This window comes from Colius striatus, chromosome 1, assembly GCF_028858725.1.
Source record: "Colius striatus isolate bColStr4 chromosome 1, bColStr4.1.hap1, whole genome shotgun sequence".
NCBI classification, from domain to species: domain Eukaryota; kingdom Metazoa; phylum Chordata; class Aves; order Coliiformes; family Coliidae; genus Colius; species Colius striatus.
Genome location: NC_084759.1, coordinates 145131953 through 145276131, shown reverse-complemented (window position 1 = coordinate 145276131; position 144179 = coordinate 145131953).

Sequence of the window (144179 nt, the reverse complement as noted above, 5' to 3'; positions counted from 1 at the left end):
TGGATCAAAACAAGGACAGGGAGGGCTCACTGCCAGCTCTTGATATCTCTACCTCCTCCCTCTCAATGGCTCGGAGAGGGAGTAGGGGATGGAGGATGTAGTCAGTCTCTCACAGATGGGCTCTGCCACTTCTCTGTTCTCAGAGGAGGACGACTCCTGGCATTCTTCCCCTGCTCCAACATGGGGTCCATCCCATGGGACACAGTCCTTAACAAACTTCTCAGGCATGTGTTCTTCCCAACAGCTACAGCTGCTGCTCACAAACTCCTCCAGCATGGGACTCCTCTGTGGCCAACAGCACCCTGGGCACCTTCTGCTGTAACATCGGCTTCCCACAAATTCACAGACTCCTCTGAACACAGTCACTACCCCATGAACTTCTCCATGAACTGTCAACAACTTTCTGCTTCACCAGTCCTCTTCACAGGATGCGGGGGAGTCTCTGCTCCAGCTCACCTACTCTTCTTTTCCCTTGCCAACCTTGCAGTCTGTATGGTCGTTTCTCCTCCAACTCTTTCCACTACCAGCAGCTGAAAAATAAGCAAGAACAAGAAAAAACAGGAAGAACCCTCCTCTTCCAAATTCTTCTTCCTAAAAAGTGATTATGGAGGTGCCTAATTGGCTCAGCCCCAGAAGTGGGTCTGACTCAGATGGGGAAAGTTTCAAGCAACTTCTTACAGGAGCCATCTTTACAGCTTCTTCCCCATTACCAGAAGCAGCTTGATACAAGCCCATGACGTTGTCCTTCCTTTGGATCCATTCCAACAGGTTCATCTTGTCTGTGCTGAGGGCCCCAGAGCTGGACACCACACTGAAGATGGGGTCTCACCAGAGTTGAATAGAGGGGGAAAATCACCTCCCTTGACTTACTGATCACACTGCTTTTGATGCAGCCCAGGATACAGTTGTCATTCTGGGATGTGAGAGCACATTACTGGGTCATGTTGAGCTTCTTTTCAGTCAAAACCCCAAAGTTTTTTCCACAGGGCTCCTCTCAATGCCTTGATCCCCCAGTCTGTATTGATACCAGAGGTTGTGCTGACCAAGGTGCAGGATCTTGCACTTGGTCTGGTTGAATCTCATGAGATTCACTTGGGCCCACTTCTCAAGCTTGTCCAGGTTGCTCTGGATGGCATCCCATCCCTCAGGTGTGTCAACTGTACCTCTTAGTTTGGTGTCATCTGCAAACTTGATGAGGCTGCACTTGATCCCACTGTCTATGTCACCAATGAAGATACTAAACAGTACTGGTCCTGATACAGATCTTTGAGGAATAACTCTTGTCACTAAACTCCATTTGGACATTGAGCTGTTGAATGCTACCATCTGATGTTGACAATCCAACCAATTCCTCATCCACCAAACAGTCCACCCATCAAAACCATACCTCCACAATTTAGAGAGAAGGATGTTTTGGGGGACCATGTCAAAGGTCTTACACAAGTCCATCCACAGTTGTCCCCTTGTCCACTGATGTAGCCATTCCATCATAGAAGGTCACTGCATTGGTGAGGCAAGACTTTCCCTTGTTGAAGCCATATTGACTGTCTTGAATCATCTCTCTGTCCTCCATGTAATTTAGAATGGATTCTAGGAGGATCTGTTCCATGAACTTCCCAGGCACAAGTGTGAGGCTGACAAGTGGGTAGTTCCCAGGGTCCTCCCTTTTACACTTTTAAAATGAGTGCAATGTTTCCCTATTTCCAGTCACTAGGGATTTTACTTGACTGCCATGGCTTTTCAGTTATCATGGAGAGTTTCTTAGCAGCTACATCAACCAATTCCCCCACAACTCTGGGATACATTTCATTGGTTCTCATAGACTTATGTATATTCAAGTTCCTCAAATGGTAACAAACCAAATCTTCTCTTACAGTGGGAGGGACTTTGCTCCACAAGTCACTATCTTGTGGTTAATACACTTGAAAGATGTGAGAAGAGAGGTTGCCAGTGAAGACTGAGGCAAAAAAATTGAGTACCTCAGCCTTCTTCTTTTATTACCAGTTTGCCAGTTGTGTTCATCAGTGGGTACATTTTCTTAGCCCTTTCTTTTCTTAGTTATCTTTGCGTCCATTGCTATGTTAAACTCCAGACATAGCTTGGCCTTCTTGATCATATCCCTAAAAAAACAGGCAGAATTCCTGTGATATTCCCAGGATAAAAGTCCAAGCTTCCTAGAATTAGTGTAACTGAATTTAACATTCTTCATGACTGAGCTGAAATAAGAAAGTGCATGAGCATGTAGGTGTATGAATACTTGTCTGTAGTTTGAGAAATGTTTTATCCTAGGTGGATAAGAAGGGAGAGGGGGAAGGAAAGGACAAGCGAAGGGAATGGAAGGAAAGGAGAAGGAAGGGAAGGGAAGAAGAGAAATAACAAGAGAAGAGAAGAGAAGAGAAGAGAAGAGAAGAGAGAAGATGAAATTTATAAAAATAAAGAGAAAGGAAAAGAATAGAGACAGAAAAAAGAAACTAAAAAGAATAAGTAAAAGTGAAAATGAAAAACTCTTACAATCTCAGCTTATCAGTCTATCAATTGTGCAGTTAAACTTTATTTTTCATTGCTCTTTGCATGTGAACTATATCCCAAAAACCTTTAGAAGTTTAAAGAATACAAGACTGTGGATGTTATACTGTGTAATTTATAGACATTGGCAGAAAGATGTTTCCTGTAGAATAGGCAGAGAGACAGAGATCAGAGAGATGATGGCTCTTTCTACACAGGTAGAGTGAAAGAAACCAAGAGGTGTAGGCAGAGGAATGAAGAGGTGTTTAGAAATGAGATTTGAAGAGGTGAAGAGTTGATGAGGCAGAGAAACGGTGGAATGCTGTTCAAGATGGCAAGAGATTATGTGGAGGAACAAAGAGGAAAATGATGTTAAACAAGTGGAGGGAGAATGTGAGGGAGACAGATGCAAGGTTTGGAAGTGTGCTAATAGGGTAGGCATTTTGCAACCAGTGCCTGAGAGAAATGAAAAGCTCAGATATTTGTCTTTAAACAAAAGGGATATGAACTGGTTGTTTTAAGTATGGCAAGCACATGACAGTGGACAGTATTTTACTTGTTGTTGGGGAGAAAACCCTGGAGGAGCATCTGTTTTTAAATGGAAGAAACTTGGAATTCTACAGGGAAAAGAGAAAAAGTAAAATCTTCAGACAGAATTTATTTACTAACTCCAGGTGCAGTTTACATAGACATAACTCCAAATGATAATATTCCCCTCAGATCTTTTAAGGCTACTCACCTGATGTGGCTCTTCAAATTCCCTTGCTATGCCTGCTGTGCTCCTGATCTATGCTTCATAGTGGTTTCCCTACAAAAGCATGCTGTCTAGCAGAGAGTAAATAGATATTTCAGACTTTTCATGTTTTAGAAATTACTTCCTTTTTAACAACTGCACTTTTAAGGGTGACATATGTGGAACATATCAATCTAGCTGTGCCCAGGGGACCTACACTCAAAAATATTTGTTCAATACTTGCTTATACTTGTGTAAAACCCAAGGGGTTTTAGAAGTTGTGCAGGTTTATTTTCCAACCCATGAACCCTGACTTTGCTATTTAACCACTAAAACTAATTTTTTTTAATGTCTTTTAACATGTACAGTTGCACATTTGATTTGACCTTGTTTCTATCCTAATAGGGTTATATCTAAAAGCCGAAAAATATTTTATTTCTATGATCAAAGGATTATTACATGGTGTTCCATTGAGCCTGGAATTTTCTTTTTCCAGAAGCAGTGAAGGGCAAATATTCCTGTGTTACTTCATTAATTCCAGCCTTACTTACAAATTCATCATGAGGTCATTTCCGTGCAAGAAAACATTTGAGAAGAGTTTAAAAGTGAATTTGTCTACCTAAGCAAACACAGAAATGGAATGGCTTCTCCAACAGCTGGTCTAAGAGTAGTCTTGTGCTCCTTAAGCCTCTACATGTCATTACTATGAAGATAACAGGTTTTAAATTAAACCTCTGATTTTGATCAAAAGGTAACATTTTTATGAAAACTTAGGAAATTTTCAATAAACTACTCCCTTGAGCTTCCCAAATTGTGAGACTGCAAGACAAAACAAGGCTAACCACTCAATATATTTGTTTTTCTCCAAAGGTTTCAGAGACCATTCATCTGTTCTTAGACCAATGTAAAACAAGAAATCATGCCAAAATGTGCTGCCAGTGGATGCAAGTGAACAAAAGGAGACAAATCTGCAACTGATCTGCAGAATATCCTCTGACATTAGGTACTCATAATTTGCACCAAAATGCTTCTTTGTTTATCAGAGAGTTTAGTTTTAATGAGACTTCAGTTACAATGGTAGAACAGTAATTGCTGGGCCATTTATTTGTCAAGTGATTTTTCTGAAAGGTATGGTCCTACTCTGGCTAATTTAATTTCCAAAGTGATAGTCAAAGTGAGGCATTCTCTTGAAGATCTATTTTCCTCACACCTTCACTCATGTGGTAATTGTCCATTGTATGGGCAATTGGTTTTGTTTCCCAACAATGTGTAAGAGTTACATACAATGTGTTATTGACTGAGGTGGAAGTCAGTGGTGATACCACAGTTGATTTTTATCTACAAAGAGAAGAAAGAATATCAGTGTAACAGCTTAAGTCATTCTTTCCAATGCTTTTTTAAGTCAACTTGATAGAGTGGGCATCTGATTTGTGCATGTACAGGGAAATATTTTCCATAATATAAAGCTGCAAATGTATCCACCAGGCAAATGTTAGGGAATGCTTGCCTTGCAAAACTACAACTGCATTTGAATTGCTTTTCTTTCAAATGACCTGAATGTGCACCTCAAGCTATACATCTTTTTTAACTACACTGTTTGTATGAAATAAGTAGACACAAAAACAATAACTAGCTCCAATTCCCATATCTATAGGCAGCAATCTGACAAGAAATATGAACTTTGCAGTTTCTTAAATATTGTTTGGCTTGGATTCTGGCAGTCAATGGTAAAACAAGTGGAAGAAAGTAAAGTATTTCCTAGAAGATATTTGACCATCAGCTTTGAGGTCTTAGACCAACAACATCTTTGATGAAGATGTGACTATCTTTTGATAACTAGTTCCAACATAAATAGTAGCAATGTCTTAAGTTACATTTGTCTCTGAATGAAATAAATCATTGTTTTCAGAAAAGAAAGCTTTTATGGTTCTGATAGGTAACGATATGGCAGACAGACTAGCTAACACCTGTGCCTGCTATACAACTAAAAAGTTTTCAAGTATTATTCTGTGTCGAGAACAGACTAACCTGAACCTTTGAACAGCTGTTTTCCACTAATTAGTGGAATCAGGACTGATAATGTGCCAATCAAGACCATACTCAAAGGACATAGAGAATTGCTTTTTTTTTAATAGTCCGATCACAGTACATTTAGAAGGAATATAAACCTTGCTCCTTGTGAATGCTGGTCTGCAATGACAGCCCACTAAATGACAATGAATGGCTTAAAGTTCATGTTAAGACTCTTAAAATAAGATATAAACAAGGCTTAAGTGATGCATATGCTATTTCCTTGGGATTACTAATTTTCTAGAAGTACGAATTAAATATTCTGAGATCAGAATTAGTTCCATAAAAGGAGACAGAACATGATAATGGTCAAAATGGATGGAACTACTGCTAAGCAGAACAGCTTGATACACTGGAAAAGGATTTGGAGAACATAAAGAATGTTGAGCAAATGGCAAGATTGCTCTCAGTGTTCCTATTGAATGTCTATATCCCATATGGGTAGAAACTACTCTGATATCTATAGTTCTTTGGAAAGCACTATCTGAAAACTCAATAAAAAATAGTGAATGATATCACAAATGGTGAAAGATGTATTTGGGGGCAGAAAGCTGCAGACTGAACATAAAAAATGTAAGTTTCTTGTAGATATTTGCAGCATTTTCAGTTAAGATCTTCAAGGACATCTGTACAAGGAATTGGTTTATTTGTGAGTTCATAAAAATTTGAGTGTCACAGATACTCAATAAGATGGTACCCAATATCTCTAGGCCAAAGTAACTGTAACCAAAGAAAGAAGGTTCCACTTCAGTTCCTATTTTGTACTGCCTATCACTCTCATTGCTTGGCACTTGTTGAATCCCTCTATGAGCTACCTCAACTTGTTAGCTAAAAAACCCAAACCCTCGCAAGCCAAGAAACAAGCACAACCCTAGAGCCTAGCGAGTTTTCTGGAGAGTGGGTTGAATCAGATCAAAAAGTGTCTAACAGAGATGCAAAACAAGAGTTATGGCCATGTATTGAAGATTATAGTGGGGGAGGAAGAAATAATTGCTTTCCATTTTTATGGAGGTTGAATTTGGATTCGGGTCTTTATCATGTGATATGACTTATTCACAGAGCACGTTGAAAAAAAATAAACTTGGTAGTAATGTAGCTGAAATTTTGAAAATCCTTCACAGATGCAGGCAGAAGGATTGCTGCTAACAGACTCGGATCCAATCTGTAACGAAGTTCTTATAATCATCTTTCAATTTTGTAACTATTTTTTTTTCTGATAAGTGAATCCTCTCTGGGTCATTCAAAGCAGAACATACAGACCTGAAAATAAAGACCAGACAGTAAAAAAGACTCACAAGAAGATGGAGGTATATCTATGTCATTTATAGTCTCCATGGGAGTAGACTGACTCAGAAGTGACACATTTTGACTCAAGAATAGAATGCTTATATTATTTGTGGTGGGGATATTACAATCATGAAACTACAGTTAAACCAAGCCAATTCATATTACCACTCCTACCTGAGCAGGATCCAGTGATGAAAAATTTGTCTGATTGAATAATTTTCAGCAACAGGAAGTCTCACAACACCTCAGGGCAATGATGAGCCTATGGAGAGAGCAGCTTGAGGGAGACAGAAGGAATTACAGCTCCAATCCTATTTATTTAACTTTAAAAATGCAATGAAAAGTAGAAAAGAAGACCAAAGAAAAGCAGAAGCATCAACAGCTTCCCATAAACATATATAGTTGTCTGGAGTGATTACATCCTATTTACTTCTACTATTTACTTCTATTTCTTGCAGCTCTGTTATTGTATTATGCCACAGTCAGAAAAGGAAAAAAGAAAAAACAAAATTGCCTCTTTAATTATCCTTCCACGTTAGTTGCCAGCCAAGTCCTGTGCCCTGGATTGAAATCAATGTTAATGGCTTTTGAGACTCCAGTATGGATGTGTTTTTTAATTGATGTCTCCTATTCCTCTTGCTGATTCAATTCTTATTTTCATTATATTAAAAAACACATTGATGAACCACTCAGATCTGAGAAATTATTTTAGTTCCTTTCTGCAATAACTAAATTTAATAGTGTTTTGCTGGCACAATTTAATTACTGGCACAAACATTTGAAATTGGTGGACAACAACTGAGGTGCAGCGACAGAAAGCAGGTGGTCTGGCGGCTGTTAGGACCAAGTGGCAAGTGAACTAAGACAATGCAGGCTACTGAGTGAAGTCATTACTACAGTTTTACTGTTTGAACCTCTTCCTATCCATCAGCTGTAATCTTTATTTCATCAGACAGGGTAATGACCATTACAGCCCTCCTCTATGTGACTATTTATAGTTATTGAGAAGGCACATGCTTAAGAAATCATCAGGTTAGGAAAGAAGAATTGGAGCAAAAGCAGAAGAGATGTCAGGAATGACAAGAAAAAAAAAATCAAGAGGCGTGAGGTAAGGTGTACAGAGGAAAGATGCATAAGGATTTCCTTGTAAACAGATTGCAAAGCAAGCATGCCAAGTGCCATTGCAACTTAACTTCTATTACATCATATTTTGTAATTTTATTTTCTGATCAGTGAAGATGGAGCCTATTATGCCATGCTTCCATTCATTGGAGTGCCCTTTCTACAATATCTTAATAAGATGACTTTGTGTCTTCTCTTTTTTCACCAGGTTTAGTTGAAATACCGCTTTCAAGCATTTTATAACCCTATGGTCCTCATTGTTCTGGGAGAGAGACAGGGCATTCTACTGCTCAAAGAGAATAGCAGACAGTTAAAGATGTCAGAGTGAAGGAAGCAAGAGAGCAGGCAAATTCAGGCAGATAAAGAAATATAAGGGAAATCTGCAACATCCCTCTGTCAGTGGGATAAACAGTAGCCTCAATGTACCAGAGCCAATCAGGTTTTGCTGTTGTTCACTTGAGACCTAATGTACAATGGTAGGAGAGCTTTGCAGATTTTTCTTGGTAGGTCTGTTAACACAGAGGATTGTATGAGGAGGATATTTGAAGAATTAATAAGGAGGTCCAGTTGCTTCTAGCTAAGCTTCTGTTCCCTTCACTGTTCTATTTATGATTGTTACCTCAAGTTTATTATTCTAACTGTAAAAATCCACACTTCACAAACCTATTGAAACTAGTGCGTGCATTGCAACTGGAGGTGGCAAAAACCTGATACATATTTCTTTTTTTTCCCTTGTTTTGGAAGCTAGATATCACTAACTCTTTTTGTTGAGGCAAATCCTAAATTAAGGACAATATAGGCACATAATGATGGCTACTAGATGGAATGGATTAGTCATCAGAAAAAAACCTTGATACTCTTAAAATAATATTCAGAGACCCCACTGAAAGTCTGACCACAAATTTTATACATCTGAAAAAGCTGATGGAATATTTCCAGTTGTTTGTGTACCATTCAGCATTGCTGTTAGAGAAGAAATATCCTTGACTGAGGAGATCTTATACATCAAACTCATGTTTCAAACTAGTGAAGATCAAGAGGTAATCAAGGATGCTAATGGTCACAGTGAGGTGTGATAAATATGGACAAAAGTGGTGGATGTGGGTAATAAATCCAACAGCCTGCTGGGTGGGCCTGGCACGGAGCCACTTGGGACAGACTGATTGCTAATAGTTTTGAAGATGAGTGTAAAATGAAGCATCCTCTACACTGATAACACTCACATAATGAATATAATTTTTTTTAGAGTACAAAGTCTATGACCAATGCAAAATTATTCTGTGTGTGAACACATACTTACAGATGGAGATCTTGAAAGAGAAAAACAGGATGATGAATGCACCTTTAGGCTATTATTTTCCTTCTCTTTGGCTTCTCCAGCCCTCGTTCAACACCTATATTCTCAGAAGGCTGTTTAATCTTGAAACTGTGGTGTCTTATAAGTTCTGCTGTGTTGTGCTAAGTGGAATCTAGCCATATTAGGATCAAATACCAGGGCAGATTTAGGAGGATGTATCATAAGAGTAGTTTGGATGTCAGTGGTATAAAATCAATCATTATTGTCTATGTTGAAGACAATAATCCTTACAATCATCAATGCAGGCTTCCAATTCTGAAGTGAAGTTGGAAAATCAGCTTTCTGTTGGAGTGGGATGTGAGGCAGAAAAGGCCTTGGCACTGTGAGCAGTGCTTAGCAGTAACTAAAACATCCCTGTGTTATCAACACTGCAGCACAAATAAAAAACATAGCCTTGCACTAGCTATTGTGAAGAAAATTGACACTATCCTAGACCAAACTAGCAAAACTGTAAAACCTACACAAGGGCAGGAGAAAGTTCTTTCAGTATCCTAGTCTGCTAGCTTTGTAGCATAGCAGAACTGTAATGATGAACAGTAATCTCTATTGTGGTGGGACCAGAGGTTTGACAGAGCTATAGGCTGATCTCAGCTCTGCAAATGGTGGAAATAAGCATCTACACAAGTGTGTGAGATCTCTCAACTTCTCTCCTAAGACAGCTTTGTGTCTGTAATGAGGCTCATGATGCTACACATGCACAGTCCTCTTGATGATCTCCTTAAATGCTTCATATCCCAGGCAGCAATGATTTCCTGTCCCCCATATGGAGCAGTCACTGTGTTGTGGGTCTTCTTTCATTTTTATTTGTTATTACTTTTTATCATGTACCAGTGTTTATGTGGAGACAACTGGGAGAGAGCTTCTTCATTCAGATACTTCTTTCGGAAAGATCCGATCTTTTTATTTCATCCATGTAATGTTAAGGTTTGATCCTCCTCCTGTATTCAGAGACCACAATGTGATCTCCTGCTGGAGAATATGTTAAGTATATTGATAGTATAAATGAGAGAAATTGCACATTCACATGTGTTGAGGAATTTGTGACCATGACACTACACAGGAAGATGCAGAAATGCTGGCACATGGCGAGAAAGTGCTCTAGTGTGGGCCATGCTTTGTAGCCTTGTGGGGCATGCACTGACTACCTGAGACTCTCTTCTCCACCAAAAACTTATGTTGAGTGTGTAGGCAGTGTAGCAGGTCTTGTGTGGGGCAGATACCACATGATTCTGCCCATGATGTTTCATTGTAACTGTATTCAAAATATCCTGGAGGGATCTGTCAAGGGTGTTGGAGTGATCAAACTAGTTGAAATTAATGCCACTTCTGGGAAGACCTGAGTTTTGGCAGTACTGGCAAAATTGTCAGGCCTTACCCTTTCATCCATCTAACATATCTTTGAAACATTCTGCATGTTCCAGATTTTCCCACAATGTTCTAGGAAGAGGAATGCAATTGAAGAAGATTTACTCTGGATAAAAGGCACACGGAGTATGCTGCAGCACACTATCAGAAAGTTATCAACCTGTCTCTGCTGTCACTGAGTATCCATTCATCAAAGCCCCATGTCTCCTGGAAATCTCCCTAAAAGCTACAGCCACCTGTAGAGTCAGAGCTGCTGAAGGATTTAAAAAAATATAGCTCTGACCATCCTCAAATCCTTTCTTTTTCCATTATGACTTAAAGAAGGTAAACAGGATGCCTTCTTACATCCTGATATTCTAAAAAGTCAGCTTTTTTATTCTTGATTTCCCAAGTTTCAGTCACCATATATTTCTGTCTTTCTTGATAACACATTACACCTTTAAACTGATGAAATACCCTCAGAAGGTAAACAGGATTCTCATGGTATTACTAAAGCACTACAGATGCAAAGAGTTTCTCTGTGACAAAGGTCTTTGAGTCATTGGAAGTCATTACTGTAGTGACAGATCTGTCAATTCACAGACTGATTTATAGGTAAACAAAGAATATGTACATACTTCTGTCAGTTTTATTTCCCCTCACTTAGCTGTAGTAGTGTAAACCATCAGGTTAATGGGTTTACAGTAATATAAATGAAGGAGTATGTGATCTGGACTTTCTAAGGTATAAGTGTCAAACATCTAACCAAACATCAAAGGACAAGATTCTTTTAGTTAAAATCTTATTTTTAAGAGTAGATCAAAACCTACTGAATATTTTTAAACAGGGCTTTGTTGGCTTTCTGGTAGAATAGGTCTGAAGTTATACTGAGTGGCTTTAATGACCAGATAAAAATGGTCAAATGACTTGAAATTTTCAGCTGGAGCAAGAGGTGCATTGATCCACAGGCTTCTGAGGATACTACAAGTGAAATCAATGGAGATGAGTAAAAGGTTTTAATGATGGCATTTTTAATGATTCCCAGCAACAAGAGTTACAACATGAAGTGGGAAAAGGCAATTGTTTGTGGACCATTGAACATACTTTTGTGGTTTAATCACTTCAGTATCTATGTCAGTCATGGATTGTGTTCACATCTCCACTGATTATCATTGTGCTCATTATTAATTTTGTTTTTTTCTTAGCATCTCCCCATGAGTGGTATCTCCAGGTCTTCCTATCCTTTTGCTTCTTGGAGGAGCACACTGGCAGCAAGGGAAACCCCAGCAGTTCAGGTTGGAGGGTTAATTGAGCTCCCTGTCCTTCCTTAGTCCTCCCTCACATTGAGTTCTCTGCTGGTAATGATAGATGGGGAATAGCATCAGGGTTGAACAGCCCTTGAGGTGACAGAGTCAAGCAACTCTCCTTGAAACTATTGTTAGGGATCTCTGAAGGTGGACATATGTTTCTGTAAAGTTTAGGAGGGGAGGAACCGTTTTAAAGGAGTTAGCATATTGTGCTTGTGTCTGTGGAATAATGACATGCAACCAGTACATTGGGCTCTAAGTGTGGCTCTGTGACATCTAAATTTCAGTTTGTTTCTGAAGAAAATTGAATACAGTTTTCTACAAGAGGGAAGTTTCCAACATAGTTGGTGAAAATGGATTTGTTTGTTTTCTTCTACCATGCACATACACTGATTCTTCTAATAAAACCAGTACTTAGGAGGCTGAACTAGATGTCAAATGGCTTCAGTCTCTTGGGAAACAGTATTTTGGTAATTTATAGAAGGTTAAATCAGTCCTCTATTTTATTTTTTTTCTTCCTCCTTTTAAAAAAATTATTTACAGGGCAGGTTTCATGTGTTTAATATCCTTAGTTGGAACTAGGAGAGCTACTTCAGGACCGTCATTAACTTTAGCAGCATACAATAGGATCTTGCAGCTGCCCTCTCTCTGCAGTATTTACCAAGGCAGATGCAGGTGTTGTTATCACAATGCCAATAAAGCTGAGAGCTTCCATATCCATCAGTCCGAGAGGCAACCTTCAAAGCCTATGATGTCTCTTTCAAGTCTTTATGTTTCCAAATTAATATAATTGTACCCTACTTTACTTGTGCATTTTGTTTTGTTGGATGTAGCATTTGTATATTTGTGTTCATTTCAAACCAGCCATTCTGTGCCTAGCATTACTTAACTTTCTGTTTTTCAGCTTGGTTAGAGAGATGATCTCTTGCTCAGAAGATGGAGAGAACTGACTCTGTGTGTAAGATATTTTACTGTTTGGAAATCTTAAAAAAAATGAGGTAGTATCAGTTCTGCAATAATAATTGTGGGTAAGACTAATTCAGTATTTGTAATGAATCTGTCTTTCCCTTCCTGGAAAAAAAAGAAAAAAAGTTTATTGAAACAGAACATTTGCTTGGGCAAGGAATTATCTGTTCTGGAACAACTTTCCTAGTAAACATTTTGCAGACCTAGGGCATATTGTAGGTCAGTCCAAATTCAAGTCCTAGCACTGGCTCAGCAAGCTGTGGAAAACAGTATCTCCCAGTCTTCCCTATCTGAAGAGTATGCTCTGGCTGCTAGGGTACAGAGGCAAGAGTGCTGGCTAAGAGTATTGAACTGTGAGAGAGATCCTGAGTCATGGTCCCAGAGGGGAGGATATTCAGTGCGTTCACCAAAAAGTTTCAGAGATGTGACTTTCATTTTTTTCTCTGTTGTGAAATAGGTCTCTTGTGGAGTATCTGTCTCTCAAGCTGTTTCTTGTTTTCCTCCTAAGAATAAACAAACACCCAAGTAAGCTTTAGTTTTGTTTCAGAAAAGAGGACGAAAGAATTTCCTACTCAGTTCTGGATGCTATCAATCAGACTTGGATGATTTGAGATGAAAGAGCAGATTAAAGGACAGTTTCCTCCTCCTTCAGTTTATCAATGTTGTTAAAGTAGAAGCTATTTCAAGGGCTGAAAACCTATAAAGTTTAAATCCATTGAGACAGGAATTCCATATTCTCTCATTTATGTACTCAAAGCATAGTAGAGTGGTACTCTAATCCATGACTGAAGAGTAGAGGCACTACCACAACAGACAGAAAAAATGTTTAAATGGATAAGAGGAAGTGTTCCAATCAAAGAGAAACTATCTTAAAGTAGAATGCAGGAATAAATATTCACTGTACTTATTACACAAATATAAATATGAGGATAAGGAACACTGCTTTTAGTAATTTTCCTTGCAAGATTTCATAACCAAAAACCTCTCTTGAAAACTTTCCAAAGTAAAGCTTCAGAACACCTTCAGTTGAATGAGAAAAAATATACACTTTGAGCTTATTCTCCTGGAACAAGAGTGAGAGGTTTCCCTTCCTATCACCTTCTCCCACTTAACATCCCTGGTGCCCCACCTCTAGCCTGAAGGCTGAGTTTTGAAAGCTGAGAGCTCAGACAAACTTCAGCCACTTTTTCATGTGAGGAGACCATAGCAAGTAATGTCCAAGGTTGTTAGATGCTCTCAGCAACTCTCCTGCTATGAGTGCATCTCTTGGAGGTCATGATGATTCATCTTAATGTCCACTAGTCAACTCTACAGCAACACTTGAAGCAGCATTTAGTTTCAAAGCATTTTACACATCTGGCTTTTTCTTATTTCCAAGGGATTCTTATGCTATCTGTGTTCACTCTCAGGTCAGTTAAGATGTCTGGAATAGATTAGTCAGAGATGGTGTCTTCAAAAGTTATGGAAAAGTTAAAGTTCAACAGTAAGAGTTGTTCTACTTGCAGGTAGTACAGCCAAGATACTTGACCTAATGTGTGTTTGAAGAAGTTTCGCTGAAGATATTAGAGACAGAGTAGAGTTGGGAAAGAGGAAAAGAATTAGTTACCTAGGGAAAATAATAGGGACACTTAGATGTAAACTTTCTTTCCCAATACACTCATTTTTTTTGTTTACTACACAGTCTTCCAGCATTACAGCTGGTACTAAAAGTGAAAATAAAGTGACATTTCACCTGTATTATGTCATATGTGGACTGTAGATTTCAAAAAATGCTTCAGCATTTTTACCGTGCTAAAATAGATTCTGACTTATCATCATAATCGACAATAACTTCAGAAAAAAAAACCTTCAAAAAATTGAAAACTTGTAGGTTCATACTTCAGAGATGAATTTCCTTTGGGAAGAACTGCTTAAAATTTATGTATTCATATCCTTCGGGAAAGGATTACCTATCTCAAAAAAAAAATTGTCATAAGAAACAAAACCACTTATATCAAATAGTCTCTTCTGAATGTGTGTATTTGGGCTGTGACTTCTGCAAACAGAGAAACCCACAAGACCTCAAACAAAGTGATGATGGGAAAAGAAAGATATGACTTCCATTGTAATGACCCAAACACAAGGGACTACAAGACTTCTTTTTGCTGAAGTGTTACACTCTCATCCACAGAAACATATAAATGTGTGTGTATATATATATACACACACGTATATACACAGGCACAAAAAAAACCCAAGGAAAATCTGCATAATATGTAGAGGAGGAACATACATAAATTTCATATTAAATTAAGAGTGGTCTCTACTAGCTAAATGAGTGTCAGAGACTAAACTCTTATAGGTATACAGCTCCTGTACGAGTCTATACCCATTTTCTAACATGTATCTGAAAGATCAATGTCATTAATTTTTTGGCTACACTTGTATAGCTTATCATGCCAATTAAATATTTTTGAATTGAACTGAATTGAGGAATGGATAGTTGGTTGCAAGCCAGCTCCTAGTGTGCAGGTGTCCACTTCAAATAAAGCATTACTGTAATAGTTTGGCATTATATCATGTTTTCCTTATGCAAGCATAACCTGCCAACAGAAGTCAGCTTATTCCTTTTGGATTTCTTTTCAGTCACACAAAATTGATACAAAAATAATCAAAATGAACTTGTCCCAAACCTTCAAAATACTATCTGTTTTGACTTTATCTAACTCAAATCTCACTGAAATCAATAGGGGCTTTCCTTTACCTTCTCTGTGGTTTGCTATGTCTGTCCTTAGACAGAGTCACCTCTCTGACAAAGCATGCTTTTCAGAGAGCTATTCATTTGAACATCCGGATAGGGATAGTGAAGACACCTGAAATAGCTACAGAGGGTGAGTTCTAATGAAGTCATGTATGGAAATAGTACCTTTAGAGAAGGAAAGCGCCCCATGCTCTCCAAGATGTGGTCTGACCTTCCCTTCTGGAAGAGTGTAATGTTAAGCATAGATTGAAAGCTTGCAGACTGGCTGCCAAGAATGTTCCATGAGACATTATAGATAAATAGTACATTTACTATTCAATCACTATTTCTACCAGCAAAAAATTAAGTTTACAGAGGAAATGTTCTTTGGGCACTCTACTCCAGAAGGAAAATCGGCTACTTTAAAAAGAGAACTCAGTTTACCACCTCTATACTGTTTCATACAATCATAGATCACGAATGGTAGGGGTTGGAAGGGATCTTTAGAGATTATCTAGTTCAACCCCCCTGCAAAAGCAGGTTCATCTAGATCAGATCACATATGAACATGTCCAGGCAGGTCTTGAAGACCTCTAAGGAAGGAGACTCCACATCCTCCCTGGGCAGCCTGTGCCAGGGCTCCCTCATCCTCACAGTGAAATAGCTTTTTCCTATATTTAAGTGGAACTTTTTATGTTCCAGCTTCATCCCATTACCCCTTGTCCTGTTGCTAGCAACAATTCTAAAATTAAATTAAAGTAACACGAAAGAATAGACTAAACTTCTACTTCACATTTCAATTGTAAAAAAATAGGAAAAGATGAGAAGGGTTATAATATGCTTTAAAGGGCTCTAATGAGATGAATGAAGGGTTTCGTGCATTTACAGAAAAAACCCAAATTTTAAAAAGTTCCAAGAGTCTTTGGGTGTTATTGGAGTTTCTGAAGTAAGAATGGGAAGCTTTTTATAATGTCATCTGGAAAATGCTATGTGGGGACTTCTGAGGACCAACATTATCTATAGCCATTGTATTTCGAAGTAAATGTCCAGTCATCAATAAGAGTCACAGTGGTTAGACCCAAAGTCACCAGCTACAAAGTAAGCCGCCAACAATCTTGTTCTAACCAAACCCTCTTCCAATGTGAAACATTCCCTTTGTATTCAAAGTGTACTTAGTTATACTAGTGTGAGCACAGAATTCGAATTTGTCTATTTTTGAAGGAAAGTATCAATTCCACAAATTCCACCAATTCCTTTATGACACAGCTGTAGTGATCCAATAAGAAGACCTATGCGTACAGCTTCACTGTGAATACACTGACAACAAATGTGCCCTGCCATCAGTGCCTTTGGTTCTGATGCACACATTTTCTCTTCAAGATAACATCATAAACTGATTTTCTGCACTCAAAAAAAAAAAAAAATCCAGTGAGAGAAACCCAACCATTGAAGTAGAATCAAGGAATAAACCAAACTTTAAAACCAAAACCAAAACCAAACTTTATTGGCAGCAAAAGGAAGTTTAGGGAAAATGTTGGCCGACTGCTGAACACAGACAATGCCCTGGTGATTGAGGGAGCAGAGAAGGCTGAACTACTGAATCCCTTCTTTGCTTTGGTCTTTACAGTCAAGGCCAGGTCTCGGAAAGCTCAGTCCAGCAACGATAGTAGGATGGTCTAGACAGAAGAGGACTTGCCTTGAGTGGATGAAGAAGAGGTTAAAGACTTGTTGGCCAAGCTTAAGGCTCATAAGTCAATGGATCCTGATGGGATGCATCCAAGAATGCTGAGGGAGCTGGTTGATGTGATTGCTAAGCCACTCTCTATCATTTTTGAACAATCATGGAGGACAGGCAAGGTACCTGAGGGTTGAGGAAGGGTCAACATCACTCCAGTCTTCAAAAAGGGCAGGAAACTATAGGCTGGTCTACCTCACCTCTGTCGCTGGAAAGGTGATGGAACAACTCATCCTGAATGTTATTGCTAAACATATGGAGGAAAAGGTGGTTATCAGGGGGAGTCAACATGGATTCACCAAGGGGAAATCCCATTTCACCAACCTGATAGCCTTCTATGAGCACAAAACCAGCTGGCTAGATGAGGGGAAAGCATCAGATGTCATCTACCTTGACTTCAGCAAGGCTTTTGACACTGTCTCCCATAACATCCTCATCAGAAAGTTCAGGTAGGGTGGCTTGGATGAGTGCACTGTGGGGTGGATCAAGAAGTGGCTGAATGGACAGAGCCCAGAGGGTGGTGATCAATGGCACAGAATTGAGTTGGAGGCCTGTGGCCAGTGGAGTTCCACAGGGATTGGTTCTGGGGCCAGTCTTGTTCAACATCTTCATCAACAACCTGGATGAGGGGACAGCGTACCCTCAGCAAACTGGCCAATGACACCAAACTGGGAGGACTGGCTGATTCCAAGAAGGTTGTGCTGCTATTCAGCGGGATCTCAACCAGCTTGAGACTTGGGCAGAGAGGAACTTCCATTTAAACATAAGAAAAAACCTATTTAACTGTGAGGGTGAGGGAGCCCTGGCCCAGGCTGCCCAGGGAGGTTGTGGAGTCTCCAAGACCCACTTGGACGTGTTCCTATGTGACCTCCTTCTGCAGGGTGATTGGACTAAATTATATCTAAAGGTCCCTTCCAAGCCCTACCATTCTATGATTCTATACATGACTCTATTACATGATTCTATAAAAAACACCCTAAAGGATTCAGTTAAGAGAAGGAGAACTATAAACTAATTTTACTGTATAACATTACTCTGTTTTAATTATTATTGATGAGTCCCTGTTTATTAATGGTGTGGTTTTTTTAAGCAAATCTTTTGCCTTTAAAAGTATTAATTCTTTTTCTGCTTTTCAGCTATCTATTATCAATATATAATAAAAAAACTATTGTTTCTTTACTGCTTGAGCAGTCATATGACAGTCCATAAACCAGAACCCAAGTCTTTGAGGGAGTCTAAGAAATATTGTAGCAGCCTTAGGGAATCAGAAAATCAAACCAAAGGAAAGAAGCCTGTAATGATCAAAAAATGAGAATTCTTGATCTAGACTTGAAATAAATAGGCTTAGGACAGCCCATCTAAAGACATAAGACTGCATGTAGTATGAAGCAGCAGTTGCCTGAAGAGGCAACTAATCACAGTAGAGCTTGCTTAAGCTTGAACTTAAGGTTTTCACCAGTGGAAACAAGGTGCCCCTTGGTTGTAGGTTCAGAAGTGATGGAAATGTAGCTTCTCAATGAGATTTGAGGTATGACTACAGAATACAGACACTTGTTTTTGCAAGAAGCATAGAAAGAATTGATCCAGGAAAACAGTGAAAGATCCAAAACTGAGTCAAGAAACAATTTGTTTGTTCCAGACAAAGAAGGTAAGCATCTCTCATTTTACAGAAGGAATAAATGAGACTGAGACAAGCCAGGTAACTTACTTTGCAGAGCAAGTAAATAGAAGCCATTTCTCTTTTGGACCTGCTGCATTTGCAAACCCTCAGGTAGGTATTAAAGCCTGTTCATGAATCTTTTCCATCCAGCCTGAGATCTCCAGGAGAAACTCTAAATCTGAACATGAGGCAAGCTATAGGAAAAGCCAGAACAGAGAATGTAATTACTCATCACCCTAGAGGCAATGCAGTGCAAAGAAAGGAAGTGTGCAACATACAGGATGCAAAATGAAAAGACCAAGCTTTACTTATTAAAACAAGTTTGTAAGAGTATCAGAGTGTCTGGATTTTCCCCATAGAGTAAGCTTTTGCATTCCAATAATTAAAAAAAACCACCTCAAACAATAACATAACATCAGTGTTTCACCAAATTAGGCATGTAGCAAAGACAAATTTTGAAGTCTCTTTCCAGTGCATTGTGAGGCTTTTCTTGAGGATAAGTGAAAAGTTGTGGGTTACTGAGATAAAAAAGCCACAAAAGACACACATGTCACTACCACAGATGCTATTGTATTAATTGGTGTCTTAAATGCCAGTGTTAATTTTCAGGACTTTACATGCAAAATGTCTGCACTGTTTGAATAGTATATTAAGTAATCAGGAAGTCCCAAATGCATTTGTGGTAAAGAGAGGTGACCAAAAAGTTTGCTGTTCCTGTTCACTTGCACACCAGACAAGACAATGCCTCAGATTGCCTTGCTGCAATAAATCTGACTGCTTCAATTCCCCTGGGAAGCCAACTGACAGTGAGGTGCTTCCCAGAGCAAGGCAGGTAAGAAGAGGGGAGGTTACTCTGGGAAGGTTTCCAGAAGGAAATATAGAGAAATATATCCCTATATCCAGAAGGAATATAGGAGGAAAAAGAAAAGACAAAACAAAAGACAAATATGATCTATCCTCTTTCTAATGAGAAAAGTAGGGCACAAGGCCGAATTCTTTAAAAATGATGAGTGTCTGGGTACTCTTAACTATATTATTTTAATGGCTTGGAGCCTAAGCAAACTGCACTAATGTATTGATACTTCATAGAAATAGGGAAATAGCTTTAGATTTCATTTACTTAATGTCTCATAGCTTTATTGAGTTAGAGACAGATCTGGACAGTGGTCAGCAAACATTCAGTATATCACCTTGACAGTAGCATCATTTGCTGAAGTCTTTTGGAGATGGCAGTGTGTGGTTGAAAACAGGTTTTGCTTTCTCCTACAACCCCAAGGATGCATGGAAATTCACATCATAGTAGGAAGAGCAGAAAGAAACAAACAAAAGAGAAAAAATGGCAACTGACATAAAGACGATGTGTCATACTGATGTGTAGATGATTTAAAATAGCTGAATTCTGTTTAAAGGCCACTTACTGTTAGTTAAATCATTTCTCATATTTAATCTTTTTTTTTGTCCTTTTTTATTCCCCTACTACTCATGAAAACAAGCCACTTCAGCCTTAAGTTAAAATATAATGAAGTCAGCAGCACCCAAGCTCTCACAAAACTCTTTTGTCACCGACAAGTTTCTGCTCTGGTATGTCAAACAGATATAAGATTTTTAGATCAAGCCTGCAAAAGAATTTTCTATGTTTCCGCACCTTACCAGATGCTTTCTGTCAACTGTAGTCATATTCCTGACCAGCCTATGAACTTGGAGAAAGCTAATGAAACAATTATTTAGGACATACTTTAACTTTGCTTACTCATGTTAGTTGTAACAATATCAGATTTGTCCTCCTTGTCTATCAATTTTCTTGGAAATTGTAGTTGCAAAGATATAAATTGCTATACATTAGTTTGCACCCTGACTTCATTGTATATTACCCTGAAACAGAAGCTGGCATTAAAATGCTCATAATTACATTGGAATATAAAAATATGAGTAATGTATTTACTGTGTAATTCCATTTACTGGGATTTACAAGATTCCATCTATATAATTAGCATACCTGTGTTAGTTACCCCACACAATAGCAGCGGCTAAGTATTTTGTCAGCATACTAAAATATAGTCAGATTTCTGTGGCTGAAGGGGATTTTTTTTTTAAGTCCAGGAGGAAAGCTGGTCAGATATCTTATCTTCTTCAGAGTTTATTAAAAATGTCATCATGCAGAGATTGAGGTCATAAACGCACACTTATAGACAAATCAGAGGGAATCTCAGCTCTAGATATTCCCAGTAATCCCTCCCTCTGTGTCACAGTTGTACCAATAAAATTGCAGGTAAACCAGACCATGGAATGGATTTGTATTTAATGTAACACTCCTAAAAAATAATTAAAAGAAATACATATCCCATAAAGACTAGTATTTGGTAAAAAGAATGTTGCCAAGTCCAACTTACGTGAACATCTTATGATGCCTGATCAAGTCTTGTCTTTCCTCCCACAGATGACATTAAAAGAGAAAGACAGCTTCCACTCTCTGACAGCATTTCAGGAACTTTGCAGAAATATCACTATGTGTTCTCTCCAATATTGAGGCTAGAAATGTGGCTTAAGCTTAGAACTTGTGAATGGAGTAAAACTTCCATAGGTGGGGTTGTCAGAGGAGGCAGAGAGGTTTTACTTTTTTTAAACACCCTATTGATCACAGGAATAATATTTTATTTATCAATGATATAGAAAATGTGTTTGATCGGGGGGATTGTTTATATTTGTAAAGTCCTCTCTATTTTTCCTGGGATAGATGGTTATACTCAGGTACTTTGGATTGTGTGGGACATAGTGATTCATCACATGGGAAAGTAACCACTGACAGGAGGCTGCATAGAGCCTTTTTGTGTTAACAATCCTTCTTTTAATCAGGTATTTCTCACAAATTAGTCTTAAACTGATAAAAATATGTTAAATTTGACCCAGAGAGCTGAGTTTCTGGGTGTATTTGCCACAGACATCATGACTGTTAACCAACAAACAGCGGTAACAAACTTCTACGCTTAGAAAATCCAGTGAAGGTGTTTATGTTAGAGACAGATGGGAAAAGACAGACAGATTCTAAACCCCAAATGTACTCTCTGCTAATCTGTAATAACTCTCCTCAGGATAGCAAATATACCTTTGTCAAAGACAGGTGGTGTTCTAAACTGAACAACTGTTCTTTTTATTTGCATTTACAACCGCAAACTACTCTGGTGCCAGTTTCCAGTGTACCAATGTGAAATTCAGAGATTTTAATTATGTCCCTGTGTTTGAAAAGCAGACTTTCATAAGGTCACATATTCTGGAAATGAGTCATGACCTGAGACAGGTCTGGGAAGGTACCAAAAAGACATCACCCTGAGAAGATTCACTGGAGAAATGCAAGTGCATTCAGTGGAGATATGTACTGGAAATCTGCTGCTCCTGCATTCTCCTCAGGACTGGCATGGACCAACTCAAAAAGACCCACTCCTGTTCTCCTTGACATTTTTTTATTTAATAAGTAGCAAACAAAAACAAATACATGGATCTTAGGACTTATGTAGGAACAGTTCACATCTGCAGGGACGGTTTATCCCACATCTATAGCATTTTTATTCCACTAATTTTCATGGCCTCAAGGACATCCAGGTCATTGTCTGCCACTGGAACCAGAGGTGCCTCAGACTTTGCTGAAACTCAGGTCCATCATCTTCACGTCTCACTTGAACTTTCTTTCTTCTCACTCTTTATGTTTTGTCTGCTACAATAAAGCTTCAGTAACCCTATATATCTCACACTTGGAGGGAATAGTTGGCAGATGCTGATGGGGAAAAAAAAAAGAGAGAAAAAGAAATTTGAAAGTCCTTTTATTATCTCTGAAGGAAGCTCAGGAGTTGTCTAATTGAAAAAGAAAAATTTTCCTGAAATATCTAAAGAAATAGTGTGAGAAAACTTCTAAGCTTGGAAGAATTATTTTCCTCGTAGAGTCTGTTTGAAAAGGAACATGAAGAAAATTTCATATTGTCAACTCATTCCTCAACTAAAAGGTTTTCAAAATCTTCCTATTTTTGAAAAATCCTTTCTAAGCCTCAGAAAAACTAAAAGAAGCTCATTTAAAGCAATGTCTTGCAACTTTTTAGTTTGAGATTTTACGAAGAGGGTGGAGAGACAGACTGCAATGCTTGAATCTTTCTTCTAAATCCCCAGCTGATCAGAAGGAACTTCTTTGACCTGTCTCATTCCTCTGTAATTCCTTTTTTTTTCTTTTAACTCTCCTGATTCCTAGTTTAATGTACCTGTCAACATTCTCAAAATTTATAACAGCTAGTTAGGTCTGGTAACATTAGTTTTATCAAGCCTCATTTATGTTTTTTATGTAAGAGGATGAAATAAACTCCTAGAAAAACTCAACAATAATATAAATGCAGCAAAATCCTGCAGTCCCTTTGGCTTATTTAGAGATGTGACTAAATAAAAGTGAGAACAACTAAGGACTTCAAGTTTCAGTCTAGCACATTTTGTTTTCTGCTGCATCATTTTCCATTTGGACTCAGCAAGAGCACAATTGCCTATTGATTAGTAGATACCCACTATAGAGCATTCAATAGGTACTTTTGCATATGCTGAGTCTTAAATGCAGAAAACTGAGTGAAAAGAAATTAGTACAGACTTTTTCTGCAGAGCCTTCCACATATTTCTGTGAAGAAATGACTCTTTGCATATTGAACTGCTTTGAATTTCATCAGAAAAAAAAAGAGTATATGAGTAGTATAAAAAGGTATAAAAGTAGTGACTGTGAGTTGTTAGTCTTGCAACACTCTCTGTTGACAGCAACTAGTATCAAGCATCTTTGGTCTAAACAATATTTGCAAAAGAGAAAAATTTGGCTTTGACATATTTAAAACTAAAATAAATATGACAAGAAAAAATAATAAACAAAACCTACTTATTATAATTTAAAGACAGGGAGATTAAGTGAAAGGCTAGAGACTAACTTGCTTTAGGCTACAGGAAAAATAAATGGAAAAGTTGAAAGTTAACCAAAGTTTTAGCCCTGGATCTCAGAGGAGTTTTTTTTTTCAGTTTCATTTCAAAATAAATATAAAGAAATGCAGGAAAGGACAAAGCTGTTTCAGATAGCATCTTGAAGGTCTAGCGTAGTATTAAATGAATACATTTAAATAAATAAAGTTTAGAGTGTTTACATTTAGTGTATATTATTACTCTTCATAAACATTCTGTTTTATTTTTGATTTGCTTAATAATGCAAGTATTATTCAAAAACTTGCCACAAATGACTGCTAGTTGACAGTAAGTCTGTGAAAAAGACTATGAAGCATGAAATTTGAAAAATTAATCCATTAATTTTGTTGAAATTTGTAATTTAGTTGTAGTTTGTACCTCCTTTGACTGTGACATGAGCTATACTTAGTGCTTGCATGCTGCCATTTTTGTGTATAACTAAGTGCCTGTTGTTTAAAATATCAACCACTATCCAAATCCTTTGTAGTTTGTCACAGAAACACAAAGCTATTAATCCTCTAGGCAAGTAGGACAACTTCTGCAGGATGTTTCTATTATAATGGAATTGCTATTTAGTTTTCTTTCTTGGATTTAACATTCTTCAGGTATTTTATCACTCAATAAAGCTTTTCTTTTTGTTTGTATTTTATTCTTGTATAGCAGTGCAACCAGACATGATATCTAAATGAGAAAAGTAAAACTCTATCCATGCTACTTAGCTCTCATAGGACCTCCATAGGATTCATAGATCCTTCACATACAAATTAAGGTATTAATTTTGATGGTGGTGAAAGTTTAGGATGCCATGAAACCCTGGAAACTATGAACAAAAATTTGTCTCAGGTAAACAGGAAGAGGTGTATACTTTATCTAAAAGAAGAAATGAGAGAGGGCATGAGACGAAAGAAATGGGCCACGGTAAAAGAGGAGAATGGCAAACAAGTAAGAAGTGAGAGAAGTGAACCAATAGCTAATCCCTGGCAAGTAAGAGGACAGAGTAAACAGGTAGGAAAGTCTAGTTCAGACCTAAAAGTTTTGTGACATGTTCATGCATACACTTCTATATATCACAAATGACAGTTAAAAGTCTGATGCTTAAAAACATGCTCAGAAATACTCTTAGTTTACAATGTATGGATCCACTCCATGATTATTTTCAAACCTGATGCCACTTTTTGGCATTGTGGATAAACTATACCATCATTGGTTCTGATTTCATCTCTACAGACATAGAGATCTAGAGTCCTGTCTGTCTTCATGGTTCTTAAGGCTGTACATGCAGAGGAAATCCCTGAGAGTTGTCTTGGAAAGCATGTTTGAGTTTTTTAGCTAGATAGGTATTGCAGGCTCAGTATGGACTCAACACATTTTATTTTACATGATTACCATTTATATATCTGATAGACCTTTTAAACAGCCACTATTGCACTTCATTTGATGACAGTGCTTAATAATTCTTGATCAGCAGGATTACAAAGGCAGAGATGAAAACATGCAACAAATTGTTCTTACAGCATTGTAAGAAGTAGAAAATAGCTCTCTGCATCTGACTTATGCAAAGATATTAGCTTTGATAATGACAGCAGGGAAAAAATGCTTGGTATTCTATGAGGAGACTAGTGGTGCAGGTTAACAAGAGAATAACCATAAACCAATCAGTTTCAAATAATGAAAATCTCATTCAATTATACTCATTTATTTCCACAGGATTGGATGCCTGTAGCTTCAGTGTATGGATGTTTGTCTGTCTTAGAGATAGTAAGATGTTTATAAAACAGAGAGCATATTATTGTCAATATTTTCATAGAAAGAAATGCTGTATTCTTATACTTCACAATGTCTACAGGCCTCATTAGTGTCTCTGGAAAAAAATTAAGTGTTAAGCATTTAAGAGCCCTACCCTGTCTACTGTTGGTAGAAACTGAAGGTATTGGAGAGTTATAATTGCAGTCTTTGCACAAAGAAGAGGTAGATATTACAGTTTAAATCTTAAGTCAGTAAGCTATTTTAGATCACTTCAGAACAGATGAAGGGTTTTGATCATTTCATTTTATTTGGTAAATTACAGGTGAATTTTTTGCTTCCATGATTTCATTTTTAGGATTTTAAATATAATGAACTCATCCTTGAAATGGAGTGTGGCCTTTCAAAGACAGAATTTTGCAGTCTTAAAAATAGTTGTAATGTACATAGATTTCATGAAAATAGTCAGTTTTCTCATTTATTTTGTACTTCTTTAAGTAAGCTTGTTCACAGCCCATGACTTTCTGTTTCTTGTATACTTTATCTCCGCAATGTGGACAGGAGACTGTAACCTTAATGGAAAACAAGAGATTGCTCAACGTGGCATAACTTTGATTATTCCTCAAAATCCACAAATGCAATCAGTTTACATCTCTCAGTGTTTACCGGGCAAAACTGATGGAAGCTTCAAGTGTCTGATGGTTTCATCTTGTAAACTCACCTGCTTCAGGCAATTCACAGTGGAAATCCTTATGTGCACTGAGTTAAAAACAAAATAAAGTGGGAGAAAAGCAACAACTACTGAAGGTTACACGCTATAAAGGCACAGGGAATTTGTCAATTTGTACAGCATTCTCTGCAAATTACACTCCCTCTACAGGGCTACTAAATTCCAGCCTTAGTGCTTCCTTGCAAGACATGACAAGAATGCAAGGAGAGCAAATATTTCATTTGGTGATATCAGAGGTAATAGCAAACTTTAGGGAGACTGAAATAATAATGATGATCTGACTCTACTGGGAGGAGACAGGAAGAGAAGAATACAGCGTGCATTATGTAGATGAAATTCTCTCATGAAAAGCCCAGGGACGTGAGAACAGCAGGAGATAAAGTGTATTTCTGAACTCAGAATTGCCTATGTATTGGAGCTTTTAGTCAGGCTTGCTCTCCATACTGGCAGAGTCAATATTCATTCTCAGAAAACCATTTTAGTCAACACACTGGTCACGCATGCACTAGAAAATATGCACATTTAGTACACAGCCCATACTGAAAAAAAAATTGAGAAAGAGGAGACATAGATCAGTAAGCATTACTTCCATCTTTATTACTACTCTGAGGAAACTTTCTGTGCCTGTTAGATAACAAGGAAACATCAAATTAGGGAATGTTTTGTCCTTTTTGAGGGTTTATTAGCTTCAGTTTATGCCTAAAATTACATAGGATACAAAAATAATATCTGGCACTATCTGTCTGCTTCTCCAGATAGCTTTTTTAGAGTAATAGAAACTCCTTTCAATGCATTAGCTTTTGACAAGAGCAGGTAAATGGCAATCACCCAGATTACTTTGCCTCATTGTAACTTAAAAATATCTATATTACAGAGATGCAACTGCTTCTGAATTGTAAACAGGGCATGGATCCTTACAGCAGCCCTACCAACACTGATGTCCAGGTACCTGCCCCCTGTAGTCCATCAAATCTGGTAGCTCACACACTTTAAGCACTTTAAGATCTCCCTCCCCCATCCCTCCTTTCTTCCCGGGCCCAGCTCACTGCTCCCGATATCTCTACCTCCTCCCCTCTCAACAGCTCAGGGGGGCAGGGAATGGGAGATGTGGTCAGTCTCTCATAGATGGGCTCTGCTGCTTCTGTCTTCTCAGATGAGGACGACTCCTGGCATTCTTCCCCTGCTCCAACACGGGGTTCCTCCCCCGGGACACAGTTCTTAATGAACTTCTCTGGTGTGGGTTGTTCCCAACATCTGACGCTTCTGCCGATACAGGTTCCCTCACACGGGACGCAGTCCTTGGTGAATATCTCTGGCATGGATTCTTTGCCACAGTTGCAGCTTCTGCAGTTACAGGGTCCCTCTCTCAGGACAAGGCCTCTTCTGGGCATAAGTTTAATGAGCTGCTTTCTTGTGGGTTCCTTCCCACAGTAAACAGCTGTTGTGAATATTGGGTCCCTTCCTCAGGACATGGCCTCTTCTGGCCTTAGTAATAAAGGGTCCCTCCTTTGGGACATGGCCTCTTCCAGTCATAGTTTTAAAGAAGAAAATCACTGTCTCTGGCTCGGGATCTGCAGTGAAGTGGTTGGGTCCCCCCATGGGACATGGCCTCCTCCGGCCATAGACACTGTCCCTGGCTCGGGGCCTTTAATGAAGTGAATCACTGCCCCTGGTCTGGGTCCAGCTTTAGCAAAATGAGTCTCTGTCCCTGATACGGGATCATTATCAAAATGAGTCTCTACTGCTGATGTGGAGTCTTTAAAGAAATGAAAATAAATCTCAGCTTCACCAGTTCTCTCCATAGAATGCAGGGGAGTCTCTGCTCCAGCACACCTCCTCCTCTCTTTCATCACTGACCTTGGAGTCTGTATGGTTGTTTCTCTCACTGTTCCTACTCCTTGTACCAACACCAGCCAGAAGAAAAAGAAGGGGCAGAAGAAGGAAGAATATGGAGGAAGAGGGAGGAAGAAACCTCCTCTTCTGACTTCTTCTTAAAAAGTGATCGTGGAGGCATCTAATTGGCTCAGCCCCAGAAGTGGGTCTGTCTCAGAGCTGGGGAGATTTGCAAGCAATTTCTTACAAGAGCCATCTTTGCAGCCCCTTCCCCCATACCAGAAAAGGCTATCATGTCAAACCATGACATTCCACCCCTCTCCTTCACAAATCACTTTTTAAGGAGGTGTTAAAAATCCACCCCTCATCCCTTCACCAGAGGTAGAACCATAGAAAACCTCATTAGTCAGCAGCATAGTTCATGTTTTGCCCATTACCACTCCCAATTAGTATCCTTGTCACCAATTTAGCCTGTAATGCTCCAAGCCCCACATTATTGATGCCTAAGTCAGTTTTCTTCTGTGAGAGCACATTAAAGTTAAAATGGAGTGTTAACTTAGTAATCTGGAGAATACATACTATGTTATCATTTGTAGTCATCTTGACTTCTTCACCCTCATACTCAATACTGAACATTTAAAAATAAGCAGAGCTTTTTGATTTGTACATTTTCCCTGAGGTTCTATTTATTAAATAAAATACAGAAAAAAAGAGAATTGGAATCTAAAGTCTCAAATTCTGTCCTCAGTTTTCTATTTGTGCTTTGCCTAGGCACTTCTCTTATTATACAGAAGAATTATTTCTGTGAATGTATTAAGGATGTGAAAAGAGAAAATCAAAGTATTCTCACACACATAAGTTAGTTTTGATGCTCAAATTCTCATCTATTCTTAGATTATTCATATTTGGATGTCTATCTCCTTTCTTTAGTAATCCAACATAGGAAAATATTATTGAATCACAGAATCATGTTGGTTGGAAAGGACATTTAAGTTGATCAAGTCCAACCACTAATCTAACACTGCCAGTTCCACCACTAAACCGTACCTCTCAGCCCTCATCTATACGTCTTTTAAATGTCTCCAGTGATAGCGACTCCACCACCCCGTGGGCAGCCTGGTTCAGTGTTTAACAACTCTCTTAGTGAAAAAGTTCTCTCTAATCTCCGATCTAAACCTCTCCTGGCACAACTTGAGGTCATTTCCTCTTGTCCTAACATTCACTACTTGGGAGAAGACACCGACTCCTACCTTGCTACAATCTCCTTTCAAAGATGCAACTTCAGAGGCAGTTCGCTATTAAGTCATTTGTTTTTAGTGATGATGTATTAATACTGAGATACTCATTTACCAATGTATGACGCACTACAAGATGGTTGCTTGTTTTTCCTAACCAACTGCTGTGAACTCATGCCTCTAAGATGTTGTAAGGATAGAGGTGAGATTCTAGTAACAGAGTGAATACAGCGATCACAATGTAGATGAAAATCTAGGTTAAAGTTAAAAGAAATATAAACTAAGGGAGTAATGAGATAGAAAAAATAATACAGACAGGACGACCAGTTGAGTGAGAAATTAGAACAGGGATTCATGCAGAAGTCATGCTCAGAGAACTGAAAGTGAAGATGGAACAAATTAACTTGATGCTAAAAACAGAAGGAATCAGTAAGGGAATAGAGACAGACTGTAATATAGCTTAGGATGGATCTAAAAAAGATTAGTGATTATCACTTTGATGATAGACTGAAAGATATTTGGAAAAAGAGGAGCCTCCACATACTCCTGCCTATGAAAATATCATCCCATTGAACAGTAAAATACTTCTGACTATCACAGAGTACCAATAATGATTTCCATAACATCCCTGTACCCTCCCTAGGGCTTAAATGAAAAAAAACCCAAACCATCAAACATTAGTAACAGGACACCACTACCATAGACCTAAACCTGTCACTATAGAGCTCCTGAAATGACTTCCTTTCCCTTTTATTCTTGGCTCTTGGACCCTACTAGGTTCTGGAGCTGACCTGAAGGCAGTTCCAGGCTTTGCTCTAATAAGTTTTTAATTGTTTTTGCAGCTGAACTAGTTATAAACTGATGCAAACTGCAAGTTGCTTATGGGATTTGCTGTAGCCCTTGTCTTTTGAGGGGATTAGGAGTACTAGGTAGAATTAACTGTATGAGAGGTCATTTTAGTGGGAATTGAAGAGAGAAGTACTTTCATGCATGTTGCAGTGAAAGCAACAGCTGAATTTAGTGCTGAACTTGATTTATGAGCTGTAACCAATGCAAGAGTCATGGAGAAGAAGAAGACTTTTAGTAAAGTTGACAAGGATATCAGTGTTAGTACTGACAGTTAAGTACTAAAAATTGTAATGAAAATATGGTCAGTGAATGCTCTTTGTACTTTTTCTGAACCTGGACACTTCTCAAAGGCTTTGCTTTAGGTTTTTCTTTCTCTCAGGAAATTAATCTGTGCAGAATGATGAAAACCTCTTCAAGGTTCCTTCAAACAGAAGCATCTTGAAAGTAATGATTGTATTAATCCCTCAAGTACTTGCTTTCCCTCTTACTCTCATCTCATTAAATGGAGAGATCACATGACATATCTGTACTTGACATCTCTGTGTAGCAAGTAAATGTCCTTTTAGAGCCAAATCAGTACTTTTCATCTGCAAACTCAAAGTGCATTCAAAGTTTCTTTGTTAAGATGTCATTCTTCACCTCAAAGTAGTTACTCTTTCAAGATCTGTATTCCTCAGGAAAAAGAGAAGACGTAATTTTAAATATAGGAATAATTTTAGAGGATTTTTTCTGTTTTATTTTTTTTAAGTATTGAGGGTAAACAGTCACAGATAACATTGTTTTCAAGACTCCAGAGCAGAAAATTTCTCCGGTTATCAGACAGATACGAAGGTATGAAGCCCTCAATAGCAAAAGTTGATCCTTGACCTTACTGTACAGTTCACCTAAGCAAAAGAGCAGAGATAATAGGAGAAAAGTCAGGGAGAGACTCGAACTACAGATTTTAAAGAGTCCTGCAGAATGTAGATGCCCCACCACCAGATGATTTCTGATGACTTAGGTGCAGAACCTGTCCTCTCCACGCTTTGATCCATGACTGAAATTTGAGGCTATCATGCCTCTTCTGTTGTTCCAGTGATCAAAGTATGCTGCAAAAGCGTGTGAGCACATTGACGGTCATCTATCTGCATTAAGCTTTGATTTCAACATCATCAGGAATCAATGATAAAGCACTTGGATTATTACTAGAATCTATATAAGAGAATAAAACAAATAATGAGACAGGGTCTCTAGCTTCCTTCTTTTGAAGCGGAGTACTGTGTCAGGATGATGGACATTATGAGATGTGTGCTGTTCTGTTTTAAAACTTTTCCCTGTGAAATCGTAATTCACAGAGTTACATAAGCCTATGTCTTTTGATCTCAATGAGAGGATGCATCCATTTGTCAGCTAATGATTTTATTCATGTTTCTAGTAAGATTTTTTTTAATGTGTCAAGTACTATCATGATTTTGATGTGAATGTTAATCTACAAACATCATACTGAAGTACACCATTAGGTTCACAGACCACTTGTGAAGACAGTTTCAGATAACATCTTTGTTAACTGACCTGGATAACAAAGGTGGAAGACCCTTAATGCATCTGTTTCATTTCTACTACTTGTAATGTTTTGGAGAAAATTTGGATCTCAATCCACTTTGTGTAATAAACCTGGTTACTGGTTTAGAAAATGTTGGTTGTGCTGAGGTTAATATAAATGAAAACAGATATATATTTAGCTAGTTATGAGATTCCCATTCAAGTTAAAAAGTGTTTGGCAGTTTGCTAGAGTCTGTTCATCAATATATGAATCCTTTAAAACTGGATAGTTGATGTTACATATTTATATGTTAATAGTCAGAAATAATTTCTACTTCAACTGAGCAATATGAAATTGTGTTGAAAAAATGCATATAACTTGTGTTACACTTTGAAAACCGTGTTTATAATGGTCAGATTTTGGTTTGTTTGAGGGATAATCATTCAAATCTTCATGTCTTCATGCTAGTGGCCAGAGCTACTTCTTTTCTCCATGGAATATCTCATCTTTTACTTTATTTCTCTGAGTAGTCCATCTAGACATTGACTGGAACCATAGATTCATAATTAAAGAGTAAGAATTTTGGTTAAAATCTTGATGAGGTACAATACCTTGTTCCATAGCATTAGTGTAAAAAAAATTGTGAGGATAGGAGGGACTGGTTCTGTTTCAGAATGTCTTATTTTCCTGTGGAAAAAGGTAAAAAGAAGAAGAGATGTGTTTTAAACTTAGAAAACTACTCTGATGATTGCATTAATTCCATTGTGTTTAGTATTTTTTTACTTACTCCTAGATTTGAAGCTTTATTTTTCCTTCAAAATAGCTACACTGTAATCACAGAATCATAGAGTCATAGAATCACAGAATGGTAGGGATTGGAAAGGACCTGTAAAGATCATCTAGTCCAACTCCTCTGCTAAAGCAGGTGCACCTAAATCAGGTCACAGAGGAACATATCCAGACGGGTTTTGAAAACCTTCAGAGAAGGACACTGCACAATCTCTCTGGGCAGCCTGTGCCAGGGCTCCCTCACGCTTACTAGAGTACTAAAGACTGATATTACTCTATATCTTTTTCGTACTCAAATTCTGGATGAACATCAGCAACCCACCCTTTCTCCTTATTTCATAGGTTTGTTTTTTTTTTTTTTCCTGCAGAATGATCCTGGCTTCCCATGTAAAGGGCTCTGAGATCTACTCAAGAGAAGTACTCTGCAAGAACTGGTTGTCATGATTGCAGAACTCCAAGTAGAATTACTTTCAGAGACTGTGAGCTATAATTAAGTGAAAAGGGCTCAAGGGCACTCCTTTACGGGTACTAATCCAACTTCTAAATAGAAAAGTTGAACAAGCCAAATACTTTGTGTCCAAGCAAAAAAATCAAATCACTGCCCTCTCCAAAACTGGAACATTATTATTAGTTCTGAGATACAATTGTCTTTGACACTATGGTTTGCATGTATTGTATAAGGCAAACAAAAGAAGTACATTGAGGCAAAAGCTAGCAATCTGTACTGTCCTGCAAGAATCATGACACAATGTCAGATCATTGCAGACTGGTAACTTATGTGGGACTGAAGAATGGAGAAAAATGAACTGGGGGAAGAACAGTTAGTAAAGAAAACAGCTCAGCCTTCCAATCATTAATACAAATTAAAGTTCCAGGGAACATTTTGAATTACAGAAGCACTTCTGCCATAATTTTCCTGATATTAAAATAATTCCCTCATACTGTTTACAGGGACTGTAGGATCTCTTATACTGTTTACAACATCTGTGGGTTCAAGTGAGCAGAATAAGTGTCCTCACTGCCTTTTATTTTTTAATCAACATTAAGAAAACACGGTATGTGAAGAGTGAGTTGTTTGGTAGTGAGTTGTTTGGTAGTGGTATATTTTGCACACTCCTTTTCTCTTTTGAGATTAAGATTTTAAGAATGCTGGAATTGCTGCCTTTGACTATGGCAAAAATAATATTTTAAAAGACACAAGATTATTTTTTTTAAAAACGGGGTTATTGAACTAACATCAAACACAGTCATATTCCTAGATGATAAATGAAGGAGAAGATACTGATGGTAGAACTGAAGAAGTAGGTAATCAGACTTTATTTTTAGGGGTGGAGGGGGAAGAGAAATTCCTCTAGTTCCAGTTTGGAAGAATTTTTCTCTGTAGTATTGGTTCTGAAGAAGCAGCCATGCTTTTTATAAGGCTTCCTTAAGTATTATGAGAGAACCCTTTCTGAGAGATGAGAGGAAAATTATTTAAAGAAAATACAAGAAAATTTTCTCAAGAAAGATTATTCTTTATGTTCAACCACAGACACAGTCCAGGGTCCACACAACATTATCCTCCTTGAAGAAAGTTAGTGTCAACTTTTGGGATGGTTGTCTCTTAAAGCAGTGTTGATATTAAACCATGCTAACACAAGTCATTGTTTATTTCACCCAATTCCCTGGGAAGAGAACCTGTCAACCAAAACCACCTTTAAAGGACCTCAGCTGATTTAAGCTGATACAGCACTGTTGACTCTACTAGAGCTGCATTGATTGACTCTTTATGAGGTTCTCCCATAATACCTTTTTCACTGCAAAACATAGTTTTCTGCAACAAAAGGCTAGGATGAAGCTTTAGGGAAAAGAGCATAAAGCCTTTGTAAAACAAGTTTCATGTCAGTTAGAAAACACTATATCAGAGGGGAACAAAATTAGATCAACAAGGAGTTATCTGGACCAGCTTCAAGATTTGCCTATCTTCCCATATTCTACCCTCGTCCCAGCTGTGAGTGCTTCATGGAGGCTAGGGTCTACACTGAAGATTAAGAGCATATGGTAGCACAAGAAGCGAAATAAATGAGAAAGAATTAGGGTCCACTGATAACAACAGAATATGTATTTATTGCATTCATTGGGCTACGATACTTTAGAAAAGCTTGCTCTAGGAAGTATATACATAATGAGAAGATAAGAAGAACTTACAGGAGAGAATTGTCCCAAGGAGGTAAGCGCCTCATTTCTGGACTGTTAGCTCCCTCGTCAGTATTTCCTTTTGTTATCACGGAATCAAAGAATCATAGAATGGTAGGAGTTAGAAGGCACCTTTAGAGATTATCTAGATCAGGTCACACAGGAGCACGTCCAAGGAGCACGCGAAGACCTCCAGAGAAGGAGATTTCACAACCTCATTGGGCAGCTTTTTCCAGGGCTCTGTCACATTTACAGTAAAGTCTTATGTAACTGGATAGCATGCATCTGAATTCCTGGTCTTGCTTGGGACCTTCTGATATCACTGTAAGAAAACATCAAAATATCATCATGCTGTATCAAACTGTATTGTGTAAATTAAGTTCAGGCACATCTGGCACTTCCAGCAGAAACTGGTATTATTCAGAGGAAACAATAACATCAGATTCAAGTTCAAGTGAGGGTACAGTGAAGATGGGCAGTGTAAAAAAGGTCACTTGATGAGAAAAGGGGACTTTGCCAAACTTACTCAACGAGACCCATCAGCATCCCAATTTAAAAGAGGAAAAGTGGTCTTTAAGGAAAAGTAAAATGAAGAAAAGCAGGTGACAGGAAACAACTAGAATCATAGAATTATAGAATGGTATGATTGGAAGAGACCTTTAGAGATCACCTAGTCCAACCCCCTGCAGAAGTAAGTCCACAACAGGAAACATAATACTGTCAGCTTTGTTTTCTTTGGCAAATACCAAATGTCAAACTGCAGAGAAAATTCATCTATCACCACAGTTGCAAAGGGGAGGTAAAATTCTAGCAGGTTAAAAATGTGATAAATCTGAAGATCTTTTTAAATGTAATGAACATTTTTCCCATTGATAGCCCTGATTCCTGCCTTGGTATACAATTGAATAATGTTGTTTGTCATCCACCATTCACATTTATCATATCATATGATTATATCCAGCAGGAAATGGTAAACTCTAAATTTCACTCTGGGACTATTTAAAAACCCCAGAGGTCCACATGGCAGCAAACTAGTCTCCATTTGCAAATGAAGATTCCTTAGATGACAGTACACTACTAACTTGAATTTGGCTAATACATTCAGTTCAGTGACTTGTTCATAATGACCTGGGAGCTACTGCATTAGTGAGGCTGAAAACCAGTAGGACAATCAACAAATGGGGCAGATTTGCTGTGTTTTGTTGTCCCTTTTCCTTGTAGCATGTCATCATTGGAAGCAGTGAGTGTGTACAAACAAGTGAAGCTAGGCAAAAAACATTATGTTTTCCACACAATCAGTTCACAAATGAGGAGTCTGATTCTGCGCATATTGTTAGCTCTCTCCGTCTTTCAATTGTCAGTGAAATACAATGGAAGGGAGATAAAGAAAAAAAGACAAATGTATAACAGTTCTGTTTATGCAAAAGTGGGAGAAACTTTACTCTACAATAACGAAGACTTTAAAACTATTGGGTTATTACTATAAATGCAGTAAAATTTTCACCACTCTAGGCAGGATGTGTCAAAGGAATGTAACAGCATATAAAATATTCTACTCAAACCTGCCAAGCACTGATCATAACTATTCAGGATGAATAGTTTCTTTGTTTATGTGAAGAACTGTTAGTAAGCAGAAGATAGACCAAATGTTTAGCAAACCTGTGCATCTAAATCATTCCCATTTTTCTTCTCAGGTGGTTTCAGAACAGATTTTTACTAATCTGTCCAGATGGAGGCACATCAGAAGTTCTACAAGCTGAAGGTGACATAAAAGTATGGAAAGCCTGTTGCAAGTCATGACAATTTCTCTCATTTACTTAAATGACAATGTTAATTCCAAAGGAGGACCTTTTTTTCCCCCTCTTCCTTCGTTTTTTTTTGGTTTTTTTAAAAGCAATTTAGGTTTTGTGACATATTGCTTAATTAACCTCAAGATATGCAAAGATAAATGTAATTTGTAAATCTAAACCATCCTATCTGAAATACAATGGGACGCAAAATGCCCAAAATGACCCTTCACTGCTGTAATTCCCAGCTGAAGTCTGATATGTTTCACTAGTGCAATCCATCATAGTACAGTGAACTATGGATACATAATGCATCTTTAGGCTGAATGCAAGAAAAAACACTATTCAATACAGTTTTTCTTCTATTCTCATAGTAAAGTGGTAGAAAAACTCCTGCCACCAGTGACTCATTTGCATTTACCTTCATCTGGTCATCAGGAAGATAATAATAGCAATGCCTGCACTCATAGAATCATAGCATTGTTTCAGCTGAAAGAGAGGTTTAAGACCATCAAGTCCAGCCTTTGTCCCAGCCCTATCAACCACTAGACCATTTCCCTAAGTGCAACATCCAACCATCTCTTAAACATCTCCGGGGATGGTGACTCTACCTCCCTGGGACAGGCCGTGAATAACATACTCTTAGAAAGAAGGGAGAATTATTTCTGTGCAGGACAGAACTTGGATAGGTATAATGGTTGAGATCTTAGTAGACCTTTGGTGATTTGATCACTACTGGTGAATTGGCAGATCATTCACCAGAAATTGGGGAAAATATACTGAGGTAGTGTCCTGGCAAATTTCCTATGTAATCAGTTCACAGGCATCTATTCATACCAGCTTGAATATCTAGGGTTCAAAACATGCCCCTATACCTCCAAGCTTACAGTGATTCTACTGATATAAAATGATGATCACACTAAACATACTCTGTAAGATTATTTCCAAAGTATGGTACGTGTTTTTTCTCTCTTTCCCTAAATTAAAGTGAATTTTACCACTGGGATCTGAAATTTCCTTTTAACAATGGGCAGTGTTTGTCACTTTGTTTCACTTTGGAGATGATAATTTTGCTGAAGTCTGATACACTTCTACTTTCTCACTTCCACATTTTTTTATTCAATCCATACTTTGCCACAAATTATCATAAGAATTTCAAGTACGTGTGAAATCTTTTAGAAGGACAGCACTTTTTCCAAGATAGAAGTCAGTGAGGATTGAAAGCATATCTGATGTTGGCTGAATTTAGTGGTTCACTTCTTGAGAGCATGGTACATCACCATAAATTGCTGAAGAGCTTCTTTGCTCAAGAGCTGCCACTCAGCTGTCGTTAAGTAGCAACATCATTGAGTCACCAAGGTTTTAAGATTATTACTCAAAACTGATAATCAAGATGCTTGCTGCCCTCTATTCCCAAAATGTGAAAAAGAAAAAATGAAATTCTGATCCATTTTGCTGGAGAATTCTGTCTTTGTGTTATATTGCAGACGTCTTAGTAGAAAGAGGTTCCAGCTGGGAATGGACTAATTGCATTCAGTTTCTTCCAGTTTTGGAAGGACTGTTAAGGTGAATTCTGGTGCTCATAACTGACAAATTAAGGATTATCATTTTTTTTTTTTTTGTATTTATACACTGTCAAAGTGTGTGATGGATTCCCAGTTTTTACAAAATGTTCAGATAAATTCAGCTAAAAGTATGGAAGAAAGCAAAAACTTTTCTCTTAAGGGAGGGTCCTCGCCCATTTTTTAATTTGTTTGGATCTGGAAATGAAATTCATTTCTTGATGTCTCTGTGGACATGTAGCAGTGACACTAGAATATATGACAAAGATAATTATTAAGATATTCATACTAACACTTGGTTGGATTGACAAGGAATTATCCTATTGGAATGGAAGATGGTGATGATACAGACTACCTTAAAGCAGCTTGAAATTTTGTTTCCAATGATGTCATTTTTCTCTCTCAAAAATATGGTCACACCTGATGCCTAGGAAACATTTCACCTAGGACTCCTTTTTTGTACTGGTGGAGTGTAGGCACAAATGTGACTTGGATCAGCCAACTTGAATAAAGATGGTAGGGACAAGTGGCTTTTAAATCCCGAGAAAGAATAATCATCTATCTTTGCAGTTTCATATTTCCTTTTTGGTGAATTGAAGTGGGAAGAGTTCAAGGCAGTATACTTTTTTGTGGAAATTTACTGTCTTCAGAATGTAAATTCATGCCAAGAGTGCATGCCCCTGCTTTTCCTCAAAGACAAAGCAGAAGAAACATGAATAAAATGAGAATCTAGCTATCTAGCTATGTATGACAGTAAAACGCTTTATGATCCTTCCAGAATTTATATTTATTAACAGTCAGAATTAAAAAAAATAGCAGTTTCAAATTTATGTCGCAGAGATCATAGAATCATAGAATGGTAGGAGTTGGAAGGGACCTTTAGAGATCATCTAGTCCAACCCCCCTGCAGAAGCAGGTTCACCTAGATCAAGTCACATAGGAACATGTCCAGACTCCACAACCCCTCTGGGCAGCCTGTGCCAGGGCTCCCTCACCCTCACAGTAAAATATTTTTTTCTTATCTTTAAGTGGAACTTTTTGTGCTCCAGCTTCATCCTTTTACCCCTTGTCCTGTTGCTAGAAAAAAGAGATATCCCAACCTCCTGACACCCACGATAACATTTTAAAACCTACAATTTAACAATAGTCAAACATAAGACAATCCTCTGAGTGCAGCAGTTCTGAAAGGCTTTTGGATTACCTCCAAGGCAGGTGTCTTGTCTTCACAGTGACCATTCTTGCATATTTATTTTTGAAAGATATAGTCCATTCTTCCTTAAGATTTGATTGACTGACATCACATATTATTTCATAGTAGGACTTGGGTATGATTCCAATTTTCTCATGTTTAAGACTGACCTGCAGTTAAAGGTATCTTTATCTTAAAAGTAAGCAAGCTTCAGACAGAGGCACTGTAACAAGAACATCTCACCAGTAAACTTTGCCCTTTGAGATATATGCCATGAGTATTCATGGGATTGAAATGCAGCAATTTATGCTCATAAGCAGACTAAGCACAATCACAAAATGCTACTTGAATGATCCAATAAAGGGGCTGTGGCTCTCAGATGTGGGACAGAGAGCCATGTTTCTCCCATGTACCTGCCACTCACCATGCGCACATCATGTCCTTGACTGTTTTCAGGAACAGAATCAGTATTTGTCCTCTTTCACTGGATGTCCACAGCTGGCTCTGCCTTGTCTCTGGCATGATGCTAATGCTTTAATACCTTTGTTGAAGGGCTCTGTGTTTTCCAAGGAAGGAATATGTTTTACATACACAGCACCAAAGCTGTGATCTAATTCTTTGCCGTCCAAATGAAACCATGTGAATGGGCTCAAATTAGAACTGTGTGAAGCACTATATGGAAACAGTATTTTTGCTGTCAGAGTACAGCTTTGTCGGTTTGAACAGATTTCTGTGTGAAAAATATGAGATTTTTAGTGTTTTGTTTTTTTTTTTTACCAGAGGAAGATAATGAAAACATTTTTGTTTCCAGCTCCTGTTGGGCTTACATCATGAATAAATCACAGCGCGTGAAAGAGCAATAGGGCAGAAAATGGTCATGAGTCTTAAAAAAACTGTGCTGAAGGGCTGCAGTTTTTCAACTGGACTAATATCAGTCTGCAAGTAAATGCAACATATTCAATGCCAGAATATTCTGGGATTTTTGGGGGTTTTTTTGTGTTTTTTTAATTTTTTTAACTTTTGCTGTGATTTTGAGGAAAAAAAATTGATGCCAACATACTGGCATTTTCTAAGTGTAGAGGTTCCCAGAGGCAAAATGAATAATATTATATGTTTTCTCCCTAAACTCCCTTGAAATGCCCTTTCTCCTCCAGATCTCATTTGCCCAGGCTCACACATCTAAAGAATCTGTAGAGGATAAAGAAATGATACCCTTGATATTCTAAAGGAAACAACCCTTTACTTTCTTCATGTCTCAGTAGAGAACCTACATAAGATATGTCTCTTTTGCCAAGGAAGATAGCTTAGTCCTACAATGCCACATAATTCTCTTGCCTGTCAGAAATATCACTGGGTTTTCTTTTCTCCAGAAGGCTTGTTTGTGGGTTTCTGCTAGTTCTGCTGGATTTATGAGAAGCCTCAGAGGTACTCAGTGGACAGGAAGGTTAATCACACAATGTCTCTGTAACTTCCACCTCTGACATCCTTCTAAGAACTGATTAATTTTAGAACTCTGTTTATTTAAGATGTAGAGGTAATGAAGGGTGGACAGATCAGTCAATCTTACCATGTCCTCACTGGATGAAAAAAGACAGGGTTCAGGTACTGTGAACACACAAGAGACTATTGATGCTGTTGAACAAACAGCAGCACTGACTTTCCCTGTTTCCTCACTATGCCAGAGGAGGAGAAGAGTTTATGCTACAGAGTTATCATCCATGCCCTAAGTCCTGAAACAGATACAGAGGAAGGGATTGCTGGCTGCACTGCAGACCTTTAGTCCCCTCTCCTTAGTCTTTAAGATTAGATTGGCAGCCTCTGTACTGTCAGTCCTAGGTGATCTAAGAACTGTATGCTATATGAACATCTACTGGTTAATGCTACAAAATCTGAGTAGAACCAGGAGGTAGTGCCTTTGGTGACTAGCTAAGAGATGGCTCTGAACAGAAAGCAGAAACTGTAATCAAAAGTATCATTTTTGACGTATTTGAGAAGAGGAAGAAGCTATGGAGTTGTTGTGCAGTTGATAAACTGCAATAGCAACATGGAGTGAGAATGTGAGAACATCTCCACAGACATCAAAGTCGGTGGAGAAAGTGGGAGAGGAGGGTGCTTAAGCCCCTACGCAGGTCCCCTGTGACCTGTGGTGAGGACCATGGTGAGGCAGTTGTCCCCTGCTGTCCATGGAGGACCCTGGGGTAGTAGAGATCCACTTGCAGCCATGGAGGACCTCACACCAGAGTGAATGGATGTCAGAGAGAAGAAACAGCGGCAAAGTCCATCTGTAAAGAACTGAGCCATGTAAAGGAAGGAGAGTCCTGGGGAGAGGAAGGAGGGGGAGGACGTGTTATAAGAGTGAGTTTTATTTCTCATCTCCCTGTTCCTGTAGTTTATCAATAAATCAAACCTTTTCTCCCCAAGTTGAGTCCATTTTGCCCATGATATTAATTGCTGAGCTATCTCCCTGTCCTTATCTTGACACACAAACTTCTTGTTATATTTCTCTCTCCTCTGTCCAGTTTAGGAGGGGGAGTAATATTTTGAGTTGGCAGACACCTGGCACCCAGCCATCACAGATTAGCCACTGCAGGAATTTTCTACCAGTATAAACTTAATCCAAGTAAGTGTGCACATATGACCAAATTTCTCTAATATGAAGGAACACATAATGCAAAGTTTATACTTTTTGCTTTGATGTCATCTGCAGAAGAAACTGTTGTGCCTGGTAGAGTACTACATTAGAATGTCATAGAATATATCTGGCCTGGCATCATAATCACAGGTACAAAGTTAATGAACAAATTTTAACGACTGGTGTTAATTTACAGCCATTATGTTCTATTTATGTGCCATTATTATCTATCGTTCAACACCACAAGGGACCCTAGAACAGCATTTACTGCACTGCTAAACTGTGGTCTGTAGCTCTTTCCATCTGGAGACTCCCTGTTTGCTGCTGTAGTCTAAACAAGTAATAAGCAGGTGCATATTAAACTGTATTTGCTTTTGCATTTTCTAATTTCTTTGATTATAACTTGAGAGGGTAACTAGAGGTACTTTAGCCTGGAAAACTCGTAATTAGAAATAGTTAACAATTGGTATGAATAAAGAGCAATAATAACATATAATATGTTCCCTAAGAATGTTTCATCTCAGTCTGGTATACTGGGTAATGTAATGAACCAGAAGCATTTTTCACAGTAAGAATAAAATGAAGCTGTTCAATAGTAAATAAGTGATGAGGTTTCTGTGATACCTTGACACCAAAGTAGTACTTTTCCCTTAGTGAGGAGATATAGTGATGTGTGAAGCATTTCCATTTGAAACAAGACCACAATGCAGAATAATGTAAATATTAAAAGGCTCCTTCATAAACTTTTACTTCTGATCATGCATAACATCTTTATCTTATTTGAATCAATATCAGGATTTCCAATTTGCTTAATAGCACAATTACTGTTACTAATCTTTGATATTTGGATGACATCCAAGTTGTTTATTCACAGGATGACATTTGTTTAGGAATAGAATTATACCAAAATTGGTATTATCTAGTTTATTCCTCTTGGACTGTCAATCTCTCTTTTTGAAAATTATCTGGAAATGATATTCTAATCCTTTAAATACTGTACATTGTAATACAAAATTGTGAATTCAGATGGTCTGCTACTATTCCTTCAATGACAAGCAAACAGCCATTGACATTCACACAACCCTATTTTACAGATAAATCCAAGGAGAGAAAATAAGTGAAGAATAATCTTCTAAGTATTTTTTTTCCAAAGTCAGTCCTAAACATGTCATAGGAAAAGATGCAAAAACAAATTGCCTTGTAAAGTATTTTGTGGCTAGCTTTCTTTAAGGAATGCATCTCTTTCCTTCTCTTACATGTTTTATTGCAAAAACTCAAACCTATGGACCATATACATTTAACCAGCATTATGCAGACTTTCTCATACATATTGAAAGAGTTTTATCTTTTTACATTCATGTTTGCAACTTCTGTATATCTTCTTGCTTCCGAAAGATCAAGATCATCTATTTGGATGTTTTCTCCAGTTTCTCACAATGTCAAATTCTTGTTTCAGTCTCTGATTCCGAATATATATTTTTCAGTTATTTCAGAGAGCCTATTTGCTTTCTTCCAAAGTTATACATGCAGTTTTGCTCTCCAAGGAAGTCGGTGTCTTCAAATTACATTTTATTTCTGTCTAAATACAGTGACAATTAAACACACACAAACTGTTACTTAAAAAGTGATTACAGCAAGCAGAGGGATTGTAGAAGGCAGTATCATCATACTTAATGTATTGGCTTCTTCTGTTTCTTTGAACTGCTCTTAGGGATTTTTTTTTTTTGTGATAGCTGAAATTATGATTCTACCACTGTTAGCATTGCAGAGTCAACACAGCCATGGAGGGCTGAGATGGATTCAGTTTTGCTTCACACATCATTAATAAACCTGTCAGCTCAGATCTGATTGCAGGACTTCTATTTCTGATGATGGAGAAAGCAAACAGTTCAATTTTCCACTCTGGTTTGGATCTGCAACACTGGCAGTTAGAGACATTATGTTTAGATTCATAAGAGCAGCAGTGTTGACACAGAAGTCTTTGAGAAAGGCAGCATTTGTGAAGAATGACACTTTTCAATTTCTTGAGTCCTTCTTACTTAATTTTAAAAGTATTCTAGTAATGTCTTTATATAGGTTGAATCACTATTTTATAGGTAGAGAATGTGATAGAACTCATTAGATATGCCAAAACAGGGAAACAGAGACTCCAGCTGCCAAGCTGTTTATGTAATATCTGGCTGGTTGTATGCCTGGAGTTTTGGCATTGCAATCCACTGTTAGGTCTTTCAGATACGTTACTTAACTAGTGCACGTTTATTAATAGATACATGGAAGATCACTGTGAAGCAAGTAAGAACATTTGTGCTATGTCCTGCTTTGACTAAGGGACAGGGGTATAGTGGGGAGAAATTAAGGGCAAGTTACTATAGAATGTGGAAAACCTTTAAAAAATATAGGTCTGTGATCGCAGTGCAACTAAAATGCAAATACGAAGGGATGGAAGTATCAGTACATAAATAAGCATCCTTACTTAACGTGAATTCTAACATAAATACAAAAGCATTCCCATAAGAGCATCACTTGACACAAAGATTATTACATACAGAGGTCTTTTATATTGCAAGAGAAGGGAATTATCAAGACCCAACAGGCAGTAAACACTTTTCAGAGATACCTCCACTGAGACAGCATTCATGTTCCCTGATGGCTCTGGTGAAACAAGTGTCCAAATGGTGAACTAGACTTAAAGGAAAGAATAGAGAGAGGATGTTCTGTGCTGGCAGAGGTAGAGTTTGCTGGGATATGCCTCTAGCCTAAGGACTGAGGAGTTACCTGAGGGAGAAATCCTTACCTCTCAACTAAAGTGAAGTTATGAATAACATTTTCTATGGTTTTATCTCTTCATAATCCAGTAAATGTTGTAAAAACATGCTTAACTCTCATCTGATTCACTGATCTCCTTTATACCCCTTCAAGTTATAAGATTAAACCAGATGAGAACCTGATTTAGGCAAATATGACTGTGGACAATGTGTCTCTGCCCAGATAAGACTCATGTTCCAAAGACTTCTATGACTCTGACTTGAGCTTCAGGTGCTTCTGAGAATGAGAGCAGAACTACAAGATTCTTGTGCTTTGTCTTAGAGCAGCAGTTCTATAGATTGTTCTGCACACCACCTGCATTGGCAGGCAATGGTCAATCCCTCTTTGGCAAGCAATGTGCAGAAGCTGTAGCAGTTGACAATATGGGATATACACTTAGTCTTGTTATAGGAAGCACTAGGCAAGAGAGATTACAGGAATTTTCGTGGGTAATTAACCACCCATCTTCCAGAACCACCTCACTAATTAATTACTCCCACAACTAAAAAATGTTTCTCATTCCTTCCCTTATGTCTCCAGACTCCATTTCTTTCTTAGCAATCGCATTAGGTAGTAATAAATTAAAGCAGCCACAGCACAGAGAAAAATGGAGGAAAAAAATGCTTTGAGCTTAATTTCAATACAGGCACCAGATGAAAGGAGATAAGTCACAAAAATTCCAGGTCAGTTTTGGGGGTTACTGGTGAGTAGTTCCAAATATCCTGGATTCTGATGACTGAGCACAAAACAATAGTAGCAGCAGATCACTGGATTGCAGCATAGAAAATTCTGGGTATCCCACTGGAATTTGACAGAACAAGGTGTACTTAGTCATAGAATCATAGAATCATAGAATCATAGAATCATAGAATGGCAGGGGTTGGAAGGGACCTTTAGAGATCATCTAGTCCTGAGTTAGTTGTTTTAGTAAGCCACAATTATCAAGGTTTCCACCTTGATTTCAATAACGTGTTCACTTGTGGTTGGTATTTCTTAAAGATAAGATTATTTATTTGTCACCAACCCCTAGGAGCTGAAGAAATTCAGAGTCAACAATTAAAGGCTTTTTACAGCTGAATGCTTCCTAACTGCTTTTTTTTTAAAAAAAAAAAAAAGTCTGACCTATCTTAAGAGGGCTATGCCTCTCAAAAGCAAAGGATGAGAAATTTGGTGAAAACAAAGGAAAAGAAATGGTTTAAATTATACATTGTTCTCCATTCAGACAGCCAGAGAAATGAACTTTTTATGGCAAATGCATGGCCCCATTTTCTCCAGTGTTAAATATTCCTGGGAGGGGATTGTGAGACTGTATGGTCATGGCCTGGCTCATTCTCTTTACATTGATTCTCTGCACTGGATGCCCTCCAACATACAGAATTCATTAGCTAGTGGCCTGAAGGAATCATGCCCACACCATTTCTCATGTGTTGCTGTGTAACAGAGGTGTTCACCCTGAGAAAGCCAAGGGCAGCTCATGACTGACATGTGCTGTGTTCCTGCTGCTCCCAGCAGTAGATGTGCTCCTGGGGAACATTGGAATTTGTGGTACCTTGCAAGCTGTCTGAAACAACTCTATCCTTGTTCTTTATCGCTGAATTCTGCATTTATCTGATACTAGGCTCAGCAATACAGTTCCATCTATCACATGGAGTTTGTACTTTCTCTTGCTCTCTGCTCAATCTGACTTGGACTTTGTTTATGGGCAGTTTTTCTATCAACCTCCGAACACATCCATGGTGGTTTAACCCTATCTGGTTGTCAGGTACTCACCAAGTCTCTCTATCACTCTCCCTCCTAAGCTGGACAGGCGAGAGTGAGGTTTGTGAGTTGAGATAAGGACAAAGACGTGGCTCAGTTATTACCACCACAGGCAAATGATTTGATTTATTAATGAACAGAGTAGGAAAAAGGAGAAATAAAACAGAATTTTAGAACATCTCTCCCCATCCCTCCTTCTTCCCAGGACTCTCCCTCCTCCCCCCAAGCAATGTAGGGGATTGGCAATGGCAATTATGGTCAGTTTATCACAGACAGACTTTGCCACTGCTTCATCTCAGGGGGAGGCCTCCCCACACTTCCTACTGCGACAGTGTGGGGTCCCTCCAATGAGAGATAGCCCTCCATGAATTTCTCCAATGTGAGTCTCCCACAGCCTACAATTCTTCACAAACTGCTCTGACATGGGTTCTTCCCATGGGGTGCAACTCCTCAAACACTGACCGGAGGAGGGTCAGCCATTGGGAAAACTGTCCTTCAGGAGCAGACTGCTCCAGCGTGGGTCTCTCGCAGAGTCACAAGTCCTGACAGCAAATCTGGTCCAGAGTGGACTCCTCTCTCTATAAGTTCTCTGGTTCTGCCAGGAACTTGCTCCAGTGTGGGCTTCCCACCAAGTCACAGCCACTCTTGGGCATTCATTTGCTCTAGTGTGGAGTCCTCCATGGCTGCAAGTGGATCTCTACTACCCCAGGGTCCTTCATGGACAGCAGGGGGATAGCTGCCTCACCATGATCTTCATCACAGGTCACAGGGCAATCTTTCTTCCAGTGCCTGGGCACCTTCTTTCCTCCTTCTCCGCTGGCCTTGGTGTCTGCAGAAAATGTGTGTCACATTCTCACTCTCCTCTGCTGCTGCTGCTGCTGTAGTGTTGCACCTGTGCAGAAACTTATTCCCCTTCTCAAATATGTTCATCACAGAGGTGTTACCTCCATTGTTAATTAGCTCAACCACATGGTCAGTGGAGAATCCATCTCAGAGCTGATTGGCACCAGCCCTATCAGATATAGGGAAAGCTTCTAGCAGCTCTTTGTTTAAAGAAGCCACCCTTGTAACCCCCCAGCTACCAAAATCACCAAAAAGAGATAATTAAGTTTTTTCCTTCTGGAATAAGGGAAGAGCGATGAATCTATCAGTCTTACCATGGCTTTATCCCAGAGCTTCAGACCAGCATGGCATCTAAGAAGTTCCTTGACTAAAGACTTATGCCCTACATTTCCTGGAAAAAGAGTTACTTGTTGCATTTTCATTGCTGAACAGGAGGAGGATCTAGTACCATAAATACTGGTTAGCTGTGAAAGTGATGTATTTGCAGCTGGATTTACAATGGGGAACACATTCTGTCTAATCTCTTTTTAACTATTCTGTCTGAATCCTTTCTGGTCTGGTAATAAGAATAAGCTCTTTCTTGATTAATGTTCTAACCTCTTAAATATGTAAAAGCTACCTAATTTTCTGTTGCTGCATACCTAAACAGATATGGCATGTTAAATGAAGGGTTTATCATCAACTAACATTCTTTATGTTTTCCCTCAAAATATGCTTGCAAGTACATGTTATAGGAGGATTTTTATTTTCTCTGTTCCATTTAAAATAAATATTTTAAACTATTCCCAGTTTGCTTTTCCAGCAGAACACTCTGATCTCTGTGATCAAAGTTAAAGCGTTATGAAATCTCCAAGAAGATTTCTCCATGGTTCCCCTCAAGTTGACTTATTTTGCCAATCATCTGTACTCTGATCTTTGAAATAGTATTTCCATTTTGCTGTAAGCATAAACATCATCAGAGGCTCAGGTTGCATGAATGTGCTTAAATATCTAAAGTTATGCACCAGAGCCTACAATAAAGTGAATTACACACGGAGTATGCAACTTAAGGTTTTAACTGATGCTATCAGCACTTGATGTTGGTTACATAAATCAGAATAAAGTGTTCCTTAATTTGTACCTATCTGTTTCCAAATTATCTTGCAATAGATTTGTTTCTAAAAATTTTGACCATTTAGACCTAATTTTACCACTGACTCTTAATTTTAAAAGGATGAGACTAAAAATAACCCAATCAAAAATCCCCTTTCAATAAAACACAGCACATTGGCCCCAGTTCTGAATGTTTCTTCATGTAGTAACCAGTCAAAATAAGAGTAACACTGTCAAGTGCAGGAGGGTAGGCTTCTACTGGTCTGGTATTTACTGTCTATGTACTTAAGAGCCTGCAGGTTACTTTGATTAATTGAAATGTCAGAAAGTGTTAATTTCAGATGAAACAAAGTGGTTTGTGTAGTGGTTGGAGATTGTCAGCTATTTCCATACAATAAGTGAAACAAAATTTGAAACAAAAGCCAATGCAAAGTGAAACACTGAGGTATTTTTCCTCATAAATATCAAAAGGAAACACTTTGAACTGAAAGCCCTGAAATGCTTGTCCTGGGAAATACCAGACGGGAAATTCACATTTTCTCTCATTTGTCTTTGTACTGCATTTTGACTGATGCAGTTTAGTACATATGATATGAATTGAAAAGATTTGTCAGTGCTTTTTTGGCAGGAATTCATAAGAGATTATATGCAGGAGCAAAACTATTCTATTGTTTTATGTTTTTTCAACTTCAGCTGGATGAAATGCTAAGTTCTGGTGTCTCTTTTCTTGGAGATATTCAAAAGCTGTCTTAATGTGTTCCTGGGCCATTGGCTAAAGATGGTCCTGCTTGAGTAGGGTAGTTGGACAAGATAACATATGGAAGTCCAGTCCAACTTCAACTATTCTGGAATGTCTTAACAACATATAGCCTACAAGAATGTCATAAATGACAAATTCACCAGTCTCTTTTCCTCTTCCCTTCATCTAAGAAGACTCTTTATTGTTTCTCTAAGGACTAGAATGTTTACATGGAGAAAGATTAATATGGTGGGAAGAATTAAGGGGGAAGTGAGTTTTTAGGCAGTTACTTCAATAAAGTAGAAAAGGATCAGAATAGACAAATGAAGAAATGTGGAAGTCATATCCAAACTTTGAAATTTCAAAGGAAAAAATGTGTGCCTTGGTCCTAGCCCAAACCTGGTTTTCCAAACAAGATGACATTTTCATGTGTGTTGTTTGGAGGAAGAAGAAACCAGACTGGATTTGAAATGTAATTTTAACTGCTGTTGTGTAGTGACTCCATCACTCATATGGCTCATGAAGAACATGTTGCTGATACACAACAGTGATATGTAATAATATCAATCACAAGCTTCTCTATCAAATCTTGAGATCTCGGAAGAGCTTTATACCAAAGAACCAGATTTCCATTACAACTTTCCTCAGTGAACAGCTAAAGTGAAGAGATATTTCTATCCAGTCAGAGAGTTCAGACGGTATCTTCCTGCTTCACTAGCTTCTCTTTCCAGTTGTTCTTGGCCCTACAAATGGAATGAAATAATAAAATATAGTCTGTAAAAGCGGTATGCTAAATTCACAGGCAAGGGTGTTTTTTAACTGAAGAAGTTGCAACTTTCATTACGTTTGCTACTGTTATCAGAAGTCTTGAATGAGGCCATGCATAGCATGCCTTATTCTGTAGGTATTTAGACTTTTTGCAGAAGCTGCTGTGATATATGAGTAATAAAAGCATGAAGAAGAACATAGAAGTAAGGTCCATTGAAACATGTTGAAGAGGTAAATATGTTAATTCTCATCTACATATGCTGCACAAATGCTGTGCTGACGGGTTTCTGAGCTCTGTTAAAGGGCTTGTAAACTCACATGTGCTCAGCACCTTGGTGCTATATTTAGTTTCATGTCTACAGGGAAGGACAGAGTGTGAGGTTATCTGCATGGGATCATTAAACACATCTTGGTTAGATAAATTCCATTAGGTAATCATTGCCACCAAGAATGCATTCAGACTGTCTTGTGTGTTTATATTGTTACAGGAAAATTGACAGCGACTCTTTATAAAACTACAGTATACAAACAGTTCTTCCATGCTTTTGAAGACATTTCACAGACATTTCCATATTCTGTTTCATTTTATCTAAGACGAGATATTAAGATGTCTCTTACTAAGCACCTCATCTTTTAACTGAGGAATAAAAAATTCTCTATGCAGAATTCAATACATAGAACTTGAAACAGACATTTTCCTTTTCAGGCAACAAACTGTGAAGCAAGATGTTATAATTGTCTCTTTAACCTAGGATTTCATGTGATAAGCTTCTTGAATGGGCATTTTGTTAAGAGCAAGCTTACTGAAACAAAGTCAGTAATTCATGAGTATTCATGAGAAACACCTACATTTGCTGAGCTGCTGCTATGCAGAGAGGCTGGAGTTTTCTCTAAATTTAAGAATCTAATTTTTTTTTTTTTCAAATTCAGTTGCCTATAAACTATTGCACAAAGACCTTAAATGGGATTCAATACTGTACAAGCCCACTGTACTTCTTTTTATCCAAAATCAGAAAAATTGCAGAGAGAAATAGATCTTAGAATTGACACTACAGAGCCAAAAGGTAAAATTAAATCATGGCATGATAGTAGAATGTTTTGACTGTTGATGTCATGCAATGTGGTACAACGAGAACTGTTCAGAGGCAGAAGGTATAGCCTGTGTACTGAGAGCTGTGCTGTGCCTTGACAAATATACTCTTTTTTCTTTCTAAGTCTGAGCAAATTAAAATTCCATTTTTGGGTGTAGGTTCCCAGCCACCTGTATTCATTAAGGAGAGTGACATGAATAATCACACACGACCTTTCTGAAGGGTAATATAAATAACTTTTTTAAACAACCAAATAGCTGTGTACCAATAAATCACAACAGAACAAGAACCATATGTTAAGGGGAAAATATTCTCCTAGCAATATAGAATGGGAAAGGTGCCTATTAGGGGATCACTCAACAACAAATGAGATCCATATCTTAATATCAAAAACATAAGTGTGAGAGAGTTTGAAGTAGTTTGCTGGCTTCACTTTAAATGAGAAAACGGAATGGAAAACTAAAAAATAGCAAAAAAGAGCTACTGAATTCTAAACTTTGCTCCCATTCTTTTACTTACAATGGGAAGGTTCAAAATTTCTTTTGCTTTCCCCTTTGCTTCAGACACTGCACTTTCAGGACACGTAGGGTTACCTGAAGTCAAGAAAGTTCCACAAATGCCCACATTCAGTTGCTGAGTAAAGTAGTCTCTTTGAACTGATCACGTAGTGATCAAACGTATCAGTAGCTCAGATAGCAGATTTTTATTTCAGGATGATTTGGAGGATTGGATGTAACCTTGAAGACTTTACTTACATTTCTTTTTTATTTTATTTGGTCTTCAAATGTACCTTTAAAAAAAAAACCATGAACCTAAGTTCCATGTTTGTTTTCCCCTAGTAACTCCCATGGCAACTTGTTGAGTTAGAGGGAGAAAAAGATTTTTCTAACTGTCAGCTCTACAAACAACCTGGAGTTTAAAAGCCCAGCTGTTTTTTGTCTAGATTGTTCATCATCACCAGTAATAAAAATTCTGTGTGCCGTAAAACTTATGTAGTCCTGAACTGTCTGTGATTGAAGGCAGACTCTACCTTCATTGCTTGAAATTAGTTAGCAATTCACTTGAAGACCAGTTTGTCAGGAGAAAAATTCAGCCTTCCTTTCCTCATATGTCGGCTGTGTCTGCAGTGTTAAAAGGAGTAATAACTTTTGTCACCAAAATAAAGGCAGCTTTGAATACACAAGAAATAGATTTGTAAATCAAGAAATCATAACACTGTCATTTTGCAGAACTGAACCATGGCCTTAGGCTAAATGTAAAGCTATATTGCAGTGAGAAGATCTTCTATTTTTTAACAGTATTATTCTGTATTCTTGTTATTCTTTAGTAGTTTATATCTAGGAGCAGTTTTAATAATGACCAACTAAATATCAGCTTGCAAAAGAAAGTAACATGTTGTGTCAAACTGTTTTCCAGCATAAATCCATTATTATTCTATTTATAATTAATGACAGATGCCAGGAATAGAAGCATGGTTCATTCATTATGTTTATTTTCTTTCTAGTCATGCACCTGCACAGGGGTTACTGTCAGGGTACTCAAGAACTCCTATTGTGCTTTTAGTGATAAATTATATTTCTCTGAAATGACTCCAGCTTTAAGAGTTCATGGATGTAAGACATCTCCTAGTTCAAAAGGGAAGAAGATGGCAGAGTGAGAAATGTTGCTCTGCTGTATATAACATGGAACCCCCAACAAGGTAGGCACCACTTAGAGAGGAACTTTAGCTCTCTAGAGGCTCATGTGGTAAAACTTGTGCCAAAAAACTGGAATAGATGATATAAAGAAGCAGTACTAAGGTTGCATATAGGTGTTAATTAAGGAATAGTTGCCATAAAAAAAAATTAACATGAAATTAAGAAGCAAATCTCCAGAGTATTCAGATTGAAACTCAGTGCATGTCTGTTAGTGTTTTCCTTTCAATACATCATGTGTACTTTTCTCTAGGCCAATTAACCACTTGGAAAAGAATCAGGGAATAAGTTTCTATACTAATATGAGGATTTTACATCTCCCTTAGCAGTTATTGGGAAAATCTTAGGTGCTTGAACTAAAACACTAGGAAGATTCCACCACACGTACCAACTATGTTGGGATAGAAAAGTTCATTTCGAGCCTTTGTAGCAAGGACAAGAGTTCTGGTTCTGGAAAGTCTGCAAACGTTCCTAACTGCAGGATTTTTTGGTACCTATTACTTAAGAACAAGTGTTGAGCCAAAGGTCTGTTTAGCCTCATGAAATGTCTCCAGCTATGTCTAGCCATGGATACTAAAGGAAAAACCTAAGAGCAGACCAGGTACATAATTTTTTTTATTTATCTGCTGTCTCAGATCAATGACACACACCTCAAAGCCCTCTTAAGTCAGACATGCTATCTCTGGGTTTAATAAAAACTTATGGATTGAAAGTTGGAGAAAAAAAGAAACTATTTAGGTGGAACTTACCTCCTGATAATTTCAATTGATGGCTTCTCATTTATGTGTTATCAAAAACAGTGAATAATGTTTCCTCATTTATCATTTTGACATTGATAATTTCACACCCTCAGTATTCTTCTCTATTTAATTATATCTTTTGTCATGTAGATGAGCCCTAGTTTATTTAATCTGTCTCAAATGGAAGACATTCATATGTTTGATCATTCTTATCACCATTCTGTGCACCTTTTCTAGTTCTCTGGCACCAATTCTTCCAGATGCTGCATCCAGAAATACTTTTACTCTTTGTGATTTGGCACACTGTGGATTTATATTATGACACAGTATTTTCTGCTTTGTTTTCTACTTCTTTCCTTTTTCTCTACTCAATTCTGAGTGTTGAAATGCCATTTTCATAAAATTATCTTTTTTTTTTTTGATACACAGTTTGGCGTATATCAATGTGTATTTAGAGCAGTCTTTCTCTGCTTACATTATTGTACTTTTATCAACACCAAATTTCTTCTGTCATTTCATTGCCCAATCACTTAGTATTGTGAGGTGGTTCTGCTATTCTACATAGTAATTTTATCTCCTCACTTTGTGTCATCAGATTTTGCTACCTCATTCTATGCTTGTTTTGCTAGATAACTGCAAGAGCAAGATACAGTACAGGCTTCAACAAAATATCTGGCAATATCTGTCCTCTGTGAAAACTCAGAAAAGGCCTCACTAGTCTCTTTCTTTCCCTGTGATCAGGTATTAAATCATGGAGACTAATTTCCTCTATTCTTGAAATTTTAGTTTCTTCATTACCGTTTTCAGGAGGGGAGGAAGCTATTGGAAAAATCTCACTGTATGCTATCAAGCAGATCACATATGTTTACAGCAGTTTATCTCATTGATTTGTGAGGTGTGACTCATTGCTGTGAAAACCTAGTTGATTGTCCACATTATTGTAGAAATGCTGAAGTCCTTTACTGAGCTGGAGTCTGTTTCCTACAAAGTTCTGAAAACTTATATTTCCTTTGAAGATGAAGCCACCCTGCCCTTGTGACTGTTTCCTGCAAAAGGCTCAATCATCTATAAAAGCACACATCACTGACATAACTTTGCTCTAAGTGGTACTACAGTACCACTGTGGTAACTCGGTTAGGAGAGAACTAGGCTGTCAAAGTGCCTTTTCCAGTGCATCTGAAGCACAGGTCAAGTTTTTCTCTCCAGAAAGTGAAGGATGTGATATATATGCCTAATATACAGACCTTTTGATTGGCTAAACTGAGGATTCAAGTTCACTAGCTGTAGCTGATTATCAGGTTTCACATTTGCATCATAGCTTTTCTAAACAGTGTTAATTTGCTATCTGTAAAATTTCTTCCAAATGATGTTGACAATGTGGAGTGCAGTGTTTTTGTTTCCTTCCTATTTAAAAGTTTTGCCTTTTTCTGCCAGTGTTAAAGGTACTAATGATCAGAAGGGAATGAATAGTTATCAGTAGCAATTTTTGTAATTTGCCCTCTAACAATACTTGGATGCTCCATAAGCATTATTTTCATGTGTTTGCTATTGCCATACTGAACAGAGTGATATCATTTTACTCTCAGGTATTGGGCATAAATATTTATATCCTGATCAGTATTTGACAGAATAACTTGACTGGCTGAGGCTGGCTTTCCAAGTGATAGTTACTTCTGTACTATTTTTGTTTTCATTGTGAGCTCTTATCCTTCAGGTAACATTCAGAGGAGAGTTTGAGGAGAGCCAGAGTCAGTCATCGGCTTCTTTGTACTCAAAGATCCTGCTATAAACCATGGCAGTCATGTGTAGGTTCAAGACAGCAGGGCTGCAGCTTGTGCCTGGTTGCCAATCTAGGAATCACCATCTATTGATGATTCTGAAGTTAAAATTTCTTAGAAACAGCAGCTCACAAGAAATCTACATTTTATGTATTTGTTTTTAATAGAAGGAAATAATTAATTTGCAGACAGCAGGTGTAATTTCCTGCCTTTATTAACAGCTCTCCCATTAAAGACATGTAGCTACTTATTGAGAAATACAAGACAAACAACTTCTGGGTAATTTCCAATATTTAAAACATTATTCTTCTTTAGGTCAAAAGATCTTGACAGGTGCATCAGTTTTAGAAGAAAGTATAATTATGCATTATATCTTTCTCACTTTTACATAAAATAGGTCTGTGTTATCCATGATAGTAACGCAGTGGCCATCAAGGACTTGTCCATATTGCTTAGCTGTTGTCATGTCCAATCTCTGATGACATTTTTGAGGAATCTTTGCTACTTTTGTTTCATATTAAATATGGACTTTATAATGCAAAAATAAGTATGCAAATATAATCTAGGCTTCTGTTCACACTGCTGTGAGGACTACAATACGTAACATACAATACGTAATATGACAAATGGGGTTATACTTACCTCAAATCCTGTCTTCAGTTAAAATTAGATTAAATATTATTTTTCAGTCAAAACCAGTTCTCACTTTTTGCTATATGCATTGACAGAGGCCAGAGATAGCTTCAGAGAATGAAATAATCTTCTTATATGTTCTTGGTAGGATTTAGCTGGCATAAAACAATTTTGACGTTTCTAATAATTGCCTCTATTGTGCTAGCACCTAAACATCAAAAAGAGATCCTTAGCCACTATCTTAGATTCTACAGAGACAAATGAGAAAAGTCAGTCTCTGAAGAATTTACAATCAAAACAAAATGAAGAAAAAAAGGACAGGAAAAAAAGTGAAACAGAAAGATTTACAACACATGCCAAAAGTTCATAAACCTTACTGACTTTTCTTATAGCATGCATACAAATTAATATACAGACAGATGTTTTCAGTAGTTTATGTAAAGGACAGTATGGAGTTATGTTTCCTGAACATGTTAGTTTGATTGTTCAGTTTGAAATCACTCTTCCGTGTCAACATCTCCCCACAAAATCACCACCAAAAAATCAAACTACAAAATTACCCATATCGACCAGATTGATTCCCTGATAGAGAGCAAGGTAGCATGGGAGTCAGCACTAGACTGAATAGGATTAGAAGGTTTAGAAAAGACTTAGGAGTAGCCTTCTACCTAGGAAGAGGTTGCCAAGAAGAGAGTTTTGGGTTCTTCTGTCCCTAGGGTTTATGGAAGGAGAACAAATAGGGCTCCTAAATTGAACCAAGAGAGACTGGCAGTGGATATTAGACAAGGTTTTCATTGTGAGAGTAATTAACCAGACACAGAGTTTTCAGAATCTCCCTTCAGAAGTTTGAAACACAACTTCATCAAGACCTGAAAAAACATCTCTAAGCAGTAAATTCCACTGAGATCACCCCAGAGCCCTTCCCATCTGAATTGTCCTACAAAAAGCTACACAAGACAGTTACAAGCTGCAAGTGCACAGATTTGACGTCTGATTTAAGATCCCATGCCCAAGACTTGTAGAGCCATTTAGGTGGTATTCTGTTCTACATAGTTAAGAGTACCATCTTTAAGACACTAAAATTAAATTAATAAACCATAAAATCATAGAATCATAGAATGGTAGGGCTTGGAAGGGATCTTTAGAGATCATCTAGTCCAACCCCCTTGCAGAAACAGGTTCACCTAGATCAGATTGCATAGGAACATACCCGGACGAGTCTTGAAGACCTCCAAGGAAGGAGACTCCACAACTCCTCTGGGCAGCCTGTTCTACTGCTCCGTCACCCTCATCATCTCCGTCACCATCACTAAAGTCCAAATAAACCAATTAAATTCTGAATTCTTATTCTCAGAAATGCCATAGATATTTATGGTCCTCAGTATCATTTGCAAATATTTAGCCTAGTGCAACAACAAAAAGTTGTAGCTGCACTTTAAAAGGTTTTTTAATCATATCACAGGGATTGTAACAGAAAAGAATACAGAAATAAACAAACATCAGTTACTACTGTTGGAAATGCTCTCTGTTTTTTAAAACTGACATGAAAATGTTTCCAAACTGATGAATTGAGTATGCAAGTGCGGGGTTGGCTGTCTGTTTTAAGCAGATGTCTTCTGTGAAAATAGATCCTACTTCTGTAGTGTCTAATAATAAGTTATTTTGTAAGCCTTCCAGCTTTCTCGATTACAAGGAATGCCTAATACTTAGTCTTCTTCTCTCACATTGGATATTTCTCACATACATTATTATCCCCCAAATTTATTTTTATTTAAACAAAGTAATAGCTGGAAACTTTGTCAGGTTACTTACAGAGGAAGGGTCCTTACTTTTTATGAAGTAGCAAAATAACTTGACATCAGTAATAAATGCTTAAAATTAACTCCTCCCAAATTTACTGGTGCAGACCTTTCATGGTAATAGCTTTGGCACAAACTCCAGCCAACAAAACCATCTGACTATTACTCTCTTCTCTCTCTACAGCTTGAGTCATTTACAAGCCTTTTAAAAAGGAAGTTGTAAGGAAAACATGAAATGCAGCAGCACAAATCTTCAGAGGATATCAACATTGCTCTACTAAAGTCACTAGATTTACCTTATTTATATAAGTGGAAAATCTGATTCAGTCTCTGTGAACAGCTGTTTCTAACCTACCTTAATACCATCAACATTGAATTGCATATTGTTATTGTTTTAGGGTAATAGAAAGAAAGAGAGATTTTAGAAATAGTCATGGCTGTTGTTTATTGCCTGTTTCTCTGCAGCTGGTTAATAAGCTTATAGGGTTTTTCATGCTGTTTTGGGAAAAGTGGAGATACATTAATCCAGTAGAAAACTTTTAACTAGGAGGAATAACAAATGAATAAACCAAAATATAATTTTGGAATCTCAATCACCACTAAGGAAGAGCAGCTGTTAGGATGTTAAAATTTCATCAAGGCTGCCAAACTATCAGTGTAGTTATCCACTGGCAGAAATCTAGTGGATATATAAGCATTCCTGTGAACTTTAGGGACAAAGGGCAGAAGCTAAAGGTGAAAAGAGAACAATTAGCCCTCTCTCAGGTATATATGATGTTCTCTGAAACACAGATATGACAACTGGAGTCAGAGTCAATAAAACGCAGATAGGTCTTTGAGCAAGAATGAGATGGCCAGGCCTTGAAGCTATGAAATTCCTAGAAAGTTCATTCATTTTTTCAGAAGCATTAACTGAGGAAGGGTGACTTATCCAAAGCAGAATGCAGCAGATTTGACTTTCAGAAATACTCAGAAGATTCCTGGTATTACCAACAGACTTAAGCTCACCTCAACCCTCGTGACTAGTCTGCTCTGAAGAGACTAGTGATAGTGAGCGAATGCCCTCCACCGTATCTTTCTATGACTCAGTGTCTCTGTATGTGTTTTTCTACTGCACTTCATGATTCCACAGGCATTTAAGACTGCAAATGTTAATCTAGTCTCAAGCAAGCAGCAGGGGTATGGAAATGAGAGGAAAAATAGGAAAATATTGAAATACACAATTAGAATTTATGTAGGAGAAATGTTCAAGCACAGAAGGATATGAAGTTTTTCTCTTGTTCCTGAAGATCAGTCTAGGATTTACAACACCTGCTACCATGTTACTGTAGACAAGTGTCACACACGTTGTTATATGATCCTTACACATGAAGGAAACTCAAGACTGTTTTTTCTAGAAATTTGAACAAGTTATCTTTTGAAAGTTATTAAGTAAGCTGAGAGGTAAACAAATGAATGTATGGCCAAAAATTCAGATAGTAGTATGTCTTCTTGTACACAGGCTGGACAGCGTTAAAAACAAACAATCCAACAGGACAAGGGGCAATGGGATGAAGCTGGAACACAAAGAGTTCCATTTAAATATAAAAAACCCCTATTTTACTGCGAGAGTTACGGAACACTGGCACAGGCTGCCCAGGAGGGTGTGGAGTCTTCTTCCTTGGAGGTCTTTAAGACCCACCTGGACATGTTCCTGTGTGACCTGATCTAGGTGGACCTGCTTCTGTAGGAGGATTGGACTAGATGATGTCTAAAGGTCCCTTCCAACCCCTATCATTCTAAATATAATTCTAAAATACCAAGAATCTAAAACCAGGGTCTATCTCTGATCAGACCCTTTGACATGTTTTTCAACTTGAGATAGGGGTAACCAGCTGAGACACAGTGGCTAATACTTTAAAATGACCACACATATCCAAATATTTGGCTTTGCTTAAAATCTACACACAAATAGTAAAGATTTTCTTCTTTTCAGTCAAGTAAAAACATATATGTAAAGTTTCATATTTCTCTCTTCCTTAATTCTGTGTCAAATTTCTCTCTTCCTTAATTCTGTGTCAAATTTTCCTTGTAAATGTAACCATTGTTCTAGGATCATGTGCTTACTACAAGCTATAGACTACTGGTTTTGCCTGAGTATTCTTGGCCATGTTACTGAACAGCAGTCAGGCTTTTCTTTCTCTTTGCAAATCAAAAAAACAAGTATGAGGTTTACAGAAGCAGGACTGGTGCTTTTTCATCACATTTGTTGAGAAAAGCACTTCTAGAGGCCTGCAGGGTGGAAATCCGCTGATTTCACGCCCCATCAAACAGGACTCTCACTGCAATAACTTCACTGCAATACCTTGGTGCTGTCTTCCGCACAACTGAGCAGCCAGTAACAGCTAGCTACAGACTCAGCTGGGTGGCAAAGGGAAAATTATACAAAAATTCATGAACACTAACTCCAGAAAATTAAAAGCTACATTTCTGGTTTTGTGTTTTAAGCTGAGATTTTGACACTCTTGTATGGCACCAGAGCTGCAAGCTTAAACAGAATGCTCCTGTTTCTGTCCAGATCTGCTTGCAGGGAGCCTAAAAAGGGAACAAGATTTGCACAAAAATAAAATAAATAGCAGTGAGATGGATTATTTTTCTGCAGATGTGAGTTCTTTTTCACAATTATGAATTGTAAGTTTAAGGTGAGGCATAATTTTATTACAGGTTCTCTTTTGCAAAAGAACTTCCCCTCAGAGAAGATGATCTGAGTGGGCAGAGGCAACTTGTGTGAATAATGTTTTAAGATGAGAAGATCTACATGGTTTTAATGACCCTGTGAAGAACAGCTTGCTTTTCCAAATGTTAAGAACTTTTCACTAATGAAAGAATGCATTTTAAGACTACATGCAATTTTCCCATTTATGACATGAAGGCATTTAATTTTTTTTTCTCTCTTGCCCTGAACTGTGATCACTTCAAGGATGTAAAGTCCTTAGAATTCAATTACTACATATGCTGGAAAAGTTACAGAGAAAACTGGCACACCCAATTGTCATAACTTTAGGGTGACAGTCAAAAAAGCAACGTTTTAAAAAAACAATTGCACTTTAGTAGCATCCTCAAAGAGTCAGTGGAAATTGTTACCATCTAAATAAAATACATGCATTCACTTGTTTCCACGTCCAGAAAACCTTACCAACATTTTATTACTGTATATATCGAAGCAATATCTTTTTGTTTCATTGCTCAATCAACTTTGATAATCTCTTCCATGTTCGATATAGGCAGAGGTTTCTGTCTGCTGATAGGAGTGATTAGACAGAAACAGACAAAGAATTCATCTGAAAATTGTATTTATCCAGGATCAGGTTATAGCCAAGCTAGGAATGTAGGTATATCATGAGGAAAGCTCATCTCATCTATCACAAGCAATAAGTGAGGACAAAGTAAATTCTCATCCTGCAACTCTTGTCTCCCTCCATTGAATAGACAGAATTTAGTTGCCCCAGCTAACGCAGATGTCTGAAAGCAGGTGAGGTGAACCCCCACCCCAGATATGTCTCAGATTTGTTATTCTGTTTCTGATAACTAGATGTTTCCCAATATGCACGTGAACTTATATTTCTTTCTCATCTTGTTGTCTTGAAAATCAAATTTCTTTGTAGAATAACCATTCTACAAAGCCAAGATTGGAATTACCCATAGCTCAAAAAACAAGATGACATTTCTGGAGAGAATCATTAACCTGCTCTCACGCTCACACACACACACACACACACACACACAGACACATTTCTTCAGAAACAAAACTTATCCTGTTTGAAAAGTGCAGGACTGTTTTTCATTTCATCAAGATTTTTTTCATAACCTTTACCTGCAGACTTTCTCTGTGAATATAATTAAGAAATTGAGTCAAACGATTATGGATTTTTTTGCTCCTGCTAATCACTTTCAATAATAATTTTAAGAATCTTAAAATTTTAATGGTTTAACACTTTTCATAAAGCATGAAAAATAATAAGAATAGAAATAACTAATTGGTAAGTAATTTATTGGAAAAACAGAGCATGTGCTTCAAGATATACGGGTGTTTTTTTTGTTCCAAAGATTCAATCATCTCTAATAACCTATTTTTCTTAAGTTTTATGCCTGAAAAACATTGAATTATACATTTTTCTGCTTTATTAATAAAGGAGATGGAATTATTCTAGTTGATTTAGAGATTTTGTAAAGAAGAAGATTAAATTCTATAACACAAGAGAAAATGGGCTTTCAGGAAAACTAAGAGATAAATACACACCTGAGTATGTAATGATACTATTTCTCTACCACTTCCCACATCACCTTATCAACTAAATTACCTCAGTGTTTCTCCCACAGCCATTTATGTGTTAAAAATGGAGTTTATTAGTAAATCACATTTCTTCTGAATATGGTTTGGACTTTGCAGGGACCTTGAAGATTTTTTAGAGTTAGATTTAATTTTGCTTTTTGGCTTCTCAGATGAAAAGACTAAATGATCTTGGTTTTTTCCCTCCTTCCCTGTTTTTAAAGCAATATCATTGTTCTACAAAGGTTTTTTCATATCTAAAGACAAATGGCTCTGAAACTGTTGTTTAGACATGTGTACAAATACTATTATGTGTCTGTTAGCATTATGGTCCTGAGATTTGTGCTTCTAGAGTTTCTTGAACTTCCAGGAAAAAGGTCATGTCAGGATTTTTCAAAAAAAGTCTTCACATTTGCAAATTTCATACTGATTGTATCCTTAATTTCTCATCTTTAAGGTAGAATCTGTCCTATCTATATGCTACAGCCTGCTTGGAGCAGGATTGGCCTGTCATTGGGGTTGGGAGGAAGTGATGTGCAGTGATCACAGACTGTCTTCTGCAATCTTCTGCCATCACTGGTAATAATAGCAGCTGTAATTAGAAGTAACAATAACAGTAACACATCATTACTGTGTAGAAAGTGCAGACAAGTTGGGTTTTCTTGTGCTGCTGTTAATACAAAAATATTTGGATATATTTGTTTTAGAAACAGAGATTTAAATTTCTCAGTCCAAACAAAGTAGTTCAGAACTTGTGTGAGGAGAACATGATGTACCAGCCCACTTTGGAAGCAAGCAGACAAACAAGCAGTCTCTTGCTGTGCTGCCACAAGGCATATTTATTATTTATTCTTCTTCTCTACCTAGTTTATTTTTCAATATCAATTAAAGGCTTACTCCTGTCTCTGAGTCCAAAATTCCTTGAGCTTCAACTATCCTGTGTATTCATTGTGTTTTGTCTGACTCTTTGTTCTGCAAAGAGGACCATCAAGCCAGCCTGCTCACTGCAAATACTGGATCAAGATATCATCAGGTTATTTTTTTTCCAAGTGATACCTTTTTCTGAGGAAGGGAACAAAGGCAACCAGCATTATAAACAGATAGATCTTTATGCCTTAGAAAACAAGTCTCTGCAAAAATGAAATGAGGACAGTGCATTGCCAATTCTCTAATTCATTAGGTTGCTCCAACAATTTATTTTAACACACTGTCCTGTAATTGCAATCTAGATGCTGGAAAATTGTGACTGGTTTCCTTTCCCCAACCACTGTTAATTCTGCTTGACATTTTTTTTTATCTTTATCTGGGTATCAGTCTGGCCTCTGAAGTCACATTTTCTCTAGAAAACAAGTTTGTCAGTTAAATACTTGTTGTAAAAACTTGTAAAACAAGATCTGCACTAGGCACTTCAATGGCCTTTGAAAAATGTTCATGCCCTTCCAAGTCATACCTAAATCTGTCAATGAGTCAGAAACCACCAGGTCAACACAGTAATGGGTTCAATCCAGTCCTAGTTCAGACGTGCAGATCCTACTGCAGGGACACCACCTGATTTGGTGTATCTGGTGAGTCTAAAGAAGTATATCAAAGAACCTAAATTTCCTAAACATGCTGAGATATGGTGAGGACCTGTCTGGAAAGGAGTGAATATCAAGGTTCATGGGCTTTTTTAGTGTTTATCCTCACATCTGGCAATAAGTCTGAGGCTTGGAAGAAATAAGTTCAAATCTCTGCTTCACAATGGATTTTCTCTGTGACTCCTGTGACTTTAGAAGCAGATATTTACTGCCATGAAGAAGCCCCTGCATTGATTCCTTCTTCCAATGCTGGTGTGCAAGCCCTATGTATTGCAGACTACCTGTCTCTAGCTCCCTCCTCCTACATGTCGCATTCAGAAGGAAGATTTGATCTGACCTCTGACAGGTAGCCTTTTGAAGCAAGACAAAGTAAATGCTTCTGCGTGGATGTGGATTAGGGAAATGGTCCTACCACCTTAGGTAATTTGAACATGGTAGAATTCAAGAGAAAAGGAATACAGAATGGAAGAAGGGCCATTGAGATGCCTGTCAACATATCATGTAATTTACCGTGGGCAATCTTCCCACATCATATAACACGATGATCACTAAGTTATCTTCTTGGACAAATTCTGCAACTTTGTCTTAGAACTTGCGATACTGTGAAGATCACTAGGGTCAAGACTGAAAGATACCTCTCTGTAGAAATGAACTATTTACATAGGTTAATACAAAAAGAAAGAGAAAGAAAACAACCCAAAACTTGGATCAAGACCAATTGATTCTCTTTCTAAGGGGCAAAAATCAACCCACAGACTAGATTGCAAAGGGAACAGCTCCACAACTTGTTTGTCGGAGAACAAAATTCTGGGCATAGCATCCTGCAGAAGCTTAACAGCTCTCATATCCATTATAAGATTACAATGAATGATTAACACTCATTCAGGCCCAGCTGCTATCTTCCACAACTACTATAGGGTTGCTCTTGGAGCTGCTCGCATACCATCCCTTTTGATACCAAGGGGAGTTACTGATATAAATAAAGCACAAAACAAAGATTCACACTGAGAATGGAACAAGGAAGCCTGACAGGGGATTTTATCTCTCCATTAATCAGAACACAGAAAAAGCTGTTTGTTTCTGTGTTTGCAACTGATTAACAGGGACAGAAGGTACCAAATAGGCCTGTGTATAAAAAAAAAAGGGTCTGCATGTACACCTAGAAGGCTACCTGCAGTTTTCTAGGGGAGCTATTCTGGATCTGAGATATCAGGTCAGACTTCAGTCAAAATTCCTCTCTCCAGGGGCAAGACAGAAGTTTGCATTTGGCCATTAACTTCCCTGCGGCTGCCCAGCTTGCAAGGTGTCAGTTACTCCCATCTATAACCTCAGATTTTCCCTCATTCTTCTAGAAGGGAACATATCCTCTGCTGTAGTGGAAGCCAAGGCAGGGATAGCTGACACAGAGTAAGAGGTTCAAATTTCTGTCCATTGCTGCATTCTTGTCCTAACTTTTAGCTTTCAATTTTGTGCTTAAGTACTGGAAGACCATCATTTACAGGGCATCTCTCTGTGACAGTTTAATTTGGGGATAACAGAGTGGAATTGACTTTGAAAAGTAGCAGAGGATGTAGGGAATGCAAACATTTACCAACTCCTCTGAGGAACAGCAAGGCAAGAAAATTAAAAAGACAGAGGGGATACATATGGATATGATTATAAACCGAAGATTATATTTCATTTTCTAGCAATGGAAAAAGGGGACATTGGATACCACTCAGTTTAAATTCTGTTGTCTGAGAGGTCATGTAAAATAGATAAAGTTTTATCACCTGTTCTTTAAGCTTCCAGTTTTCTGCCTATTTAGATATGTATTATCCATTTGTAGCCTTTTCTGCATCTTTTTAACTTTGAAGTAATTGAGTGCCTATGAGACTAGCAGAAGATTAGTTCTATGAAAAGAGCAAGAGGATACTGTAAATGGGAGAAGTATCTCTGCAGTTAGAATTGCTTTGAAATCCCTTACATTTGATACTTTCCCTCCTGATTTCAGGGCAGATCTTTATTAATAGGCTCTTAACAAGAGTTCCAGCAATATCTAGATGTCCAAACTGACTGCCAGGGAAATAAGTTGCCCATTAAATCCCCCTAGCAAAGAAAGCCCTGTCCCCTTTTTACACTATTGGTGTTGAAGATAACAATCTGTATATACTCAGAATTTTTGTTTCCTTCAATCAGATTTGAGGGTCTCTTAGGGTATGAAGACTTTGCCTTTGGAGGTTACAGAGAATCACTTTTTTCCTTCCTCATTCCCCTCCAGCCAACGTTTGAAGAGCTGAAACAAAGTAATTATGAGCTCTTAAAATACTGAGAACAGACACCAATAAAATTTTAAACTGATGTGAGAGGATGTAAGGTAAAATCTGAGATTAATAAAACAGACACAATTTTTTTTTTTTTTTAAAAAGCAAACCTAGACCCCATGATGACCTATATTTGGCTGTAAAAATCTGTTAGGTTGTCATTCCAAAGATTGCGAAACTTGATTGATTTGTGTTTTTTTAGCAAGGAGAAAATATTTCCTTATATACAGAATGAGTGGGAGAAAGATGATATATAAATCCTTGTGACCCTTAAAGAAACTTACTCTCACTGCATTAGCGATGCTGTCAGCACTTGGTCTCTGTTTCAGAGGTCTAAATAAACAGGACACTTAAGGGCTTTTGTCATACTCTCTTTAATTTGCTGCTCTCCTTGCACTTAGAAATCGTAGGTCTGCAGTGTTATATATGGCTTTGTCTACACTACTGTCTGGTACTGCTGGCCATTGATGAGTGGTGACATAGTGTCATGGTTTGACATGATAGCCTTTTCTGGTAAGGGGGAAGGGGCTGTAAAGATGGCTTCTGTAAGAAGTTGCTCGCAACTCTCCCCAGCTCAGAGCCAGACCCACTTCTGGGTCTGAGCCAATTAGACGCCTCTACGATCACTTTTTTTTGGAGAAGAAGCCGGAAGGGGAGGTTTCTTCCTCCATTTTCTTTTCTTCTTCTGCCTCTTCTTCCTTCTTCTGGCTGGTGGTGGTGCACAGAGTAGGAACGGTGAGAGAAACAACCATGCGGACTCCAAGGTCAGTGATGAAAGAGAGGAGGAGGTGTGCTGGAGCAGAGACTCCCCTGCATTCTATGGAGAGAGCTGGTGAAGCTGAGATTTATTTTCATTTCTTTAAAGACCCCGCATCAGCAGTAGAGACTCATTTTGATAATGAGCCCACATCAGGGGCAGAGACTCATTTTGCTAAAGCTGGCCCCAGACCAGGGGCAGCGATTCACTTCATTAAAGGCCCCGAGCCAGGGACAGTGACTATGGCCGGAGGAGGCCGTGTCCCTAAGAAGGGACCCAATATCCACAGCTGCAACTGTGGGGAGGAACCCATGACAAAGCAGCTCATTCAACTTATGCCCAGAAGAGGCCTTGTCCCAAGAGAGGGACCCTGCAACTGCAGAAACTACAACCGCGGTGAAGAATCCACACCAGAGATATTCACCAAGGACTGCTTCCCGTGTGAGGGACCCTGTACTGGCAGAAGCCACAGCTGCTGGGAACAACCCACACCAGAGAAGTTTGTTAAGGACTGTGTTCCGGGGGAGGAACCCCGTGTTGGAGCAGGGGAAGAATGCCAGGAGTCATCCTCATCTGAGAAGACAGAAGCGGCAGAGCCCATCTGTGAGAGACTGACCACATTCCCCACTCCCTGCCCCCCTGAGCTGTTGAGAGGGGAGGAGGTAGAGATATCGGGAGCAGTGAGCTGGGCCTGGGAAGAAAGGAGGGATGAGGGAGGGACATCTTAAAGTGCTGGTTGTAATTTTCTCATCATCCTACTCCTTTTTTTTTGCTTTTATTCTGTTCCGTTTCTTGTAGAATAAACTTTCCTACTTTCCTCTCTAAGTCGAGTACTAGAGTCTGTTTTGCCCAGAACCATAATTGGCAGTGAGCCCTCCCTGCTCTTGTTTCAATCCACAACAATCTTGCTTATCTTTTTACTCCCATTTCGCTGGGTCCTCCGCCATCCTAATGAGGGTGGGGGTGAATGGGGGCATCGAGCAAGAGACTGTCCTGGTGCTGCTGTGCTAGCTGGGCCAAACCACGACACATAGAGATGTTGAAACAGCTTTAGGAGAGCTAATGGTGATGTGCCAACAATCTGGTAGCAGCTTCACGAAACTAGGCTTTTCTAGCCTGGGCTTGTCTATCCTCTAAGGCTAATTTAGGAGGACCAATACCCATCATGAGACAACTTGGGAAAAATTGAGTGTCTGGCATAGAAGTGGTTGGGTGTTTTAGTAGCAATCTCTCCTCTTCCTTTCTGATATCAGCATGCCCGATACCGTCTTCCATCAAAATGCCTTGTTTTGTAGTTGCTGTGACATCTCTGTAGACAAGGAGGTTCACAAAGTCCAACTGGAATCCATAACACAGCAAAAACACAAGGCATAGGTCAGAAACTCAGCTTGCCACTGGGGAGTTTCCTGAAAGGTTTGTGTTTGCTACTGTCTTAAGGCAAATTTCTGTGAAAGCTCTTCAGTATCAAAGCAAACTAGATAAAAGGTCAAGAGAACTTTTATTCTATCACCCTCTGCCTTCAAGTTTGCCTTCTCTCATGATATTGATTAGTTGGGTTCTTTATTTATCTTTATCTCCCTTGAAAAGGCCCTTAAGTATCCCCACTCAAGATGTTTGTATGGCTGATCTATGAGTTCAGTTTTAGAGATCCCCATGCTATTTCCAAGCAGACTGAGGCATTCATACAGAGGAAATGCTCAGTTCTGGTCTTAGTTTAACTGGTTTCAGGGATTGCTTCACAACTCTCCATTGTGGCCTACAGTTAACAGCCCTGCCTTTTAACTCACTGTTTTCCATTGTTTAGATCTCAAGAACTTTGTAGAGACTTATTTGCCTTGTCCACTGTATTTATCCTCTCTCCCCCTTCTAAAGAAGGGCTGCTGCTGCTCTCTCTCACGCAGTCATCATGGTAAAAGTGAAGATGCCTAAATCCTCCACTGGTTTCTGTTGACATATCTAAAAATGTGATTTAATACCAAAACCAGCCTTTGCTGGCAATCACTGGTGACTGAAATAAATAATTTGAATTTAAAGCCAAATACGATAATGGAGGAGTAGATCAGCAATTGAGACATAGAAACTAACAAAAAGAGATCAGTCCTGCAGTTAATGTTAACATGCCAAGGTAAGTATTGGCTGTCTGTGCATGAAGATAATCAGGGTTTATAGTACAGAAGTGAGTCTGTGTAGGATCAGGTTTGGAATATTTCATCAATTATATATCTGTAAACTGTATTAAAAAAAATAATAATACTTGACTCTTGCATAGTGCTTTTGTCCTCAGATCTCATCTTGAAGAACTCATAAACATTAATTAAGACTGTTACCTCTGTGAAGTAGTTGTTAGATTCTTACTGTTATTATATCATTTTTTAAAATGGAAAAAAGAATCTAAGGAACTCACCCAAGATTAGCCCCATCATGTTTAAGAGGGCTTTCAGCTGACAGTTGTCTGAAATGCAGTCTCCAAGCTGTAAGAAAGAATGGGGTGATTTGGAAAAGGTAAAGTCATATTGTTGCTTCCTTCGGATATCCAACTGTACCAGAGATAGAAATACTGTGTCTTTGCAATGCACCTGTTGTTAGCTGTTCATGTGTATAAAAATATTTTGTAAGCAGTGGAGTGAGAGAAAACTGGTTTCCTTGAGACGTTTGTCTTGTGCTTACACTATGTTTCTTAGCTCGGAGTTTTTTCTAAGCCAGGAGCATCCATACAGATGCCTTAACGCCTGATTTGTGCTGAGATGAAGAGTGATTTCAACCTTCTCAGCTAGACTTGTCTTTTTCTCAACTCATATTCATTCTTCTTTTTTTTTTTCCCTGAAACCTGCAGAAGCTGAATAACTGAGAGGTCCTTCCCTTACTGTTAAATTTACTCTGAAACTAGCCAATGTACTCAAGGTTTGCTAAGAAAGAACAAACAGATGCAAGGCACAGCAACAGGTTTGGCTTCCTGTGTCTTTTTGTGTCCATCAGCTGCAGACTAGTGGACTGTACAAAGCTTACATTTCAGGAAAACCATAAACATTTTTTTTTTTCAAGTGGACTTTCAAGCATTAAGATTACACAGCAGAGGTTGGTTTGTTTGTTTGTTTGTTTTTTAACAATTGCATGCATTCCCTGTCTCTCTCCTGCAGGGGTTCTTCATTATGTGAGATGGGAGCGACCAGACACCAATATGCATTGACTCCAAATTTATTATCACATAATCATCACTTACATACTTTTCCCAAATGCTGTATATGTGCTACAATTCATGACAATCAGTTAATACTAAGGTTCATGTGCTATGCATAAGGCCTCAAAGTTTCATTTTTGTAACAACTTAGACACCAATCTTATTGTGTTAAAACATTATCCTTATTGTACTTAAAACATCAACCTTATTGTGCTTAAAATATCACCCCATCTATTTGGGCTTCAGTTAGTTTTCTCTCACACAAGACTATGGTTATGCTTACCTTACATTTTACTTAACTTTATACTATTGTTAGTTACATATGTTACAATTTGTTAGCCACATACATGCAATCATACAATGCTTAATTGAATGATCTACTCTATCTTCTAACAATGCTTAATCTAATGCTCTATCCTGTCTTCTCGTTTTGACTTTGTTACAGTCTGTAGTTTTGGTTTCCTCCCTGCTCAAGCTTGCTTTCACATAGGCATTCTTTTCTTTTCTTATTCTACTGCTGAAGGAGATTCAAAGATGAATGGCTAACTTTCTCCATCTTTGTCTAACTCCATAACATTCATTATAGCCCAGGCCCCAACACTCTCCCTACTTTCAGGACAGTCCATGCCATTTCAGGTATTGCTTACAGGTTAAAGATACTTGCACTTTTGGAAGTTAACATGTCTAGGGGGCAGAGATTACAAGAGATATCACAGGCACAAGCAGTAACAGAAGATGGAACTGTGACAAACACTGGAGTTAAGACAACACATTTAGTCAGAAAAATAGATTAATAGTAACCTTTTATTCATCATCTCTCTCATTTCAGTCTTTTGCAACTCTGGCTGTAAGAACTGAGATGAGGGGATGACTACCAAGATCCTTGGCAAATCTTACTTAAAGAATTTTTCACCAAGAGGTCTCAAAGTGGCATGAAACAGAAGAAATTTTGCTCTTCTAATCTTACAGTATGTGGAGAAAGGGAGAGTCAAGACAGAAAGTAGTAAGGTGAGCTGCTTTCACCACTTGGAATTGGGATCCCCACACACCAAACTACAGAAGGAAACTGAGTATTCTTCTGTAAAAATGAGTCCTTCACTGTGTTTATGAACTTAGAACCTGTGAATATGTGTTTCAAAAGACAGATTTGCAGTGGCTTTTATAATGCAATGAAATTAATGGTAATAAAGATGATACCATGTTGGTAGAGCACATATCCTATTTTACATATTCTCTCTGCCATGTCTCAATCCAAACTCAAACATTTACAGTTCCCCGTTTTGGAGGTTCAATGCTCTGTGATATGAGGCTCTGTCTTCTGGGAGAGTTCCTCTGTGGGTTTCACCTGAAAGCCTGCAGAAACTTTGGGGTTTATGACCTCTCTGCTGTGCTTTTGAAGCAAGGATGGAATCAATAGGTTTTCAAAAAGGGAGTAGCTTGGTAAGTGGCTATGGCATACTTAGTAGTATTGAATAGGGGTACACTAATGCTCTGCATTTCTCATGGTCTCTTTAACTTCTGCCAGATAAAATAATCTGCATTAGGGCTTCATGTAATGAGTCCTTGTCACTCTGGAAATTTGGAAATTGAAAATAAGGCCTGGTATAAATGAGTGTGTCGTGGTTTGGCCCAGCTAGCACAACAGCACCACTACAGTTTCTCGCTCGATGCCCCCATTCACCCCCACCCTCGTTAAGATGGCGGAGGACCCAGCGAAATGGGAGTAAAAAGATAAGCAAGATTGTTGTGGATTGAGACAAGGGCAGGGAGGGCTCACTGCCAATTATGGTTCTGGGCAAAACAGACTCTAGTACTCGACTTAGAGAGGAAAGTAGGAAAGTTTATTCTACAAGAAACAGAACAGAATAAAAGCAAAAAGGGAGTAGGATGATGAGAAAATTACAACCAGCACTTTAAGATCTCCCTCCCCCATCCCTCCTTTCTTCCCGGGCCCAGCTCACTGCTCCCGATATCTCTACCTCCTCCCCCCGCAACAGCTCAGGGGGGCAGGGAATGGGGGATGTGGTCAGTCTCTCACAGATGGGCTCTGCCACTTCTGTCTTCTCAGATGAGGATGACTCCTGGCATTCTTCCCCTGCTCCAGCACGGGGTTCCTCCCCCGGAACACAGTCCTTAACAAACTTCTCTGGTGTGGGTTGTTCCCAGCAGCTGCGGCTTCTGCCGATACAGGTTCCCTCACACGGGACACAGTCCTTGGTGAATATCTCTGACATGGATTCTTCACCGCGGATGCAGTTTCTGCACTTGCAAGGTCCCTCTCCACGGGACACAGTCCTTGGTGAATATCTCTGGCGTGGATTCTTCACCGCGGTTGCAGTTTCTGCACTTGCAAGGTCCCTTCCTCGGGACAGGGCCTGGTCCGGCCATTGTGATAGAGGACCCCTCCTTCGGGACAAGGCCTCCTCCGGCCAAAATCACTGTCCCTGGCTCGGGGCCTTTAATGAAGGGAATCACTGCCCCTGGTCCGGGGTCAGCTTTAGCAAAATGAGTCTCTGCCCCTGATGCGGGCTCATTATCAAAATGAGTCTCTCCCGCTGATGTGGGGTCTTTAAAGAAATGAAAATAAATCTCAGCTTCACCAGTTCTCTCCATAGAATGCAGGGGAGTCTCTGCTACAGTACACCTCCTCCCTTTCATCACTGACCTTGGAGTCCGCATGGTTGTTTCTCTCACCGTTCCTACTCCTTACACCACCATCAGCCAGAAGAAGAGAAGAAGGGGCAGAAGCAAGAAAGAAGATGGAGGAAGACACCTCCCCTTCCGGCTTCTTCTTAAAAAGTGATCGTGGAGGCGTCTAATTGGCTCAGCCCCAGAAGTGAGCCTTTTCTGAGCTGGGGAGAGTTGTGAGCAACTTCTTGCAGGAGCCATCTTTGCAGCCCCTTCCCCCATACCAGAAAAGGCTGTCATGTCAAACCATGACAGAGTGTCATGGATTTGCCCAGACATGAAGAACCACGACAGTCTCTTGCTCACTGTCCCCCATCCATCTTCATCCTTCTTAGGATGGCAGAGGCCCCAGTCAGATGGGAGGAAGAAAAAGATAACCAAAGATGTTGTGGATTGAGACAAGAGCAGGGACGGCTCACTGCCAGTTATGTTTCCAGCCAAAACAGACTCCAGTACTTGACTTAGAGAGGAAAAGTAGGAAAGTTCATTCTGCTACCTACAAGAAACAGACAGAACAAAAAACAAAAAAGAGAGTAGGATGATGAGAAAATTACAACCAGCACTTTAAGATCTCCTTCCCCCATCCCTCCTTTCTTCCCAGGCCCAGCTCACTGCTCCCGATATCTCTACCTCCTCCCCTCTCAACGGCTCAGAGGGGCAGGGAATGGGGAATGTTGTCAGTCTCTCACAGGTGGGCTCTGCTGCTTCTGTCTTCTCAGACGAGGACGACTCCTGGCATTCTTCCCCTGCTCCGATACAGGGTTCCTCCCCCAGGCCACAGTCCTTAACAAACTTCTTTGGTGTGGGTTCTTCACAGCAGCTGTGGCTTCTGCCAATACAGGGTCGCTCACATAGGATACAGTCCATGGTGAATATCTCAGGTGTGGATTCTTCCCCACAGGTGCAGCTTCTGCAAATATAGGGTCCCTCCTACGGGACAGAGCCTTCTCTGGGTGGAGTTTTAATTAACTTCTTTGGCGTGAGTTCTTCCCAATAGCTATAGGTTCTGTGAATATGGGGTCCCTCACACGGGACGTGGCCTCTTCTGGCCATATTCACTGCCTATAGCAAGGGGTCTTTAATGAAGTGAGTCACTGCCCCTCATGTGGGGTCTTTAATGAAGTGCAAACAAATCTGTGCTTTACCAGTCCTTTCCACAGGATACAGGGGAGTCTCTGCTCCAACACACCTCCTCCTCTCTCCCCTCGCTGACCTTGGAGTCCACGTGGTCGTTTCTCTCTCTTTCCCAACTCCTTGCACCACCACCAGCCAGAAAAGAAAGAAGAGATAGAAGAAGGAAGAAACAGGAAGAAGTCTCCTCTTCTGGCTTCATCTTCTTAAAAAGTGATCGTGGAGATGCTCAATTGGCTCAGCCTGAGAAGTGGTTCTGGCTCAGAGCTGGGGAGAGTTTCGAGCAACTTTTTACAGAAATCATCTTTACAGCCCCTTCCCCATTATCATAAATGGCTTCATATTAAACCATGACAGTAAGAACAGAGGTTCCTGAGGATGGTTGGTATTTTCTCCACAGCCCAAAGCAGAGACCTACAATCTTCTGAAAGCAATGTAGAAAAATTACACCTTATCCAATTTATGCAGAACAGCAACTGTGGTAAAACAGAGTAAAAACACTGAATTACTTCCTTGGCCACTGCAGATGACCTGGAATGGGGATCTAGGTTGACTCCAGACCAGGAACATGTGCACTTCCCTCTACAGATTTAGAGTTCATTTGTTCAAGACCTACTATACTGAACCGCGTCACTTTTTTCTCCTTTAACACTTGCTCTTGGAATAGATGAACTGTAACAAAGAGTGAGGGAAAAAAAAAAAAACAACAAAACACACTACTCTTTTGCAGGAGAAACAAAGAAGGAGGCATCAACTTCAAGCAGACTGTCTCTTTCGACCACAGATCCATTCACCCTCTGTTTACAGTCCTGCTTGCTGCAGAAAGAATAAGATTCTCTAATTAGTTTCCTCAGTAGTTTTAAAGATGGTAGTCCACAACACAATAGGAGGGGATAAAAAAGCTCACAGTGACAAAATGGTTGTTAGGAGACTTTCAATGGCATAATTTAAGATCTAATTTAAAGCCTATTGAATACCATTTGAAGTTTTTCATCAATGTCACTGAGGGATTTGGATTAGTTCTCTGACAAGTGGTCAGAGAATAATAAGGTTGAGGTATTTTCCTCAAATTGAGACAGTTACTGTTTCCTTCTTGGCAATACAAGATATCTGTATTTGTATATGTGTGTCCAACCAGCTCCTTTGCTTGACCTCTTTGACCATTGTTCATATAGATGTGCCTGATATGGTGCAGCAGGTTTTTTTGCTTCAAATTTCATGAATTTATAACTATAAAGAGTATGTGGTTAAATAAAACAAAGATTAAATATTTTTGTTAAATGTGGAGAGTACCTTGGGATGTCAAAATTAATTATGTGTTGCAAATGTAGCTATCTATTTGAAATTGCAAGAATAATAGATATGAGGCATTCCTAATAACTAAAATCCCTTGGGCTTTGAACTCTCTACCTCTGCAATAAAAAGTAGAGAATTTATCTACAAAGTTACAAAGTGGAAAACTTGTTCACAAAGAATGCTTTTATGATTCCCTGGATACAGTAAAAAACATTATACATTCATGTGTTCTTACAAATGTTTTAAATACAGGGGTTTTAGACTAGACATTTTGGAGTGTCTTCATTGAGATCTCTCTGACAGATGTATTACAGATGCTCAGTATCTCTTGAACTTGTGTCTGGATCCCCAATATTCTGCAATTGACTAAATCTATTTCAGTAGTACAGCAATTCCTGAATATAAAGCACTTGGAATCCGGAAGATGAAATAGCCACTGATACAATTTGTTTAATTGTCCTGTTACAAATCCACTTCTAGTCATTTTAGGTGACAATGGCTAAGAAACAAAAGAGCATAACAGAACAGTACAAAATTATCTATTAAAAGTCATAAATGGTTATTTTATTTCAGGAAATTCTGTCCTTGCTTAACGACATTATAAGTGCTATAAAAATACTCTGGTCAGTCTTAAAAAAATGTATAAAGAAAAAACTTTCTGTGTCATAAAGACTTTCTCACTGTTGAGTCTGATAGTTTAATACATGTACTGTTTAAGGAAATCTAAGCCCTAAAATATGATAGGTCAGATATATTGTCTTGCTTTGATCCCTTTATATTTCCTCATATTTTACCATAGAGAGAAGAAATTTTACTTGTTTTGTTTTCCATGTAATTTTAAACAATTTGCATGAGACTTAACGAGCACAGTCCCTTCAAGGAAATACTTTGCTTAGGTAATGCCTCTGCCACAGTTACTTTTAATAGGAAATGAGACAAAGAGGAGACTGTATGCTGACAAAAGAAATAGATTTGTGGTTAAGCAACAAACTCTGGACTTGAAGGACATTAGCCTGATTACAACAATCAAGTTAACAACAGGTAGATTTTCCAAAAAGTTCAGCTCCTTAGCCAAAGGAAACAGACAGATTTTTAAGAGGTCTTAGCAGTTCTTGGGCTCAGGTCAGCAAAATACTTAAATACTTTTAATAATTTGATGAATTACTCTACCTGTTTATTTAATCTTGGACATCTGCTAAAAGCCACATTGAATCACTATCTTCATAGATCCTGGTTCAGGAAGGGCTTGGCTGATCAGGCCAGAAATCTGTCAGGACATCAGTGAGACTTCACTAAAGACTATGGTCAGATGTTCTCATTTGACAGCTCTATCTGTGTTAACAAGAAATTTGGTACAGCGGGAGCAAAGTAGTAGGTTGATGTGGCCCCTAATGAGCTCCCTATATGTCCACTGTTTGCAATTTGAAACTTTTGCTCCAGCCTAGATTAAATCTGATGTCCTGGACTAAAAGTCACCACTGAAGAAATTGAAACTGTCCAAAGGACTGGGGTCCAGTTTTAGATCTGTCTCTGTGGGAGCAGGGTGCATTTGGTGAACTCTTGAAGTAGAGCTTTTGAGTGTAGCTCATTCAGACCAGATAGTTTGCTTCAAAACTGCACTACTCCCTTAAAGAATAACACTAATAGCTGAAACAGTGATGGATTATCTAAAAAAGAGGAGAGAAGTGCTTTTGGAAACAGCATCTTAAATCTCCCTAAGCTACAAGGAAATCACTCTGACATGCAGTTGAATGTCCTTACTCAGTCAGAGAAAATCTTCTCATCAGGTACCTTTATGCCTCAATTTGCAACCTGTTGTACTTACCTCCTTTATCTCTCTCTGATAGAAATCTGGACTGAAATTTCCCAAGGGGTTTAAGTAAAAGGATGAGAGAAGCTGCTGAATGGCTGTGGTATATGGGAGCCAAATCTCTTCAGAAATTCCAGCTAGGTCTGAAAGCATCTTAATGAAAGTATTTTTTCTCATCATGTGTTTGCATAGTGCTTGCCATACAGAGGACACTTACCCACACACCTTGTATTAGATGTTTTGTTAAGCTTAGTTGAAAAAAATTGCTGCAGAAGTAGGACAAATGAATCAAAACAACATTTGCAGAACATTCAATAATTGTTTTTAGTGGTCTAAAAGTTGAAATTCAACATTGTTTTTGTATCCCAAAACTATCTGCTTATTTGTTTTGTCAAAAAGTTCACATTTTCATTTGCAGAGCAATAAATTCCAAGGAGTTTCAGTTCTATGGCTTATTGTAAATTAAAAAGTAATAAGAATAATTCACTAGGAATAGATTCAGCCTGCAAGTTATTATCCTGCAGTCTTCCTTAGACAAGCAGGCAAGCTGTCAGTTATTATAGTGACCCAATATTCTGCTCTCACTTTTGCTGCAAAGCTGGAATTCTGCATGTCTTCTTGCCAGGAAATTATAACAAAACATCTTTAGGTGCATGCCTAACAATTCATACCATTGCTCTTAATAATTCTCTCCATCTTTTTTTTTAAATGAAAGTTAACACATAGAAGTTGAAGTAATTTCAAATTTTGCTGTATAAATTTGAGTATTACTAAAGTGTTTGTCATAAAGCACTTGCAAACATTATTTCTAGTGAGTGCACAAGTTTATGAGTGTGTGTACATGTACATGTGTTTGCATGCATGAGTGGGCCTGTTCATGCATGCACCATGTCTAAGAGGTGTATGCACACAATTACAGTTTCTGAATGGTTGTGAATATTATAAAAGAATAATTAAGGATGCCTTGGATGAGGTTTCACATCTTATTAGAGTAGGAGAGCTATCTCTAAATATTACATTAAAAAAAAGTCTTGTTGTATCAGATGGTGTTAAAAAAAAAAAAGTGATTTGAAAAGCAACATGGTTGAAAATTCTTGCTTTTTCATGTTAAGACAAAACTAATCTGAATTTCCTTAAATGTATTTTATTATGTAAACTCAGCTAAGGCGGATTCTGAACCTATTCTTATGCACTTAAACCTGGGTAATATCTTCAGCTTTCATGTAGTTATTGGCAAAAAACTTAAAGCAGCCTTCTTCCTATCTATCAAAAAAGGCTGCTGTCTTTCGAACTAATCTCATGTCCTGCATAGAATTAATCCAGACCAGTTTCAGTCAGTCTTTGTATATATATTTATATGATCATGCCTGCTTTCTTCAGGCATCAGTGAATTGCTTGTGAAATCAATTCCCTGGCAGACTTTACAGTGGAGTATAATCTTAAATTGTTTACTAGGCTACAGTGTGATTTTGATCTACTGGAGACTCAAACACAGTGATACCATCAGTTACAGAAATGTAAGACTGCTTTGTTACAAAAACTATGTATTGATCTCAACCATATCCAGCATTCTGCTTCCAAATCTTGCAAGCTCCCAAATAAGCACATAAGTGAAAGTGATGTCTTTAAAGTATTACGGAGAATAAAATTGCAAAACCAAAATGTTCTCTCAGATGAATTAAGAATTAAGTATAAACTGGTACCCCAGCCTATTGCCCTGTTTGCCCAGGATTTAGCTTTTAACAAACACATTTGGAGGATTATGCTGATTTTGCCTAGTATGGGGTTATGCTTTGGATTTGTGTTGAAAACGATGTTGATAACACAGGGATGTTCAAGTTACTGCTGAGCAGTATTTACACAGAATCAAGCGCTTTTCTTCATTTCACAGCACCCCACTAGTGAGTGGGCTGGGAGGGGACACAGCTGGGACAGCTGACCCTAACTGACCTAAGGGATATCTCAGACCATATGGCATCATGTTCATCAGATAAAGCTGGGGGGAGAAGGAGGAAGAGTGACATGTTTAGAGTGTTGGTATTTGTCTTTCCAAGTAACTGTCACCCATGTTACATCCTTGCTTTCCTGGAGATGACTGAACATTTGCCTGCTCATGGGAAGCAGTAAATTAAATCCTCTCTTTGTTTTACTTGCATGTGTAGCTTCTGCTTTACCTGTTAAATTTTTTTTATCTCAACCCACGAGTTGTCTCTATTTTTACATTCCAGTTCTTTCCATCATTCCATGGGAATGGGAGTGAGACAGCAAACTTAGTTACCACCTAGGGGTTAAACGACAACAGAGGTGATAACTACAAATCCATGGCTGTGCACATGCTGTATGACTGTCTTGTAACTTTAGGGAAGAACATTATTAGAGGACTTACACTGACTTTGGGCACTTGGTTTTAGTGGTTCTTGTAATGCACAGGATTTTCCATTTACATTCATTGAATAGATAGGGCATAGAAATACTTCCAGAGATCAAAAATTAATAAACTGGGAAAACAAATCAACCACTGAATTACGCATTAGCTCAGTGCTTTGCTGGGTAGCAGCAAAGGTTAAAAATAAAACAAAACTAAAATTTGCACACATATAAAAATACTCTCTTTTATTAGGACATGGAATGCCATGGATTTTATAGGGCTTAATTCTAATTCACTGCTGTGATTGGTTACTGCTGGTGGAGGATACGGGCCCTAGTAGTCTTGTTAATCATCTATATCATTTAGATATGGGTCATATATAAGAGAGAACCAAAGTCATTCTGAGTTATTTTAGTCTTGTGGGGTTGTCTATGTGTAGACAAGCTTTATTTGTGCTTTGTAGCCTGTTTGCTATTCTTCTCATAACCTGATATTTTGAAATAACTTTTCATGGGTTTTTATTTAACAGAATTATTTTATCATTCACATAGTCACAAAAGAAGGCTCAATCTTACAAATCTTCATTTGTAGTGGTTTTTTTTTAAAGAAACAAAAAGAAGTATTGAGTTTTGAAAAAGACTTTTGCAGTCCCAGGTTAAAGTGCCATTGTACTCATTTAGTCCAGGTAAAGTCCCATTCAAATCAGAGTTCTGAGAATCTGTGAGATCAGTAACTTTTTCAAAAATAGGATCAAATAATGAAAGTGAAAGACATTTCATGGGGAGATGGTAGCACATAACTGTTGTGCACAAGTATTAAAAAAGTAGCTGTAGGATGTCATTTATCAGAACAACTTTTATTTTTAAAAGTACAAAAGCGACTACATAAATAACAGAAACAGATACAAAATGACACCAAGTTTAGGTGTGTCAGAAAGAAAGCTGACACAGTAGGAACTGGGAAGGAGTTGTTTCACAGAAATGGGGATTTTTGTGTGCTGGATGGCAGCAGGGTAAGAAGGAAAAAGAGAGCACTCATTTTGAAGAAGCCCTAAATATGATAAGGTGACTTTGAAACCTGGCTTGCAGTACGAGTGGAAGTCTGCTTGATAGTCTGCCCTGGCTGGTCCCTAGTACCAGCTGCTGATCTGGGACATGTCCATACGCACAGAAAGAAGTGCCAGTGACTGGATTTATGTGCATTTCACTCTTCACCCTCAGGCCTTTGAGGATGACAAGGCTATATCAGAAATTAATGTACGCTGAGTTCAGCCCACATCCTGGGCCACTGATGTCCAAAATATTTCTTGTCCACTGAGTTACTGCCTAACTGCAGCATAATCAATAGTATTAGCTGGGGAATATCCAAAATAGGAAGCTGGGACACACTGTCAGGCAAGACTGACTTACCTTAGCAGCACTATCTGGTGGTGAACTTGGAAAAATAATTAATGCAATACTTAATTTTACACAAAGTGAATATAATGGAGGTGAGGACTTAATCAACGCTCACTTAGTGGCAAAACTTTTAGTCAGACCTCGAGTAGGTATATTTCTGACCTTTTAGTAATTTTTTTTTCTGCTAATGCCTTCTTCCCATCTTGCAGAAATTGGCAGAATACAATTCTTGGTTAGTCAATTTCTCTCTCTTTCCAAAAGGACATCAGCTGCAGTATTTTTTTTCTGGTTCTGGAGTATGGTCCTACTCAAATCTCTCCAGGCATTAGATATAACCAGGAATGTATCATCTGCAGAGGGTAAAACATGTCTTTGGAACAAAAATTGCACTTCATGTGTACCTATCTAGGTTGTTGTGAAGACTTTAACTGCAATAGATTGGTAACATTTGTGACCTTCTATAGTTTTACTGACAGACAGTGAATAAATATTCCAAATGTACAAATGTCTGGTCTGTTAGGCCTGACCTGAAATCTCACTCACCTGCTTGAAGCTGCCTGGCAGTTCTGATTTTTATCCCAGTTGGAAATACCAAAAGAATTGATTTTGGCATTGTGAGAAGTCTAAAAGTTTGTGAGTATGCATACAGAAATTAATGTACATATGTATGCATATATTCATTAAATTGCTATATTTTTTTGAAAGTTCAGTTACACGTGGTACTAACAGCAAAAGTTTAGGAAGGAGTACAAGTTTATCTGAAAAAAATCAGTAGTGCTTTATTCAAATCCATTTTAAACTTGAACTCTTCTGCTTCTTACCATGGAGACACTCATAGGTGATAGTTGCTCAGAAAATCAAATCCAAACTATTGTATTAAATTAACTCAAAATTAAGGACCAGAAGGCTTCAGAAGTCAATTAAAAGGAGCAAGGTGTTAAGAACACTGAAATGAGAGGAAGACAAAGCAGGATTAAAGAACAAGGAGCAGATAAGTAAAATAAATGAAAATTTGGCGCCTTTTGTGCAAAGCTTACAGAAACCTCTATCTTGTTGTTTAAGACTGAAATCAATTTATCCATATTTGGACATGCCTCCCAGTGTCGACAGGAGCCAGGAGCATAGGGAATCTAGAAACTCTTGAGCAATAATTATCAGTAGCCTTGCTAGCACAGCCCAGCCAGGTCCAGGTCAACATGCACTTGAACCACAACAGCAAGCCCTGGGAGAAATTCAAGTCAATAGATAGAACAAATTGAGTGATGTGTGTTTGTTTTATTCAGAGCTGCATCTCTTTCCTTCTAAATTGTGTAGTACTCCAAGCAAATTTATGTGCTGCTGTAGAAATCAAATGAGGTCACACCAAGGTGGCTGGCAGTGGCCAAAGAAAGACTTCTGAATGAGCAAATAAGGAAATGGTATACTTAAAAGTATGCATTTGAAGAATTATAACATTGCTATCATGGACTGGGTAACCAAGAGAGATGAACTGGCACAACTTTGATTATTTCTGTTTATACAATTTAAAGGTCTGGCTAAACATCTCTAAAGTTCTTTGAAAGTCAAAAGACCATTAGCTAAAGCTCTTTTGGATTATAACCCTTGATTTAATAGGATACTGTGTATGTCTGAATGTAATATGGCAAACATTGAGAAATGCAATTCAATGTATTCACAAATGTTTTAAGTCACTTGTAAGGTTTATTTTGGTGACAGTCTGGTGTTGAAAATTTTACTAAAACTTCTAAAAATCAGATCTATTTAGTGATATATAGAAGTTAGTTGCTTTCTATAGCTTAACAGTTTGGGCTCAGTAAAGACCAAGAAAATCTCCAACAGGAAATTTATCCCACGTTAGGAAAAGCTTTTATGATGATGAAGTGAGCTGAGATAAAGCCCTCCTTCAGGAAAGCATCTGAGGACATGCTTTTATCTTATAGACAGCAATAGAGGTTAAGTTTATGTTGGAGGATAAGTATATGCATAAACATTGAAAAATATATGCTTTCCAAGATTATGGACTTTGGTGACTGAATGACTACTCACAATTCATGCAGGTGATCAGCACAACAGAGAAAAAGGAGAAGGAAAAAAAATCAGACTACAACTTTCTCCTTGTGAAGGATACAAGTTAGTTACTAGTTCTTCAAACAGCATTTGACTGTCAGTCTTTTAGACCATAATTCCAATTAGTATGTTAACTTGAAAGTTCCATTATTGTTTTACTTGTTACTGGAGGAGTCATCCTGATACATTGTTATATTTGATTTTAAAAATTATATTTTTTAGGCAAGTGATTGACTATCCTGATATGAAGTTTATTAAAAATATCTTTAAAAGTTTTTCATGCATTTTGAAGAAAAATTCCCAGATATATATACTTAATGGGAGGGAGAGAGTATTTGACCCATTTATGACAAAAGCACTTCTGAAAACTGTTTAGCTTCACTAAAATCTTCATGAATTGTTCTATCAAAACAAGGATATGGAGCAATATATTCAAGATTATTAGAAATTTAAGTTAAAATGACTGTTTTCAGATTATCTTCAGTGAATTTAAAAATCATATATCATTGTGATTTAAAAATAAAAACAAGAAAAAAGATCAAAATATGGCAATGAAAATCTGCTGTCTCTGATACCATACAAATAATGAATAAAAAATGGAATAGAACTGTTAACCCCAGTGAGAATATCTGTCCCACTGGTCTGTAAAATATATTTCCTGGAAATGCATGTACTTATTTCATGCTTGGAAAGAGACATAAAATCTCATAAAAGTGCTATGAGGGAATAAATAACTGAAAAGGTGTTGTGACAGGAAGTCTGCAGATAAATGATTAACCAAGCAAGATATTTGCTTACGTAGCAAAGGGAAGAATACTAACATGTTTTTCATTCAAGAGATGTGTTGAGAAAGTGAGGATGGAAAAGGAGCTTATGAAGAGAAAAAAAAACCCCTAGAAGTTAAAAAAAGGAAGTAAGGGAATGAGGAGTAGTATTCCAGCCACTTCACCTCCAAAGAGCAGTTTGGGAAATGACACTATCATCTACAGTTAATTCACAGATTCAAAAAGGAGAAAGAGAAAGCAAGCTAAGTAAGCAAAAACTGTTGGCTTTATACGTAACTCTTTTTTTTTTAGCACAAAAATGCTTCATGATTCAGTTACATTAGTGAGGTTTGTGTAGAAAGGATGTATGATATAATCCATTTGGAACTGTAGTATCCAACTATTTCATTGCAGAAAATCACTGCCTGGTGCTCACAGGCCCTCCTTCACTTGCCATGAATGTCATAGATCTGGATTATCTATGCAGTTACCACTTCAAAGAGCAGGATGGTTAGAAAGTATATGGGCTGTTTTCCTTAAATGCTAAACCCACACCATTGTTATTTTTAGAGCAGAAACATACCTGTCACTGTCCTGAGGTGAAGCCAGGGTGAGCATTGTTTGACAATGTCATAAGGAAAACAGAATCAGTCCGTAAGACACTTTTTGTAAATATCAGTTCTAGACTGGAATTTTAATCTTAGACCTGTAGTCTCAAATAGGATCTGGAGAGAAGGCAAAGTTCATTTCTTATCTGTCTGCTTCAGGACCAAGAATTACTACTGTGGCAAATAAGAGATGTTTCTATCATACTTCTCCAGTTCCTGAGGGGATAGTGAAGGAATATTACCTTAGCCTTTGAGAAGCTCATGTAGCAAATTTGATCTATAAAGAGCTTTACAAGCATAACTCACCCAAATCAAAAGTTGGCAAGGAACTAGAATTATTTCTACACTATCCACAGAGAAAACTAATGCTGCAAGTTTAGTGATGATATCCAGGTCTGGTCTGAATATCTGTGTTAAAATGGAGACAAGGATGAAAGACTTGATATGCACCTAAGGCTACACCAATCTGATAGCAGATCAGCTAACTTTAGTTTCCACTGAATTTAAAACAAAGATAGAAAAGCTCAAAATTCAAGTTCCAAACACATTTTGTCATCTCTAGAAGGGCCTATCAGCAAGCTAACCTGCTCTGAAAGTTGGATAGATGTAAATCAGGTGCAATATAAAGAGCAGCTACTCTGAGACATAGAGAAAAAAAAAAGTAACATTTAACAACAGCAAATCAAATTTACTAATACTGGGGAAAAAATGTCTGTCAGGAATTATATACTAGGGACACTCAAACTGGTTTCCAGGGTAGGATTTAACTATGCCAGCTTCAAAATCTTTGTCCTCCTACCTCTCTGGGCAATGGTAAAATACATTTGAACAATCAGCCATGTTAAAAATGAATCAAGCCTGTGGAAATGTGTTTTCTACTTTTAAGTTTTTAGACTCTTTCTGTAATGGAATAAGGAAATATATCTACAGTATATGTAGGACATCTGAGATATCATTGATCCAGATAACTTAGGTGACAAGGCCATGAAGATGCACCTGCCATCCAGAAAAATCAATGCTCCAATCAATTGATGTAATTTTATGGGAATACTTTCCAATTCTAGAAGATTCAAGATTAGTAAATCCCAACGATTTAATACATATCTGTCTCATGGTGGAACATTAGAGAGCAGGTTGCTCGATTGAATTTAGAATGCTGAATTTACAACAGATGACTTTCTCTTGGTGGATGAGTGTGAGGTTAAAGACTTCTTGGGCAAGTTTTACATTTGTTAAATGGGACCTGATGGGATGCATCCTAGAGTGCTGAAGGAGCTGTCTGATGTGGTTGCTATGCTGCTCTCAATCATCTTTGAACAATCATGGAGGATAGGCGAGGTGCCTGAGGACTGGAGAAAGGCCAATGTCATGTCAATCTTCAAAAAGGGCAAGAAGGACGCCCCAGGAAACTACAGGCCCGTCAACCTCACTTCCATCCCTGGAAAGGTGATGGAACAACTCATCCTCAATGTGTTATTAAACATATGAAGGAAAAGATGGTTATTAGGGGGAGTCAACATGGATTCACTAAGAGGAAATCCTGTTTGACCAATATGATAACCTTCTACGAGGGCATAACTGGCTGGCTAGATGAGGGAAGAGCAAAGTTACTCTTTGAAATTAATATTCAACCTTACTATTGTTATAGATTGTATGATTAGATCAGGTTCGTTGATCAGAGCTCTGATGTCAGAAGGTAGGAAGGAATAAGAGGTAGCATTCCCTTATTCCTTACTTAAGGAGTTTATTGCATCCATTATGTCATTTCCCTACAACACATTACTGTCTGTTTTTATTCTGACTCATCTGTCTCCATTTGTACTGTTGCATTGATCATGCCATTAAATCTTCTGATCTTCCACAACAGGGAGTACGTTACTGTTCCCACTAAAGCCAATAGTAGAACATCTGCTTACTCTAATTGTGCTTTTGTGCTAATTGTACTTAAAGCTTTTCTCTTTCTAAATGATTGTGTAGTTTTCCCTTCATCTCTTTCTCATGAACTATACCGTGGGACATGTCTGCTATCATGTTACATACTGGGGATTTAACAGTGGGAGTGACTGCTGGGGACTCAGTACCAGAAAAGATATGACAATGAGAATTAAAATATACAGTACAGAATAATTGTTCCCAAGGTAACTGTAAATCTGGGCCAGGGAACATGGTTTTCAAAGGTACTACTGACATTTATAGAATAGCTGCTGAAATTATCATAGGTAGCTTTCACTTCAGGAAAAGGTCTGACACATTATGCCAACTGTAGAAGTATCCCTGGATTTATGAAGAAAATGTAATACATTCTCTCCAGCACATTTCAAGAAATAAGAGAGCTAGCACATTTAGATATAAATGCAAATCAAAAACTCACGTTAAAAGATAAATGTCTAATGTCTTTAAACGGGCATGGCTGTATGTATTTGAATATAAATCTTTCCCCTAGGATCTCGTGAACAAGTACAGCATACAAGGCATTTTAAACTTGCTATTCAAAATTTCAAGGACAGGCTAATCTGAACTGTATACTGAACTGTATACATCCTCGCTTTTCCAGGGACAAAACAGAGAAATTTTTAAAACTGGGATCCAGATTTTATTTAGTCTAGTCTTTTGTCTCCCTGCTTGTCTTCAGTCTACTTAATTCCACCAGCTTTAATAAACATTCCTAAGTTCATAGCAATAGTATGGGGAAATTGGCACATTAGTCTTGAATTAATATGGTGGACCAAATAGATCTGACAGGCTTCCCTTTTGCTGCTGAATAACCAGCTTAAGTTGGAGGCACGTATGGTGTAGGCTGTGGCGTGCTATGGGATGCAGAGCCCTGAAGCATGAAAAAGTTGATTGAAATGAAAGCTATGATAATCATGCTTTCATCTAAACATCCTAGCAGGGCTTCACAGGAAGGATGGCTGTGTGCAGAAGGTCAAGAGTGGCTAATATTAGGGCAGACTAAATGACATCTCTTAAACAACTGCTGTTGTATTTCAGAGATCAATTCTCCAGACATGTCAGCAATGTCAAGCACATCAAACATATATTGGATACCAGGAATTTAGCACTGTAGTGAGTGAAGAAGGATAAATAATAGTCAGAGACAAAACCTTTAAAGCCATACTCAGTCTCAAAAATCTTGCATCACTTCATAGGGAAAACAATCTAGTAACAATTATAAGCTACCCATTTCATTTAAGTCAACAAAATTTGTCCTCTGTAAACATGGAAAAGTCATGATTATGACTCGAAAGAAATATTGAAACTGGTTAAATCCTGGATCAAGTTTGTATTACACTTAGCATGAGTTTTCTGATCACTACAAGCTGTGTTTGAATTTTCTTCAAATTTCCAAGACCATTTGTCCTGGTGATTATATCCACTTGAAACATATTAAAATACAGTAAATTTTGAGTTACCTATGGGTAAAAATATTATGTGAATACGTCTAGGCAAACTTGTTTTTTTTTTTTTAATTGGCTGGCTAAATCCAAAGCAAATGATACGTTTTAGCAAATACAGAAGAATGAGTAGAAACAATCAACACCTTTTGTTTGACAAGAACAAAGGAAATGTCAGGCTAAAGGATTAATCTTTTCCAGAAATTTATAGGCATGTGAAAAGAAGAGTTTATAATGAATGTGCTTCTTCAACCAGAACAAGCGCACCACAAGTGCAAAGCTATCATAATACAGCATAGTGTACCAGTGGGAAATAAACACACATCAAGAAATCTTATTGTTTCTCTGACTATGCTAAAACATGAGTAATTTTAATGAGTACAACAGCAAGAGCCTCCCTATAGTTACTCCGCAGGCATTCTTCTCATACAGAATACAGTGGGATCCAAGCTTTGCTAAACTTCTTTGGGCCCAGAAGATATTAAGGGAAAGAGTCCCCTGATATTTCTTCTATCAGTTTACAACAATACAGGTCACTTCTGCTATGGCCCTTCAGTCATTCCAATGAGTGTTTACATGGAGCTGCGACATTAACAAAGCCTTTATTTCTCTGCATTACATTTTGGGTTTTGTCTAAAAGGCACTGCTTTCTCCTACTCTTTCTTTTCTTGGATGCTGCCAGTGACTCCATGTCTCCATACAGCAGTGTAAATCCCATCTAATTCTAAAAAAGTCAAGGGTCGGGATCAATACTTTAAATCCTATAATATCCAAATGTGTCTTTCTGGGTCAGTTTAATAGGTTCAACAGTTTCATGTAATTTCTTAAATGATGGAAACTATGTAGAAAATCCCAATGACATGCAGTTGTTGCTAGAGATCCTTTGGCTGAATCTTGTAGATAAAAAAAAAATCTTTAACAAAATGTCAAATTCTTCAAATTGTACATAGATGCAGCCTATGATTTAATTTTGTTTCATAAATTATACTTAACTAACTTCAAAAAGTATTAGAAACAGATTGTCAGTTGTCATAAATAATTATAGTTCAGCTATAGCCAAAGAAGTTTTTCTGATTTATGTTCAAAAATATCTGACCAAGAGAAGAGTACAGTAGGTGTCCCTCCATCCTGTCTATGAAAGAAACTCTTTTCCCATATCTCATGAATTAATTTATGTCCTCTGGAGTTTTATCTCCACACAGTGAGTAACCTGCTTCCTTCATCCTGGTGATTTTATTAAGTGTTCTTATTTTAAAATTTTTATTGATTTAACTTTCATGGCTATTTTCATTCAACTCCTATGCTTTTCTGTTATGAAAATTGTCAAGTGCTACTCGTCTCAAAGCTGTCCAAATGTTATCTCCTAATTAAATGTTATTTAGTGGATAGAGAATAAAATAATCATCATTCCAAATAAAAAGTATATTCTTATTTAAAAGCAATCCACAAAAACAATCAGGAAATTATGAGGATAGGAGTTCAGGATCCTCCACAATCTGCTCTGCCGTTTGCTTCCCCAAACAGATTTATCTTTCAACTCATTTTCTGAGACAGTTTATGTCTCATTTATGAGTTTAAGCATAAATCACAGAGAGCAAGTGTGCTGCCACATTTTTCTCTGTCCCTCAAGAGTTATTTTGTCTTGCTAAAGCCTTCAAAGGTCCAGAAATACAACCTGCCTATACTTCTTAACTAACCCATTGCTAAATTCATTTCCGTTACAGCCACAGGTTTTGTTTATCAGTTTGTGAGTTGCTCTTTCCTATACCTTTTAGATACGTTGTATATAATGAATACAAAAATACAGTAAAAAAAGTAAAATAAAGTAAAATACATTGATGTCTGGAAAGAGTACTCAAATAGCAGTGTCAGCTTAACAGAAAGGAAAAGGAGGGGAAAAAAAAGAATGTAAAAGTGGTTGACAAAAATCGTGAAGAGTGACCAATTTTCTTTCCCCAGAATATCAAATTTATTTCTATAAAAGGAAGGATTGAGATCATCTTATTTTAGTTATGAGACTTTAAACTTTCTTGGGTAGCTACTCGGAAGTAAAATCAATAGAAAATTCAACCAAGCAGTAGCCATCTAGTTTGTACCCAGAGACTGACACTGGAAGTAGCCATAAGTTGCTCTAGAATACTTGCCACCACTTCAGCTGTGGGAGAGCATGTGGGACAGGACAGTCTTGAGAGTGTGGCTGTGATTATGGAGGATATCACTACTCTCAAATCAGCAATGTGGAAAGAAAAATGGGACCAGTATATTTGCAAAAATCTTCATTCAACCTGAAAACCCCTCCACACTGCAGAGAGAATTTGAACTGGCTGTGCTAGCAGGGGTCCTGTCTGCTCAAAAAGAAGTATTGTTAAACAAAGTGACTGAACTGAGGGACTGTGAAACCTACACAGTTTCAGGTAATAAAAATTAGAAAAAGTTTCTGGATTAGTGCATTTCATACACTGTACAAATATTCCCATGTGCTTTATAAAGTAATGTGTTTGATGCTTGGATAGTCTAGAGGCTCTGAGGGTAAACTATTGCTTGGTTTATCTTACACTCTTCTTAAAACTTGTCATGGGATCTTTAATTTCCACATGGGCAACCATAAAAATTCATAATTTAATATGTTCTCTGAACAACTTGTCTTCTTACAGTGCAGCAGCTACCCCTACCACCCTCAGCACTAGACTATGCTATCAGCACCAAGAATAAACATCTTTATCTGAATATAGTATGGTATCAGACAGGTGTAAAAATGACTGAGTAATAGTAACATGAGAAAGTGCAAGTAACCTAGTGCTATTCTAGTTTTATCTGTGTCAGCACTAACAGAAGTTCTGGACCTTTACAAACTTTCAGTTAAAAAAGAATTTCAGATTAAAACATTTGTTCTCAAGCTGTTGGTAGTGACAGCTCAGAACTTCATAGCCACTGTCTGGGAAGTAATGGTCTTAAGCTCTTCTTCAATATTCAACACAATCTTTTGATTCTTCTTTCATCTAGAAATTCCTGGATCCACTTTATCCAAGGCTCACTAATATTTATGGGTATATGTATTCAACAGTTATTTGAGTTTACTGCATATAAAAGACAATTTATAATCTTAGTAATGGGAAAGAGGACTTCTAATTTGACCAAGAGCTGAAAATGCATTGGTATTATATCCCTGCATACCTTCTCAGAGAATCAAGATCTTTTAAATCAGGTTTAGTGTAAGGTTAAATACATGCCTCAGGGGATCCATGAGAAATTGAAGTTTCTCATATTGAGGGGATTTTGCTCAGAAGCACCACAATACGGATTTGGAACTGTTTTTTAGAGATAATTAAGCACATAGAAAGCAGGCATCTAAATAGACTTAAAATTTGCCTTGCATATTGCTACAAGTATTTATGTCGTTTTGTAGTATTGTTTAGCTCTGAAACCTCAGAAACCAGAGATGTTCAGTGACACACAGAGAGTCTCCTGTGCTTGGCAAGACCCAAATTTATCAGTGCTTTTCAGATTTATCAGTGTTTTTCTACTCAAGGGTCTGAAGTGTGATGGGAAATGACAAGAGAGGTTCATGCCTGAGGTCTCTGCCTCATTCAGCTGTTGCTGTTAGTACGCAAGTCACACAGCAACCTTGGGACTATTAGGGAGTTTGGTTTGCTAACAGCAAAATCAATACAAGTACTAATATTACCTTTCTCCAAGAGATCTCTTCACCTTCCTAAAACCATTTTTGCTTATTTTTCAGTCACAGAAGATAACTCTTCCATTTCTTCTAGATATCTGTTAATACTTCATCTTTCTTATGACATGTTCAAGATGGCTGTACATGATGAGATATGACTGAAGAAAGGGATTTCTTGCAAAACACAGAATATTTTTCAAGGCAATTAAGAAGTAAATAAGTATAATGAAGAATGATAGTTTTAGTGATAACAGTAATAATGTGTCAGAAATAAATAAAAGAGCCAATCTTGACTGAAGATGAATTTGTGTGACTGATAGTTAGATTTATTCATTTTCAGGGTTCATTTTGTTGTTGTTGTTGTTGTTCATTGCCTTTCAAACTTGCTCTTAGTACTAAAGTGAGATAACACACAGAGTACTCATGGTGCCAGAGATCAGGATAACACTTTAAACCAATTAACACTAGATGTGAAAAATAATGTCCATATCAAAAGAAAATGTTGAAACATTAAATCATTAACATCCTTTTCCCTTTTGGGGAGCAATTGTACTTCCACTGAAGAAAGGATCATGAATGTTCCTTAAGTAGAATTTTCCCTTTTCCCCAACTTTACCAATTATGTATTTCAGTAAAGTCCAAAGTGCATATTATGCAGTGTGAGTAGATTCAGATGAGAATTCCCAGTCCTCTTTTCAAAATCTGTTAATTGCTGAAATCATCTGAGTTAGCTATCAGGAGATAAAGAATGTAAGGTATTTACCCTTTACACTTTGACACTTCAACTAAAAATTATAGCAATGATCTTTAGACTCTGACCATTCCTATACATTTTTTTTTTCATCTCTTGTCCCTGAAATTGAATATAGTGATCCAGATGGTGCCTTACAAGCATCAAAAGAAGAAGCAACATCTTAACTGCCTTGCAGTAGATGCACTTTTTTACCTATTTTCTTACCTTTCTTGTCCTTTTTTGCAATGCTCTTAACTGACATTAAAGTTCTGTTCCCCTCCATATTCCAGGTTAACGGAACACTACTTTCCAGCTACTCATTACCCACTTTGCGTTTTGACAGACAATTACTCCTCAGTGCAAATGATTGTATCTGTCCCTAATGAATCACATAATTTTTCTCTAATTAGTCAAAAACATTCTGGATTTTGCCCCTGTCCTTTGATGGGCTCATAGCTCTCTCTAATTTACCGTCTTCCTCCAATTCATACACTCTATGCCATCACTCTGCATGTAATTAACATTACGGATCTGTATTAGATTCGGGATAGATTTCTGCAGAAACCTCCTTGGTAATTACTCTGCAAGTATAGGTGTTCATGAACTTTTAAACTTACCTGCAGTCTAGACTGGCTGCCTGAAATCCCTACCAGACTCAAAGGTATCTTTTACTCCTTCTTGAAACAAAAATCTGTACCTTGTCATAGCAAGTTATAGCTCTTTTTCTCTGCACCACTTGCTCTTGACAGATCCATGTGGGTCATTAGCCTGGTCTCTTACAATCTAAATGCTTATAAGTACAAGGGCACATTGATTCAAATGACTTCTCTAAGGTCACAGAGAGAGCAGAAGTCATCACTGGGGTTAAATTTAGGAAAGCCCAAATGCTAATCTTGCTCTCAGACCACAGTGCTCTCAATGCCTCAATTAAAGGAAAAGCATTACATAAAGGGTTGAAGACTGCTTATCAGGTAGTACTAGGGTGAACACTGAGTGCATAAGCAGCAAAGGGAACAAATAAAATCTACTGAGCTTGAACGTTCATCCCAATGCTGAAAGACTGAACTCCAAGCTTTTTTTTTATATCCTACATGAATCAAACCAAAATCTAATTACAAGTGGAAGCAAAGTTTGTCTTGAAGGACTGGGGTGTAGAAGTGACCAAGAAACGCTTGTATAAGTCAAACAATAAATCCAGAGAGACCTTTAACAGGAAACTATTTGAGGCCAGGATCGAAATGAAAATTCCATAGGTCAAGAACAAATGTCATAAAAACATCAAGACATATTGATCGAGAAACTATGGAGAACATTAAAGGTGAGTAAAAAAAAAGTGAAACATCACAATCCCTTCTCTGGAGGGAGCAGTAGTGACAGCTGATGCCTAGACACCTTGAGAACAATTCTGGTATCCAGACAAGGGCCTCTCATTCTATCTTCAGTGTTGCATGCTCCCAGAGGCATCTCCAGAAGGCTGACATATGACAAAAATTATGCAAGACTGTCCTTTCTAGAGTGGAACCTGAAGCCCAGAGGTCTTACTTAGGCACCTAGATACCACTCTTTTGCTTCAGAAGTGATTGTAGCATGAATTGCAAGAATATATGGATGTTTGCTTCTGATTAATGCTGAAAAACATGAAGTTGCTTACCCAAACAACATGAATAAACAAAACTCAGTAAAAGGTTGAAGAAATAGAGTGGTTATGAAATTTCTGTTTCACTAATTTATTGCCTTTATAGAGAGATTTAAAAATCTTTGCATTCCTTCATCAGGAAGTATAAACATGAAGATAACCAACCAGTAAGAGAAATTCAAAGAAGGATTAGTCTTAACACAAATACACAAATGCTTTTTGTTAGTAAAAAAATTAATTGGTGAAAATTTATTTTTGGTCAGATCTAGCAAGATTTAAATCCTTATATATTTTAGCTTTTCTCAATATCAGAATTTGGATTTGATTTGAGTTGTAACATAGAAGTTAGCCTGTTTTTGATTTTTTCCAAGTCAGTTCTTCCATCTGCAATAAAGAAACAGATATTAGCACTGTATCTTTGACTTTGCTGTAACTACAACAATCTGTAAGTGCAGTTTTCAGAGTACAGAGTACATCTTGCCTCTTTTGTTGTAAAATAGGGGAGAAAAAAAAAAGGAAATACATACTTGTACAGTGAAGCTGACACAAAAAAAATAGGAAAGTCAATAGGATTAAACCATATCATGTGGAAACAATGCTGATTTCTTTTCAATTGGGCCATATTTTCACCTAGGATGAGAGTAGCCTTACTTTAACTTTTGTCTTCTTTGAAATGAGTGTGACATTTCTTCTGCAGCTGCTTTATCTGCTCTTCATGCAGTCTGTGCTGAATGTATACATTTGAGAAAGAGGGAAGAAGTGGCAGTAATTTGTTAATCAGAATTTGCTTGCAGAGCAGTTTCTTATACTTGTATTTGATAAATGTTAAAAATTTATCTTTTATTCCAAGTTTCCTGGATTATCATGAGCAAAAACGAAATACTGCATGCAACTGTGATCTGCACCATTAGCAAGCACTTGCCTTCATGTTGCACAAAATAACTTAGTTATCTTAGAGAAAACATATTGTTGAATTTCTACTGTGAAACAGGAATCACACCAGCAAGCATACACGAGAGAGGAAAAATAACTATATTTTATTATAAGCTATTAGTAACTATCTGTATTTTTTTTAGTGCAATGTGAAATACAAATGAGAGATTAAAATTTGTGAATCTCCACCTACCAAAAGCCCTTCATTGCATTAGTCCTTATGTCTGTAACTGGCACAGCAATAAAGGCAAACAGCTATTCATATACAGGAACTACTGCTAGGAACACGTAAACAGTGAATCCATAAAAAAGGGAAAAAAAAAGAAAAAAAGAAATACCCTTTCTAATCACCCTTGTTCATACACTGATTTCTCCCTGGTGATAATTAGTAGCTGTGATATCAAGACAGGATTGTGTTTGAACCTGTGAATTCATTTCAGAAGGCAGTTATTAATTAGAAAGCATGATGGTATGCCTATTTATACATGATTACCATGGCTAGACAGTTTGCAGTGATGAGGGGAGGGATCATAAACCAATAAAATAAGCCTAGTTGCTGTTAAAAGAGTCAGAAGGTTTTATGAATATTTACTAAAATGTAAAAGATTCTCAGCTGGTGGAAGTCAATGGAATTACTGCAATTTACAGTTGAGCATGTGGATCTATATATACAGTTAAATACACTCTTCCTGAATAACAATAGTAATTTTCCTGCAAACTCTGCAAAGTCTAGCAATTAAAGAGACCATGAGTCAGATCTCCTGAGATCTATTCTGAGCAGAGCTAGTACTGCAATCCCTGGCATGTGCATATGTGAGGATGTGTTCCAGAAACAATGAGTACCCACAACCCCAACTGGAGTATAGAGGAGGCAAGGAGCATGAACACCTGTGGGAAAATCTAGTCTTCAGTTCCTTACAATTTACTTCCACCTGTAAATGCTATCCTCACTGTTCTCTATGTCCTGGTGTTCACGGGTTGTCTTGTCATTTTCTTGTCATTCAAATCTAATGGTTTATTCTAATAAAACATCGGAAAAGAAAATGTGAAGAGGATGTATTGGAATGATTTTGTACAAGAATAAAAATAGCTGTAAATTAAAAATTAAAAGTAAGTTTCCTTGCTGTAATAGATCATTTAACAAAATATAACTGTTGTACTCTTGTAAGGAGCAGCGAGAATTTAACAAACCTACCCTTTTTTTTCCTGAGCTTCAAGACTAAATGCTATTTCCAAAATGTCAGACAACATTGTCCCTCTTGGCATTGGTTTTGTGTCATTTTCCCTCCAAAGAGGCCCATCAAAGCAGTTCTGAGAAAATACACAGATGGATCAGTTGGGAAACCGCTATGCTTTATTGGTGAAATTCTGTCTTGACATTTCAACCAGCTTAAGTCTGCAGTTATGCTTCATTCAGTAAGCAGTAGATAGGAAGCTCAGATGGCTATACACATTTTTCAAGCAGTTACAAAATGAACTGGTCCAGAAACAGTTTTCCTTGTCTACCCTTGGGAGTCTGCAATGTTACGTCTGGGTCAGGAGCTGCTGAGTATCTGATAAAGGGAGGAAAAGAGATCTCCTGGAAATTTAAAAAATCTACTGCAGAAACAATTTTTAAAAGTTTCTACACATATTCCCTTCTCTGAGCTGTTCCCTAATAGTCTAATATCTTTCTCTGCAGGAGCCTTTTTGTTTACAAAAAAATGGCAAATATAGTGCAAATGAAAAAAATGTCACAGACAACTTCAAGAGACATTTTTTTTTTCACTGCATGAAAATGTAGTGAGTTGGAGGAAGGAGGTCAGCAAGAATTCTCAAACTTGATTTCTCTCCTAGGTTCTGTAGACAACTTGTTTTCTGTCTCATTCAGGACACATTCGTTTCTCACTGTATCCATCTTCTAAAGGAAAAATACAAAGCCCTAACGATTTCAGAGATACTTTGTGGGATTTAGTGAACATCAGCAAAATTTAGAGATACTAGAACAATGTAAAGTCAGATCTTGCCATCTGCAGGTGATACACTCAAAAGGGGAGCCTGAGCAGTGGTCCAGTGTCAGGGGGAAGCCAGCATACCAACACATCCAGTCTGTGCCATCATTTCAAAAGATGAACGTTGTGGAAGTATGAACATGAGCATTCATTCCACCTGCTTGTCTCATAGGTTATTGATTTTGAATACCCAGAAGGATATCCTGGCTGCAATAGGCCACTGCAAATTTCATTTTTAGTCTCAATAGCACCAAATTTCAGCTCAGTCCATGTTTCTAGGACCTGCATGTGCTCCCAGTGCTGCTTGCTCCCTTCCTTTTTTTCCATATGCTGCTGAATTTTGGAGGAATAAAAACTTACCATATATCAACTGAAGAGCAGAGCTACTCACACAGCATTACTCTGTGGCAAATGACAAAGTAACTCAACTTTTATATATATTATTGAAGGTAAAGCTATCTCCTATTTTCAAAATGTGTTACTTTTCTCCATTGGAGGGCTCTTTGCTACACAGACATTTGGAGAAGCCATTTTCTTTTTGCTGTGGAAGGCAAAGGGTATTTTTCTGTCCCAAATGCTAAGGAAGGGATGAAGCCAGAAAGTTGGTGTAACCCTTTCCATTCTGTCTGCTTGAGGACACTGTACTATCCTCCCAGAAGAAATATAAAGATGATCTTTAACACTTTTTTGATTGTTTTCTTTTTTTGTGGATCATTTGTTTTTTTGTTTGTTTTTACTGCCAGCCAAACCATGATAACTTTGCAGCCCTTAGATCAGAGAAAGCACTCAGTTAAAGTAAAAATGATTCAATGATGGGTCCAGAGCAGAACTATGTGGTGTTTGACCTTTCAGCAATATGTTTGCAAAACACTGGCTGGTACAATCTCTTGCAGAACAATCTTTCAGATTAGCTGCTTTGATTTTGGGCTTCTGGTACAAGTTCAAGCATCAAATATGTTTCAGACAATGACAGCAATATCTAGAGTGATATTCTGTGAACTGTACTCACTATTCTCAAGTTATAGAGAAAAAAAGGAGCAACTTCACATCAGGCAATCAGAATTTGTCTAGAAAAAAGAAGACTGAGGAGTCTCATTAATATTTATAAGTATATAAACAGTGGATGTCAGGAGGTTAGAGAATCCCTTTTTTCTATTGTATCTCACAACAGGACAAGGGGTAATGGGATGAATCTGGAACACAAAAAGTTCCTCTTAAACATAAGAAAAAAGTATTTCACTGTTCAGGTGAGGGAGTCCTGGCACAGGCTGCCCAGGGAGGATGTGGAGTCCCTTCCTTGGAGGCTTTCAAGACCTGCCTGGACGCTTTGCTATGTGACCTGATCTAGGTGGACCTGCTTTGACAGGGGAGTTGGGCTAAATGATCTCTAAAGGTCCCTTTCAACCCCTTCCATTGTATGATTCTGTTATATGGTTCTATGTGAAGTTAAGCATCCCTGGTACACAGCCTGCTCAGTCCCTTTGCTGTATCAAACTGTATCTTTCTCATTGCCCAATTAAGTGACTAGATTTCTGGCAGCAACACCATTTTGGAAGTTAAACAAATCCTTTACTTTCTATTTAAGAGAAGAATCAAAAGGTCTTTACTTCATATAAGCAGCTTGCATACCATGAATAGCTCTGCAATAACAGCTTCCACACTTTCATATCTTTCTCATCATGACAGATACCTCAATTACATGTAGTAGTGCTTGTAAGAAAACACATAGGTATTGATAGGGTCAGAAATTAGAGTGGAGTTGCAAAAATAGATGTCATGCAGCCTATCTTGGCACAAGGGGGCGTGCATCTCTCTTTTGTAAGTGATTTTTAAACCTATAATGCACTTAATGTGTCCACAGCTGTTGCTCTGAACACAAATGCTCACAAGTGCAGTCATGAATTTTAGAGAGATATGTTTTCTTTATTTGCCTGCAAATTTTAACTCAGCACTCCAAGATAACTCTGGGTAATAAGTGAAGCACTTTTCCCTCCAGTATAGCACATCTCAGCCTTCTTCCCCTCCCTGCATTCCCCACCAGCAGCCCAAGCAGCCAGCATTAATGAGCCAGTCAATTGTATCACTGTGACCGTACCTGTCTGCAAATCCCACAAGTAATCACCTCATAGAACTGAAGAACAGCAGCTGGCAGAGGGGAAAAAGCTAGGGAGCTAGTCATGATATAAAGGATGGAGATGAATGATGAAAGGAACAAAGTCATTGAAGGGATTTGCTCCATGCAGTAGTTATGCAGTTCAGCTGCTGTTCATTGTATTGGAAACAGCTGTCATAATATTAGCTTCACTTCAACAGTACATAATGATTAAAACATTTTTGGTAATTAGGAGATTCAGCTAGAGGCAGTAAGCCAGGTGATCTACACTGCAATTAGGACTGAAAAAGGTAGTGTTCCTCTTTAATACCTTTTATGTAAAGCAATGAACAGAAATGACTCTATCCTTTGCCTTCTCCACTAAACAGATTATACGATAAAATTACTTGCTAGGATTACTGGATGCTGGTCACAGTAAGAAGGGACATAGATGCTATTTTCAAAACTTAAAGGAAGCAGGCCAGAGCATCCTCAATGAGTTTAAAACAGAGATTTTATTCTCCTGAAGGCAATAAAGCATTACTAATATTCCTCAGCTAAAGATTTGTCTCAGTAGGTGCAAGCTGCAAGTGAAACTTTGCTGTATTAGAACAGGCACATAGAGTGTCTTTGCAAAGATGCAGATGACTGCACAAGGTGAAGAGCAGTGAAGAATAAACCCTTACTCTAAAGGATCTTTCAAAATACTGCTCTAATATGGATTGTCTGTCCTGACAGATTAAACAGAGTGCAAAATAATTTATCTGTAACTATATTTTTACTGGTCTTAAATACAGATGTAAAATAAAGCTCAGGGAAAGCAAAGCTTTTGGCACTCTGACCAATAACAAGATTTAACTCAAAGTCTTTTCCAAACTCCAATTATTTTTAACCCTGTGATCTCAGAATGATAGGAATATTATTGATATTAAAAACTGTACATTTGCTTTTTCCTTTTTCCTAAAGTTGAATTATAGAATCTCACTAGAAGTTAAGACTCGAGAAAATCTCTAATGGATGTATTAGATAAAGAAAGATATTTAATAGAGAATATTTTATCCAAGAAAGTGTAGAAGTCATGATCATTGTGTTTTGTTTGTTGTTTTTTTCTTTTTTAAAAAAAGCTCAAAATGATATCTTTATGTTAATATTCAAGAGAATATCTTCCAAATGACATGGCTGTAACATGTCCTATCAGATGGACACAGAAGAGTTTGGAAACAATTATCAGTATCAGAGTTATCATGAGTGTTTTACAACCAAACTGGGGAGACTTGTTACCTGGAAAAAAGACATGTAGAAGTCTGAATTTTATTTTTTTTTTAAGTAGCATAAAAGAAAATACAGCATGCTTACAGAATTGGGGGTGAATGACAAACTGCAGCCTGGGAGGATGGAATTAAAATTGAAATTCAAAATTATCTTGAAATATTAGCTTAAATCTAGCATAGAAATTCAACAAAACCAAGTGCTTAATATTTGAGAAGTACTAATTTGAAAATAGAAATAGAGAAAGCCTGTTTGGACAGGGCTTCTAATGTATGTCACACTGAACAGGAGTCAATAGAATGATGTTGTGGTAGACAATGGAATCTTCATTCTGAGATACATAAATAAAAAATAATTTATAGGCTCCTGTCACTCTTGTAGAGGCCTCAGCTAGAACATGATGTCTTCTTTGGATATTGTTATTATGAAAGCTGTAGACATACTGAAGGGATTCCTAAAGAGATCAAGATATCCTATAAGCACTTCAGTAGCCATAGCGTGTGAGAAGAACCAGGTGTGTTTGACTCATGAAACAGAATTCTGAGGCTGGAGGAAAGAAAAAATTTCTTTAAAGTCATAAAGGTTGGTCTAAAGATGCCTATGATTGATTTTTTTTCCCCTTTATCACCTTGAAAATGTATTTGTTATCAAAAAGAAAACCTGGCAGCAAACTCTTGCTGAAAACAGATTCTTCTTTCATTTGAATGTCTATATGCTAGAAACTTCGTGTTGGAGTTGTTTGAGAAGTACAGAACCATTCTTAAAGATTTTAATTAACTTTCTTCTTGTTTATACATACATTACAGTGAGGATTTTCATTAAAAAACAAAGTATGAAATAAAAAATTAAACTCACTAAAACCTTTCTGTCTCTATTAGAGCTATGTGAAGTAGGACAAAATCACACACCCTTTTAATGTCTGCAAAACTAAAAAGAACAACCAGAAATAAAACTTCTCATTCGTCAAATGACTTTACAGTGCTCTTCTGTCACACTAAAAATCTTAATTCCCCTCCAACCTCACTGAAGCAGATAAAAATAGAAAGTATGAGGGTTGAAGGAGCATAAGGGAATTCAACTTTTGCCTCTAGGTTTTGAAAAATAAATGAAAGAAGTAGCTAATTTCTATTATTAGCCACTCAAGGCAGCTAAAGGCAAAAATTTAGTGGACTTTGTATTAGTGGAAAATCCATTTATAACTTTCTTTGATTTTTGTTCCATTTCTGCAGTAGAACAAGAGAATGATAAGCTATAGCTACATTATCAAATCAGAAATTTGTGGGAATGTCTGTGACAAATTGGCACACGTTTGGAGGTACATTGTTTTTCTCACTTGGTCTTTTCAGACTTTCAAACACAGTTATGTAATAAACAGAAAAAAATTTTCCAGCCCAATCTTCAAATATCCAGAGTGAAATGTAGATTTGGAGAAGGCAGACTTTAATCTTTCCTCTCATTTACACAAGTAATTGAGGCTTTTCTCTGGTTCTTTCCCTACACTGGACAGCTCTGATGGTTGTCTGTGTAACTGCTCCGATGAAAGTGATTATGCGTGTGATGCAGGATCTGATCCCTGTATCAGCCAGTGAGCAGACAAGCAGGATCTGCTGGGAGGAAATCTGCTTTGTAGTTTACAACACTGAATTTCTCCCCTTTTTTCCCTCACAAAGGCAAGGTACCATGTCTATCTTTCATTATATCCTCTAGAAGAAAGAGAACAGCTTCCCAGGGAAAAATGTTTCTTTCAACAAGATTGTATTTTCCAACAAAAGTGACTTTTATGCAGAAGTTTCAACACCCTCTAATAACAACACCTAGACGTAAATAGCACTTTGTCAAAACACTATGTAAATATCAGCTGATTAACCTCACCACATCTTGAACACAGGCAAGTACTGTCAGCAATATTTAATAGCACAGTAAAAACATGAAATAAGTCGCATGCTGAAACCTACAGTGAAATAGTGGAAGAATCAGGATTACATACAAAGGTTTTATGGTCCTTTACCCTTTCATTAATTCACTAGGCAGCAGAGCTTCAAAGTGAGACAACATGTTTAGTCCTAGCAATAGCATTTATGCTACATATTCAGTACAGTTTTGAGCAATAGAACGTTGTGCTGGGATTGCTGAGATGTATGAAGTCCTTCTGGAAAAGAAGGACGTAGGAGTGGAGAGTCAGCCGTAGAAAGAGTACAGGAAGTTCCAATACTTTATCTCTTGGATTTAGGCAAAGCAAGTGACATTTCCTGAGAGTACTTCCCAAATGATGTGGAATGAGTACATTGTGTGAGAAACTGTTGCTACAAAGGTGGCAAAGAGAAGCTCATCCACTGTGCATGGATGATGTCTCAATGTCTGAACAACTTATTTATAATTGGTCCAGCTTTGTCCATTATCTGGGCTGATGGAGTTCTGCCATGATGGTTAAGAAGAATTATCACTGACAGCCCCAGAACCACAACATAGACAGGCATCAGTGAATGCACTGAAGAAACATCTATTGTATGCTACCTGTTGTAAGCCTCAGGTATGCACAAGTATCTGCATAGATGGAGACAAATGGTGAGAAGAAAATTCCTCTTTTCTGATGGTCATTTAGTAATGCTGCTGTATGCTTGAGAACAAAAGTTACATTAAATGACTTTACTGATGATTTATACAAAATCATCAGCACTGACTTTCAAAGATTTAATGAAAATTTTCATTTTTGTTCTGTAAAAAATTCTGAAATGTAACATAGGACAGAAATGTCATGTTAAGCTGAGGACCCTCAACATTTATCCTGTCAGGAACAGGATCAACTTTGGAAAGCCAGTGACTTCAAAGAAACTCCTCAGAAATGTTTCTGAAGGGCATTAACATAGGAGCTCTTTGACTCCAGGCTCGCCACATATAAGGGAAGGAACTTGCAAAGTCTTAAAGAAAGATATAAAACTGAGTACACTTACAAAGAATAGGTGACATTAGCAATTTTCCAGTAAAATCCAGTAAAGTTTTAATATTACTTTGTATTTATTTAGTCTGCTTAGAAGTTTTTTCTTTGGTAGACAATATTTCCAGTGGAGTATAATGAAGACACAGGGTCCTTTTGAAAAGAGGCTTTATAGGATTTTTTTAAAGGCAGTGAGATTCTGGATTCACATGATTTCCACCAAAAGTTTGTTTTCTAGTGGGTTCCTCTTGTCTTTTAGTCTTTAGTCTAAATCTTAAAATAAATAGCAAAAATGGAACACCATTTCCTCTCAGAAAATGCTGATTTGAATCAATTAAAGTCCTATGTAGGTATGTGACTGTTTCAATACAAGTGTCCTCAGGAAAGAATTGCTATGGTTGAAGACACTGTTTCTAGTAAAACATAAAGGAGTGAGAGACTTGAGATATAAATGTCATTAGTCTACTATTTACATAATTTTCAAGTTTTGATTATTTATTTTCAAGATGTACAATTTTCCCACTTCCAAGCAACTGAAAAAAAACTATGAGACTACAGAATGCCCCTTTCAGTCTTTCTTGCTGAAGAAGTGGTTTGGAGAAAGACTGATTTATATTTCAATGTACTGGACACTCCATTGGGCTACTGTGGATCCAGTTTCACAGTCTGATCTGTCTGATTCACAGCAGTCAATTGAAAGCTTTATTCAGCAGAATAAAATCTATTAAGAGTGGGAGTTGCTTCTGCCAGATCACCTCTGGACTTCTATGAGATAATGTATATCAGTGCTTGTATCTTTCTCAGTTAGGCAATTTTCCCTGCTCTTAGTATCACATGCCACATAATCCTAGCACCAGATGTCAGTTTTGAGATCAAAAGGTAAAGTACACTTTATCACTTTTGCTGGCTACAGGAACTGTTATGCCATGTTAAGACTTCTTTGAAGTTAATAATTTTGTAAGTGAACAACCTCTAATGTCAGTGCCTGCATAATGATACAAATGGCTTTATATTCTCTGCGAAAAGCTTGCATAGCATTCTTTTTTTGTCTTGAAGCCTTTTAAAAGACATCTCACTACACCATACTAAAAGAGTGCAAAAGACAGAGATGTGCTGTGGGGATTTTTTAGTGCTGTCAGTAAATGATGTGATGCCAGTCACAGATGGAAAACAGTGTCTCAGCAGAATGCATTAGCACAGTATCTGCTTGATATTTGATTTGCGTGTTCTGCTTGACGTCATGCAGGCTGAAGTAACATCTTTAGCATGAAGGGAGAGAGTAGAAGAAACCACAAACATGGGACGTCATTTAACAGCTGAAGCCAAACCCCTCTTCCCTGCCAGGGTATGCTTCCAGAGTAATCTTTGCCCCTCTTATAGTGAGTTTGAGCATAAGCTGTGAATTGAATGACTATTGCTTCCTTCCCTGGAGAGAAGAGGCAGGGAAAGCAGGAGAGCCTATTGTTTGGGCCCAGAGTATTCAGTGAACAGTTCAAATTAATTGGAATGATGCTAAACTTTGATTAAAAATAAAAGCCAATAGTTAATCAGTAACACTGGAATCACCCAGGGAGGAGGGAGAGTGACATGCCACAGACATGCACGGAGAAAATGAATAAAAGTACTAAGTTATTCATCAATATATTAAAAGTATATCCAGAGAGAGCTCAGGGCCAGTGGCATTCAGGGATAGAAACACAGGGAATACTTTATTCCTGTTTCTCACTGATAGAAGACAGGAAGCACTGCAGATCAGCACTACCTCTCAGAGCCAGGCACATACAAACTTTCCTCTTGCTCTGGTCTTGTCTTGAGTTTTGAGTGGATGTGGAAGCTCCAACACAGTGAGATCCAGTCTTTAAGGTATTTAATGGGTATCTGAACCATTGGAGCCCGCCAGGGCATGAGATCTGTGCTGGAACTCCAGAACTGGTCCTGAATGTCAGCACTCTTTTGCTACTCTAGATCTGATAAATGTCTTTGCCTTGACATTTTTTTCTTAAAAAAAAGTTTTAAAATGACTTGTCAAGGACAAAGAGGTTGCATCTCCTTTTTTATTATTTACTTTTTAATCAGATTTTTACTGCATTTTCTTAATCTATAGCAGTATACATGCATTACACAGTTACAAACATATATCATCTGACTACTTTTAGCAGAGACACATTAATGGCAATGTCAGTTTTTTTCACAGTTTGTGCTTATATGGGTTTAATAGATGTCAGAGTGAGGAAAGCACATTACAATCTGCAAGTCTGACCTCCTTCTAACACAGGCCATTGGAATGACCTTTATTAATTACCACTGCACATCCACTAGCTGTCCTTGAGCTAGAACATCTCTTCAAGGAAAAAATAAAATATTCCTATACATATTTTCAGTGGTGTAGAATATATTACCTGCCTGGTTCCATTGCTACAGTGATTGAATGCCTCTGTTGTTAAAAATATCATTTTTGTTCTTGCCAGAATCTTCCCTGTTATAATGAATAAGAAGATGTTTCTTGCTTTTGGGTGAAATAAAGGAGAAAAGAAAGACGAGAAACCGCAGATTGATACTAATTTTTATTTGTTTCCCAAGTATATAGACTGTAAACAACTCACTCATAGCTATGTTTTGGTTCTCTAAATAGCTTAATCTCTCATGACATGCTTCTAACTCATTAATTTTTATTACTGTTCACTGAATCCTCTACAGTCTCTTAAATTCACATTTTTAAATATTGACCATAACAAGAGATGGTACTCCAATAGCAGTCACTTCAGTGCTAACTGCAGGAGAGAATGCAGATTCCCCTATTCAACACTCCCTGAGTTGCACATTAAAAATTACAGTAACAATTTTGACCACTCTAGTTACATTGGGAACTGTAATTGTCCACCATAAACCTCAAGTTTTTATCAGTGTTTCATATGATAAGATCTTCTATTCTACAGTTATGTCAGGTACCCTTCTGTTATGAGAAGTATGATTTTATACTTTGACATTTTCTAGGAAACTTTGTTACTTTGTACTTTCACAGAATCACAGAATGGTAGGGGTTGGAAGGGACCTCTAGAGATCATCCAGTCCAATCCCTCTGCTAAAGCAGGTCCACCTAGATGAAGTCACATAGGAACAGGTCCAGGCAGAGTTTGAAAACCTCCAGAGAAGGAGACTCCACATTCTTCTTGGATAAAACCTGGCCCAGTCAAAACCACTACAGTACTGGAAGGCTACTATAATGTCTCTCTGGAGCCTTTTCTTCTCCAGGTTCAACAAGCCCAACTCTCTCAGCCTATCTTCACAGGAGTGGTACTCTAGTCCTCTGATCATCTTCATAGCCCTCCTCTGGACTCACTCCAAGAGCTCCATGTCTTTAATATGTTCAGAGCCCCAAAGCTGGACTCAATAGTCCAGATGGAGTTTCACAGCGCTAGGTCATGTCGAACTTCTCTTCCACTAGCACCTCCAAGTCCTTCTCCTCAGGGTTGCTCTCAATCCACTCCTCATCTAGTCTTTATTTGTGTGCAGGACCTTATGCTTGGCCTTATTAAACTTAGTGAGATACACAAGGATCCACCTCTCAGGCCTGTCAAGGTCTCTAAGGATGGCATCTCTTCCCTCTGTCATGTCAACTGAACCACTCAGCTTGGTGTTGTCAGCAAACTTGCTAAGGATATACTGAATCCCACTGTCCACGTTGCTGACAGAGATGTTAAGCAATGCTAGTCCCAATATCAACCCCTAAGGAATACTACTTGTTTCTGGTCTCCATTTGGACATTGAGCCATTGACTGCAATTCTTTGAGTGAGACTGTCCAGCCTATTCCTTATCCTTTGAGTGGTTTGTTCATCAAATCCACGTCTCTCTGATTTAAAGACAAGGATATTGTGAAGGACAATGTCAAATTCTTTACACAAGTCCAGGTAGTTGTTACTTTTTCAGATATCAAGAAAAGCAGTCTTCAAATTTTCTGCTAAACAAGTGAAACGCAAAACATTCTCCCTGAAATGTTGACATCATCATTCAGTTTCACTAACTGTTACATTGATTTGGAGATTTAATACTTTTAATCTATTGATTTAATGATATAATCCTAATTGTGATATAAATGTGTTTATTATACTGCTTCACCTTTAAATAGCTTAGTGAAATGCACAAATTGAGTAATATGGTGGATTAAGTCTACATTTGCTTTCTCACTCTTGATAATAAAATTCATTAAAAGGTGGACAGACCATCTTCATCTCATCAAACTGAAGAAAGATTGATGTGTTTGGTGAACACAGGTAATGTTGAGTAAGTAATATTTAGCTCAAATGAGGACTCATAGTCTTGGGTAAATACATGGTGAGTCTCTTTAAAGACAAATCCCCACAAGGGATACTGTGAGCCAATCACCTAATGTTGAGGTCATGACTGCAAGGGCAACAGAAAATACTGGTTACAGTCCAATGAAATGGTCCTTTTCCCACACCATGATCATATTCACTTTAATACTAGTAATGTTCTTGCTCCTAAAATTGCCTTGTCAAGTAATTTGGAATGGTGAAAAATCCAGCCAACCTGAATCCTTAGCCTTGCCTGTAAAATCACTCAACCTTGTTTACCTTATGCTTTTAGTGCACAGATCTAGTGTCATCATCCCTTCTACTCTGCTATGGCATCAAAAAGCTGTAACATTGTCATTGTACACCCACAGACCAAGTGTCAGCCAAAGAAACGTATGCCCTGTTCTCTGTTATTGCTTACGTAAAGCGGCTCTGATGGCGAAATGGGGAAAAAGCTCTATTTTCTCCACTGTCTAATCAGGAAACTGCTCTTTTAATGAATGTATTGTTCAGCTCAGAGTACTTCTATTGAAATGAATTTGCTAGCCTCAGTAACACTGTCGTTCATCATGCAAATCAAATGATGTTTTCCTTAGCTTCTGCCAGTTATAAAATACCAGCACATGTCAAATGCAAAGACAAATTACCTTGGCTTGTCTCTGGTGTTATTTGTAGAACAATTGAGTGAGTTATTATAGCCCTAAGGACTACCAGGTCTGTGCTGAACACAGGTGTCATTTCTCTATGTTGTAGCAGGTCAAACTAGATCTTTAGATGGAAATCAGAAAAAATGCCAATTTGCTTTAGAATTCTTAAGAATAAAATTTCAGCTTAATATCTTGTGTAAATAACAGTTTGGAGCACCTGCATGGATAGAAGTCTCTAGTGGGTAGGAGATTCCCAATCTGAGTTTCGTAGGTGTTTAGATAAATAGAATAAATCATTCTCTGAAGCTATGTCTACCCACTGACTGTAAACAAGATTTAAACAACATGATTGCTGAATATCTACTTTTGATGCAATAGAAATTAAATGGGGCAACCATTTCAATAGATTTTAATCTTTCACAGTCCCTTTAAATACAAGGGAAATGCAGAAAAATATTATGACAAGTGCTACCCACATCCACTACAGATGTTTAAGAGAGAGATAGAAATTATCACATGAAGGAATGAAATTACAGCTGCCAGAGCACTAAGATCTTGATTTTTGGAAATACTCTATTACCACTGCAAAAAAGTTATGATTCAAAGTCTATTAAGTTCATCACCCTTTTTTATTGAATTCACTGTCTTTCAGAATAGTCTCAATTGTGATTTTAATACGATAAATAACTGATATCTATTTCTCAATATACAGTGTATTTCCTCACTCTCCCCCACAGTATTAAGAACTTACCATTCCAAATAAGGTACACATAATTTATATTGACATCTTTCTAACACAATAAAAAAATATATATGTTGTTCTTTGTATGTTTGTAGGTTGTGACACTCTTGGAGCAGGGACAATTCTCATTAAACATTTAAGAAGCTCTTCAAATGCAGAATGTGATGCTATAAACTAATATTTATCTTGAAACACCTTTCCAGGGAAAGAGGGGACCAACCAGAAATTCAGAAAACACTGTGAAGTCGCATAGCAAAGTATTACTATATGAAAGTGAACTCACTTATGACAAAAAATAGAAATTAACACAGGAACTGTAACCTCCAGTTTCAAAGCCAAAGTAGAATAAGATGTGTGCAAAAAGGGTAAAAAATGTAAGAGCTTTTATTTGCAGCTCTGAGCTGCTTGAAGGCAAGGTGGATAAAAACAAATCAGTCTATGTGTACCATGCAACTCCTGAAATGTAAGATAAGGCTGATATGTGATGAAGAGCTTTCAGGTCATTGAACAACTGCTTGTGCTTAAAATCCTGCCATGGGAAATGATCTGGCAAGAATTGCAACAGATGTTTGTAATTACACACTTTGGTAGCCTGGTTAGCTGCTGCAGAATGGATAAAACCAGCTGGTAAAATGTTTGTTTTGGCCTGGTCTCATGATACTGTTTTAGATGTAGATTCAGTCTTCATTTGAGGAGATTTAACAAGGGCATTTCCTTTCCCACTGTGGGCCACAGAATCTTTATATGCCATTAGTTTCCTTTGACTCAGATGGAAAAATGCCATCAAGTGACTAGAGAATATCTGCATCCCCATCTCCCTGAACTTACTTCTATCTCTTTTCCAGCTACTGTTCTTGCCCAATAACATTCACTGGTAGGAGATATACAACTTTTGTGTTGCTGCATCACAGATGAATGGCAAAACAAGAGACTAGAGAGATAGTCTTTCCATTGCCAACCTAATGCTGTGCATGAATGAAACACTTTGAACAACATTGAAAGCACTCTGTGGAGAGAGATATTGAGAGCAGACAGTAGCTTGAACGGTTCCTCTTACAGGGTAGAAGTGCTGTGCAGGACAGAGAGATCACAACTGATCGTATCCAATGTGAATGCCTTAGATACCTGTCTTTTGTGAATTCTCTTCAGTCTACTATTCAGTCCTTGAGCCAGTGAAAATTTCTGGGTGTAAATTTTGTTGGAACTGGCAGATTACAAATGCCTTCTTTTAGAAAACATATAGGAATTAGGACTTTGAGGACAAGAAGAAGTGGAGTCTGTATTTAGTCATGACGTCATGCAAGACTCCATGATGAGAAATAGAATTAATGTAGCTCTCCAACGCAAAAGTATCTTGCAAGAAAATGAAAGAAAAAAGTAAAGATACAAATACAGAAGATAATTTTGGTATCTACAAGAATGAACACCAGAAAGTGAAAGCTGGAAACAGTAGCTGTTTTGAAAGTTAAATTTGAGAACTTAAGTCTTTATTTTCCTGCATCTAAGTGTCGGCGTCACAGAGCTGTTTATTCAAAGGAGAATATGTTTTTTCAATACTGTGTCTACAGCTGCCCTCAGTGTGTTGTCAGGAGAGCTAACATTGGCTAGCAGTCAGAACTTACCCTCTTCCAGCTATTGCCCACTAGAATGTCATGTCTTTATCTGTTTGGACTGCCCTGAAATAAACTGTATATCAGAAGCAGTTGAAAGCAAAGAACCCTCATATTTTTTTAAATGTTGATTTTTGTCTCTCTAAATTTGAATATAGAGACAATAGATTTATGGAAGATTTGTAAGACCAGGAGTGGCTGATGTACATCGTATCTTCTCTCAAGTGGAATCTCGCAGAGAAATTCATCCTAAATTAGATTGAAACCTCTCAAAAGTGAGTCGTACTGAAGTGAAAATTTAAAAAGGAATAGAAGACATTTAAGGAATGACAATGATGTATACCTACATTATAGAACTTATCATGACATAGATCGTCCGTTATGTGGATTGTATTACTCCAAATGTACTCATAGTGCTGATCCTGACAGTGGAAAATACAGAGTATTTTTAAAATACTGCATAACTTCCAGTTTTTCAATAGCTACTGATGCAACTAGAGTATTAATCAGAAATCCATTTGGTAGCTACAGGAATTCAACTAGTCAACAAGTGCATTTTCTTATCTGATTCCCTCTCACACATTTTTATCGATTTATTGCTTGTTTTCTTATGCTTGGTAGTGTGAAGTGAGATCCAAAGGGAATGTGGGAGACAACAGGGTAAATATGGATCACTCCAAAGGGATACACAAATACCAGAGTACTACACTATATGGATAAATATTCAGGAAGGAGAAAGTAATCTCTCTACTGCCTCAGAGCTTCAGCAAATCTGACAGTATCAGCTGCAAGGTTTCTTTGCATAGAAGCGGTGCTTTCAAGATTTGAATACTTTTAATAAAAATTAAAGGTCATTCCATTAACAGGGTGGTGACAAATCACATTGGCCCCTTCTGCATACATAAAAGAATACCTACAGACAGAAAAAGAATTGTGGTCCTTTGGATACTTTGTATGAAAACCTCCAGAAAGACAAATATTGGGATAGAACATGCATGGTACTGCCAGCATATTCCAGAACCAGCAGTTTTATCTATGTCAAGGAACAGTCTCTGTCCCATCTATCACCATTACTATGTCTACAACTGCCAAAGGGAAAAATCAGAGCAGCCTGTTGTACACCTATCTCTACTACTCACTCAGACTTACACATTTCTCTCTCTCACCTGCTTTCCAAAGATGAAGTTGCATATGCTCTTCACCAACTATGTGTAAGCATTGGATATACGAATAGGTAAGGAAAGTCTGTTTTTCTGTCCTATTACCTGACCCACTGAAGTATCTTCAGTGTGATGCAGGATTCATACCAGCACACGGATGTCAACCACATCATAAAATCATAGAATCAAATGCCACTGAACTTCACAGTTTTCCACATGGATAGTTCCTTTTTTTGAAACTGAGTAGTCTTTCAGTGGTTATGATGTTGTTTTTTTTGTTTTTTTTTTTTTCCTTTGCTTTTGTGTGCTTGCATTGTTCAGTCACCAAACTGGAAACAATAATTCACATGTTTCTAATCAGATGTAGAAAGGTATCTATGCTTAACATCTTAAAGAATGTGTATGCAGATATGTTCCTGAATTCAAAACCATGGATGGGCATGACTCATAAGTTTAACTTTACCTACCCCTTTTGACAAGTTTGCCTGAAGATTTACTCCAGACAGTATGGACCTGAATTAAACCACATTTATTGCTATGATGACTGTTATTCATGCTAACACTTCTGAAAAAAAAAAATAAAAATCCCTGTGACTAAACCATATCCCAGAAGAATGTTTTTAAAGGTAATGAGATCACCACTTTCCTGACTCATCTCAAGTAAGTATGCTGTTGGAAATAAGAGTTTGTGCTGCACTCCAATCAGTCAAGCATCATCTGCAGTGATTCAGACTTCAGCTAATTAGCTTAGTGCAATTATTTCAGGAATCCCCACATTGGAACTACTAAAGATGACAAGTTAACTACACGAGCCTGATAGGCAGGATCACCATAAGCTGCAATCCTCTAGCCATATATCTAACTCTTGTTTAAGGAAGATCAGGTACAGGGTACTCAGAACCAGGCTGGGATGGAAGTACCCCAACTTTTACTCTCATGGAACAACTCAGTTTTAAAATATTGGACTGGACCAATCTGGAAAGGAAATACTTTAAAAAAAAATTTCCCCAGGCCAATACTCTAACTTGACACAGGTTTCAAGTCATAGGGATCTTAGTGTTCAGTTTCATGACCCACCAAGGGTTCTTAACAAGACTTCATAAATACACTTTCTGAGCCTCCTCAATGTAATTAACATATGCTTGTGAGGAAGAGACTTAGGAAGGAGAGAAGATCTCTGTGTTCTCCCCTGACAGACTGCTCACACCTTGTGATACTAACATCAACTGTTTCAAAAGAGGTCATAGCCTCGAAGGGGTCAGTATCTTTTGAAATGTGAGACTAAGAGACATCTTTGAAAAATCTTTGAATGTTTGTTCTGTCTGATTTTAAGGGAAAATCGACAATTAACCTTGCTTTTTCTGACTTTGTTCATAGAGAAAATAAGATGAATAATTCTTCTATTCTTCCAAGAACCATAAAAATTTTGAAAGTCAACTAAGCTGCAAAGAAAATAAGGCCATTAAAGGTTAAGCTGCATAGGAATTCTAAAAATTTATCCAATTGCATTTAGTTCATATTTTTTGAGCATATCAGTATATTCTGAATGGAAATGTAATGCAATACCAAATGGCAATTTATTTTTTTTTTTCCTTTGTGATTGATGTTTTCTGTTTAATAGACTGTCATGGAAACAGAGCATCTGTGTTTCTGAGGAAAGCTAACTGCTGCTGTGTGCTGTCCTATTAGAGGAATCCCACAAGCCAGAATTCAGATGATCTTTGAGGAGATGTGGGAAATTGTAGCTTTCCTAGGTTTTGGGTTGACAAGGTTTTTCTGTTGATTTAGAGCAAGATACTAGAGATATACAACAAATATAAAATAAAAGGCTCTGTGTAAGATTAGAAACAAAATCTGATCTCTCACAAGTGATCACAAGAAGCAGTCAAAGGATCTTTGTCTCGTACAGATACAGAAAAATGATAAACATCTGTAACATGCATTTGAAGAAGAGAGGCTAAGGATCCCTCAGATAAAATATTAGAAAAAAATATTGTACAATGAGAGTCAAATAGAAGGCTTAATTTTCAAGCAGAAGGTGGGATTATCTTGTAATAGATTAGAAGCTTATCTTTCTGCAAAAATGGGGTAATTTCCATCTTTATTGAGGACAAAATACTTTTGTTTTTATTCTGTAGCTGACCAGGGATTCTCTGAAGTGGGATAGAACTGAAGAAGACTTGGTGACACAACTGCTCTAAATGAACTGTTTTCCTGATTTCACGTGTGGCTCAGTTCATCACATGTCAGGAGTGGAGTTGTTCCTGCAACATACTTCCTGGTTATAATACTCATATCTACTCCCTGATATCTGAAGCAGGATTAACAAGTGACTGAGGGGAAAGGTGAAGGCATGAAGAAATACCTTTCTGGCTGGTGACAGTGAGGGGATAGTAATTAATGTCTTAGCACTACTCCAAGGACAAAGACACTGAGTTTCGGTAGGGTTGGTTCAGTAATGTGGAAAAAGAATAGCTGAGGTACTCAAACTCCTACAAGTATTTTGTAGGGAAACATCCGAATTTCTTCCTCGATCTCAAACTCAGTACCAAAATTTTGAAGCTCAGGTATTTGAGTGATGTCATGATATTTTGTGAGTAACTAACTAATCTGTGGTTTTCTTCTGCTGCTCAGGTTTTCAAGATGAACCGTTCTTAAATGAAGCTTTCACTAGAAAGTTTTTACTAAAATCTGTGAAAAAATGAAACCAATTTTGTATCTTAGTACTTTGTAATCTATAGGTGGAGGAAAAAGTTGGCAGAAGCTAATTTCATTAATTGTCTTGTGTGATTCCTTCTTTACTTGCTAATGAACTGATTCTCCATTAAAAGTTTTTAAGCCAACTTTTCGTACTGCGACTCAAGATTATAAGGAACAGATGCTCCAGACAGAAGTTTAATTCCTAGAGAAAATTCAGGAGAGAACCTTCTGAAATGGCAGCTAGAATGAAAAAGAACAGACTTGATGTAGCTTGTGAAACTACAGAAACTGTTCATCAAGATAGGTAAAATAGTCCTGCAAACAAGAACAGAGTGCAATTCACTTTTCTGCTACTTATACTTTCTTTGTCTCTGCATTATGCCCTATTTTACCTAGTCATTATTTTAAGTTATGCTTTTTTGACAATTTATCAGTGCAGTTAAAATTTCCAGTCCTTTGAATATCTAGGATGTTCAGAGAAATCTGAATTGAACTTGAACTTTGGCTAGCTTCTTTCAGAGCCAAGATGTTCCAAAGTTATGTAGAGTATTGGTACTGTAGTCATTGCATCAGCCAACGCCCTTCAGTCTGCCCTCCTACATGCATCCTGGCCCTAAGATGCTTATTCACTGAGGGGTAAAAATATAATCATCCTGGCCAGAACTTTGGGTTTCACTCTTGTCTTTTATACAAATGACCATCATAACAATTTATCCTTAACATGAAACAGGGTATTTTTCATAGCCTTTTATAAAGTACAAATTTTGAACCATACATTTTTAAAAAATTACATTTTTATACTTGCTGTGTAGTGGGTAGATGTATGCAAATCAGTTGTATCACCCTAGCCATGCAAATAAATTGTACCACTCTAGGAAGAAAAACCAAAATCAACAAAATCTTTTTAAGGAGCAGTCTCATAATTCCTTTCATTCTCATTTGCTTTTTAACCTAACTAGTGTTGCTCAGATTCCTAAAAAAAACAAATCAAAAAAACAAACAGAACTTTCAGTTATTAAAGTCAGATTATTACAAAAGCAAACAAAAAAAAAGAGCATAAAAATATTTAAAAACCCCTTAAGCACAGAGTTTATTTTGCTTTATTTAAAACATATATGATAAAGTGACAGAGACAGCAGTGCCTGATTGTTCCTGACATGAAGCTCCCAACTGCACAAAACATTTTAGTAGGCTGACTGGCTCCTTCTGATTAGATCTGACAGATTATTAGAATAGTATTATCTGGTGGACCATGAGAGTAGGAATTGACACACAATTTCACAGTAAAGGACATTGCTATCTATTACATAATGCTTGATTTTATTGGTATTTTTAATCTTTTTATGCATTTTTTTCTTTTTATTTTTTTTTTATCTGTTTTTTCTTGTGTCTCATCCTCCCTGAGGATTTGCATTTTAACTTGTGTATGCTTGGCATATGTTAGTAAACTGGCAGCTAGAAAGGTAACATCTAATATTGCTATGTAGAGGGGCAATGAACAATGTCATCCCACTTTCTGTTTTCCACCTATCATATTCATTTAATATCTACTACAAAGAGCAACGTGTATATTCTTTGTGCTCTGATCAGTCTTATGTATCCAACACTCAATACAACTGTCATGGCACCTAAAGGAATGATTGCTATGTGGAATGAGGATAGTGATACAGGACCATTAGGAAGCCTGCCATAGCTGTACAATTTTCATGTTGCTTAATCTACATCCCTTGCAGTCTGCTTACTGATTTTTCCTCTCATCACTTTTAAAATGCCAACCTCCAAGTTTGTTCAAATTGCCATCCCTTCCTATAGGCTGGGCTGGCAGTCATTGTTATTGTAAAAGTTGCTTCAGACTTCCTATTACAACCCTTCGTCAATCAAAACTTACCTACTGAATTGAAACAAAATACTGTTTGTTCTACATAGCAGTGAATCAAGAATCATGTAGAAAGAAATTGAATGTTATCAGGCAGTGATGTTTATGCCACAAAACATAGTGACTAATGGCTCAGGTTAAGACAACCTGCATTACATTTTATGTAGTGAATTTTCCACTTCAGTGAAACTGTAGGATGCAGAGTAGGATGGTACAACATGCAAGATGGACATTTAAATTTGTATCTTATTTTATATCTACATTAAAGGAAATGCTAAATCATCAGAGAGGAATGTCTCCTATCTTTTTAAAGGAATATATAACACTTTAACTTTGCAGTTCTCCAAATGTGTCTGCAAAAATAAGAGAATCACAAAGAAAATATGAGTGGCATAAAGATTCTGTGATCTGAGTTATTCATGCATAGCGGTTCCACTTATTAATAATAAGCTAGCTTGAATTTGAAGCAAGGGATGGATTAGATGACCTCCCTAACCAATTTCCTACTATTTTAATACCTCACACTATCAAAATCAATGTTTTATATGCAAATAATTTGCCTGTAGGGTTTTTATGTCTCTGTCTAGCTCACTGCCAAGTTCTTCCATCTTTATCAGACCTCAGCTCGTAAAAAAGAACTTAGTCTAAGAAGAGCTCCTGAGCTAGAATTAGATATAATGCAGTATGCCATTGAGAAAAACTTTGGCTGCATTTCATTTCACTACTAGTTTTGGGCATCATTCCCCTCTTTCAAAACAGGACGTCCTATTCATCTCTTCTATCTTAAACCAGCGCTGAAGAGCATATTGGCAAACCGAAGCACCAACATCCAAACTAATGATTAGTGGTTACATATAACCTGATTCCTCATTCAAGTCAAAAACTTTGATAGGACAAAAGTATCTGTCGTCAGAAGAGAGATATAAATAGCATCTTTCCAAACGTCATTTCCTTTATAGCTTCACATCTATCATCTCACATCAGCAATGACGTTGTTTAGGGGCTAATTAGACCATACATTCACATAATCTTTTAGCATTAGTTACAACACTTTGAGTTATTGAGTCTCCTTCAAAGAAAGACTGGGGATTCAAGAAGTGTCATAACCCAGAGCAACGCAGATTTATCTGTCTATCTTGGTCTCATAGGACCTGATTTAATATTTACTAAAGCCAATATAAAAGTTTTTAGCTGCCTAAGGAGGCAACAATTCAGCCCTTCAACTGGAATGTTAGTCCTTTCAGATGCATTTCAATGACAAATCACTACACATAGTTAGTGCCCTCATTTTTCCCTGTCTGAGAAAACCTGCAGTATCTCTTGTGGTAAAGCAAGAAAGCAAGCAATGTCCCGGGCATTGTTGTGAAAGGAATCCAGATATGGGACATTAAAGGACCCTGACTTTTTCAGCAAATGTTAAGACTTTTAATCTCAAACACTAATCCTGCCAATTATTTTTTATTTATTATGCTAGAAAAAAATTGAAACGACCCTCTTTGTTTGAAAATAGTTTTCTATCAATCCTGCTATACACGTCATTACCTTTCAGGACAGCTGTTTACTTCATATTGCAGCAATGTTCATGATAGGTTCAATTTTACTCTATCCGGTTCAAACGGGAGGATCAGTGAAGGCAGAATGTCTCCCATCACTGAAATCTAGTGATGCATGAAAGAAAGGAACACATACAATGAAGGTAAAAGATAAAAAATATAAACAATGATGAAGAAGGCATCTTCATGAATAAGAATACTATCCTAATGCTTTTAGTCTGATTATAAGGAGGAATTGACAGAGCATTCTTTTAAATAAAAGCAGTCTGCAACAGGTGTGAGGGTCTCTGCCCAGCACTGCCCAGAGCCCTTGGCAGCTTGTTGGTCAAAATCTCAGACCTCTACTGCTCCTTCACACATGCTGAAGGAAGTGTGAAGAAGGAAGAAGGTAGGATTTTCCTATACCTCCATGAGGAGACATGCTGCTGCCTCCTCTCTTACCCATTCTTCCAGCTTTGACTACTGAAATGTAATGCTTATCTTCACCCTCTATATGGAAAGTGAGGTGAGTTGGATATAGGAGAGAGTAAGAAAGTAATGCACATTAGTGTAAGTGTGTCTTAGGACATCAATACAATATGCTTCAGTTCCTCAGTTGCACACTGCTGCTAGCATTTGAGAGCTAAAACTCTATGCAAGGTCTGTAGCAAACTCAGGTGGTGGATGTTCCTCAAATTACTGCATGTATTCAGAAATTCTGGATTGCTATTGTTGAATATTAGTGCACGTCAAGCAGAGGCAATGTGGTAGAGAAAAGAATGAGAACAAAGTAGAAAGTCAGGAGCTCTGATTTTCAAGATATGGAAAGTCACTCTATGTTAATATTCCCATCAGCATAACAACATATTGGCTCAGTGATCCACCATGATGCTGCAGTGATTAGTTAGCATCTATGCAGCTCTTTGAATTTGCAAGTCCTTATTCATCACTCTATTCCACCAGTTTTATGAGTTCATGCTAAGAATCACCACTGAGTGCTATAAAAGTGATCGATGTCACTATTAAAGCATCAAGATTCTTCCAGCAATCACTCACAGAGGATGAATATCTACAAAAATGTTAGGATCAAAACAGTTAATAGAGTAGATAAATTATTCAGAGACACTGGCAATGATGCTCTCCTGTTAATTAATAAGATATATCTAGGGATTTACAATTGTCTCCCTGAGTAGGCTCTACTTTCAGCTGATGCTAAAATCTTATCATAGAATGGTTGTTCTTTTGAAACATTTCTAAAATACTTCAATTTTCATGGACTAGATATATTTATCCCATGGGAGAAAAAAAGAAATGAGATTTTTTAAGAAGACAGAAAGGTGAGACAAATTGACATGCTGCTCAGTGTAAATCAGCTGTCATCAATCTTCACAATCCCAGACTTCAAATCTTTGAAGTGCTTCTGCAGTTCAGACCTGGGTGACTTCTATAGGATCTAGCTGGTGCTTCACAGGTCCATGGCTGCTGTGTACAGAACACCTGAGGGCTGTGGAAGAGACTCTTGGTTAAGAGCTGTCACTATGGTTCTGTTGTAGGTTTGACCTCTATGCTTCCTATGAACTGTTGAAGAGGAGATCAAAAGCATGCACACGTCTCCATGTCACTGGCACTGGCAGTCTCACCACCGAGTGGTATCTAAAGAAAATGAAGAAAAGGAAGCACTCAGAGCCTGTAGCATTTATTTTCTTCAGGCTTAATGAAGCCCACTGCAACCACCAGAAAATGCCTTGTTTTTTTTACAGACTTTGTCTCTGGTCTTCATTCCTCCAGTAAATCTGTCCAGAGTGGTGCACAGGGACATAGAGAAGATTGTATAGCTTCTAGCAAGGACCAGATCTCTTCACAAAGAATCTTGTTTTAACTCTGACTTCTGTCATCTTACCACACAACTATTGGAGACAGGAAGAAGAACAGAGAGAAAAAGGCATATTTCTGATGCAAGCTTGTATGTATTTCAAGCTGCCATGGAAATTAATGCATTAAAATATTTTCCCTTATAAAAGAAACTATGGTAAAGAATGTAATATATTACTCTACAACCTTGCAAGTACTTTTCAACACACCACCTACACTAGATGTATTAATAACTTTCCTAAGTTGAGTGTCATGCAGAGCAAGGATGAATGTTATTAATGTTCTCAAGTTATAAGGCTTTCAAATCCGATTGGCTGAAATTTTCCTCTTTATTTTCATGTCATTAATTTTGCATGTGTCACACTGTCAATAGGTATCAGTTAAAGATTCGAACACATTCTTCAGAACCAATATTGTATCTTCAAACAATACATGCTTTTTTTTCCTAAATTAAATTTGGATTGTTTTATTTTGCTAGAGGTATTCCCCAAACCACAGTCACCAAAAATATGGAACTGGAGCCCTAGTTAAACACTAACAATATTGAATATTGAAAACTATTTAACATTTTAAATAAATGGAATTTGTTGGTGTGTTTGCATTTTAAGGAAACAAAAACATCGGTGCTTGTTTCCCTATTCAGTAGATAATTAAAGAGTATGGATTATCCCATGGGTCATAAAAAGAAAATTAGATAGCATCTTTCAATCTATTCATTGTTTTATGAATAAATTCCCCTAACTGCTTTCTCATGATGGCTCCCTCACTAGGAGAAACTTCCTTTCTTGTTGACATGACTTATTAATCTTCTTGGATTGACAGAGAATTATTTTCCTTATCCCTCTGTGTATTCTGCTTTGGAAATGACCAGATCCTTCACTTAATTCACTGCTACCTCAATTAATCCAGCTTTCTCAAAATCTTGAACTCCATCACTGGCTCTCATCCACTTCTTAACCAACACACGTTTGACCAGAGGCTCATTGAAGTGTAGAAGGTATAATTTTCATACAAATTAACCTACAGTACTTTAGTGGTATTTTTGACAGTCTAGTAATGTTTAATGTGAGGTAAAAAATTGCTCTTTCCTAATAACATGATTTCTTGTCAAGAGAAAAAGGAAGAAAATCTTTTGAGTTGCCTTACTATCTTGGACATTGGCTACAACCTGAAAAACAGCCGAGAAAACCCTAGCTTAATAGCAGAAATTAGGGCAGAAATTCCTACTGTGGTCTATACCTTTCAAGTGAGGTAATATTCTATTCAGGAACTTGAAACTTTTTGATGTCGTATGATAGAATATGTAAATTCAATCCTGCATGGAAGAACAAGCAAAATCTATGCAAAAGTGGTATATTCCAGCGAAAAATGCTCATGAGGTTAACGGTGCCTATGTAACAGAGAGATGTTCCCAGGCATTTGAAACTCCAAGACTTCATTTCCATTGAAAACAAGGGGCATCAGCCCAGCCTTTGACTACGAGCCTAAACAGCTTTGCAAGCCCATTCTCAAGCATTCCCAAAATTCATCAGTTGAAGTCAAATGTTTCAAAGTTGCTCAGCTGCAGCTTAGCATAGGTTATGAAGCAATATTTCTTGCTAGGACATCTCTTGTAAAACAAAAAAATCTGACAGAAATAAAAGCACACAGACTGGAAGTAAGCATGCAAGTTGGCCAAATCAAGTTCCCTCCCCGTTGTTTGAAAAGTTGTCAGAATTTTCTTAAGCATTTTCCCTCTTATATCAGATAAACTGAAAACTTGCAATAACTGAGGTCCTTTTGCTGTGTCCAATGAAAATTTCTGAACATTTATGCAATATAGCTCGCCTGTTGCCCTTGACAAAATTCCCTCCTTTCCACGGTACTCTAGGATGACATATCTGCTGCTACTCTTTGCTGGCTTCAGTTACATTGCAGTTGGGAGCTGCAGTGTAGTAATATTATTAATATAATAAATTTTAGAATTACATGATGAAATGCTTTAATTTCTGCCTTTACTCACCTTCTTTCAACTCTGTCCACTGACCCATCTTTACCTTCTAGCGTTTAAAACCTCTTAACAACCTCAAAGAGCTGCAGAGAATGTTTTCCTTCATAGAATCTTCCCCCTTGAGATTAGAAGCCTTATTGGAGCCTTACCTCTTTCTGTGTCATTTGGGAAATGTGTAAACAGACTTTCAGTCTTCACTGGGAAGGTCAAAATGGCTTTCATCATAGCAAATGAACTAAACTGTTACAAATTATCTCTCCTAAATCATCCAAAATTGAGGCTGCTTTCTCTTGAATATTCACAGAGGCTTTGTCTCCAAAAGATTGTCTTCCTTGACTCTCTGAGGACATTTCACTTCAGACTGGATGGCACTATTTTCCTAGATGCATCCCCCAAAATGGAGTTGCAAAAGATGAATATATATTCTCAGTTTAAGAGTTTCAGTGTCTTAGCTATATTTATTCTCTCCTGTACGATATCTAAATTTAACTTTTAACCATAAATATTCCCTTCATTTGAGAGGATTTCAGTTCAATGGTTGAGATATAACAACTCAATGGCACGTGTCTGTTTTGGAGTACCCTCCAGTAGACATGTCTGGTCTGATCCTTTGGAACATCTGTCTGGATTTGTAAAGGCAATGAATACCCACAAGTCTATCTGAACAGTGTACACAAATCCTCTGTAAAAATCAAGCAATTAGTAGACATTTGACAATTCAGAGGCTGCGAAAAATTAGCTGGTACTGTATGCGCATATAGTTACAAGGAGAAAACCCAAGAGCTTAACTATTATTTGATTATGACAATTAGCTGAAGTTAAATTTCACTCTGCACCTTGCTGAACTTTATTTTGGAAAAACAATTCTCTGTGAGGGACTAATTTTGAATTCTTTCCAATGCGATCTGAAAGAGCCAGAATTGTTGACTTTCAGAGCAAGTAGAAAATCTTGTCCCTTCGTATGGCTGTCAGAGGTAGAGACAGTGACTATTGCTAGTATTCGTCTTCAGCCATGACTGTGAGCCTGAGAAGAGATGTAGCTCCTGATATGTTTCTATTCCATGTCAATAAATATATTTTTAAATCATAACAGTGGAACTTATTGCTTTTTTATAGTACTATAAGTTAAAACCAATAATGAACAGCTGGTGGCTTGGACTATTTATCCTCAGAAGAGTATAAAAACCATCAAGCCTTGTGTGAGTTACCTGTATATGGGATCTGGAATTGAGGGATAGTTTCTACTCACATCTTTGTCCCTTCCTTGGTTCCAGTGACCAGGCAGACTGAGGGAATAAACAAATTTAGCTTTTCACAGAAAGAGTATTGGTGTAACCTAGAAGAGTGTTGTTTTCTTCTCCTGTCAGAACAGTGTCGTTTACCACTCTGAGGAATAAAAGCAAATTATGAATGTTATCCAATCTGAAGCTTGTGAAGGCATTCTAGAGAGACAATCAGGCTTGTGTCTACAGGTACATTCTAACCTGATAAGTATCAGACATGGACACCAAGGGGAGGTTTAAGAAAGCATATGGAATTTTATGTAACATTTAGGTAAATTTAGATGATAAAAACATTTTCAAAGGAAAATATTAGAGACAAGGTGTTAAATTCTGACCTGCATGTACAGTTTCAATGAGTTTGAAGACAGCTGTGTGTCTCTGAATCACCTGAGGGTTGAGCCTGGATGCATTCCAAGTGATAACTTGTTAAAGGAGGATGCCAATACTAGGCTGATTATTCTTCTTGCCACTACTGCTCAAACCCCAAAAGCCTCTAGGATACACAGATAAACAGCTGGTATGAATGAGTCACTGAAGGAAAATTACTAGTCAAAGAAAAAGTTATATTTCAGAGTTGTTGACTTTCTTCTTGAATGAATGAAAACCACTATATTGGCAGGTGTGCCATGTGCATGGAAGATGCTGTTCCTTTAGAAAAAAACAATGTTTTCTTTGCAAAGAGTCCAGGTGACCTCCCATGTGTGGCTCTTTGACTGCCCTTTGTAACGCTTCAATGTAGTTCTCTGCTGCAGGCAGGCCGTCTGCTTCCACAACAGCACAGCGTTGTAGAGTTAGAATTAAATGCCGATTTTTGATGGATTAAAAGCAAATATATATATATGACACAGCTTATAGCACCCTTTGTAAACAGCCAGGAAAATACTGCAGAAGGTATGTCTGTTGTGTAGGGTAGAAGACTTGTTCTTTAACATGGAAACTTGTGCCAAGAAAGCACACGTCTCAATGAGCATAGCAAAAGTGCAAACCACTTGTTTGAGATGGGATGATATGATCTACTTGTTCCTGAATGTAAATCTACTGTCGGACAAAAAGGTCATGTTACTGCCTTTGTTGTTGTGTTGCCATGAGGAGACCTCAAGGAGACAGTTTGGCCACTTGGTCAATTGTTACTGCTATTGCTCTGACTCCAGGTCTATCCTATCATTATTTTTACAGAGCTCCCTCTCATCTCTCTCACTTAATCCAAACAATAGAAATGATAAAGACAAAGCACTGCTGGAAATAATTATCTTTGATTGTTTTTTGTTGTAGTTTTTTCCTCAGGACTATCAGTTTAACTTTATTGTTTTCTAATAAAATTGAGTTTTACTGAATTTACAGGACCCCTGCGTTGCTGGATAATTGTATCTTCCTCAAATTAATAACCAGCTCCAGAGAGTACAATTAGGAATGAGAAGTGTGGAAATATGCCTGAGTGTGTAGTTTTTCATTAAATAACTGAGAAGAAATAGGCAACATAATTTTTACAAAGCAGCTGGAGTCCTGGTTGGGTTTACTTTATTTTCTACTTTGCAGGCACTACCTTTAGGAAATGTTGCTTCTACTATTGGACTTGGAGAGATATGGCAATGTCCTCCTTGGTGAGCTGGTCTTTTCTGTCAAAAACTGCTGTAGGATTTCTTTTATATTGCATAATTGTATTGTATTCCAATGTTGGTATTGACCCAATTCAGGTGTCACTCTAGGGCTGTGATGTGTACAAAGAAGAAAATTCTGAATAATTTGTAGGCTGTTACCTACTCATTGCACATATAGATATAAGTAACTGACTAGAAACAGGCAACTGATCTTTCTAATGTGCATATAGGCATATTGTCTTTATTTTCAGGTGCATTTTTTTTTATCATATGTATACTCCATTGTAGTCTTGTTTGGTTGGTTGGTTGGTTGATTTTGTGGTTTATGTTCTCAACATCCCAAATAATTGAGACTAACTCACATAAATTCACGTCAGAAAAACCTATGAAGGTCACCTGCTCAGAAGTAGGTAAAAAATGACATTCAGCCCCGGGCAGAAAACTTTCTGCATCTCACTTCAACTCTGCTTTTGAGGCCTACCTGTCCACAGCACTCACTCCATGCATAAAATCTCCAGGACATCAGAAGCAAGAGTTCCTGCCACTGTCGTGATAGGAACATCATAGGATACCTGAGTACAATCATGCATCTTAGATTGACAGTTGGGATAGCCACTCTTACAGAATGACAGATCAGCTTTTGGCACTTTCACCTGCTGTCCAGAGCTTATCTGTGGAAAGGGGATTAAACAGTAAAAAGATCCAACTTCCCATGTGGAATTTGCTGACCATAGCAGTTTCATCACATAATGTTTCTAAAGTTTCCCATATCTAGGCTCAATTTCTCTGTTACTGAAATAGATGAGAAAGGAAACCCATTTACACATACTTTAGCTTTTGCCTCTTATTTAAATAGCAATTACTATAATTTTATCCCCCCAAATGCAGTTTTCTATGGATGACAGTAATCCAAATACCTTAATATTCCTGTTTATATTTTGCTCATATTTCTTTCAATAATCTTATCTAGAAGTCAATGACATTGAAGGACATACTACAATGGGGCAAATTAGAATTCTCCAAGGATAGATTTATTGTCATTATTGCTATTGTTAATTATTTTTGTTTTATATTCTCATTAATGTTATATTAAGTTAAATTGTGCAGTTATATTTTATGTCTCAAACAGGAAATAAGGAGAATCAGTTATAAAACAGAATACTCTGTTATATTATATGAATTATAAGACATTTTGCAAACAAAATACTTTGTAACCAGGCTATATAGACTTGGATCCCTTTGATATTTTTTGAAATGTCCATTTCAGAACTTAGCAGGAGGTAAACACATGATCTGTTCAGCCAGGATGAATTTTTTGGATTTGTCTGCACAAGGAAGCAGATTTGCAGTTGTCCTGTGCTTGTTTTTATGACCGGGTATCATCATGTACTTAAGCCATATAGCCAAGGCTAAAGAAATGGAGTGTATTGAACAGCTCTGCTAGCTGTCATTTTGACTTCTGAACTGATTGACAGGAGGAAGAAAGATGAAACAATCCATGAAATATAACAGTACTTCCCATTGTCTGGAAGATATAAATCTGTTTTGTAGAGGAAAACGTGTATTGTTGCTGTGCTTATCTTGTCCCTGATATAGTCAAAAAATTAAATGAGGATTAATTGTGTTGATATCAGTTTTAAATGCATATATTTCTCATCTCTGTCTTCCTTACCAATTTCCACAAACGAGATTTCTTTTTGCTTCTACTAAGACGAAGTCAAGCTCAACTCTTGTGAAAAGAGAAATTATTGTGCAAACACATGAAAGAATATTTTTCTTTCATGAAGCTTAATATAAGCAGAAGTTACTTTCTGACGTCCAGAATCAACTTCTACTTATATTAAGCTTCATGAAGGCTTGCTTTAAATTTCATATTGAGTGTTATTTAGTATTTTGTACAGCCTCATTCAAAATTTAATACTTCCTGGAGGAAAAAAAGCTATCTAATTTATAGCTCTGTCACACATGGATTAGTTTGTTAGTTTGATCTGGATTACAGTTTATTCATGTTACCAACTTTTTGCTAGAGATGTTTGTTATTTCGTCCGTCATGGTGACTTAAACCTCTACTATGCACTGCAGCAGCACAAAGCATCTTCTCAAGAAAATTCTTCACTGGTGATAAGTGGAAAGAATACTTTGCATGGGGCAAATGAGAACCATATAGGAGTTTGACCAGCTCTGATTATCACTTGGTTACTTGGCTGGTAAGCAGTGTCTTCGAGAAAAGACACTTTGGGAAAAATAATGCAAGTGCAAGCAGATAACAAGTTTATTCTTCCCACTACATCGTCACATTTCGCTAATATAACATGTTCTGTATATACATGAAGAAATAATTAACTGTTTTGTTAAGATATTAAAACTTACTTTTAAATTATAGTATTAATTGCTAACAGTAATGTAATCTGTTTATATGCTATGGATTTTTTGTTAGAAAATATATCTCAGGACTGAGGATTCCTGATCAGTTTGCAGGATACAGGCAGTGTTGCTATACTGGAATACTTTTAATCAGTCATGTTTTCCTTGCCTTACATAATGATTCTGTCATGCATGCTTTACCAATTTTGAGCCTTAGGCCCATGTTTGTTGCAGAGTTGGAGTTCTGTATGATATGCATTAAATAACCTTTGTGTAAGGAAGATAAAATATATCAACTAGTTTACCAACATTGATACTGTGCCCTGACTGAGAAAACATACATATATCAAATTATGCTTATGCATTGCACTATATCACGTGTGCTATGGTACAAGGAGCCACCATTGTAGGTGGTAATCTCATTTGAGGTCCAATAATTATAATATCTTTATCTGACCTAAGGTACAGTCTAATTTCTCAGGAATCATTACATCTTTCAAAATCCAGTGTGTGACTGACACAGAGAGAGTAGTTTTTGGACAAAATTAAATTCCATAAGCATTCTTTTTTTTTTTTTTTATTTGGAGTTTTCCAAATGAAACTGGTGAAAAAGGCACATCTTCATCAAAGGAAACATAAAGTCTTCAAAAAATGGATGACATCTTTGGCAATCAATTGCATCTGTCATTAGCTGTGGCTAGCACAAAAGCTGTGTATTTAAGAGCCTGACGTGAGCTACAGAAAAACCTGTGCTATGCCTTGAAAATATTACAGATGACCACAGTGTTGAAGTATCAGAAGCAGAGGACAGGACTTTACATACAGTCCTCTATGTCTCGCCTCCTCCAAGCAATATTGTTTGTCCTTACAAAATAAATTGGAGATTGTGTGTGAAAGACTCATATGAAAAAAAAACAGGCAATGAGAGATTTAGGAATAGACCTCCAATATGTTCACACGTTTTTCAAAAGATGTTATGTTTATGTTTATGATGTTCAACTCTTTGAATTCAAGAACACATTTTCCTGTATGGTCTTTGAGAATCATCCAAATTTCTTTGAAAGTCAGATATTAGCAAGTTACAAGAGTGTGAAGTTTAGGTTTCTGACGTCACATAATAGTAGTAAAACTCCCAGACCATCCTTTAGATTATTTTTTTCTAGAACTCTCAAAAAAAGAATAAAAGGAAAAAGAAATGGAGAAAAAGAAAAAGAAAAAGAAAAAGAAAAAGAAAAAGAAAAAGAAAAAGAAAAAGAAAAAGAAAAAGAAAAAGAAAAAGAAAAAGAAAAAGAAAAAGAAAAAGAAAAAGAAAAAGAAAAAGAAAAAGAAAAAGAAAAAGAAAAAGAAAAATTACTGAAGAAACATTGTACAATCTTTGCCTTTTTTGAACTTCCTTTAAGTTGTCTGTGGAGCATATTTGTTTTCAGTAACATTGAGCAGTTGTCAAGAGACAAAGACTTCAAGTGCTTTGATTCACATTTTAAATGAAGCACATCTATGTTTAGCAGTAGAAAGGGGAAGGGATCTGCTCCTAACAGCAACACAGCACTTGATTAGAAAACAACACAGAGTAATACTCCAGAGTGAGATACATTGATGAATAATGAAAAAGAAGAGGAAATACAAATCTGAGAAAGTCAGAGTTTTCACAGTGAATTATATATATCGGATGATGTCCATACGCTTAAAAGCTATCCATATGTTTTACATATTCTGGAAATGTTATGGAAAATCAATCCAAGTACCAAACAACACAAGGAATCCTTTGCTTTAGAAATTTTTTTTATGGTTTCTGATCTTCATTCTTGCCATCTGTAGTAAAACAACCAGATATGACAATATATAAGCCTGTTGCTTACACCAGAGGAATTGTGTGCTCTTTTATCTGCAGTAAGGTTTCTTTTAATGAGATGTTTCCTTTTTTTTTTTTGTCAATTAAATGCTTTCAGCCTCTTCAAGATGTAAAGTAAGCTACAAAGGACATCAGAAGAGGATAAATCTAGTCTCTAAGCTCAATGTCTTGCATGATTGCTGAGGCATAAAATACTGAAATGTGGTTTCAGAATTTATAGGAGAAAATATTGCTCCATTTCAACCTGTACTACTTTCCCACATCATTGTACAGAGCTGACCATATCTAGTAGGGACTGCATACTATTTCATGACTCTCGTCAGCACCGATAGCTTCATGCTTGCACTAGAACTTAATAAAGAGCAGATAAAGCTGCAAGAATTCAGATAAATAGCAGTAGTGATTTCACCTCTGCGGTTTACAAAAGCCAAATTATCTGTTCTGTCTATTCTTATTACCCAGATTGTTGGATCAAACATGAGTAAAGAGAGGTGTCTACATTTGCTACAGCACCAGGTCTGCTGGGTAGGACTGATCCTCATCCTTTAAAGAATCACAACTTTTTTCTGTCTCAAAACATCTGGACTTTGTCAAGATTCCTCCTTTGGATTTCTGCCACTTCTAAAAACTGTTCTGCATTTAAATTTAACCAAGGATACTAAAGCTGCATTTGCATCCATGAAACAAGCTCACACACTTTCATATGTTGATTTTTAGGCAGCTGTCAACAGTAGTCTCAGTGGGGATGTCAGAGGTATCAAGAAGATATTTCAGCTGTTAAGGTCTGATTCATGTCACTGACTGAGTGAGAAGTAAATCCTGAAGCCTGTCTTTGTGAAATCAAATAAATTTGAAAAATACAACTAAATGAAAGGAGAAGAGTTCTATAGCAAGTGCAGTAAAGCTATAATGTACTTTGAAAATAGACAAAACAACATGTACAACAGATACTAAGTTGAAAGCATGGGATTTTTTTTGTATTTTTATTTTATGACTGTGAGCAATAAATCCCACTGGTGTACTGGATCCCATAAACAACATAGTTCCCTACAGGAAACTAGGAGATTTTCCAGTGAAAAATTAAGGCCAATGATTTATAATTAAGCAGCTACACAAGACCAGGAGGTTGTTTATTTTGAAACAAACAAAAAACCCCATGTTATTCTGGTATATGGACTGTCCACATACAAGATAAGAAAGTATTAGAACTCAGTAGAAATTAAGTAGAGGATTTAAAGCCACAGTCAAACGGGTAACATAAAGCACAAGTAACTAGAACAAAACAGATATCTGAATGGGGATTGGTGAGTCAGGTAGCCATATAAGAATCTTACAGCCCAGGTAAGGGTAATCAAAAAGTCAAATTTGGTAACAAATGAAAACAAATTAGAATAGCTGAGGAAAAACTGACTGGAAGCATGTTGCTTATTTCTGAAGAGATCAGGCAGAAAAGGGTAAATGTTTGTGGATATGAGGGGAAGTAAAAAATAAGGTGTAAAATCACAGAGAAAACAAAGGAGGGTGGTCTTTCTGGTGGTAGGGCTGTAAACAACTTCTGTCAGCAGTGCTGTGGACCTGCAGACCCGAGTCCACCAGGATGACAGAGAGAATCCCAACAACCTCCTGGACTGTTCATAAGGTCTACATCTGGAAGCCTTGCATCCTAATACTAACTGGACTGAGAAGGAAAGGGTGACAGAGTTATATTTTTATAGAAGCTGTGTGCAATTAACAAGATTTAGAAGTGATAAATAGCACCTTCATAATTGTGTGTAATAGTGTGCAAAATGATGAAATTGTAAATTGATAACAGTTGAGTGACCGTTAGTTAATTAGGTCATTAACTTTTAAAAATTTTTAGTGTCTTAGTAGCTTGTTGCTAAATCAATAACATTATTGACTCACGTACCAGTTATGTTTCAAGGCTGTATTCTGAGGGGAGAGTTGGACAATGAGGTACTAGCTACTGTATTATTCTCATTTTCAGACTGGACTTCTCTTTAAAAATGGAAATGTACAACCCTTCACACCATTTCACACTATTCCTGTATTGTGGCTCTTAATTTGAGCATCTCAGTTGAGTGTCCACTCCAGAGAGGAGAAATCTGATGTCAGGGTTGAATATATTTGCAAGTGACCCACTTTATCACATTGCCCAGTAGCAATCTGCTGTAGATAAACAACAAATTCTGCAGCACTCAATGCAGATTCACTCTATTCTCAGATACATATCCTCTGTGACACTCTAGTGGACACATTTTATGAGTTGCTGATAGGAAGAAATATGGCTCAAACTTTTTACAAGTAAGAGCTTATTGCAAAGAATTTTGAGTAATAGTACATAAATTATTATTTAGAGAGCAAGATTAGCTTCTAGAGCAAGTTTAAAACATTTTAATATTTACAGAATTGTATGACTCTAAAAAAAAAGTTTTGTTACCAAGTAATTCTAATTTCATTTCTATTTTTCAGACTGGGTCATTGAAGTAGATTATAGGAAGTTTCATAATGCTTATATTGTTTGGCAAGAAAATATTTCACTGAAAGGACATTTGCAATGCTGCTTTTCAAAAGGTTATTAGCCTCCAAGAGACAATATACCAAAGTAGAGAAATTAGTTTTCAAAGCCTGTGAAATATCAACTCCAGTATTTCTGCAATTAAAATGTAGATACTTCTCGTGTGTTTGGTTATTGCCATTACAATTTTCACAGATATTCTTATGATTTTGAAGGACTTCCACACAGTTTTTCTATTTTATATCAGTATCTTTATATTAGCCCAATCTGCCATACAGATTAATATCTGCAGTACGTATATTATCAGAAATTAACATTCTTAGAATATATATATAGCACGACAAAACACCCACCTGAATTCTCCATTCAAAAAAAATTCTCCATTAAGAAAAAATAAAGCACAATGAAGCAATCACTTACTTCAGAATAAACATTTAAATATTTTTTTGCAGTGATTATCTGCCTACTGCCCCTCCTGCCTCTCCCTTCCTTCAATACAGGTTTACCAGAATATTGTTCAATTCTAGTATTCTTTGTAAGTGTGATACTAGCAGAAGGATGTCTGAAGACACTGAGAGACAACTGGGCACTGACCAAAGGCTTAACAGGCATCTCCTTCCTCATTTAAAGTCTGGTTACATTTACAAAATTGCATGAGCATGTCACATAATTATCACTTGCCTCATCTTGATTTTATCACAAAATAATTTTGTCTCTTGCTTTTAAGTCACTTCTATTTTCTCTTTTCTTTTTTTCCTATAAGTTGTAACTTCAGTTTTCTCTTTCTGATTTATCATGTTTGTTTTCCTTCTCTCTTTGCCCCCATTTTTTATCAGATAGTTAGGATCTGTATTCTCAGTCTTCAATTTAGCAGTTTTGGTGGAGTTATTCCTATTGTGCAAACCTGAGTACGGTGATAAACAAATAGTAATTCATATTGCTCTTCCTACTGTCACTGTGCTTCACTGATAAAGAAAACAAATAACTTTTAAAGCCTTGAATCCCCAGTGATCATTTGCTAATAGGGACTCTACAAACATAAATTTCAAGATTTGGTAGAGTCGGAGTGTAAAAGAAAATATTTTGTATAGGTAATTCAGATATTCCCACAAAATCATTTAATATTACTGTTGACGATAATAGGAAAAAACCCAAATACTTCACAGGCTTTTTACTTACTCTAGAACTGGACTTTTTGTCAGATGTATTTGTGTTTGGTCTATTGTTTCTGAAATTTAAGAAGCGTTCTTTGAAATGCTCAGAACAGAAAATAACTGTGCCTATATCTACCTAGAATTGAGTAGAATACATCCTTCTTCTGAAGACCTGAACTTCATCCCAATTTTAACATTCTATTGTCAGGCAGTTTAGTGTAACTATCTGCAAAGTGGAAGTCAATCAACACAATATGACCTTATCCTGATGGAAAACTTCAGCAATAACAGATATAGGAAGAAGCATCCTTGAAAATAAATTTCATTTTCACAACAGAGAACTGCTGGATTGGTATGGATCTCTGAAATGAGACCTGCTTTCTGCAAGAAATCTTCAAGAAGTTATTAATGTCATTTTTTTCCTCACCATGCTGTCTTCTGTCTCCAGTTTAATTTATACAGTTTGTCTCCAGATATTTTGTGTTTTATTATATTTTATATTGTGTATTTTTGTCGGGGTAGTTGCTGCTCTAGGAACACATAATTAGTAACTAGCAGAGACCCAGAAAGGAAAGCACTTCAAAAGAGACCACAGCCCACTGCAACACAACTTTTTCAAGAGTGCTGGTAAAGTCCTTAGAACTGGTGACTCATTCCAGGAATCATAGATCAAGAGATGACTTGAGATATTCAGGTACGATGACTACCCCTTTAGACTCAATTTATCTTCTGAAGCAGCAGTAGAAATGAAGAACACATCACAGAACAACAAATTGGTTTATATTTTACTTTTCAATGCCTGGATAGTTAGCGACTTCAAGATTTACACAGTTCTGCTCAAGTCTGATGTAAAACTTTAGGCAATCAGGACATGATAACCTCAAAAGTTAAGGTGTTCAGAGACTGTACATATCTGTGGGATTAGATAGGGATTGCAAGAACTACTCGCCTCTGTTATCTATCACAAGTTAATCTTCATTAAATGTCACTCCATAAGTTGCCACATATCACACCATGTAAGGAAACAATTTGGCTGTTTTCTGGCATCTGTTTCTTTACTTGCTTAATCATTAAATAATGATTGTCATCCTCTACTAAGTTATTTCATTTGCAAGTTGCTTGGCAACATGGAGACTAATTTTAAGGATGGATTTAAAACAAAGACTAAACCTTAAAGTTATTGAAACATTCCTCTCTCTACTGGTTCAATCAGTTCTAAATTTTCCAAATCATTTAATTTCTTTCTCATTGCCCTGTTTTGACTGAATAGTAATCTTTCTATCAGGTTGTGTCCTCTGTTTAAATCCTAGCATGAAAAATATTTTCCATCAGGAAATCTTACTGTGAACCCAGTTCTTCAAAACAATGAAGACATGGATAAAAGTAGGCTTTTCAGGAACCTAAAAAAAGCTCCTAGTAAAGATACAAAGAATGCAAATTAGATATCCAGCACCTCCTGGCCTCATATCTCAAAAAGAAGTATTTCAGTGAAATGAGATAGAAGGAAGTTGATCAATAGAAATGCCTTTTAGATAGCTTATGGTTGAGGTACAGAAACACCAAATAATTGTCAGAATAAATTAAGTGTTTATAAAAGACAATTGACCTTTTTATTGATATATGGGCTAGATAAATAAAGGAGGCATATAACCCACATCTTTCAGTATGTATATCAATTTTCATTTCAGAAGAAATGGTAAGACATTTCTCAAATGGACAAGTGATTCCATCTTTAGTGACTGTATCTCTTCTGTACTCTCCCAGAAAGTACAAGGATAAAGAATTTGACCACCGCTCTTGCTCTGTCTACCTAGCCCTAGGAAAATACTCCAGAATGAAAATGCTTAAGTACATGCAACAAGAAAAGGATGGGCTCAGGAAGAGGTTGATTCCAACAAATCTCCTCCAAACTGAAGTCAAGCTACACAAAGATATATAGGTCTTGGGAAAACTCTGTTTCTGTTAGCAAATTAAAATATGCCTACTAGAAAACCCAGTATTGTGTATTTGAATCTAGCAAATGGGTTCAGCCATTTTTAGTCATCTCTATTTCACGCAATTACAGAACTAAAGTACAGGACAGGATTAGTCTTTGATGATATAGCCTTATATCTAAAGGTCAAAATACCATTAGCATAAATAATACATAAATATTTCAATCTCAAATGTTAGGTCACCTCCTAATGGTAGTTAATTAGTTGCCTTGCAACAAGGCAATTCTTCATTCAATATCTCATAGGAGTCTTTTCAAATATGGTCTGGGATATAGATTTCCACTGTATTACAGAAATTGCCATAGTGTTAATTTGTCACGCTTAATAGAAGGTGCCTTTGCAAAACATTGGATCACAGGGTCTTGCTCATTTCTGGAGGCTGTCTCTGGACGCGTGAAGTATCTGCTCTCTCAGAGAGTGAGTACAAATAGCATCCCAATTTGATGTGCGGTTAGCTAGTTCTAATGCTAATCAAAAAATACAACTCAGCATCAAGTTACAAAGTTATTTCAGGGTGACAGATATAACAGGAAACAGCATATTTTCAATCGTGTCTTTCCCAGACAGTCCAGTTAATTACTATCTTTAATAAGTACCTTCAGACTTTATACATTCTCCTCGAAAAGGTATGGGTGACATGCCTAACACTAGCATCAGTTTTTTCAACTTCTTTCACTTGAGTATTTTTTCAAATTAGATAGTTCTTTTTATATTAGCACTACAACAACCTTTCCACTATGTCCATTACTTTGACAGGAAGAAAATGCTGATTTAACTTTGAAAGGCAATCACTTTCTTCACTTACATTTTTATCCTTATGGCTATTTGTCTTCATTCCAGATTTTTTTCTAACATATAAAAATCTATTGTCAATTGTACAATCTCCAGATGATGGTTTAGCTGTAATTCATAGACATCTAGCAAGTAGATTATTACATGTAATATGAAACTAATATGTATATATTTTGCTTTCATTTAATTTATATCTAATACTTAGAAAAATGAAAATCTCTCAAATTGGTGCCAAGGAGATCCCAAATTGCTAAGCCCCGGGACTTTCCGTCTTTCAGTTTGCAGGGTTCAGGGAGCATTTCTGTGGACAGACACCTATGGTACCTCTTATGAACCTGACCCAAGACCACTGATGTCTCTGTGAGTATTCCCATTTAATACAGCAAACACTGACTGCATCATGGCCCAGCTGGCTGCAAGAGTAATGTATTAAAGATGGAGAGGTGGCACAGACCAAATTTTAGCTCACTCTCTTACCGATAAGTTGCAGACCCTCTTCTTACCTTTGTGACTGTTCCAAAGGAACTGAGCTCACTTTGTCTAACTTTGTCTAACTTTTCTTTACAAGATTAAACTCTCATATTAAACCAACAGTACTATAAACTGACAAGGCAGCTTTTCAAAATGCAGTCAGTATTTATGATCATCTCAAAATACCTGAAAAGTGTGAAGTTTAATGCTGCCTAGTTAAAGACTGACACATATATAAAATTGTATGTTCTGTGTGATTCTGTGATAGAATCAAAGAGTTGTAGAATCATAGAATCACTTCAGCTGGAAAAGGCCTTTAAGATCATGAAGCCTAATCACAAATCTAACAATGCCAAGCCCACTGAACCATGTTCCTCAGCACCTTATTTACATGTGTTTTATGTATCTCCAGGGATGATCACTCCACTACCTCCCTGGGCAACCCTTTCCAGTGTTTAGTAAACCTTTTAGTGAATAAGTTTTTCTTAATATCCAATCTAAACCTCTCTTGGTGCAACTTGAGATCATTTCTACTTGTCCTATCCCTTGTTGCTCATATATTTATACATATAAATATATCTATACCTATATATAATACAGACCTATTTCTATATATCTAGAAAAGGACCACTAAATAGGTCTTCATAGCTATTGCCATGTTGTATTTATTTAAATAAACAAAAAATAGCAGAACTTAGCCTCAGCCATTTCCTCTAAACTACATCTATCAGACAAATGAAAACAGATACATATCCATCTGCATTAAAAAAATGTAAATTCAGTTATAGCTAAGTGTTCATTTTTTAAGATTTTTTTTCCTTTTTAAAAATGGAAAGATATACAACACTAACATTCAAATTCAAAATAAATCCTCTAGGCTCAGAATGAATTCAAGGCTTTTCTGTTCACGTTTCTAACTGCAAAATTTCTTTTTTCTTCTTTTTTTCTTTTTTTTTTCCCCAGATAAACAACACATTTGATATTAGTTCGAAACAATTATTCTTTTCTCCTCATATTTTGGAATTGACAGTAAAGTGAAAAAACCAATGCTTCATACAGTTCTCCTCCATGACCTAGAGGTCTGTGATTCATTACTCTTTTCTCAAGTTTCAATAGCTTTTGTCTAAATTCTCATTTTCTTCTGAAGGTACATAGTTTATTCTCTACTTCATCTTCCTTAAGGAAAGAAATGGTTTGCTCATTTATAGCATAACTAACAATTGTATTAAGAAACCTAGCTGCATATATGCCTTGAGCAAATCTTTCAACAGCTAAATAAACATGAAGGCAAAAAATAAATTATTCAGAATGAATAAAAGTCTTAAGATTTTTTCCCTCTCATTTAAAATAATTTCCATAACAATTAATACTGTGATTAGAATTCTGACTGTAGTAAAATCTGTAAATTTTGAATGCAGTTATTCATATCTTACAAATAATAGCAAAAATGTTACTTGGCAACACCTTCCAATACATCTATTTACTTACATTTATTTGTCTTTGTAGTTTAGGAATATATTTTTTTAATTCCAAATACTGTTCTGGCCAGTGATATTCCTCTGCTATTCAGTCATTCTTGACTGAATATTTTGAGATCACTGTTATTATAACATATTCCAGTGTAAGGGACTAGAAATTTTATGTATTTTGCATTGACGTTTCCACTGAAACTCAACTAAGGGAGGAAAGAATGAAGCAGAGTTTGACTCCTGTAGGTGTTGCATATTGTTTTCTTAATGTGTCTTTCCTCACTAGAATTTATTCCCCTACACAGCAAAGCTCCAAATGTGCATATGTTTTGCAAAGGGCTTCCTTGAGAGGAGAGGACAAGATATTAAGGAGACGGTCAGCTGGACATATTCAGTCCCTTCATTTTGAAGGATGATAAAGAAGAAAACTAAAGTTCCCTAAATGGTATCCATAGAGATATGGCACTAGAGGGGAAATAATTGTATCATAAAATAATTTCCATCATAATTATGGATGGAATTGAACAGATTCTGCAGAGTGTCAGTTCCACATGTCTCCATGAACCATCAGCCAGCAGTTGCTTATTAGCATGGGATAACAATCTGATTGCTTTAGTGATGGCATTTTATAAGCCAAAACTATTGTGGGAAAAGAGCAAAGAGATCAAGGGCAGTGTCAAAATCATCTGCATCTGCATCAGCAAAGAACCCATCAAATTCCCAGATCCACTCTGAAAATGATTTGCACACCACATTTCAAAATAAACCACCCTTTTCTCCATCCTACTCCACTCCCTAGAGTTATGGCTGTCAATCTAGCCTGGTGAAAGAAATCACTTTCAGCATCAAGGGGGCAAGGAGTCTAGCATATTTTTAGTATTGTGTTTAGGTCTGGCATTATCACAACCCTAACTATAGTATATATAGTATATATATGTAACACATTTCCAAGCACTAGTACCAAAGAAGTGCAAAGACAGACAAGTAGATGTTAAACGTGTCTCTGCTTTATATGCTGTGGCAATCTCTCATCATCTCATGGATTAAAATCTTGAAGCTTTGTTCATTTGTGACATCGTATGGATGCTTGGTGACCTGTAAAAACAGTGTCAAGGTTTAAAACTGCTTCTTTGGATAGGAATTTTTATATCAGAATATTTTCACAGTACAGCTGAATCCAGAAAGATGTTAAAGAAAAAGCCTTGTGGGATAGTAAACATCATAATGCGACCAAGCACTGTGACAAAAAAAAGAAAAATAGTCCAGGTGGGTGAACTCAGTTTGAAGAATTTTCTTTCACTAAAACAAATTTAAAGAGTACATTATGTGCCAAATGTTGTCTCTTGTTTCACCAGACAAAGTTTCTCTGTGTGTTGTATATAACAGATACACATATTATTTTGATCCATTCTTTTAGACTTCTGTTAAGCTCACTCAGTGATTTTGCCAGATATGCTGTAAGACTACAGACTAACTTCCCCATAGCACTGATATATCTTTCAAGAACTTACATTATTAACTAGGTTTTGAAATATTCTCCAGAGAGCCTCTGGTATTATGAACAAGGTCTAGGATCCTGTCTGGTCTCATAAGACAGGTCAGGTGTGACAAAGGACCCTTGTCATCCATTCAGTCAGGTACTGTGGGATGTTTTACATAATTGATGACAATCTTGCCTGTGTAAACCAGGTGTCAAAACGAGCCTGCACAGGAAACATCTCTTACAGGAGACAAAGTATAAGTTAGGGGAGGTCATAAAAGACCTGGAAAAAACCCTAATAATTTTGTTGCAGAGTCCTGGGCAAGTTTCCATACATTTTAAAGCCATGTAGAGTATTTGTGGTAGAAGTGGAAGCAGTTAACATTTACCCCTTTAACAGTGGGATGTTTTCTATGCCTTGAGATCTGTCAAAATTATTTTCATCAGAGAAAAGCATTGTAAAACTTGTGCACAATTTGCTGTTGCTCTGATTGATCATCACCAAAAAAGCTCTGTGCATTACTAGGTTCAGTGCTCAGTTCATTGAGATTGCTCACATGGATGAAGGCACTTTCAATTGCTCCTCTTTCCTTGCCTGACTGAATGTTTTCTGTGTGCTGTGCTGTGCAGAAGAGGGAAAGGGAAAAAGTCAAGGGGGGTCAGAATAGCTTTTGAATTAATAAACTTAGAAAAGGCATGCAGACCATACTGTCTGCTTTGAGTTTGGAGGCTTGTCTCTTCCAGTTACTGTTTTGATTTATAGTGAGAGGACCAGTCACATTTTTCTGTAGCAGAAAGACAGACTGGACTCTCCAGTTCTTCCAGAGTACGAACTTTTAAGGGTGTTAATCTCAATGGCTATGAAAAACAAAGTCTCATGTGGAATGTATACTTAGTTCTATGTGGTCATTCACTGTCCAAGAAAGAGAGTAAAATGAGTTCAGTATGGTACCACCACTCTGACCCAGAATCATTTTACACATCTTACAAATATAGGGGACTGTGTGGTTAAGAGTAACGTCACTATTAAGTATGTTATGCAAATAGGTTGAGACCCATGCAGTTCCCAAATACTGGGGTTAGTCGTGGGGCAAAGATAGAGCTCAGTAATGGCTTTGGTTCGTAAGGGATCCTGTCATGTACCAAGATATATGATAGCCCAAGTACTCATTTTCTAGCACGGCAAAAAATTTCTCTGAGAGAGGAGAAGGGATATAGCAAGATACAAGCCTATTGTACCTACATCCACAAACTCACTTCCTGAATATGGACAATATTGTAACCACTCTCTGCCTCATAAATTTGCCACCTACCCCTGCAAGTCTTCTCTGTGAAGTGGAATCAGATAAAAAAAGAAAAAAAATAATTCTCAAGGCTGGATGCTCTGCCACTTATGCCATCTATCGTTACTCATGACAATGCCTCACCTGACCACATTGATGTTTCTAAGACATCTTTTCCCACTGAAAACCAGGCTACTGCCATGGCTATGGCAGATTAAGATTATGGGAAAACATGAGGAGGAGCAATAGTGTCCCTTCAATGACAGAGAAACCCGCAAGCTGAACTAGAAAAGTTTCTTCTACAGAAGCAGCTTCTCCAAAACTTCAGCATTATTGGCCTTGCTGCAGTCACAGGTTTTTCCTGTCTGTCTACAAACTTATATCTTCACTTCTGCCTGACTGCCATCTGTCATTTGCATGACAGGAAAGTTAACAGCATACTATCTTGAATCTTTGTCTCTTGATAATATTAAAGTCATTCAGAAATTGTTACTGATTTTACCCCAGGTCTAACTGCATTATTTCTTTCATGTGTATGACTATTTTTATGTTTTATTACCTTCTGCTTCTTCATGTGTACTTATCTCCCGTTGCAGCTGCTGTTTGGACTTAGGATAGCAGGATATAATGCATGGCTGTGTAAGGTCTGACATTTTCAGGTCTCATCCTACCTCAGAGTCTTGCAGCTTAATGCTAACCTGGCAGAAAATCTTCCTTTATAGAGACGTTCTTGTTGATCCAGTTGATGAGTGGGAAACTAAAACCATCATAGAAAGGATTAATGGGATGCTATGCAGGAATATTTTAGGGGTCAACAACAGAAGAGTTGGTAGTGCTCTGTGGAAAATCACCTCATCTACAATCTGTTTCATATTTTTAAGAAGCACAGATCAAAATTAAGCTGCTCAGTTCATCTTTCTCTGTTAATTTGTGACTCTTGCATTTTATTCCACAGAGAGTATTTGGGGATGTGTTGTAGGCTGTGAGATTACAATGGACCTTTCTGAAGGTAAGACACTATCTAACTGCAAAATCCTACAGTTTAGCATAGATTTACTCAGTTCCTGCTAGGTAACAGAATAAGAATTGCACATGGCATTCAAAGTAGCACTGATCGCAGCTTTTCTGCATCCTTCTGTCTAGAGGCATTAGTCACCTCAGCAGGAGGACATCCAAAGCTTGTGATTCCCACTACACAGCAGTGTAGTGCACTGACTGGCAACACCCCAAGCTCTGTTATTGCCATCCATTACATGATCACAGCCAATTACCCTTCATCATTGCTTCTGCTATCCATTTGAATCATTGTGCTCATAATCTCTTTTAACTAATAAGGGATGACAAGCTGGGCATTGCCAGACAGTTTTGGACACCCTGAGTGAGTTACAGGGCACAAGGCTGAAATCCAAGCCACTCAGAAATCACACTGATTCAATGCATCAAGTAGCTTACAGTTAGGTGGGGATGGAGATTGCAGATAAAAATAAGGAAACCGATGAAACTTGAACACTTACTGCCCATTTTAACAACAGATGTCACCACAGCCATGACTGACAGCTTGTCAGAAAGCTGTGTTTGTGTTACTTCACATAGCACAAAAGCTGTGGCTTCTGGAAGTGAGAATGAGTCACATTGTGCCTCATCTCTGCTGTGGTATCTGCCTGCCTTTTTCAGGGGCTGAAGGATTTATGCTCAATTAGAGATACTGCTGCAAAAAATATAGTCCTTCAGCTACATCCCACCTCTGTCATTCTGAATCACCTATTATTTAATTTGGCACTCATAAGAAAGGATGGAGTTATTTTATGCTTCATACATGAAGGGTAAAGTTTTGAAACTGTTACCGGTGGTTTCTTAAAAGACACTTTTGGACATCTTATTTGTTGACGTGTAGGGGTATGGTAAAAGTGAGATTTCAGTTGCACAGGAACTACAGCTAAACTCTAATAATTTGCGACTATCGAGATCACTTCTTTACCACACGCGAGCTTTTCAGTATCTGAAATGTGAAAAATAGTAGTCATCCTAAAACAGAAATATTGAGGAAGATGGGATTGATTTGTACTAAGATTTAAAAAAAGTATGTTCATTATTACAGCAAACTGCACAACAAAATAATTCTTAGGACATGGAGAATTCAAGTATGATCTTCATTTTCCTTGAAATATTTGTGTAGATCTGTTTTCACACAGTAAAATGTTTAAGAAGGATATTTTCTTCAAGAGAAAGCCTACAAGCTCAGATTAATGCAGTCCTGTGCAAAGACGTACTTGTATATGATGCAAAATACGTTAATGTCCCAAGTGTTTTCCTGAAAAGTTAAAGAATAAATCTGAATGCTTAGTATGAGAAACTTTAAAGGAGGCTGATTGTCAGCCCTTTGTGTAAAATTGCAAGCTATTTTTGACAGAGTACAGGCTATCTGCCCCACGCAGGCACCTGAAGTCACTCCTCACTCCTTCAGAATTAAGTTCCCGGATATATCAAATGCACTTTTTTTTTTTTGGCAGTAATATTGATGGGGATTAAGAAAATAATTAAGAAGGTGGTTGGAAAAATCCCTTTTTAACATAATGTCAACAAACATTTACATAATTAGTTGAAAGGAGAATAAAAAATGGTTTTCGAGCTTTGCCAAGGCAGACGGGTACCTGGTGTTTTGTGTGATGACAGCAGCACCACAAAATGTTCTCACTATAATTAAGAGCTCCTTAATTTGCATGGCTTAAGGTTTGAATGATAATCAAAGTTCTTGGAAAAATAAGGATACAATATTTTCAATCATGGGTTTCTGTTGGTGAAGTTTTCGTGTGACAAGAGGCACCTCTTCACACAGTGCAGAGTGCTGGCCCAGGCTTGAACAGGATCTGATGCTCTGCTGTCCACAGACCACTTGGGAAGACCTGAATCTTTGAGCCTTCTAGTGTTAAGAGGGCCTTGGTGAAGTCTTTGTCTTAAGATACACATGCTAATTTTGTGTCTTTCAGACTCTTCAAACACCCCTGTGTTAGAACTGTTTGCTTTCTCAGCCACTGGAGGTGAGACTCCAATCTTGGTAGTCTGAAGCAGCACTCAGATGACAATGCAAGGACTCTAATCTGCAGTTCCAGCCCTCCCAGGCTGAGCTGCATGATTGATTAGTGCAAGCATCTTAACAGAACTATGGGTAGTGTTTGCAGAGATTTTCAGAGAAAGTTCTTTCCCAGACTCAGGTACTCAGGGTTAGTGTAAACCTATCGGTTTTGTAGGTACCATTGGTAGCTTTTATTTCTACATAATTGTTCTTTGGGAAGTACACCAGTTTGGAAAAGGTGGTTTCGATACCCTATTACTCAATTGGGTAAACAGATTGTTTGATCCCTTTTATCACTACTCCATCCTGCTAGATGAATCCTCCACCTCTTCCCACCAGATACATTTGGGAATTGACTTTATATCTGACATCCTTGTTCTTGTACACCTGAGTATTCACCTGGGATCTTATGGGGCTCAGGGCACACATGTACACCTTGCACCCACTGTTTTTCACTCAAGTTCAGATCCTGGTTGCATTCATTTTGCTCTTTGAGAGAAGCAAACTTGCAGTTAGAGCTTTTCTATTTAAGTATACGACACACAAATAAATGATCCTGTACCCTTTGTGCTGACCTTTTTGTAAATTTTCAAGTATAGCATAAAAAATACTGGTAAAGCAAAATCCAGCAATATAGTTGAAATGGAGTTTGAAGATGTATCTTGACATGTATGCAGTGATCATCAATTTCCCATAAAATGAGACCATATTTCATATTTTCACTATATCTGTGAAGGTTTGTGCAATTCACAATAGAAGTGTGTGAAAATGGGTGTGTGAATTGACATGGGCAGGACACAGGAACAACTGCAGAACCGCAAATAAAATGCCAAGAGCAAGTTTATTCTTGTTGCCTCACAATCCAGGGGTTCTCTGAAACAGCACCTAGGCACAGGCATGTAAGTAGGGAAGCAGCACCATGATGCTCGGTCCTACCGAGCAGAATGAAAAGACAAAGACTTTCTCCTGTAAATCAGGGATTGATTTTTAGATGTAATTTTCCACTGTGCTTTGATCTTTCCCACAGTAGGACAGGAATTGCTAGAACGTCTGATAAGTGCCTCTGAGTCCATCACAGGCCTGTGTTATCTAAACAAGGATGATCTACTTGCCGAGAACACAGGGCTAAGCAGCAACTGTCATCATAAATACATGTGTTTTTGACACTCCAGCTGCAGGTCACTTGACCATGTTTACAAACCTCCTCACCATTCTTATTATGTTCCCACAGTGGGGTGGATTTGCCTTTTTTTCTGAATAAACACTTTGCTTCTGCTGCCATAATCTACTTCTTCCCCAATTTGTTAGTATTTTTGCACCATTCCTTGCACTTGAAAAAGTAAATGACTTGTCTGTAGAGGCAGACATTTTTTCAGGAAAATGTGAATTTGTTTTCCAGTTTTCAGTTGTTAATTGAGCTTGTAATTTTTAACTAAATAAGTTGAAGTGAAATAAGACAAAGAACGTCCTTATATAAGCTTGTAACAAAGAAATAGAAATTATCAATTGTCTCTATAAAAACATTTTAGTTCGTGGTTTTGTGTACAGAAAAATTCAACAAGTTAATAAATCTCTTTCAAGACCAAAATTTGATGCTTATAAGATTTTCATAAGACGTGGAAAATAAAAACAAGTTATCTCAAAATATAATGCAAATATTTTGACATTTACAACGTGTTTTAGTATTTTGCATGTAAAGTTTAAATATCCTAAACAAAATGTTTTAATGGAATCACTACATGTTTTCCTCATTTGGCCATCTTTATATATAAATGCAAATGGTGTCTCTATAGGGATATGTATATTATGAGTACACTGACAATAATTATTTTTTAAAGATTCACTAATTTCTGTAAGGGGAAAACCTACATCATTTTAATATAATACAGGAAACAGGAAGCTCTTCAGAAAAAATCCATTTTAGGGTTAC